Source organism: Blennius ocellaris, assembly GCF_963422515.1.
Source record: "Blennius ocellaris genome assembly, chromosome: 21".
NCBI lineage: Eukaryota > Metazoa > Chordata > Actinopteri > Blenniiformes > Blenniidae > Blennius > Blennius ocellaris.
In genome coordinates this window covers 13,610,298-13,736,537 of record NC_137670.1, presented here as the reverse complement: position 1 = coordinate 13,736,537, position 126,240 = coordinate 13,610,298, and the positions used below count along the sequence as shown (strand labels likewise).

The 126,240-nt window shown below is 45.2% G+C and overlaps 1 protein-coding gene across 1 annotated transcript; it reads left to right on the top strand.

Annotated features, from left to right (window-relative positions):
* Nucleotides 1–4,597: 4,597 nt before the first annotated feature.
* On the top strand, nucleotides 4,598–80,434 carry tcf7l2 (transcription factor 7 like 2; the record flags this gene model as incomplete). The annotated part of the gene is given in 14 exon segments (XM_080517468.1): nucleotides 4,598–4,651; nucleotides 19,034–19,109; nucleotides 19,112–19,134; nucleotides 26,147–26,206; nucleotides 61,480–61,612; nucleotides 65,319–65,421; nucleotides 66,349–66,435; nucleotides 70,846–70,971; nucleotides 71,075–71,237; nucleotides 71,371–71,478; nucleotides 73,555–73,603; nucleotides 74,448–74,498; nucleotides 75,705–75,777; nucleotides 79,234–80,434. Coding segments are annotated over 14 exon segments (1,566 nt in total). The 3' UTR covers nucleotides 79,694–80,434.
* Between the last annotated feature and the right edge of the window lie 45,806 nt (nucleotides 80,435–126,240).

Sequence of the window (126,240 nt, the reverse complement as noted above, 5' to 3'; positions counted from 1 at the left end):
CGGTCACTCCGCTTCTATCGATCAAGAAGTGGCTTCACCTACATTGCAAGACTTTGTAAGCAAGTAAAAAGCTAATGTTGATCTAATTTAAAGTATTTTATCTATAACAGCCATCCAACCCATTTTCCTCTACTGCTTCATCCGGTCTGAGATGACGGTGAATGAAGGCACGGTACGCTCCCATCGGGGTGGGCCCGACAGGGACAACATGCAAACTCCACTTGAACGATCACTCTGATGTTTCCTGACTCCGATTGTACTTTGAGACCGTCTCCGAACTCTGAATACAATGTGAATACACTGTTTTGGCCTGTGATTCGCCTCAGCCACTGGCAACCTCCTCTGTTACTTTCATGATGTCGTCCTGGCAGCTCTTTAGTTTCCGACGCTTCAAGATATTTTTTATTTTTTTTGTTGTCTACTTCTCGATGCAGCGTCGGCCGATTGCTTGTTTATGAACTCTGGCAATGCTTTGACATGAGATGGCCTTTCTCTGCTTAGTCTGTTACGCCGCCATTGTCTTTGGTGGAGCAAAACCACTCAAGAGTTACACAAGCTGAGTGGTATGCAAAAAACAGTGGTTTGAGCGTAGCCGGGGCGGGTGAGAGGCGTTGAGGGAAGCTTTTGGTTTACAGCTTCAAGCCACAGCCTGAACCAGGGTAGGGTTTTGCTATCAGAGAGCGAGACATGAGAGGCTAAGACCTCTCTCACTATGATGCAGATGCTTTTTAAGTGGTTGGGATCATGCTTAAGTGCCCCTTGCTTTAGTAGATTTGGGTTGCTAGTGTGTGCGTGTGTTTTGCTGTGGTCTGTGTCGGGGAAAGTGTGTGTTAGCAAACGTCACCTGACTGCCAGGCAGCAGGCCTCAGGAAACCAGAGTCGGTGTTGAATGCCGGGGCTTGTCAAGAGACAGGTGCCAGTGCTGCTACCCATGCCCGCCGCACAGCAGCTGGGAAAAGACTGCAGGGCCTACGGTCAAGTGTGGGCCATTGGGAGACGGCATCAGCGAGAATTCTCTGGCAGTGAAGTGGGGGATGAAATGACCGGGCTGGCCTGCAAGTCCTGTGGCGTTAAGTAAAAACATGCTGCATGGGGCCGCGCACGCTTTGGCCGGAGCAGACATGCTCAGTGTTCTTTGGTCTTGGCACCTCTTTAGGGCCAAATTAAGAAAGGCCCGTTTAATATATATTAATTCGCAGTATTAAAATAGGTTGGGTTTTTTTTACCCCTGAAATCCAACTGGCTGACCCAAGAATTAAAAGCCAACATCCATAATGTTTCAGATTGTAAGCTGGCCAACGACTCGACACACCATTATGTCACCAGTGATACGACACTCCAAAAGGCATGTAATGGCCTTCGGTGTAAAATATTTTCCACATTATAGCATCTGCTGCCTAATTACAAAATGAGAAACCTCAATGAAATTCTTCATGTCGATTTGGCTCCGTTGTAGTTTGAAGCTGTCGGATTTTGCTCCGCCTCGGCTGGCCGACGGATCGTCTTGTACAAACCCCCTTCAGCCCCACGCTGTGAATGTCTCATTGTCTCTTGACTTCCTATAGTGCAGAGGCATTAAGCAGTGGTGCAGCTTCTCACACGAGTGAGACACAACTGGTAAGTCGAGGCCCCCCCCCCCCCCCCATCCTCTCAGGGTAGCCGAGTTGTAGCTGTGCCTGGGAGCCATTACTGTAAGTCCTCTGAGCTCTGGGAGGGAAGTTTCACGGATGCTTTCTTCTCATTCTCTACACTTGCCTGTGGGATCACTTGAAGACCCGAAAGCTGAAAAATCTAGTGCTGTAAATATGCAGATCTAGTCATCGGTTTGTGCCTGTCAGCCTACTAGCTTCTTCCCAGATGCTAACCCCCCCCCCCCCCCCCCCCCCCCCCCCCCCCCCCTCCACCACCTCCTCCTCTGCTCTTCCCTCACTTTTCCACCTCCTCCTGGGACAACAACTGCTGGCTGTCATCTATAGGCCAGAGGAATTCCTCACCCTGCCTCAGAAAAAAAAAAAAGAAATGGAAGTTTCCTATATGCTCCCACAGATCGTTTTACATCAGGGGACGTGACTCTCAACACAACTGTTCCCAGTTAGTGGCAAGCGTCCAGACTTATTGCAGTCACCAGTCGGGGGGGAGTTCTTCACTCACCGCTTGCATGTACGTACTTTCATGCTGCGCGGCTTTGTGTAACGTATATAAGCCAGCGACACAACATGCTAATCTTCCTCAACTTTATGCTCTGGTAAATTTAGAATTGGATGTTGTTCTCAGCTTTATATTTTGCCGTTGCCCGGCTTGAGACATCAACCTGCGGTTTAATATGACACCCAGACGTGAAAGTGGGAGTTGCCCCAAACCGGGCTGGAGAATTTATAGCCACGCCGGCCAAGGCATTATCTTTATTTGGTTTGCCTGAGAACCGAGATTTGGCAGTAAAGTCAACATTAGTGGTAGACCTTGCACATTCAGAAATGATCTCAGTTAAAGCATTTTATACTTGACATAAATGAGTCCAGTCAGCACAGTTTAATTTGCTGTTATTTAGCTCTGCGGTCATGTTAAATCATAAACAGGCTGAGAGAGGCCTCGCTAACAGCCAGCGACGAATAAGGAGCACAAACTCAGACCTGAACTCGAGAAGAATCTTGTTTCTTGGCGCGCTCGCCGAACTTTTTGGCGCTTCCTGGCCAGAGATTGAGATGCTGTGGTCTGAGTCGCTGGGAAAGTCGACCTCTAATCGTTCACAGAAGCCATTGGCAGGAGGAGCAGAGGAACGATGAGTGAGGCATCGACAGGGAGCAGGGCGGGATGCTGGGACGAGATGGCTCACACTTGCCGTTTCAGGGTTTTTCAGAAAAGGAGTCAAGCGCGCTGGGTTTCTCCCCCAACGACCAACTGGTTGTCCTAAAGAAAAGAGAAAAGGGGAAAAAAAAACTTGAGAAAACCCAACTCGTTTTTTTTTCTTCTTTCCTTGGCTCCCTTTTGAGAGACAGACACTTTCTTCACGTTGTAAATTGGCCTTGTCGTGCGGTTTCCTCCACTGGGCTGCTGGGAGCCGACTGTTTCCACACAGGCCAGTGTTCAGTACCAGTTTTGGTTTCGAGAAAAATAAGGGTCTGTTTTCTCTGGCGCCGATCACTGTGGTATTAAACTTCCAATTTTTCCCAAAAGCTAACACGGTCCGTGCTTGTACGCTTCACGCCTTTTTGATCTCAAGTCACAGTCGCTTGGCAGGAGGCACATCTGCCCCTCTGTCCTAACACTGCCATGACCCTGTAACACCCCTGCTTCCCCTCCCGGTCTCCCACTCTCGTCGCAAATCCAGTTTTTGTAGTGTTTTTTTTCCCTCCGTGTGCCATATCTCGGCAAATAACATCAGTAATGATTCAATTGGGCATAAAGTAATTGAGAGGCGGCCTGCTTGCCATCTGTCTGGTGAGATTACTACTTTCTGTGTAATTAAACGTGTGACCTTGCGGCCGTGGAGGGAGGTGCCAGTGGGCAGCCGCTGCCAAAGAGCCAGGCTGTCTTATTTGAAGTCAGGGGAGACTGGCTTGGTGGGAGGGGGGGGGGGGGGTTGGTTGTTGTGCGCTTTTAAAAGTTTAGCCCAGCTGCTAAAGATAGCGCAGACTGATGTGACTTGAGCTTAAGTGGCAGTCTTTACATGGATGCGTCCTGTGTTTATGTGTGTGTGTGTGTGTGTGTGTGTGTGTGTGTGTGTGTGTGTGTGTGTGTGTGTGTGCGTGCGTGCGTGCGTGCGTGTGTGTGTGTGTGTGTGTGTGTGTGTGTGTGTGTGTGTGTGTGTGTGTGTGTGTGTGTGTGTGTCCATGTGCACACACACACCATGTCAAAGCCTGAGTCAATTTGGCCGGTGCAAAAAGAGCCCCGCTGAATTTGCTGTGATCCCTGTGTGCATACAGTGTAACCAGGAGCGGATAGAGAAGCCGAGGTCAAAGAGTGTGTGTATATGTTTGTGTGTGTGTGTGGGTGTGTGTGTGTGTGTGTGTGCCGCTGGGGTCACGATGGGCTGAATAGAGGCTGCTGTTTTAACTCTTATTTTATGTGTGGTTTTGTTTGGACTCCTGAGGTTTGGTTTCCCTTGGACAGTGTCCAGAGACTACAAGGCCTGCTTCTCCTCAGCGCTCTTGTGAGGCCGACGCGAAGGGCCCTGCAAAAGCTCCGTGATTGGATTTCAGCCCTGATCTGGTTGTTTTGCGTTGTAAACAGGGCATTAAAGACAGAGGAGAACGTGAGCTAATGAGTCTTTGTGTGCGGACGGCAGAGGCTTTCGCCGGGGCGTGTTGTTTGTGGTTCCATGAAGTTTTAGCGTTTTGTAGACCTTCATTGTGGTGTCACACACCCAGTTGGGAAGAGGAACTCAAACTAGTGTTGCGCTCCGGTGACAGAGCGGGGCGCGCACAACAAACACCCCACAACCGAAAGAGACATCAGTGCGGTGTGCTCGGCGCGGGCTGGACGGTGTCTTGCAATACTTCCGTCCCGATGATTTTGGGGAGAAAAACATCTCTCCTTTTTCCCCCAAACAAAAATAACCATTTTAATTACTATGATTGTGCGAGGGTGCAGCCGCAGCATGGCTGGTAGGACCCGGCTGAGGTGGCACTGGCCACTGGGGAACGGGGACGAGGTATGGGCTGGCCTCCCGAGAAATTATAGGGTGGTGTGTGGAGGAGGAGGAGGAGGCAGAGGAGGAGGAGGGAGGGAGGGAGGGCCTGACTCTGTCCTCCAATCCGTGCCGTCAGCCCAGAGAGCTACTGTTTGCCGCTTTCGCGAGCTTCTCCCCGTTTCATCTTCACCCTCCGGAGATAATTGGAGTTGTTCTGTGTGTAAACATGTTTTTTTTGTCTCAAAGTTAAGTTTCATTGTTTCAGTCAGAAGACCTGTGTATCTGTGAAGAGGAAAATAATACTTTTTTTTTTCCCCCCTTCTTCATGAAATGGCAACAATTTTCAAGTGAACTCAATTTTATTTTATTTTTATTTTCTGTTGTTTCTTACATTATTAGGCTTCTGTTATTCCTCTAACCTCTTCAGCCATCTCTTGTCTTTTTCCACCTCCCTCCCTCCCCTCGCTCCCTCTCCTCTCTCAGTATGTGCTCTGATTACCTCTCCAAACTGGCAATAAGTTGATTGCTTTACAGAGATGATGTAAGCCTCTGCCCTAGGGTACATCAGGTTGGATTTCTCCCGCTTTATCTTGTAAAGCCTAAATTAACAGCTGGTTTGGTTGGAGTTCTCCTGGATCTGACTAAAGGATTAGGCTTGGTTCTCATGCGAGTCAATCCGGTTTGATTTATTGCAGGTCTATCAAAAAAGATCAATGGGAGTCCTTTTGAAAGTAAATCCTTAATCGCTCTTTGCACTTACGTGTCATCATTGTGAATTTTTTTTCCCTCCCCTTCTATCTCCTGCTCTCTTGCTCTCTTCTTTCTACATTTCTCACTCCCTAATTCTCATTCTTTCCTTACACCGCCGCCTCGCCTGTTATTATTTATTTTTTTCCACCCCCACCATCTCTTCTCATAGCCTACCCAACCCGATCTGAGGCAGCGATCTGCCCTTGTCAATGTTGTCTTGGCAAATTTCTGGATGGATTTTTTTTTTTTTTTTCTTCCTCCCTCCCCTCTCATTAGTTGTCCGTCGGGACGCGGTAGCCCCAAGCCGAGCTTTAGCATCTTCTGGTAGTGATCACAACCCAAGTGTGACCCTGCTGATGCTATTCTGGTTGGGGCTTCACCCTAACTTGACCCCCCCGTCTTTCTCTAATCACACGTGTGTCACTCGCCTCAAACTTCAGCTCAGAAGGAAGTCGTTGAATTCATATGATTTGTTCTCATAGCTTCAGACTTCTTTGTCAATATTGGGGAAGTCTAGCCCCTCCCTAGAGGCTGATACGTCCACCGTGGTGAAAGTGAATATGAGAGGTCATTAGTGGTGTAACAGATAGCAGGTGATCCATACAAACAACCCGACTGGATGTTTCACTGGGATACGGATGGCGGTTTCATCCGGATGTTGTTAAAAATCACATGAAAGTCCCGTTTGGTTCACTGTGTTGAAGAAGATGCAGATAAAGCAATGTGAATTTGTTATGATTGAAAATAGTTGATGGTTACAGTAAGAGCTGCTAGAAGGGCACAAGATTTTAAATAAAAACAGTGAGTTTAACAATCCTTAAAGATACTGAGGCCAGCTTGTTTTTGTGTGCTCTTTCTCTCCTTACTGTCCCTTTCTTCTTCTTTTGTATTATTATTTCCGATTATGAAGATAAAAGCATGAGCAAGACTCAAATGTTCTGGTTCTTCTCTTCAGTTCATTCTCAGATTTTCATTTCTTTCATGGATAGAGTTATGATAACAATACAAATTCACCAAACCAAAGTGAGTAACATGATTCCAACTTATATATCAAAACACCATATGCTCATTTTCTTGCATAGAGAGGTTTCTGTCTGCAAAAAAGATAAAGCACTCATCCTCAGCATGCAGCATACCCGTAAAGTGACCCGGCAGCTTTTGCTGTTTCCCCCCCCGCACCCCCTCTGTCTCACTTTCTCCTATTTCTCCATCAGCAACACTCATTATGTGTTATATATCGCCACAGCCCTCCTCAGCGCCTTCGCTTTCTTTCCCGCTCTTCCCCCATCCCTCACATGCCACGACTCTCGAGGAATCTGTATTTTCAAGAAGAGAACCACAATTGCTGACAGGAAGGCTTGATGGATGGACACACCACTTTGATGGTTGCCAAAGACGTGAAGCTTTCTCGTGGCCAACGTCCACATTTAACTTGAGGATTTTTCCCCGTGTCCCTGAATGCATTTGGAGTTTCATTTTACCCACAATGTGTGGCTGTACACAAGGGCACGTCGAAAATTTCGGGGGCGTGTGTCCTCCTTAGCGTGCTTCATGAACTGGCTGGTTGGCAGACCTGGGGATGGAGGTGTGGGAGGGGCACCGGAGGGGGCTCGGAGGCTGGGTGTGTGTGTGTGTGTGTGTGAGCGAGGGGGTGAGATCGACGGGATACGTGGGAAGGAAGGGCTTGCTGTCAGCCAGCTGGACCTCTTAATCCTACAGCCTTGGGGAAAGGGTGTGTGTATATGTGTGTGTGTGTCTCGTACAGATTTGTCAATTTTAGCACACCTCTGCTCCACTCTGCGGCCCAGCTGAGCCCACTGTGTGTTTCTGCTGTGGCGAGACACAACCAGGACTTCACGCGCACCGTGTTTACTGTAGTCCCCGCTTTAACGGCACACTGTATATTTATGTCGAGACGACACAGCCTCTCGCCCCCTTGATGTCAGAGAGGATCTGGGGGGGGGGGTGGGGGGGGTTGGGTTGGTGCGAGCTGGAAGTGGAGGGGCTGTCCCGCGTTGCTGGTTGAGGTTCAGTGGGGGGAGAGAGAGAGAGCGATGTAGGGATGAAGGGGAAGTTATGAGGGCAACAAACACTGCCAGCGAACCCCCCCCCCAATCCCCCCCCATCCCATCCCGTTCACTTGCCTGCCTACACGCCCAGCCCCTCTGAGAATCAAGCGCCTGCTCTGTGAAACTTGTGTGCGTGCACTTTATCCCGCGCTACGTCACACTGCAACGAACTCGCAGATTGCATCACCGCCTTGTCATTCATTAGACACAAAACATGCTATTTAGCCACATTCCATGCAAGCTTTCTCTTTTTTCTTTTTTTTTTTTAACCCCCTCCTCCCGAGCATCCTCTCCTGCTCTTTCTGCCTCTCTCTCTGCCCCGCTCTCTCTCTTTTGGCGTAGACTTTTGCATATATAACAGGCTGGCAGGCTAAGAGCTTGGGACTTCCCCACGCCACACTCCAAGCCTTTGATCCTTTGCTTTGGAGGTAACATCAAAAGGAGAGGCATAGAAAGGCAGCTACTACTGTGAAGTTCAATGTTCAACTTGATGGCTTGGCTGAGGGCTTTTTTTTTTTTTTTTTTTTTTTTTTCCTCCCCACTCTCCTCCTCCTCCCCCTCCTTCTCCCTCACCTCCCTCCTCCCGCTGCTCCCTCGATCCCTTCGCTGCATCCCTCAGCTGACAAAAACACACAGTTTGTAGCCAAGGGTTTTTTTGGGTTTTTTTTTTTTTTTTTTGTGCCTCTGACCTCACCTCCATAGAACCTCTCTGACATAAAACAAGATCTCATCCCCCCATAAAAACTAGGTATACACATGGTGTACACAAAGATTCAGACATTTCTTTCTTGGCACTGAGGTAAAAGGTACAGATCCAATGCCTGGCCCTTCTCTTTCTGTTTTTTTTTTTTTTTTTTTGTGTTCCACTCTCTGTGTGGGAAGCATCCAGCATCCTATATTGCAGCGTGTTGCATCAATGCCAAGCTAGGCCCCTGAGCCGCAGCGGTGGTTGATAGGTTAGCAGGAGGAAAAGGGCATCGCACCACATTGTTTTCTGCACGCCCTCTCCGCGAGGATCTGGTGTCGAGCCGGTTTTAGGGCCACTCCACACCGCATGTCGCGTGACCCCGAAAACCTCCACACACCTTTCAGATATCAAGTCGTGGGTGTCTGGGTCACCCCTCTGTCTGCACTCAAACCGATGATCCATCACAGGCCACGATCGGCCTGCTGCGTGGAGGTGAGAGAGGAGGAGGGCCTTAAACTTCTATTTCTATCTCTTTGTTTTCCACTTGTTGTCTCGCTATTTCTGTCACTTTACATGTGCACAGCCCAACGCAGCGTTATCACTGCCACCTTAGAGCGAATGTCTGGATTTCTTTGCCCTGTATTTATGCAGCAGTGCATCTCCCCGCCTCTGAGAGCGTTTCACTCCAGCCCCTTCTGTAAACATGTGTGATTTTCATCAGTGTCGATTGGCGTGTCTTCTAAAGTTGTTCAGAGACCGCCAGCTGAACTCGTGTCTCTACGGCACCTTCTTCTCTTTTTTCTCCTCATTGCAAGGAAAGTAGAATGTCAGAAAATGCTCAGAGGAGGGAAAAAAAAAGACCTTTTCTCAGCTTTTTTTTTTGTTTTCATCTCCTTTGGTTGTTGTGTTGACTCGGGTCGCCCAAAGCTTGCAATCAGTCGTCGTGAGGAAAACAAACGATTTTCATAATGAACGCCTCAACCGAGTTTCTTATGCAAACTCTCTAAATTAAGGAAGTATCAGATGAAGCCGTGCGTTCGAGGTCAGAACCAGATTTTCCTGTGGTGTTGTCAGCCGTATTTAAATGACACAGACTCGATAAGGCGATCTAGAAAGCCGAGGTGCTTCACTAAATGCTTTTTCTTTATACGTTTCCCTGTCTGACTATGCCAATTAGCAAAGGCGTGTGGCCTGCTTTTCTTCTCCTCTTTTTCTCCCACTCCAACTCTCTTTCTAGATAGACGCTCTCTCTATCCTGCCCCTGCGCTCACACACACACACATACACACACACCCACACACACACACACACACAGATATATACACACTGCTGTACACACACCAAGCACACATTTGGTGTATCATTAGCTTAGTGTGCGGGGAGGCGTGCGAGCCTGGGCTCTCTCCTGCCTTATCTCCATGTCAATCACAGCGTGTGTGTGAACATCAGTTGTAATGATCTCCATCCAGCCTGTCGGTGCGTGTTAGCGCCTGGCTTCCCTCGCCCCCGGAGCAAGCCGTTCCCTAGCTAATAGATGCAAAATTAAGCTGATCAATAGATGGCCTCAGCTCATTATTGACATGTTATCGCGGCGTGGGATTTTTTTGTCCGGGGGTTTTTTGAGCGCGAACCAGAGATCCAAGACAGGAGGAGCAAAAAAAGAAGACGAAGCAGAAGAAGAAGAAAAAAAAAGTTACCGATCTTCTCCAAACGGTTCAGGTCACTTTATTTCGGCCCTGCAATGATATTCCATTACGCTAATGTATTCCTACTCAATCCTATGCATGTAATATTTCCAATGCTAAAGCCTCCACTGGAAGTGTAATCACCGGCTCAGTGGTAGGAAATGAGATGGAGACTTTGTAAAACGGCATATTAAAGATTCATCAATAATTGGCATGTGTGCTGCTGTTTGTGTTGCGGGGGAGGGCGGGTGGAGGGGCTCTTATGGACGGATCACCACGTGATGGAGCTAAGTGGTAATTAACTATGAGAGAGGTGTGTATGTCTTTTTTGAGCCTGTGTTTGTAGCTGTGTGTGTGTGTGGGGGTATTCATGAAGATTCATGCGCGTGCAGCAGCAGCGTGTCGGGGAAGTGGGGATGCGGCGGGTTGAGGTTAACGGGGCAGCGTCACCGACAGAGTTGATTTGGAGGTGAGCTGGGGCCGTGTGGTCAGGTCATCAATAGATTGGGGGGGGTACTGGGGGGACTGGAGACCGAGTCACACAACCGCCTCCCCTGACCCTCTTCAGGTCTTATTGTCTCGCAAGCATCACCCATTTTAATGAGCTCCAATAACCAAGTCCTTATTACTTATTTATTCATTAAGCCACCGTGGCAAAGCGGCAGTACCCCACTGAGCGAGTGCGCATGTAATTGGTTGTGTGGGATTATTTTTTTCCCCTCTCTTTCAGGGATGATATCATAGCAAATACTCTTTTTCAGCGACAGTAATAAGTTACTTTCAAGCTAATTGAACCCAAAATAGATGTTTTAAAGCTGATGATTTACTCTCGTCTGTTGGGTTACAGATCCATAACCTGAAACCATATTTGAGATTTGAGTTGATACCCTTAAAATCCCGAGCTCTCGGTATGCTGGGGGAGTCGGCTTCATGAATATGGAAGCTGAACTGCTTCAAGGTGTATGTGCGAGTGTGAAAGAGACACAAAACAGGCGAAATGTTTGTTGGTTTCGTATGATTCTTTTGTGAAGATTAATTGCCTGTTGGTATGTGTGTGTGATGCCTTCAACATAATGCTTTCTGATTGATGAATGTGTGTAGGTGGGAGTGTGTGATAGCGTGTAGTGTTTTCAGAATATCGGAAGTCTTTGTGAAGCCTGAGAGTCTACACATTTTCTCCCTCTGAGGCATGTTTCATAGCTTCCTTATATCCAGTCTACCGTTTAACTAATTCATAGTGAACTCTCGCAGAACAAAACCAGACACCCAACATCAAGGGCAGCGTTCAGCCCTCCTCCAGCACAATACCAAATACAGCATTCTCCAGCAGAACGTGGGCGCTGCAATCAGCTTACTTTTCTCCCTTAGCAGAGCTCAGCTGCTGTTCACCTTTTTAACTCTCCCCTCCACACCCCTGAGCCTGCTTCCTGCAAACAAAGGTAAGCGTGTAGCGAGCGTACGGGTTGCCCAACCTCTCCTCCTTCCGCCCCCTGGCCTGGCCTTGCATAAGGGACTCAGACACACCTAGGCCTGCAGACGTGCCTCCATGCAGCCTCTAAGTAGGTCAGTGTGCATGAGACTCCGAGCAGGAAGGTCCAGGACACGGTCTTTGGCCTGTCAGTCCGTCGGCCTACTTCCACTGAGCCGAAGGTCTTCAACGGACTGCCAGCGACAACGAACCAATGAGAATTAGTCCGAATATCACAATTACCGCAAATACTCAATAGGCAACCGAGCCTTCCCCAGATTTCAACCGTATTTTGTTATTGCTTCTTCGCATTGATGCATGGCATTATGTGCCGTAGCCTACAATGTAAATAAATAATGAAAGAAGCAAATAGAAAGGCAACTTTTGCCGTTTCAAACTCCCTCAATCCAAGATTGCTCATTCGTTCTCAGAAGAACGTGCTCAAAACATAACCAGTTAATCCAGTTGCTCTTGATTGCGTACATGTCGATATCTGATTACACGGAAGACTAAAGTAGAGGCACTTGTTCATCATGTTCATTCTGATAGCGTTTGTAGAAATCACGTGTAGTGTCCTGTCTCATCTGCAATGTTTTGCAGGCCGGTGTTGAGAGGTTGTCTGCTTTCGTCTTCTTCCATTTCTTGTATTTTGTGGTCAGTCTGAGGAGTTATTGTTCAACTTGTTGCAAGTTTTATTATGAGCGTCTTATCTGTTGTCGGTATTTTTGGAGAGACCATTGCGAATGCTATTATTATTAACCAAGCTTCTGTGTGAGTTTTCTTGGATGGTACGTCCCACTGGAGTCGCAGAGAGGGTCGTATCTCAATCAGAGGGTTGCCGGTTCAATCTCCCCATGAACGAAAATGGTCTTGAGCAAGACCAGTGCTCCTAATAAATCAGTGGAACACGTTGGATGGCAGCCGTTAGTTACTGTTGCTATGTCAGTATGTGTATGAATGGATGAATGTGACTAACAATGTAAAGGGATTTGGGAAACGTGCTATTAAAGTGTTAACTATTTACGACTGTGCTGCTGTTTCACACACACGTATAACACTTCTATGCTCATCATGAAAACTGGTGTTGTAACAATGCCAATAAACAAGCGTTGGATAATATATTTATAAAGCAATTATGAGTAAATGGTACAAGTGAATTTATCACTATCCCATTTATTACTATTTCAGTAACTAGCTTAATATCAGGTAACCTGCTCCTGTTTGTCACCCAGCTCATAATGGAAGCTCCTCAGAGCCCCGGGGTTATATTTGTATCTGAAACAAAAGGAACTGGAAGAGTCACTCAGATAGAAGTGCAGCTCTGTGAAGCGGCAGAAACGCCTGAAAGAAAAGGCATTCTGCTGCCGAGCCCGATGCTAAAGGTGCCAGAGTGGCTGTTCATTAGCGGGGCCTGATGGAAGACTAGCCATCTCCTGCTGGCCTTCACCCTCCCTGCCACTATTTATAGAGCAGCCAAGAGATCCTCTTAATGACACAGGACAGTGGCAAAGGTGGGAGGAGGGTGTGCAAAAGTCAGAAATGGAATGCTGTTTACTTTCCGAGACTTGCTGCGAAGTTGGTGGATCTTGGAATGCAGACATCTCATGCATACACCTCCTTCTTGTGAACTTTATAGCTATATCCAGGTGTGTGTCGTCGCTGCTGTAGCTTCTCACCGTTCAGTCAGTTTTATTGAAGGTGGTGATGTGCATTTTTGCTAAACGCTTCAGTGGACAGTCAGGCCTCCTTGTGATTCTTGCAGGGCGATTTGTCGACTGTGTGTTGTGCAATCCTTTGAAACTTTCCGGTCAATCAGCTGGTGTTTGAACAGCACATTTGTCCACACCTGCTAAGTAAACAGTGTCAGAGCAAAGCTATACTTATCTCATGAACTGGTGTTTAAGCCAGTACAACTAAGTTCCAGAGCAGGCCTGATAAATATCATATGTTCATGGACGCAAGTATAAAGACAGGCCACAAAACATATCAGTTGAAAAAAACACGAGCAATTCCTCCGGTTTTTTTTTGTTTTGTTTTTTTCCGTCAGACTGCAAGACTGTGAGATACTCTTAACAATGGTAGTTTCACAAGTGTATTTTTTTCAGCCTCGTTTTTAGGTTGTGAGCAAAGTCTGAGTTGGGTGGAGAGCAAGGAGAGGTCACATGCTCATTCCCCCTGTGATGAAAAAAAAAAAAGGCTTATATGAAAGTGTCAGGTTGAGTTTTTCTGCAAGAAAGATGGAGGGAAGGGGAGTTTGAGGGTTGAGGTGGAGATTGCTGGCAAAAGGGGGGGCGAGGGGTAGGAGGTGAGGAGGGAAGGGTTTTGGATCAGGTCGGCGGCCCCAATGCTGTCAGGGCCAGTGGAACCCCCAAGCGGTTCTGGCTTTGGAGTAAATATGGGCCCAGCGGACCCTTTCCTGCCCCAGGGCACACAAACCCCAGGCCTTCCCACATTTCACTTTTATTTTCCTGGTTGCAAAATGCCTCTGGCTATCAGAGCAGGTGGGGTGCTTCTTTTTTTTTCTTTTTTTTTCTTTAATATTTACTCATAAAATGTGCATTAGTAGAACTAAAGCAGCCCTGATGGGCCCCGCTTGTGTTGGTTAACTTTTTCCCAATTTTTGTCAAGGAATTCTCGCTGTTCTTCCTCAACCAATCCTCTGAAGGCATGTCCTGTATGCAGAAGCCGACGTAGCAAACCGTCATATTAGCTGATTGGGCTTTCTGTTACTGTAAGGGTGTAACTCGGGGCTTGCCCTTCAATTACACAAAATTACTTTCTCCTCCTTAATAAATTACATGTTTGTATAAGCGTGCGGTTGTTACTTTTCTTGCACCTGCAAGTGAGGACAAAGACTGCCAACGTTATCCAGAACAGATCAAGACAATATGCTCGGCTCTCGTTTTTAAAAGGGATAAAATTGTAGTCAAACTGGAAGGGCTAATCTCTTAAGCTCTGCACAGTTTACTCGCAGAGCTTTGAGTGGGCTCCTCTTACTAGCCTTGATCATTTCAGACTTAAATAAAGCTCTTTATAGTAGCGGTCTGATTGGTGTAATCTGCAAGCTGTCAATCCCATCTCTGAGCGCTGTCCCAGAGGAAGATGCTGGGCCTGTGGACCACGAGATGTTCCAAGTGTGGGTGAGCATTGTTGTTCAGGTGGGAATCAGTGACTGAGCATGGACAGCATGTTCCGGTTGGAGACGAGGGAACCACTGCTGCTGTTCATGCATTAAGTGTATGCATACTCCGAGATGCCCACGCAGAGCTATGTCATATAATGTGACGTGAGGCGGCCACAGATGGCTCGAAGATCTGTTGGACTCTCTGGAGCAACACCCAGTATCCATATGCTGACTGTAAAGCCAAGCTGCTGTCTGTCTGTCCTTCTGTGTCTGTCTCCCCTCCGCTCTCGCATTGCTCACATGGCTGAAATGTTTGATGGAGCCCCAGTGGCCCTCCTCATTTGTCTCATGGTCCTGTGCTGGAAAGTGGACCAGTATTCTGAAGCCACATTGGCACATAAGGAGCTCTGTTTGTTTGATTGGTCTCAAGCCCTCTGCTCTTAATCCAAAACAAAACGAACGGCTGCTGCTCCAGCCGCCAGGCCGCATTTGACAAACACATCAAATTGGAGGGAGGGAGGGAGGGGGGGAATAATGGAAAACAGCTTGGTTGTTGACAACATTTCCTGCACTCTGTGTTGGTCATTCGCACTAAGAAAGTTATGAGTGAGACTCCTTTTCCGCCTTGTCAGTTGCACATATTGACGTTTAGTTAATGTTTGATCAGATGTGGAGAAAAGGGTTGATCTCTGGGAGGATCATAGTCGATAGCTGGAGCCGGGGAGGGTTGTTTTGGGCCAAATCACTTCTGTGCCAGTCTGCCGAATTAGTAACAACAGTGGTCGAAATCTGGTGTGTGGATGTGTGGAGATGATGTGTGAGAAGTCAGGATGCCCCCTCTTATTTGTCTGGAGCGGTGACACCGAGACCAGGGCCCAGCTTGTTTTCACCGTGATGACAGTCAATATGGATCTGGGTTAACACTCTGCAACTCCCAACATGCCAAACCTGGGTACAGCAGCAGTTGATTACATATGGGTGAATGGCTCAACAGGCAAAGAAAAAAAACACACACATTGAATACAACCACAATTACTGAAGCAATTCCTCAACATACAGAGAATTGGGCCCTTTAAATGCAGACACCTCTGAGCGCTGTTGACAGAGATATCTCCGTAGCCACTGGGTAATTGAAATAAACGGCAAATAAAATAATCAATGGGTACATTGATTACCCCTTTGGTTATCCCCCCCCCCCCCCCCCCCCCCCCCCCCCCCGTCCTAGCCTTGAATCCCATGCTTGGGAAAGCAGTAGACGACAGGGCTATAGGGACAGCGAGGGTAAGTTCATCCCTCCGTAAGGATTTAGAGGACTCCCTTGTCTTTCACTTCATCAGAGACAATTGAGTCATTCAGCTCCCATTGTGGGGCTGGCCGGAGAGGAGGGGTGCAGGGTGGGGAAAGAGAACAGGAGGGACATGGGGTTGGAAAGGCTGAAAGGGAGAGGGTTGTGGACGAGGGGGGGGGGGGGGGGCGATGTCTGTTGCTCAACCCTAGAGCGAGTGGAGTGCAACCACTGGGTGGCTCTGACAGGGTGGGGGTCTGTCAAGATGGGGGAGGGGGGGTAGGCTGGTTAGTGTTTGTGTGTGTGTGTGTGTGTGTGTGTGGGGGGGGGGGGGGGTGCAAAGAAAGACAGAGGAGAAGAGAGAGTTATCCTGGAACTCCGGAGCAATTTGTCACATTGGAATGGCTCTTGAGTTACATGGGGGGCCCCCTCATAGCAGGGAAGTTTTCAGGTCGCAGAGTGGGGAACAGGGAGGGGCTTGGAGCCGCAGAGAGGGGTCAGAGGTCACGGCCTACTCAAGCCCAGGCAGTGTGTCCGTTAGCGGGGCAGACAGGCGGGTGGAGAGAAAGTGGCAGGGGGCCAGGGAAGGGGGGGGGGGGGGGGTCGGAAAGCCTGGTGCTTGCCAAGGGCCCCGCTTTCCTCGGCATGCCTATAAAACGTCCAGGAGAGATTAGCGTGTGCGAACATTTGCAATAGCAGAGCTGAAGTGGAGCCACTTGTCGGGGCATGCGCCTCAGCCGTCCCTCCCCTCGTCTTTTGGCGTCTCTCGTTACCACAGTGCCACACTCGGGGGGGGTGTCACCTTCACGTTTCTCAGCCACCTCCTCAGAATGTCCGCCCGTCCGACCCCTCTGCCGGCTGCAGCTGTGTTTGAATATCGGCATGTGCACATTTGCAGTCGCCGCGGCAGGGCTTTCCCATGGCTGGACTCACAATTCCCCTTTTTCTCCAGCTCTGCCCTGTCTTCTCGCCCTCTGGCACCAGTGGGCACAGTCTTGAATTACCTCATAGATGACAGCAGCCTTGTCACTCTCCTCCTCCTTTTAGTGTTACAACACCGCCCTCCTCTCCTCCTCTCTCCCCTTCATGGCAATTAATGCCCAGTGTGGGGGGTCCATAAAAACACCACAAGACCTCAACTGTGGAGAGTTTACAACCTTTCCTTTTTCCACTTAAAGGACATACAAACAAGCATAAACAAACCCCAGTTTTTTTTTGCAGTAAAAGCTGTCTTTGGGTCATAAATGAGCACTAGCGGTGGAGAAACACCAGACCGGGAACAGTTTTTATTTATTATTTTTTTTGCTTCTTCTTCCTTCTACCGTCTTCTTACACGGCCTGTAACCGAGGACATGGAGTCAATAACTCCCTCCAGCGTCTCGCAGTGGTTGGCACCCCACAGTGAACTCCTCACTAATTACCACTGATTTAGACACAGTCTCAGGAAGGTTCATGACACACTCGCTCTCTGAGCACACGCGCGCGAACACAAGCAGGCACGCACCCACGCACGCACGTGTGGTCACCTTTGCAAGATTGCAACACAATGAAAATGCATTAAGTGTACCTACATTTCCACGTGACGTGCCGAACTGCTGCCAGATCTTTGAACACACGCTGACTGGTTTGTCACCACTATGTGACACTGGGTTTTATAATAATGGCTGCTACGTAATTGCTCGAAGTCCTATTACTGCAATTAAGCTTCTGCTCTCAATCAACCTTAAAGCAGAATTCTACACCTCAGCGAGAAGGTCAACGAAAACCCAGGGAAATGTTTGGTAATGTCCAAGGTCTTTATCGCGATGGCTGCTCCAAGTCCAAACTCTCTCGTCATTGTGGTGGCTTGTCGTAAAACAGCTTATATTATCCCCACTAGTTTTTAATGAGTGTCTGCAGCACTGAGGTTACAACATCTGCCCGTTACCCTCTTTTGCATTAACGAGCAGCAGCCATTGCTCCTGCTCTTTCATTTTCGTCGTTGAGACAAACCAGGTTTCTCAGCCAGAATTTGGATTTTTAAAGTGCGCGGACCTCAAATGACCTTTCTCAGTGAAGTTTTTTTTTTTTTTTTGACCTGATAGATTTTTCTGAATGAAACCTGATGGTAATTGCATGCACATACAGAAAAAAAAACCCGTCACTCACAATGCAAAATCTTTCAGTGTATTGAACCTAAAAGCAATCATTTCTTTGGGAGTCATTGTTTGTACACTGTGTACAGCTGTTGCCCCTGTTGTAGATCCCCCCCCCCCCCCCCGTGAGTTGTTTCCCCTCTTTGGACATTTTGGGCCTTTTACCTCGCAGCTGAAGCAGCTGCCGTGACCCCTTTTCCTCAAACAACTGTAGGTGGCTGTGACATTGATAAGCAGAGTTTGGACAACATACGGTAGCAAAGTCAAACACCATGCGTTCAGTGGGTGAAACATCTGTGGGGAGTTTGCCGCAGGGTCAACGAATGGCTTCCACTTTCGTGTAAGTCTACAGAAAACAGATCTCAGTGTTGGCAGATTGGCGTGTTTTTCACTTTTTTGTTTGGATTGTCAAAAGTTTTCATGAAGGCTTTGGGGAAAAAAAAAAAACCAAAAAAAACCTATGTCAGGTCAGCCAATGTCATCAAATTGAAAAAAATAAGAGCTCCACCCATTTTATTACACACACAGATGTTTCTCATGACCCTTGTTTCTGCTTATCTGTGTTTCTGTGCTCGTGAGAGTGTGTGTGTGTGTGTGTGTGTGTGTGTGTGTTTGAGGGTGGGAGAAAGACAGGCAGACTCCTGATAGAGGCCAAGTCAATCATTTATGGGAGCAGTCAGGAGGTTTCGCCCCAGAGGAGTGTGTTGAGACGCCACGCTTTGTCGTCTTTATGGTTCCCAATAAAAGTCCGACAACAGTCACATTTATGACATACGGTCATCTTAAAGCCATAAGCCAAAATCCAACCCCAACTCATCATATGTGGAGTAGTGTGACTAAATTTTAAATCACCACCTGCTGTTTGATAGAAAACAAACCACCGCCCCAAAAAAAAACCTTGTCACGAAAGCAAATATTTTGTATTGTATGTTTCTGGCAAATTACAGTTACTTGATTCCCACAACTACCGTGTGCTCTCTCATGCATGCCCGAGGCCATCGTCACCTCATCTACCATCCGCCTTAAGATTCTTTTATTTGCCTTTCCATGTTTTTGAGTTTCCACACCCTACACGTGTCAAGCAATGTCGTCTCCCTCGTTCTGTCTTCCGTTTGATTTGTTCCTTTTTGCCTTTTGCGTTCTGCATTGTTAACATGTTTTGTTTTCTTCTTTCCATTCTGTTCCTTTCTGCCATTCAGTACCTACAGATGAAATGGCCCCTGCTAGATGTTCAACCAGGAGGTCTTCAAAGTAGACAAGCACTTAAAGATGCCAGGTCCCGTCACCGGCACACATCGTTGTAAGTAACACCCCGCTCGGTACTTTTTCCCCTCTCTTTCACCAGATCTCCGTTCGCTCATGTCAAGGAAGAGGCGAGTACGAATGAGCCCTGCTTGGTTGCTATTGTCAATTTTGGACTGGATTTGTTGGCTTGTACTGTTAAGTCTCTCATGTAGTCGTCCATACATGTAGGGTCTCTGGCAGACTTATGGATTGTAGAACGTTAACCTTTGCCTGGCTTTTGGGATGGCCACTGTGTGGAGTGCAGTTGTTGTTGTTACTTGTAATCTCAGAGACGTGGCAACTCTCATTCCAAAACTGGTCTCACATGACAACTTCTTCATGAGAAACGAGCGAAGGCCGGGCCGCGAGTGCACCGTCTTTGAGGAAAGCGTGGGCGTTCCTTCAACATTGATTACCCTATCCATGGAGTTGGAGGAGTGCTGGAGCAGGCGAGTTGGCTGGACAGCCATAGGGCATATGCAGTCCGTGCTCATAACAAAGCATCCACCTCGGGCATGTCAATATCTAAGAGGCTCTCGGCTCTAGAACGAGCGTTGGACGTGAACTTCGTAGTTTGCCGAAGGCTTAAAGTTTTCTGAGGTCAGTGGGAAAGGTTGAACGTAGGGAAGTGTTCGTATGTGGTCACAGGGTTAGCGAGCCAGGAAAATCAATGGAGTGGGGATTGAGCAGAATTAGCGAGGTTGACCGTGAGGGCCCGGGCGTTATTGGCACAGTTGTTACTTCTGTTTTTGAGTCGTACATCAACATATTGTTATGGAAATGATAAATTTGCGAAGCTGATAACGATTTGAGACGGAGAACCTTCCAAGTTTGTCAGCTCATGAATACTGCATCTCTTGTGGCAGCAGTTCAGTGTGGGAGCTAATAAAGTCACGCCTGGACCCTTGTTGTTTATGCCCCTGGTGAAACAGCATGGTAAATTGTTACACGCACACATTCACACGTACACACACACACACGGGTGCTGATGATTTTTTTTTTTTTTTTTTTTTTATCACACTGCTTACAGTGTCAAGATACATTGTCCTCTGAGTCACATTTGATATTTGATCAGTTCCTTCAGTTTTATGGTCTGTCATAAATACCATCTGAAACAGTTACTCAAAAGTTGGCAAACCAAGGCCTCTTTGGTATTTTTCCCGTTTAAGTAAGCACGTCTTAAATAGCAGGAGTTGACAGGGCTGTTTATTTGAAAGAGAAACCTTGTCAAAAGTTGCGTTTAAGACAAAGAGCCGGTGATGACAGTGTTATTCTGAACAAAACAAGCTCTGCTCAGGCCCTCCTTATCTCCCCCTGCGACGCTGGTGTTATTTTTATACCAAAGGGTTCAGGGGGGGCCTCTTCTTGCTCTGTTATTTTAGGAGACGCTAAGAAAAAAAAAAACGAATCTCGACTCCGATGAAGTCATTAAACTGGTCGTAGGCTGCGAACGTTCGCAGGTAAATCGTTGAGGGTTTTATCCTGACGTGAGTCACGGAGCCGTAAATACTTTCAGCCTCACGTACACACAGACTCCTGCTGCACAGTTTACACGGCAACAGGGAAATATCACAAGTCTGACTTGTTCCAACGCATTACACATGTCATTACGCATCTATGCGCAGTTCTGTTTGATTAAAAAATAAATAAATAAAAATATTGCACAAGTACAAATTGCCACACATTCCTATATATACATGCCGCTGTACTATTATAAATAATGCAGGGAGTCGTGACACAACTTCCAGGAAGTCAGTGAAGCGAGCAGCACTGAAGCCAGGGCAAACAGGCAACGCCAGCTCTTATCACAAAACAGACGCTGGCTGAGAAACGAAAACAAACCCACGACAACAAAGACGGACTACCAGCAAGGTGGAAAGCCTGGACATCAGTCAAAGCAGTACAATGTGACGACTCTGCTCACATTTCGGTCAAACAAACCCGATAAAAGAAATCAAATCATAAATGAGTCATACATAATATGTTGGTGAAATGCAAAGATACAAGGCATTAATATTGATAGAATAATAAGAATATTGTAAATACTTAGTGATTTTACAGTTTTATGGTACGATAGGGTTCATTTTATACCGAGAGGTTGCGTGACAAATTAGAAAATTGCCGTTGCTTTTGTTGGATAGGCGAAAAATACAGTTTATCTCTTCATAGGTGGGTGACTAACAAAGGTGTGGACACAGATAAGCAGCGTAGACTTGGGTTGTTAGATGGTTTTCAAAATATGTGGGGGGGGGAAAGAACAAAAGATTTCCCTTATTTTTCTTTAGATAGGAATTTTTCTGACCTGAATTGAATTGGTAATTTAGGCCCAGAATCAAAACTGAAGTGAAGAGACTTTGTTTTTACAGGGTTAACAGTTTGATTTGAAGATTAAATAGATTTTTTATTTATTTTTTTCATATATTTATGTCTCCAGGCTTCACTTCTAAGCAGAACACTGAAGCCAAAGCAGATTGCAAGTAGTGGGAGCGCTATTAAACACAAATTGTGATTAGTACTGACAGTGATCAATATGAGAGAATATATTGTAATATTTGTGGTCATATTGCCCAACCCAGTGTGCTCCGTTTGATAGAGTACACAGGCTGGTAAGATCAGAGGCATTGCAGCATCGCTGCATAGGCACACAACAGGCTGTTAGTACAAGTGATGAAATTGAATGTGAAATGCAGCTTGTATTGTTGGCGCGCTTCCATCCTGCTTCAGCATCCACCTCTGACTGAGAAGGAAGTGTGATCGAATGTTTCCCTGGTTTGCATCATACCGGCTGTCGTTCATATAGAAAAGACAGATTACTGTGTACAGCATTGTGAATTTCAATGATAACCCCACACGGACTCCTGGAGGTGTCACTCAATCGGTCAAGCTCTCTCTCTCTCTCTCTCTCTCTTTTTCTTTTTTCCCCTTCTTTCACTTCTACTTCAGGACGTAATCCATGCATGCTCCTGTACGCGGGGCCTTTATCAATGGACGGGCTGTAAAACAGTAGTTTCCCTTTGTTTACAAATGGGAAGAAATATTCAAGCGCCTTGACCTCTGCCTACCTCGAGCGCCAGCGGGCTGCACTCGGTAGTGATAAGAAGCTGTCGATTGGCTGGCCAGATAACGGCGATCTGATCTGAGTGACCCAGAGACGTTTGAAACGACAACAGAGGGAGAGACGGTTAGCGATAGAAGGAACGGTTGGCGGGCAAAGCCTTCGGGAGAAAGTCGCAGCAGTGGAAGAGGGTAGAGAAAAAAGGAGACGGGACAGAGACACAGACGGCAGGTTTATTTTAGTTTTTATTTATTTATTTCATATTATTTCCTTCCGGGAGGGTTCCGACGAGGTGGAGTGCTGGAGGATCAGCCGGAGACGGTGGAAGTGACCTCACGCAGGCTGGTCTTTCTGAGGGCGCGCTGAATGCCCCGGTTTACCATGGCCTCAAAGGGGGGCCACGCAGGACCTTTTTGAAGTGCCTGACCGCCCCGCAGGCAGCCTCAAAACCTGCCGCAGCTGAACTTTTATGCCATTGGCTGAAAGTTATTCAATATTTATCCACCTATTGATGTGTACTTTTTTTTTTTTTTTTTTTTTTTTTTTCCAGGGAGAGAGTCGAAGAGAAACATTTTTCTGCCTCACAGAGCTCCGGGGGAAAGATCATAAACAGCCCCTTGCTTTGTCAACCTGCCCTTTTATTGCGACGTCTTTTTAATTTGACATTGTCGGCGTGGAGCGTCTGTGTGGATACTTAACAGCAGGAAGCGAGCATTAAAGGTGCTTGATGAATTTCAGGATGCGCACATTTCTTCCTTTTATCGGGTTCGCGCGTTATAATTTCGACAGTGATCATTGCATTAACCCAGTAACACAGCCTACCCCACCAGCTTGTTTAGTAAATCCAGGGCTTAGGCCGTGTGTGTGTTGATAGCATCAACAATGCAGTGAAGGACTCAGCAGCAGTCCAGACTCATGTCGGTAATGTCATGACATCATTTGCCCGCAAAGGTATTAAACCATCTCCTCTCACCGTTGTGTCTTTTCTCCACTTTTACATCCTGCAGCACCTTGGCGGTGACGTTTGTAAGCATTTTTAAACACGAGGCGTAAGAATCGAGTCGCAGCTCTTAATTTGCTATTCTGGGAAATGAAGGGGGGGGGGAGAAAAAAAAACTATGTTGAGAGTGTACACACACGCACACGCATACTGCTTTTTGACATCCTCGTGCACGCACACACGCACAGCCTGAGAGTCTAGAGTCTAGCCCTGGCCGAACAATGTCTCCATTGTTTTGTGGGCTTTCACTGGCAGCAGGGGACGGCTGGAGTGTTAACCATTTCCCAACTGCACTTCTCTGTCGTGGGTGTGTGTGTGTGTGTGTGTGTGTGTGTGTGGTGTTGGAGGTAGTGAAGCATGGGCCTGGAGATGAGGAGAGGGAGGGTGCTCGCTGGAAGTTGTATGGTAATTAGTGCAGAGGAAGTGATGGAATCTGGCCATTTTTACAGCATGCGGGACCTCCCACCTGAACCTTTACAACCTTTACAACTTTACAACGTGCTTATTTTTGAAGTCCCATTCAGTTTCACCTGTTCCCTCAGAGGAATGTGGTCCTGGAACGATGCTCAGAAAGGGCCACAAAAGGCCTGACATGTTTCTGATACCCGCAAAAAAAAAAAAAAAGGAGCTGTGTTTTAGCCAAACATTAAGAAGAGGCACACCACAATGACTCTGCAGCCCCCCCCCCCCCCCCCCCCCCCCGCCGTCCATAATGGGCTAAAGGACCTGGATAGGCATGTGACTGCTTCTCTAGGTCAGCTTTAGTCAAAGACAGGATCGCATTCATCCCCCCCTTGACCACTTCCCTGTCCGTTCCTGAGGAGTGGGGATAAAGGCGGCTTCCTGCGGCCTGAATGGACCGTGCACCTGGGCCGTCCAGGCAATTGTCCGGGACTCTGGGAGGCCCGAGCCTCCTCCGCTGTTAATGAGCGACCCCATGATCAGCAGGCACCACCCACACGCCATCCATGGGCTGTACCTTTGCGGGCTTTCTCCACTCTGACTTGTGTCGACGTCACGCTGATCTTTGTGTGTGTGTGTATGTGTGTGTGTGTGTGTGTGTGTGCGTGCACGCAAGCCTCTTCAAATAACCTGCCTCTGTGGTTCTCGCCTTCTTTCTCTGCATGGCAGCCTTTGGTCTTCATTTTAACTTTGCTCGGGGGGTCAACGCGCTTCTATTTCACCTCTTTGAATATAATTGTGGTCAAATTTAGATGTGAATGCAGAATGCACTGGTGCAATAGATCTTTTAAGCCAGAAAGCATCAAATATCAAAAACAAACACTTGAGATGTGAATCTAGAATTGTTTTTTTTTAAGCAATAAAACGGTTAAAGATTGTATCTCTGTTGTTGAAGTGCTCCGGGCTGATTTGCCTGTCCTCTGTCTCACACTGTCCTCACCAGACAAGACGTCTGTTCATGGAGGGATGGGGGGGGAGGGAAGGGATGGGGGGGGGGCACGCTTACATCATCGGCTTGGGCCAAAATCTGAAGCTGTCGAGACGTGGCGTCAAGCCTGGGAACTGTGACAATGAAAATGAGAGCACCTCAGTCATTGTATCTGTCCAGTTGTCTGGACGGGGCTTGTTCCCACAGACGATCCGCTCAGCACAGGCTTAGTCAGCATCAATACTGCCACAATGACTGAGGAACCCCCCCTGGGACTATAAACACAGCAAATATAACTTTAAAATATTGGATTTGTAGTTGATATTAGGGGAATTGATCCTTTTTTTTTTCTTTTGAGGACAATTATAAAGAAGCCATTCCCGTACATTTTGTCTCAAGGGGAAGCTTTTGTCCACTTTTTATAATGTGAATTAATGCATTTAAAACTCCCTTTTTTTGCTTTTATTTTCATGCTGTGGGGTTTGCCTGTTAAGCAACCCCCATGAACTTAAACTACCCCACAAATGGTGTGATTCGAGGTCGGGCACACACATTTAAAGGATAAGACGTGTTTGTATCTGGAAGCGTGTGTGTGTGACTGTGTGTGTGTGTGTGTGTGTGTTTTACCAGTAACCACAGTGTTGCTGTTGAGCTGTTATGAAAAGTTATCTCGCTGGCCTCAGGGTCAAGCACAAGTACAAATAGAAACCCAGTCATCCGAGTGCAGAGAAAGTCGTTTTTTTTTAAGGTACTGCAGCCCCTCAGAAAACTAAAGGCCCTGTTGCTTTTGCTCTGCATGTTCTGAGACTCCTGCTCTCTCCTATAGGAAATCAATACCTTCCTCCCCCCCCCCACCCGTTTTTCTTCTGTCCTCTGTCGTCTTCTCATCTCTGCTAGCGAGCTGTCAGATCTCGATTCCGTTCCTGCTTTTAGGGACAGCGGATATAAACCTCACCGCTTTTACAAGTGTTGAGCGGCTTGTGAGAAACGTCTTAATGCCGACCAGCAAGCGGGGAAAATACACGAGAGGCGCCTCACTGGTGAACTCGAAAGACAGCGTTCGCCCCGACCGCTCTTTCAAGGTGCTAATTCAACTCTCTTGTGTCGGATCTTGCTACCCTGTTTGCAGTTAAAAAGGCCGAGGTGGCGCCCGTAACGCGGCGGCGGAATCAGCTGACTCGGGCTGAACATCTGCGGAGGTGTTGCACGCCGAGGAGATGAAATGTTCGACCAAAGTGACACGCTGTTTGAACAACCAGCCAACAGCCACGTTACCAGTGCAGAGCCGGCGCTCCCTCTCGCCTCCGTGTAAAATTAGTAATAACTGGGGCCGAACAAGCGCCCAGGAGAACGCTGAGCCGGCGGAGAGGAGCTGGTAGTTTAAATAACTCAAAAGCCCGGGGATGCAGTATTTCCAGGGAGAACGTGTTGCCTTTTTGCATAAAAAAAAAAAAAACCTGGGTCGGACTGGGATTCTGTGTGTGTGTGTGTGTGTTAATGTGTGTGCGTGTGCGTGTGAATAAACCAGAGATCGAGAGCTGATATAATTGTGTGACTTGGGAACGTCCATCTTTCCCTTTCAGGGGCCCTTCTGCTGGGAATTCCCCGGACAGTCAGATCTGAGCCTTCACCAATATCATTTGGTGAGAGACCTTTGAAAATATCTTGCTGGTATCTTCTTCTATTTTTTTTTTTTTTTGTTTGGATGATTTCACTCAAATTAAAACCTAATAATTGATGATTTTAAACCAGAACATTGAATGACAAGCTGAAATCGTGGTGATTATGCTGATGATGTTAATCATGCTGTTTTGTGCATTGTGCTGATTCAGTGCTGCTGCTTTGCTGCTTTTCTCGTGCTTGAAATGTTTACAATCCAGAAGTTGGATCACTTTTAACTATTTTCATATTTGCCTCTGTCCTCGCCTCTCTGTCTGCAGGTTGTTTTACTTGTTGTTGTTTGTTTTTGTTTTTGTTTTTTTTAACATGAATTCTCCTTTATTCGTATAATGCTTCACCAGCTCTCAGTTTCTGGGTCATTCTCGTGCAATGACACCATCTTGTTTTGAAGGGAGTCATTTCCACAGAAGAATCTGTATATCTCTGGTTTTGGGTTCTGGTACGTTCCACCAGCAGGACTCGGGGGGCGCTCTGTGTTTCGCTTTTATTTCCTTGTGCAGCTGTTTCTAATGGAGTTCTCTTTATTAACAGCATGTGGCCCGATGTTTTAGATGAAGAGATAGACGGCGCAATAACACTCTGCCCGTGTCTGGCCGAACGCTCGACATAACGATGACTTCACCTGAAAGGGATACGACTCCGAGCGTCGCTTGTCTAATTAAAGTGTCACATTGCAGATTCCCCCTCGTGCAGCTTTTTAAAAAAGGGGGCGCGGGGGGGGGGGGGGGGGGGGGGGGGGACCAAATCTATTGCGAGCTGTAAATTAAAGTTAAAGGAAGAAATCACCTTTATTTAATTTTTTTTCCCTGCGTCGCTGAAAAGCTGAGGACTTCAAGGAGCCTTGTTTCTGGATTGCTTCAGGGAGACGCTGTGGAGCCAGAGTGAGGCTTGGCATTATGAAGCCCACAGGAGAGGTCTTAAATCTCCTCAGAGACGAGCCACGGCTCCCCGGATTGCCCACTTGAATTGTTTGACTAATCAATTGCTTGTTGATTTCTGCACGCTCCGTAGAGCCTTTGTTGTCCCTAAATAAGTCCTCGAAAAGAGCGAGAGCTGCAGAGAGAGAGAGAGAGAGAGAGTAGGTAAATCATGACCGATTGTGCAAACAGCCATTAATATGATGGGTAACATTCCTCTTCCCTTGTCAACTGGATGCCTCCCTCCCTCCCCCCCCCCCCCCCCCTCTCTCTTTCTTTATTCAAGCACCTTTGCTAGAACTTGTTTGACGAGGTCTGGCAAGATCGCTCTCGGGTGTGTCTGTCTGTCCTACTGCATATGTGTGTGTGTGTGTGTGTGTGTGTGTGTGTGTGTGTGTGTGTGTGTGTGTGTGTGTGTGTGTGTGTGTGTGTGTGTGTGTGTGTGTGTGTGTGTGTGTGTGTGTGTGTGTGTGTGTGTGTGTGTGTGTGTGTGTGTGTGTGTGTGTGTGTCTTACAAACACACCTTTGTCTGCATCAGTGGAGTGTCCTCGTGTCTAAGGTGTGACTTGAGTTTTGGATGACAGGCAGTCAGAGCTCGGTCAGATCACGTCTTCCCCTCTTTGCGTGTCGAGAAGTGTGAACTCGTTTGACCTCACCGTCGACGCACGTGGCCTGAATATTTTAATTGAATTGAATTGAAAGCAATGTGACGACTGAACTTTGCAGGCCTGCACCCTATGCGTCGTCGAAGGCGATTTCGTAACGCAGAGAACTCTGAAGAGCAGCGATTGCTCGATCAAGCCGCTCGTCTCTTGACAAACGATCCCGGCGTGGCGAGCGACAACGTGCGCTACTGTATTAACAGTGGGGGCCGTTTCACAGGGAAACTTGTTTTGACAGAACTCCAGGTGTCTCATTGTCGGGGGACGGCATGGTTCAACAGATTTACCAATTAGCACTGGGCTGAGGGCACAGGAAGGGTGGGAGTGAAGAAGAGGGGAGGGGAAAGAAATGGCTTGGATGATTGGGACGGGGGAGGAGGGGGGAGGTGGAGAGGGGGGGGGGTGTTTGGCCTCAGTGATGGAATGAGGCTTTAAGTGAGAGGGGCTGGGAGGGGAAGGTGGGAGCGGGAGGGAGGGGTGGCCATACGAAGGCAGGCTGGAGTAAGACGATCCTTGACCTCAATTTTTTTTTTTTTTTTTTTTTTTTTCCCAGCAGTAGTATGGACGGGGCTGCAGTTTGAGCTGAGCAACAAAGGGGAGGGGAACTACGTAGGAGGAGGAGGAGGAGGAGGAGGAGGAGGAGGAGGAGGAGGAGGAGGAGGAGGAGGAGGAGGAGGAGGAAACGGGGGAAACACAGTTGCACATGGCAACTTTTCAGCTTGGAAGTTTTCGGGGGATTATCTTTCCTTCCGAACTCTGATAGATTGTGCTGTTTTTTTTGTTGTTTTTTTCCTCCCTTTTTCTCATTACAGACAAACGCTTTGGCAGTTAATTCTGCCAACACATGTCCATCTGCAGGAGCGGTAATTTGTTTTTTTGCCGTTCTCACTCCGGTGCGAGGCAGAACTGAGTGGGATTAAACACAATGTTATTACTTTGTACTGTTATTACTCTCACTAAACCTCTTTTTGTTATTCCTCAGAAATATCCGCTCCTTTTTTTTTTTTGTCCCCAGGAAGTTTGAAAGTGAACTTTTGAGCGCAGGGTGAGGTGACTTAGCGAACGTCCCAGGAGTCGCCTGCAGAACAGAGATTGCAGGGTTTTTTGGCCCTTGATTGTTGTGACACGGATACGCGTTATCTGCAGGTACATTAAGTCACTGCTCGAGAAAAATGAGAGGCTCAACGTATACGAGCAACCGGCGATGGTGTGTTTGCCGTATTGTGCTTTGAACGTTATAACTTTATATTTTTTTTGGGGGGGGGGGGGGGGGGGAGGAGCTGACTAATCACAACAAAGAAAACTCATCTTTTCTCTGTGTAGCAACAGCCTGTTTACAAAAATACTGGATGAAAACTGTGGAGCGTAGCAGAGTTGAAGGATTTTTTTGGTGCTTTGATGCGTCAGTGTGACTGCGGGTCACACACACTGGTGACATTATTGGCAGAGAGTCTCAAGTTCACAAAATGTCAAACAAAGCATGTTTTTTTGTTTTGTTTGCTACTTTGGCTTAAGTACAAGTGAAATAAACAGGTTTGTTTTTTTTTTGTTTTTTTGTATTTTATCCGACATTTCCTTTTTGTTTCTTTCATTTTGAGCAATTATCTTAAACGAACGCCTTGCCAGGCTGACGGACGCAGTTTGAACATGGATCAATACTCTTCATCTGCACAAGGTGATTCAAGGACACCAAACAAGTTATTCTTGCATCCCTCGACAGCTCTGGGTCACAGTTTAACTCGGTGGATATCTCTGGTTTTACCATGAATCACAGCACAATTGCTTTGGCGGTTTTCCTGTTGTTTTCTTTTTTTTTCTTTAACTTTTCTTTTCCTCCCCCGGCTTGTTACGGAGAGCGGCGTGGACAGCTTTTTGGAAAGGAAGGATGAGGGACTACAGTGAGGAAGGGTCGTGGTGGGGTGGGGTTGAATCCCCCCCCCCACCACCATATTCCCCGCAGAACAATTTGAAGTTCTGGATGAATACACCGTCGCAGTCAAAATATCCCTCCACCGCGACTGTGTGTACGTGAAGGACGGCGGGACGCTGAGTGATTCCAGAGAGCGCTTAAGCTCCCATGAATTTGGTTTTCTGTTTCCCGCCTGCGTTCTAACAGGCGAGGGGAGCTTTTCTTTGGAGTTTGCTGGGGTAAACACAGGGTTTCTGCTTTCTGAGTCATTTAGCATCGTCCTCTTGTCACCTTGCACGCAGATTCTAAACAGTGTTTTCTGGTTTGCCGGGGCAGCCTGAACGAGACTAACCCCCCCACCCCCCCCAATTTATTTGATTTTGTTCCACTCGGCAGTTCCAATGAAGACCTATCTGAACTTTTCTTGGATTTGTTTGGCTCTGGTTTTGATGTGCATGTTGTTATTTTTTTCCCCCCTTCTCCGTCTGTGTAGTCGACAGCGTGTGAGTGCCAGGCCCTGCTTTTGTCTCGGCCCCGAGAAGGAATTTGATGTGATACTTATTTTCCTACTCAGTCAGTTTCTTTTGAGCATTTTTTCTTCTTTTTTTTTTTTTTTCCGGTCCTTCTGCTATTCTGCTTTTTTTTTTCTTTCTTTCTTCTTCTTCTTCTAAATAGTCCAGGAAGTTTTGGGACACTTGTTTTTTAGGCAGGTGATTCTGTCATTTGACTACATACTGATACAGCGTATTTATTTATCTCGCCTATTTAACAACTGGGCTGTAATTGAATGGCCTGTTGGAGCCTCACTGATATCAGTAGTGTAACAGCAGGCGGGAGGTGTGATGGGGTGAAAAGGAGACCTGGATTCTGCGAGGATGGGGTGGGGGGGGGGGGGGGATCATCATACCAGAGGTCCTGGATGGAGCGAGAGAATCGCTCAGCGCTGATGAGGGTATGGCTGTGTTTTTCAGAGGAGGGAAGCCTAATCTAATGTGTCACACTTTACTTTTTCTATCATCAACAAGACGGGCTATAGACGCCCGGCGTTGGCCAGACACAGCCCTTTTCGAGAGATGCCGAGAAATGCATGCCGGGAAAAGAATAAACAAGCCTGTCACCGCAGTGAGAAAGAATCCTTAGTGCAGCGTTACTGTCAAAAAGCAGCTTCCATTTCATACATTATTAACATTACCTAAACGCATTATTTGTGTATTTATGCATTCATTTGTCTTGTTAACATCCTCCTGGAGTAAGATAAACAGCGCGGCCAGACTGGCTGTGTGACAGTTGTGTGAGATTTGAATAAAAAGCTCCGGCAGCGTGATTGGAGCGAGACAGGAGCCGATTCTTTGGACACCAGACTTCCTCTCCAGGCTCATTAAGGGACAGTAAGGCGACGGTGTCGAATCGGCGCGCACTTTACCGGCCTGCCTTTCCCTTTGAACAGCGTCGCCCTCTTATCTGCAACATGCTCTGTTCCTCCATAACAAGACGCTCCCAACTGCCGCACGCGCACACACACACACACACACACACACGCTCAGTCTGTCTCCCTTCCCTCGCGCACACACCTTCTGCCCACATACACACTCGTCATACTTATTTAGTTTGTGTAGACAGAAAAACTCTTAAGTATGTGGCTTGTCCACAGAATTTTGGCAGCTTTTGTTGTATTTTCTCCTACGCTATCGAAAAAGGCTGGTACTTGTTTTTTTTTTTTTGTTTTGTTTTGTTTTTTTTGCTCTTTTTTTTTTTTTTTTGTTCTTTTTTTTTTTCTGCACAGACATCACAAATGGATATTTTAATTGGAACTTTTGGCACTGTCTCCATCTTGTGTTGAAATGGCAGACAAGTGAGTGGCTGGCGAGGCCGGGGGACTGGGCTGATTGGTGTGTAGCGAGGCGTGCCTAAATCAACTGGCAGCATGAATAGCTCGCTTGATTCTCACTGGCATTCACTGGAATCCATGGCATTTTTTTTTTTTTTTTTTAAACAAGATTCTTTCTTTGGAAACGTGTGGAATAACCAACAACGGCTGGGGGGGGGAGAATACCTCCCGCTTCCCCCCTGATGCATGACTTCCCTTTTGTTTTGTTGGTGCAATTTACTTGCCTTTATGCCAACTCACTTCTTGCTTCTTTGGAGCTTTTGTTGGACTGAAATGGCTCGCCCATGTCGCCGTTGTTCCCCCCCCCCCCCCCCCCCAGCTATAGATTCATTCACGTCACAACTCCACGTCGCCGTTTCAGAACATCGGAATGGAAATAAACATGTTGCCAACGTTGAATTATCGCCTCAGCCGCGCTGTTGTTATTTTCCAGTCTCCTAAACTCAAAAGAAGTGGTAAGTGCGCTGGGATTAGTGGAGAAATGAACTGATTGAATCAAGCCCCGAAGATAATTCTAAAAATCTGCTTTTTGAAGTGACATTCAGTCTCCAGACTGTGTTTGCCGAGGTATTAATGACACTTTTTTTTGTCGTTAATGCACCGTGGTGTTTGGATGTTTTTTAAGTTGTAACAAGAACGTCATGAAACGGTGATGTCATCCGAGGGTCTTCGTCGCACCTTCAGGTTCAGCCGAGATGGGGATTAAAAGCGATTGATTTACACAGAGAGGATCAAATTTGAGACGAGCTAAAAACTAAAAGCTCCTTGTTGTTTTTTTCCCTGCGGTTGAGTCACAATACACCTGTTCTTTTTTTTTTTTTTTTTTTATCCACCCATAATATTTACAGTGAATGAAAGATTAGAATTGCCATCGCTCTTGAGATTAAATAAACACGCAGACTTAAGTGGCGAGTTTATTTGGTCATTTTCGACTTTGAGGAACGTCTTGAATTCCCGAATTAAGGGATTAGAACACGAAATGGATCACCCAAAAAAAAAAAAAACCCGAAATGACGCATCGGGGCCTGAGTCATTCCGGCCGCTAATGCAAGCCACATGTTTGAGCCACACATCTGCATAAATACACACCTGTTTAATGGTCTTACCTCAAACGGTAAATCCAGGCCCACTCCCGCCAGAGGGAACGCCGCCACAGAGCCAGGTCAGGTTGGAGTCATTGTAATCCTCCTCCACTTAATACAGTCTTTTGTGTTTGGCTGGACTTTGTCTGCATGTGTGAGGAGATGAAGGACTGGAGAAAGTGTGTGCGTGTGTGTGTAGGTGGAGTTGTATGCAAATAGGTGTTTTTGTGGTAGTGGGCCTTTTCTCGTTAGGTAGTCAGTGATGTGCAATTACCTGGCCGCCTGCCACCAGGCCCCACTGGAGCCGAGACGGACAGAGGTGGAGCCGAGTCTTAACGGTGCGGCGGCCGGTCTGAACCCTCGGCTCAGGTTGATCAGCTCGGGGTCAACAGGGGATCTCATGCCATTATAGTCAACGTACCATTGGAAAAAGAAAAAAAACAACAAAACAGGCCTCAAGTGTGTTGTTTTTCCCCTTTTGACGAAAAAAAGTTGATTAACATGATTTTACATGTTTTCATAGCCCCAGGTGACATTTTGCTAGCTCTCGCCTCTCATATTTTGAATGATTTAAACATAAACGTGTCCGATTTTGTACTTTTTAGAACTGAAGTATGTGTGTTTGATAATGTGCTTTTGACTTGCAGCTGACTCACGCTTAAGTAAACACAGCCCGACTGGCCAGACGAGGTTGCGAAACACTGCTGCTTAACGTGCAGAATGCGCCAAACTGACAGGCACAGACGCAAACCGGGCCAGCCAGTCAGAAGACGGGCGAAGCCCCAAGAGAGAGATTTATAGCTCTGATATACAGAACATATCTCAACTTGAATGTGACTCCTTGTTGCTTCACCAGTCGCCGCTCTAATACCGAGGTGCACCCCCTACCTGCGAGGGCCAGCGTCTCCTGGTGCACGGGGCGAGCACATGCCTGCATGGGCAGATACGGCGATGTCAGCCTGCCGCCATTTTAATTGTTATATCTCCACAGCCTTGATATGAGCAAAAAGGGAGGCCTCGGCAAAAAAAAAAAAAAAAAAAAAGCCCTCGCACATCAAAGACAACCTCCCCTAGACTTACAAGTTGCCTGTCTCTTTGGAGGAGCCCGGGCTTTGGAGAGTCGGGGTAGGGGGATCGGAGAGGCGGTGTGGATTCCCGGCTGGAATGAGTTTGATGGACTAATTGTAGCCCCCAGTGGACACAGGCACACATCACAGAGGGCTGGCAGAGCCGGGGAGCAGGGGCTGGAAAAGAAGTATTCCCTCCATATCTGGATCTTCGCACGCGGTCCACCCCCCCCCCCCCACTTCCTTTTGATTTGAGAAATCGTGTCTTGAGTAAACGGACGGACGTCGCGAATATATATACCCGACACGTCACTATTTTTATTATGCTTCTTTGTGCTGCTCATTTTAATTCTCCTTTTTCTTTTTTTTTTTCTAAAGACCTGGCAGGAATTCTTATTATAATGCTTTTCTCAGAAAGCTGCATTTGTGTGTGTGTGTGAGATTGAGCCTAATCTGCTCACTTTGACATTCTCCATCAGAATTAAGACTTTTACAAGGTGATTGCGGGTCATTAATGATGCAAGAGGCTACGCCGGTCACTGCAGGTCAGGCCATGTGACTGTGCAGAATCGGGGGGGGGGGGGCAGAGCCCATAACCCAGTACACGGCAAAAGCAGCGTAATGCAACAGACAAAACACGCACAATGCCTTACTACCAGCAACATTACCAACTGGCTGGAGCAGTGATCAAAAAGGCTCTCGGCAGCTTTGAACAGTTTTCTTTTTTTCCCTATCTGCATCAAAAAGAAATCAATAGCCAAAACTTTTGAGCGCATGTATCATATTTTTTTTTCTCTTTTACTCCCATTGCACTCCCCTCCCTGCCCACCAGTTTGGCAGTTGCACATTATGCCACAAGAGTAAAACACAGTTAAAAGGAGGAAGGCACAAGGAGATGACACCAGCAAGGAAGCGGCTCGTGTTGGGTAGGGCCTTGGCTGGGAGAAAATCAATGGGAGGGAACACTTCCATACACGGAAATGGCACAATGGGAGGGAGAGGAGGGAGTAAAGATTTTTTATTTTTTTTATTTTTTTATTTCTGAAAAATGATGCATTTGTTTTACCCAGGGAGAGAAAAAGCATAGACGAGCAGAGCGGAGAAGAAAAAAAAACAAAACAAAAAAAAAAAAAAACCACTCTTCTGAACATCTTTTGAAAAAAAAAAAAAAAAAAAAGAAGAAGAAGCTTGTTCTTTGGTGAGGTTGAGTTGTGTGGTTAAGGTTTGTTTTATCCAACTGTGCGGAAGCGTGTGTAGCTGTCTTTCAGGTCTCTTTTTAGTTGAGGCGCAGAAAGACTACTCATGGCATGTTCAAGGGCACTCAGTGGACACGGATGCCCTGCAGGAGGCGGAATTATGAATACAACATGAGTAAACAGACACCTACATATACTATTAAAATAGCAAGCCGAGTACTTGGCAAGAGAGCGTCTGAAGTAGTAATTTGAGCCGGTCCGCAGCAGTTCAACCTTACTCTTCTGAGGGTCATTGATAAAGACTTGTGAAAAATCAGTTCTAATTTGCCTGATAGTGGAATGATTTGCACATTGGCAGTAATGTATTCCTGTGTGCATTCCTCCGGTACAACCGTTTTAGTATTCAGCTTAGTGATAAAGGATTTTTTTTTTTCTTTTTCTTTTTTTTTTTTTTACACAGCAGCTGTGAACAAAGAATACAATAGCACACAAACTCGAAACACAATTCCAAGCCTGAGCCTTGAATGGCATTCAGACTTCACTGTGACTGAGCGAGCCCATTCAGTGGGAGTACGCGGCGGTTGAAGAGATGGTATCAAGTTGCCTGCAGATGGAGGTCAGTGTGACTGGCACAGTTGGCACCTTGGCACGGCGGCAAGTGCGCTGCAAGCTCTCAGCTCCGCAGAAAAAAAAAAGGATGCGTCTGCTGAAGGGGGTGGGTGAGGAGGTGGGGGGGGGAGCGAGGGGTGGGTGGGGGGGTATGGGGTGGGTGGGTGACTGGGGAGCGGAGCGTTCTTCTCACTTCTCCTTTTTTTTTTTTTTTTATTGTCTGCGTTTCCTGTTTTGAAAGCCATTAAGGAGCAAATTTCCTCACAGCGAGAGGGGAGATGAAAAGGCCCGGTCTTTTGAAACATGTCCAAGCACAAATGTGAAAAAGAGGGGGAATGATAGCTATCTGTAAACATCTCTGTCGAGGGGTCGACGGAAAAGGAATTGTGAGAGGGGGAAAATGATACATTCATTTGCGTTTTCTCTCTCTCTATCTCTCTCTCTCTCTCGCTTTTTCTTTTTTCTTTTTTGATTTGCTGATGAAAGAGACGCTGCAGTTTTTGTTCCAAGCCAGCTGTATTGCTCTTTTCACTGCCACGCTAATGTATCAGGGCAGAATCACATAACTACACAGCCACCACCCTCTTAACCCCCTTCCGAAAATGCTTTGTGACATCTGCATCCACACATGTCTGCATTCACTGTCGCCAGTGCGTATTTATAGATGAGTTGGTTTTGTCATCCATTGATCGCCCGGGGTCCTCTGATCACAAAATTGTACTTTTAGAAGCAGCTTTTATGTGCCCCCCCCCCCTCCCTCTGTAAAGGTGATTGCTGTCTATTTGAACCCAGCTCACTGGAGGTTACCTGCTGGAACCTGACCCACGCCGACGTCTTCCTCGGGTCCTCCTCGTTTTTTTTTCTCCCCCTCGTTTTCGAAGATCCAACGCCGGGTTCCGTCTGTATCTGTCGCAGCTGTCATTTCTGTTTAGTTGGCATGCGGCGTATTTACACCAGCTTCCTCTCTGTGATGCTCGCCTCGTTTCTCAAGAGTAGCAGTAGCTTAATGCGGTCGACTCTCCTCCTCCTCCTCCTCCTCCTTCTCCCTCCCTCCCTCTCCCCCTCTCCTTCCCCTCACTCTCCCTCCTCTACCCCTCACTGCCCCCGAGCCTGGCCAGTCTGCGCCTCTTAATAAAACCGACAGGCTCTAATTGGGCTTAATTGCACCCTTCGGGCGTCGTCAAAAGGAGTGTTGCTAAACAAACTGCAGGGTCTGCAAGCAGGCCAGCCAGTCTACGGCTGCACGTTGGCCGCCGAGCTGGTTCCGCCATGTATGCGTGTGCGAATTGCCAAAGCCGCCGCGCGGAAAATGTACAGCCACGGCGGGGTGTACGGCGGGCACACGAAGGAATGTGCATGAGTAAGCATCCGATTTGGCTGCGTGGGAGTGCGCACTCGTGAGTTTGGAGGAACGCAAAGCGCGCACCATTCATCCTTCTCAGCAAGCCAACAAAACAAGAGCTCGCAAGCCGGAGAATCTTATGCATTCAAGTAGGCAGCATCACCTGACTGTGAACCTCTCAGCGCTCTTTGCCGCTAAATCGACACCGACAGTAAAACAGAGTGCGTCTGTGTCTTTGAGGAAGTGTCTACAACTCCAGGTGTCAGAAAAAGGCTTTTAGAATCCGCGCTATTATGAAAAAAAAAAAAAACCCCACCAAACAAATCCCTGTCTGCCTTTCAGCAATGTAAGTAAGAAGATGAAGCGTGGCTCGACATCCCAGTAGCACCACCTCCTGGTTAATGGACAGGGGCGACCCTGTCGAGCGCGGCTTGATTCAGAGAGCCGGAGCCAGCACACTGGTCTGTGCAGGGTCACCGCTCACAATTGATGGAGAGCTCCAGATGTGATTGCGCTATTGAAATGGCAAAGCCTAACCCGTGTGTGTGTGTGTGTGTGTGTGTGTGTGTGTGTGTGTGTGTGTGTGTGTGTGTGTGTGTGTGTGTGTGTGTGTGTGTGTGTGTGTGTGTGTGTGTGTGTGTGTGTGTGTGTGTGTGTGTGTGTGTGTGTGTGTGTGTGTGTGTGTGTGTGTGTGTGTGTGTGTGTGTTCGACGGCAGTGACCCTAAAGCTGAAACCCAGAAGGAAAAAGGGGAGATAATCACAATGAGCGCAGCACAGCACCAAAATCCTTCTCGCTATTTGTTCGACTTCCACCCTATTGAGTTATTTACTCATTACAGCTTTTCACAGCCTGTTAGTCTTTTCCCCCCCTAAAAAAAAAAAAGTTTTGGAGTTCCAGTTTGTTTTTGATACGAGGAAGAAAAAAAACGCCACAAACCGGATTGTTTCCATTTTGCAGTCTTCGCAGCGCTTTCCGCCAGGAAAGACACGGGGAACGAAGGCGTCCACTGTGTTTTTGTCCAGAGCTTAAAAGTCATGTAATGATGCAGTGGCTGAGCTGGAGGCCCCGTAAAGACTGCAAGGGCCTCATTTCAGTGGCCTGCTGCTGCTCCAGTGTCTGACTCGCAGCCTCTGTCACCCCCTTCTTTTAGGGAAAGAAGCAAAGCACATAATTAAGATATACAGCCCGGGGTGGACTGAATATATAGACTGAAAATATAGAGGAGCGGGCCAGTCGGCCTCAATCACAGCCTGTGGCTTAGTGTTTGGCTGCAGACGCTGCCCAGACCTGTTTGTGTGTGTGTGTGTATGTCTGTGTGTGTATGTCTGTGTGAGTCTGTGTGAGTCTGTGTGTGTGTGTGTGTGTGTGTGTGTGTGTGTGTGTGTGTGTGTGTGTGTGTGTGTCAGCGGTGTGAGCAGCATGCTATAAAAGGCTGGTGAGTTGAGCCATAGCCTCTCTGTGTGCCGGGGTCACACTGAGCCAAACTGCTTGTGTTTGTGTGTGAGCTTTGGACACACACACACGCACACACACATACGCACGCGCACACATCTACTGCATCCGGGCATCCCATGTATTTATTTATCAGTGTGTGAAGGATACAGGCCTGCTCCCTGACCTGAAGTCCTTTCCCCCCGTCCCGTCTCCCCGTCTTCCCTCGCGTTGTAATATACGATCCTGCTGTCCGGCCGGCGGTGGGACAAGGGGGGGGGGGGGGACGGGGACGCGTCCTCTCGCTTCTCGGGCTGCACACGCACCGTCGCCCCGTGTCGCTCACGCCTCGGTCGTTTTCAGTGCTTTGTCACTCTCTAATGATAACTATCCATCAATGGTAGGGGCGTCGCTCTTGGAAATGAAGATGGATTGAATTAGCGCTGAGTGCGCTAGCCGCTGCGTCGTGGTGGCAACCCGTAATTACACTGTCAGGACCATTGAACCCCCCCCCCCCCCACCTCAACGACACACTGAACTTAACACATTTACACCAGTGTTGATTACAAGGTCTTTTAGTCTGGGCAGATTCACATCATGTCGTTCCTAATAGCAAGTGAAAGGGGCAGTCATTTGCGGAAGATTAGTGTGCCGGCGTGCGTTTGCAAGCATCTCTCTCTCTCTCTCTCTCTCTCTCCCGGTACACTGCCGCACGCTCGCTCCCTCGTAAGAGGAATGATAGCATAGGCCTCACGCGGAGTCATTGTCCCGTCAAAAACAAATGCGTTCGCGGTTGGAGCTTGCCGACTGGTGGGAGGGGGGGGAGAAAAAAAAAGAAAAGCAGTTTAAAAATGCACAAGTGAAAAAGGGAAGTGATTTATAACTGCTGCATATTCGGATGGGAGGTGTGTCTGCAGGATGCATTTGGACAAGATGTTCGGTGGGGTGCTTTTTTTTCTTTTTTTTTTTTTTTTGAACCATAGCAAAGTGAGCAAAACCAGATCTGTTTTGGGAAATGGAGGGTGCAAGCTCAGTTTTTAAATGCAGTTTTACTTATATCTGATCATATATTATTACAATTAAAAACTTCCCGAGTGCAATACATTTATTTTGATAATTTATGCATATTTTAATAGAATGCACCACTCGAAAGCACTGCAGAACAAAACAGAAGCCATATTTGGTGACGTCTGTGCGACATGCAAAATCCACAACAACCTACATGAATACACTCTCCGGCTTTATTGGATTTCAGGGGAGGTAGGGTGGAAGTAATTGGCTGGTAATTAGCTTTCAGGTATCTGTGGGAAAACACAGCAGTATTTGCAGCAGTAATAAACAGCAAGCCATTCATGAGAGTTGACATTACACCGTCGGTCTTTGAAGAAATACGAACGTGGAATAGTGTTTCCAACAACAACCAAACTCTTCCCTACTCTGCCACGCCTCGTGGTGTGGACACCCCCCCCCCCCCCCCCCCCCCCCACACACACACACACACCCTGTGGGAAATGAAAATTGAAGTGAAGTGTTTGTTATTAAATACATCCTGGGAAACTCTAGGAAATGGACCTAATTTCATATAGAGGCACATGACTCGGAGGATCTTAGTGAACCAATTAACCTTACCTCAGCTCATTAAAAACTCTTCTTTCATGGCCCGAAGCAGCAACTCATCAGCTAACACGGGACATGAAAGCACAAATTTGTCCATCCAAAACTCTTAAAAGTAATTGGAAAGGTAGATACGAAGGGCCAGTAATCTAGTGACACAGCCTAACTTGAGTGAAGTGAAAATGGAGGCGATTATAGGAAACGGCGGGGGCGATCAGAAAGTGCAAAGCACACGTTCTCATGCAGGTCGGATATTTGTGATCGCCGTCGAAAAGCGCGCGGGAGATTTACCCCGGGGGGAGAGAAAAAAAAAGAAAAGAAAAAAATTCAACCCCCTCAGGTTTAAGACGATTTCATTCAAGGTCACCGCACGGTTAAGGGCCGTCCTGCGTGAAACCCAAGCCGGAAACGCGACGCTCTTTTTTGTGGGGGATGAGTTGACGTTAGTGAAACGCCCGGAGAGATGTTTTGTAAAATTGTTCCAAGGAGTTTTTTTTTGTTGTTTTTTTTAATCATTTAATTAAATAGTTTTCTCCTCAAATGACTCATTTTTCCTGTCAGAATGAGGAATATAAGGGCGAGCTCCAATATTTTCCGGATGTAAGCATGTCATACCCTGGAATATGAATAAACGCAGTTATTTTTCTTTTTTTCACTAAAGGAGCCCTTTTTCTTTTTCTTTTTCTTTTTCCCCCCACGTCCTACACCACAGAATGCAAAAAGTCAGACGTGCGCAGTGATGTTTTCCTGCAAGCGGTTGCATCTATAAGCTTCGCTCAACAAATTCCATTGTTGCCAGAGGTTTTCACTTTCGGTCTCATTGAAAGTCCATTTGTGTCGCACCAACAAAAACATTATTATTAGTCGTAACTTAAGGATTATGGCCCAGTAATTGCATGTGCACAGTGGGCTGACATGTGCTTTTTTTTTTTCTCTCTCTCTTTCTTTTTTTCCCCCCCACCCATGTTTCCTGGAACATAAAACATTATCTTCAGGCCTTCGTTGAAACTATCTAATGGGTTAATGGCATTGAGAGGACCCATTCAGCTCTTTCCTCGCCAGCATGCGTGTCTTTGTCGAGTGCGCGTCGCCGCCCGCACTGCGCACGCTCCTCCAGCCACACGCAAACAAGCCAATCTCCCGTCATCTGCATCGAAATAATTACGGGGAGAGATAAACACACCATTTGACCATTTTCACAGTGATCTAATCTGACGCTGGGCTGTGAAAGCGCACGGGGGGGGAGATGATCAAATCCCGGCTTAATGGAACTGATCACTGCTGTGTGTTCAGCATTCAACCGGCCAGCCGTATTACCGACGCGTCGCTCCCGTCTTTTCTTCCCTGCATTAAACATGTCGGCTTCATCCCCTCAGCCGTGTCCATTTAGAGCAGAAATTAGGCTTTAAAATGACTTTTGTTTAATATTTAGATTCTGACTTTGCTTGACCCAATTTTGTTTTTTGTTTTTTGTTTTTATTTCTTGGCCGTCCCGGATTCTACAAAACAAGTGCAGCGGGCCTTTTTGTGCAGAGGTCAGCACGGCGATGAACTCTAAGTGTATTGGTTACAGCTGGATTGTTCCACGCGTTCCCGTCTCCTTTTAGCTCGCGGGCAAAACGGCCTCCGAAATCTGATTAGCCCCCATTATAAAGAGTGATATTTTCATCCCGCGGATTCTCGGCACCGCGTCGGGAGCACTCGGCCCGCCGCGGTTGCCGGGAAAAGCCCGCTCTTTTGACACATAGTAGATATTCCCGACGTCACTTGTTTGGACGTGGCTGTCTTTTGTGACATGGAAGAAAAGACGGGCGGGAAAATAAAAAGCAGCTAAATAATGTCAAAAGATCAGAAATCAATGGGCCGGAGGAACGTGATCCGCACGGCTTCCAATGCGACCGACTCACACCCCCCCCACCCCCCCACCCTCCCTCCGCCTTGCATTACGAGTGTCTTTCCACAGCCACTAAAGTTGCTTTTGTTCACCCCCTCGGAGATGTAACTCAAGCATGAGGAAGCCGTCTGACAATGTTTGGATGTCGGCAAAAAATAGCCTTTTACTTAAAGGTTACGGGAGTGCGGGGTTTATTGAGTTACTCGTTCATCACTGATGGGAGGCAGAAGAATTGAGCCATGAGAGCTTCATTAATGTGTAGGTTTGTATTTCACGTTTTGACGTAGCCGTGATGTGGAGGAGCAGGAAATGATCAATGAGGCTGTGGATAAAATGGTAGGTTTTTTTTTTTTTTTTTTTTTTTTAACTCAGAAACAACGAAGCATTGCAGCAAAATACAATAAAATCCTTTTAAATTACAGGCTGAAAAGAGAAATAAAAATGTACTTACAAGATTGTAATTTTAATTTAAACTGAATTAAATGTACATTTTTGCACGATACATATATTTGTGATTGATGCAGTTAATTATTTATTTTCGATAGCCTGTACGAAAAGAGGAACATTTACATGAACGAATTAGATAAAACATACATTTAAAATGTTTTCCCCCCCCTCGATATATTTGAAATTTTATTATTACATTTTCACTGCTGAATATAAATAGTCTGCTTCGAATATTTTCACAAGCCGTTAATACCGATCAAACGGTAGCTTCAGTGAGCGAAACGCTAAATGCTAGTTTGATTTCCACATTCGATAAATACGAAAAGACAGAGACATTTGTTCCCATCGCGCATTCCATCCCTTTAATCTGATAATAGCTCCCCTCGTAGGGTAAAAATAGATACTACATTTATCGACATCGGGTGTTTTTTTTTGTGGAAAACTGGGGTCGCCGGCAGGTTGCGTTATCGCTTTCTTTTCTCCCCGCAGAAATGTCGGACTCCTTTCAAAATAATTTTCCCGGGTTACACTCGAGGTTACAGTATAGGGTTTCAACTTCTGTGGCAGTTGTGATCTGTTCTAATGAGAAAAAGAAAATGCAGCGCCACAATGCTTTGTGTCACCCACTGAGGCTGAGAGATAGACACCGGATTAAAAAAAGAAAGAAAGGAAGAGGAGGTGGGGGGGGGGGGGGGTGGCGGAGGGAGGAGGAGGGGGGGGGGGGGCAATTTCTGGACATTTCTAGGAGATAAATTTAATTTCTTTGCTATTTGGAGGTCTTCTTTGAAAACGCAATTGTAATGAACACATTCAAAACTGGAGAATAGATTTACCCTCGGCTTCAAATAAGTCGGCGTTATCGGACTCTGTCATTCGCTCCTTCCCATTTTCGAGCTGCTAATTGATGTTTTTGATGTCGGCGAGAAAATTGAAGAAAATGTCATGTGTGAACCGGCGCGGAAGTTAATAAGATTGACTTCGTCGACTGAATTCACAATGAGCGAAGGGAGCGGCGTGTAATGGGGGGGGGGGGGGGACGGCTTGCGAATTCGCCCGTCCATCTGCCGGGGGATGAAATCGACACCGGAGCGCGAGTGGGCCCCGTAGAGGTCGATATGAAGGGATGGAGCGTCTGGGGCGGCCCAATCCACCCCCCCCCCCACCCCCCCACCACCACCTCCACCCCTTCCTAAAAAAACAAACAAAAAAATCCAATCTTTTTTTTTTTTCCCCTCTCCTTTCGTGTCCTTCTTAGCATTTTTTTTTTTTTTTTACTTTTCCTGCTGATTTGAGTGCACAAGCAGCTGTTTTTCCAGAGGGGCTCCTTTCACCGGCCCCGGTCCAGCTTTTCTGTGGAGTCGTCTCCCCGGGCCTCCGCCACCGCCGCCGCCCTCCTCGCTCGCAAACAAAGCTCGTTCTTAATGCTGTTTTGAGTTTGAAAAGCCGCAGCGCTTCATAAAGGTTAGATTAAGATGTGGCGAAACGATGCGCCAATATGAGCGAGGGTCATTGCATATGTTTGGCCGATGTGAAGCCGAGCCTGAACCTAAATCCCCTTCAATGAAAGGACGGAAGCGCCACCGGGGTCGCGCCATCTTGAGCCATTTATCGAGCGCTTGGCTGAAAGCCAAACGTCGACCGGTTTTATTTTATTTTTTCTCCGCGAAGTTCCCTTTTTCAAAGAAAAAAACCCCAAAAAATTTAAAATATGACTCACAATTTCCAATCGATCGGGTTTTCAAGTATTTATTTGTCCCTTCTCGTCAATGTTGGGCGTAATGAGTTCGGCGTTTTTAATTGGGGGATGGATTAGTTGAGTTGGGTTCAATGCGTCTGATTTTTTTTTTTTTCCTTCGCCCCCCCCGGGCCGAAAGGGGACCGAGCTAAACCCCTAATACGGCCAGTACCCCTAAGCGCTCTTCTTTTTGAAGACACCAAACAAAACAAAAAAAAAAAAAAAAAAAAAGTGGCCTCAGCTAGCGTTCGGCCCTCCGAGGATCGCGGTTAAGGGACATTATTCTCAGAATAGGCAATTAATTCCGCTGGCAACGATCGGTTCGAGCGTCTTCCCCCCCCCCCCCCACCCCGCCCGCCCCTCCAAACGCCCTCCTCTCCACCCTCCACTCGCCATTTGAAATGCTAACACAATGAAATATTTTTCTATTGGTCCGTGTCCCTCGGCTAAGCCACCGCCGCGGGCGAAGAATTTCATCGACTGATGAGACCACAGGCATGCCCGATAAAAAGGTTAACTGTACGTGACACGCACTCCAAGCAGCCCGCGCTACCTTGAACTCTCAAGTTCTGTAACTTTTATTTGACTTTTTATTGTTGGCGAGTCGCGGCGGGCTTTGCTTGCTTTTGGCCGGCCGAGACGGATTTGTGTCGCCGCCGTTACGGACGGAAGCGGGGATAACGTGAGATTTGTTTTTTTTTTGTTTTGTTTTTTTAAATGGCGTAAGCCTCTCCAATTTTTGAGCTTCCATTGTCTGACGTTTTTTTTCCCCCCCTACCTTTTCTTTAAATAAATAAAATGAGCTTTAATCAAGCTAAGTGGCTAGCAAGATAGCTCTGGAGGAAATGTCACATTTGATCAAATATCTAGCATTATTATTATTATAGGCTTTAACGTGTTTATTATTACTATCATTACAGTTTATTATTGCTATTATCAGACCTTGGGTGGAGTGGGGAATACACGTTGTGTTTATTGTGTCGGGTTGTACCATCGCTCGCCTTTGCTGTGTGAGAATAAAGAACAATTGAAGATGGCACATTTCTTCAGGGGTAGGCAAGGTAGGCTGCCGGAGAGTGGGAGGAGGATTCCAGGCTCTTTTCAAATTGTTAGTAAAAGATATATGGGCACAGAATAGGTATGGCTGCTGCAATACCCCCCAACCCCGGCTTCCACGCACGTAAACACACACACACACACACACACTTATGTGCACGCACACACACACACGCACACAGAGTGCTGTGCGAGGACTGAGGCAGGTGGCTCCCCATGGCTGCAGCTTCATGACAACATGCCATTAGAAATAGCAGGCCTGTTGATCAATCCTGCCGACATGACAGCTTCGCCGCGAGGCCTGGCTCTTTGAGTGCCGACGCCGCGGCAGCTCCCTCTCCCGTTTCTCCCCACTAATTGGTGAAGGTTTCTCTTATATATGCTTGTGGCACAGGGCTTTTTTTTCTCTCTCTCTCTCCCTCTCTCTCCACCTCCTCCTCCTTTTCTTCTCTCTCTCTCTCTCTCTCTCTCTCTCTCTCTCTCTCTCTCTCCACCCCCTACACCTCTGCCACCCATTTTTATCTCCGTCTCCCTCCCTCGCTCTATACTCTGATGTGTATATATGATATAAATACATGCACAGTATAGATTTGCTATATATATTTATATAAAATGTATTTTTTTTTTTTTTGGTTTTTCCAGTTTCCCATTGTCGCACTGGAAACGATAACTTTGGGTGAGATTTTTGCAAGTGGGTTGAGTAAAAGGAATGTGTGCGCCGCGGGCGCTGTTCGTTCTGTATTTTTTGCGGGACTTTTGGAGCCGGGATTTGACATTGACTCTAGGCAATGTGCATCAGCGCGGAGATACACAATGGGGATCAACCAGAAAGGGAAAAAAAAAAGAAAATAAAAAATGTAATCTCTGTCAGGTGAAATGAAGGAGAAACTCGGGCCTTTGATACCCTCGCATTTTTAATTGCGCGGTTTGTTTTTGACAATTTCGGCAATGCTGCTAAAAATACCATATCCATAATTAAGTGTCATCGTGTCATTTACATTGAAACTTTTTTTTTTTTTTTTGCTTTTCTAGAAACAGCTGTGTAGCAGAATCCACATTTGTGTTTATTTGATTTCTCACCTAATCCTTTCCTTTCTCATCAAACGGAATTAAGTTGCAAAAAAAAAAACGTCAAAACAATTGTCGGGAAATGGCATGCGCGTCGCTCGCCGACTCCTCGCGGGCGCCGTGTTCTAATTCCACCAGCGTTTCGCCGCCACATCACTCTTAAAACGCCACCCACTCTGAATCTCTCCCAACTAAATAAATGAGGGGGGGAGATAAGCACACATTAAATGTTTAACTGTCTCGCATTTGTCATCCGTTTTACCCCTCTTAATTAAACAGACGCAGCTTAGCCCTGGCACTCCAAGTGCACACACACACACACACACACACACGCACACACACACACACACGCCCTGCCTTTGAGCAGTGGAGCCTGAGCGCAAACACTGTCCTGCCGATGATTAATGTCGCCGTTAATATTTATGCTAAGTTAGCGGCTCAGTGGAGGGCAAACCTAACATTTAGTCTCTCACTTTTGGAGGAGGTCTTGTTGCGAAATTAGGAGGGGGGGGAAAAAAACAAGATTTTTGTTTTTCTTGTTGTCTCTCTCTCGCTCTCTCTTTTTTTTTTATTACTACTATTATTTGTCCTGTAATGGTTTCATCTTGTAAAGAGGAGAAGTCGTCTGTGGGCCAGTTGTGGTTTGCGTCTGCCTTCGGTTTATTGTGGTGATACAGTGCATGTTGAAAACATTAACTACTACCTCCACCCAGTGGCACAAAATGAAAAAAGAAAAAGAAAAAAAAAGGAACGGAGGGGAAAAAAAAAAAAAGGCAGGTGTGATTGGCAGCACACAGTATTTAATGTAGTGGGAAGACTTGCCTTAAGCGAAGAGGGGGATGTATTCACCACACAATAGTGCTGCTATCTCCCTCTCTGCATTGTCTCTCTCATCGCCGACCTTATTACATGCCGTATTTGGCATGAAGAATCCCCTTCTTATCGACACTGAATTTTAATGCCAACACGCTTAGATGGCCGCCTTATTCTACCAGTTGTTTTGACATCATATTGCATTTTCTCGCCGTTGCCTGTTGGTTTATTATTTTGCCGGTGAATCAAGAGACGAGATCTGTCTACACACACACCAATGCTCTCCACTCTGCTAACTATTCTGTATATAAAAAAAATGAATAAAACGCGCCGCGATTGAACGTCGCGTGGCACCGCGGCCTCGCCTCGCTCTCGGGGCATCGGGCGGCAAGACGCAGGGAAAAAAAGGGGGAAAGAGAGGGAAGCCGTGAGCGGGGCGACCGGGAGAGGAGAGGAGAGGGGAGCAGAATTGGGGGGGGGGGGGGGAGTTCCTCTGAAGCCCCCCCCCCCCCTCTCTCCAGATCGGAGGAGCGGCGCGGGGATCAAAGTGGCTTGTTTTATGCGAGCTGGTGCGACACTTTGAAGTCCCCGAGTCACCTACAGCACTCACTTCATCAAGTTCACTAGTGTCTTAATAGCAGATCAATAAATTTCAAAGTCGGAGAGTTAATTTGATACCAGCACTGATGTGATCACGCTGAGCCACAGAGCGGCTCGGCTCGGCTCGGATCTGCTCGGCTCGGCTCGGCTCGGCTCGCTCTCTCTCTCGCTCTCTCTCGCTCGCTCTTCCCTTCTTCTCACCTAGATTGGACATGTTTTAGACTCTCAACTTGAATTAAGTCGCGTCGCTTGGTGCCTGTTTGTGTCCACGGCCATCGCGTGAACGCTTAATCAGCGTCTGCGCTCACGTCACAACAATTAAGAGATAATTTGTTGAATTAAAATTCATTTGCGGCACACCTTCGCACTGATTTACCGTGTTTGATCTGCCTTTTGTATCTGGGATTGTTTTAATTTTGTCAGGGAATCATTTATTAATGCGATTTCATGTAATTTTTTTTTTATATTCCAATGTATTTTTTTTATTCCATTATCTTGTGTTGTTATTTAAATTACAATTATTAATCTTCACATGATTTACCTCTCAAATGTTAAAGTTTAAGTTGTAAATATTATTAGTAAATCACGTGTATATCAATACAGAAATAAGCAGCAACTGTAAACAGCAATTAAAACCCTCTCGCTAAATTATTAAGTCCATTAAAAAAAATGTATTTATAAAGTTTTAATAGTGAACGAAACGCTGAAAAGAATTTCGTGACGCCGACGGCTTTTTGCCGATCGGAAGAATCGGCTAAAGAAATAAAAAAAAGGGGAGCGTTTTTCTAAAGCGCGCTATTCATTTCAGGAAACCAAAAAAGAAAAAGGAGCACCATCTGTATCGGTGCCGCGACACCAGCGACTTGGTGCGGCCGGATCGGCACCCGCAGAACAAAAGGCCAATTTAGTATGTTCATCTAAGGGTTGCTAATGGTATTAGGGAGCCGGCAGGGTGGTCGGCGGGGGCCCGGCGCTCCGAGGTGAGCCCCGCAGCTTGACCTCCACACTCACACCGACTCACCCCGACGCTGGCATTAGTGCCCCACATCTGCCATTTTTTTTTTTTTTTTCTCCGTGCGACCCCGGCAGCGCTTATTTTATTCTCGAGACCGACGCAAAACAGAAAATATGTTTGAATGGAGCGGGAGTGAGCCGAGTGGACCGAGGGAAGTGGGCAGATAAAATACAACAACAAGAACAAAAAAGAAAAAAGAAGGATGGATGCGGTTTGGGAATCCTGATGCTGAGGAGGAGGGAAAAAAAAAAAAAAAAAAAAGACTGAATCTAAGAAAAGTGCAAAGTATTCCGTTTTAGTAATGATGCAGAAAATTGTGGGATTATTTGCGGTTGCCGAGGAGTGAAGATGCAACGTCATCCGCTTAATTTTTCAAGACAGGTGCAGGTAGGGATGCTTTTAGTCTGTATGTAGTGTTTTCAATTTATTAAATCCTCCCAGAAGTATTTTATTTCATTTATTTATTTATTTTTGATGATAGAAATTTGACTGGCATCATTATTTAGAAAAGTTGTTTTTTTTGTTTGTGTGTGTGTGTGTGTTTTTTTTTTTTTTTTAAACTGCTGTGTGACATGTCTGATGAGGGGTTGCAAAATTGTTCAGGGAGCCGCGTTTGACAGAGCCGGCGTCTCTCATGTGCATGTGTGTGTGTGTGTGTGTGTGTGTGTGAGAGAGAGAGAGAGAGCGGGGCAGAGAGCTCCAGGATGGAGCTGAAGCGCTGCAGCGGGTGGTGCTGATGCAGGCTGCCTGTGTGGTCCTCAGCGGTCCGCGCTCCGCCGGGCTCCGCCGTGAGCGCTCCAGGTCCGCGTTTTTTTTTTTTTTTTTTAATGAATGTTTCATGTTAAATTTAGCGCCGGGTTGCGACGTTCACAGCGCTGGCGCTTGTGCATCTTTTTCCTTTTTATCTCTTATGTTCCAACAAAAGGGTGGTGGGGTGGGGTGGGGGGAGATTTAAAAAAAATAAATAAATAAAAGAAGCAAATCCAGATCTTTTTTTTTTTTTTTTAATAAAAAAAGAAAAGATATCAAAGAAAATATAGTTCGTCAAAAGAAAAAAAAAGAGAGAGCGATGTGCTCTTTGAGTTTAAAATGTATCTCCTGTCATCGAAATTAGTCATAATTTGTCAATTCAATCCTTGTTAGGGGAAAAAAAAAAAAAAACTAAACGGTTAAAAAATCGAGTTAAAATATTTCTATATTCCTCTCCTTTTTATTCCTGAGGTTCCCGCTGTTCGTGCACCATGAAATCTTGCTTCATTAAAAGTGTATTAATCTTGTCTCGTCTCATGGGAGGTACCTTAAGATGATGTTGTGTCTTTTTCTTTAAATTGTTGGAGGAGAGGAAAAAAAAAAAAGGAAAAAAAAAATCTTCCAGATTTGGTCCCTGTCAGTCAGAAATAATTGTGTGCTTAATCTTGTCCCTGATGGATGACTTGGAGTTCAGCAATGGGCCAGCTCCAATGACAAATACAATATTAATATTCATTAACTGCTTTGACAATGCTAATTTTGATGCAGTAGTAAAGGGCCTTCCAAAGTTAGCGGCCAAAGCATCAGAGCTGAGCAAGGTGGCAAGATAATTTGTGCTGCTTTGCTGAGCTGAAGGCTTTTAAAGTCTTAAGCAGGGGGAGAGAGAAAAAAAGAGGGCTAGGTACCACAAACAAAATAAAAGAGAAAGGGAAAAAGTTCAGACGCATTGGAAACCGGGACTGTGGAAGTAATACGATCAAGAGACGGCTACAAAAATCTGACACCTCCAATGCTGCATCTTTGAGCACATTTTTTATTTTTTTTAATTTCAACAACAACAACAACAAAAAAAAACTTACAACAAAAAAAAAAAAGGAGCACAACATGGTAAGTCAGTACATTCTTGATTTTTCTTTTTTTTTGTGTGTTTGTTTAATCTTTTTGATCTTTTCAATTATCGCCATTTGAAGATCAATAGTAATTTTTTCTCCGCTGTGGTTAAAAGGCTCACAGCGGTGGTATAGTGGATGGTCGGATCACGGCTTTAAGAGTGGGCTTCCTCTCTTCAAGCCACCAGTTGGCCGGCTTGAATTTTTCTATTGCCAAGCTCTCCCCGAAAAAAAAAAACCAAACCCATCCGCAGCTCGTATCCATTTATTTGTATTTTTGTTTTGTTTTTTGCTATTGTTTTTTAGCGGCTGCTGTTGCCTTGTTGTCTGGCAGGTTTGACTTTGGAGTTGGGGCTTCTTTTTCCCCCCTCAGTTGTCTTAAGAGAGTTCAGGCAGGAGAGTTGGAGGTGCAAAAAGCTGCACCGCAATGACAGGCTCTTTGGGTGATAAATGTGTGAGTTTTTCTTCGTTTTTTGGGGGGCGCTTTTGTGTGGCGTTTTTTTTTTTTTTTTTTTTTCCGGGGGCTTCCTACATCAAAAATTTGGGGGCGACCGACGGGCAGGACTTTGGGGCGACGGTGGCTGCAACACCACACACCCTTTGCCCCGGATCGGAGCGATTTCTCTGGGCTTCCTTTTTCTTTTCCTCCACCCCCCCCACCCACCACCGCCGCCACCTCCTCCCCTCCACAACACTTCGTCTGCCCGGCGTTTGTGTGTTTTTTTTTTTGATTTTGCATTTAATTTAGTGTGACTAGCGGTGAATGGAGCATGGCTAGTTTTTGGGGGATTAATGACATGACGAGAGACGTCCCGCTGCTTGAGTTTAGCCAAGTTAGGGCAACTCCTATAGACGGCACTCCACTACCTTTATGTCTGCCAAGCGGCTGAATGAAAGGCTTTCTCTCCGCTCCCTCTTTTTGTTGTTCTTTCAACTTATCAAAGAAAGAGAGATGGACACAAAAGGGCTTTAATAGGGGGTGGGTGGGTGGGTGGGGGGGGGGAAATGAAGATGGGCGAGAGGGGAAAGAGGGAGTCCCGGTCAGGCGTGGTGAAGAGCGGCGGCGGCGGCGGTGGCGGCGCCGCCGCCCGAGCGTGCGTCTTGAATGCGCAAGGTTGCCTTGAGAGCGATCAGTCAGCTCCGGCTCGCAGTCCCCCCCGCCGCCCTGGGACACCGGAGGAGCCGACGTCCAGAGTGGCTCCGGCGCACCCCGGCTCTCGCGCGGTCCTCCGGCCGCTGCTTTATCGGCGTAACCCATCGGGCTTTAGCGAGGGGGGCTGCCGTAGATGAGGTGCTGCCCCCCAGTGGATTAGTGGCTGACATGGTGGTGGGAGTCTGCTTGGAGTCTGTGCACTACCATGAGTGCCAGCATGCTTGTTTTAACCAGGAACCGAGCAGCATCCCAAATACAGCTCTTTTAAATGGTAAGACTTTTCAACATTTTAATTGCGCCTGTGTTTTATTTCCCGCTGCTTGTTTGACTTTAAATATTATGTCTGCATGGGATTTATTCATGGTTTATTTTTCTGGGACTCCGTTTGGCAATTTATAACACTTATGTTGCTAAGTGACAGACTGACAATTTAGATAATGAAAGGCACTGTTTGATTGCTTTGTCCTGACAGCCTGACAGGGCTGTATTATTGTAAGGCATCAAACTAAATATGATTGTTCTTTATTGTGCGTTAAAAACCTACTTAAATCAAATCACTAGATACACACGTCACTTTTTGTTTTTTAAAATATCATATCGATTTATACATTTTACTTCATGTTAACTTATAGATTTATTGAGATTTGGTCGTGGGTCAAATCGTCTGCTCCTTTTGTTTTTTTTTTTATTAATAGTTTAAGGTTTATTTTTCATTTCAGTTTTTTTTCTCTTTTTCTGCATTTTGTGGGTTAAATGTTTTTTTTTTTCGTTTTTTTTTAACACATACATTTTGAATTAAATGAAGATTTCTATCATTATGCTGCAATTACTAGAATAAAAGCCGAAGCCAGGAAAGCAGGACTTTTAAGTTGCACCTTCTTCTTTTTTGTGAAATGGGAAAAACCATGAATTGATGGAGGTCAGAGGTTCACTTGTTTTGTGAAACTTTTTTTTTTTTTTTTTTGGAGGTTATTGTCTTTTCGTTCGGGTCTCGTGCTCACGCAAACGTCTTCGACAGTGGAAAAGAGAGATATTTTTATGTGTGTGTTTTTGTGTGTGTGTGTGTGTGTGTGTTAACCCCCCCTCCACCCCCCTCCGCTCGCCTGTGTTGTGGTGTTGATGCCATTGTGGCCGGGTGATTGGGAGCTGTCCATCACTTCGCTTGGCGGACGGGCAGTTTACTTAAGAAAGTGCACGTGGGACAAAAGGCGATGGCAGGAGTGTGGCAGGGCGGCTGAATGGAGGGAGGGCAGGCAATTAGCCGCCGCCTTGTCGGGGCTCTTTTACTTGTCAAGCTGGAGCCCCGGCGCTATTGTCCCAAGTTGTGTAAAGGACATTCCCGGGGCTTTGTTTTGGCTTTAAGGGCCTCAGGACTGCCTGCTGCAGGCCAGGGGACGAGCAGCGTCCACCACAGCGGTGGAGGGGCTGGACGAGCGCAGGAGGGCGAGGAGAAAAAAAAAAAAAAAGAAAGGAAAGAAATTAACCAGCGAGAGAAGAAAAGTCTCTGCTGTATTAAGACAAAAAGTTTTTGACCGCGTCTATAAAATACGGCTGAGATACATTGTTACATTTCTTTACATTTGCTTCCCTTTTAAATATATATTTTTTTCTCCTTTCACCCCCATGATGATTCTTTTTTTTTTCATCCTTCATTAGATTATATTAAAAATATATTAAATGTTACTGTGCTCAGATGTAAATAATTTATCGGATAAATATTTAATTTGTCACGGTCATTAGTCAGGTTCAGGTAGTAAGAGGTTAGAAAGCGTAATTGAAGAATGACAAGTGGAGTTAATTATAGAACGCATTAATTGAAATTGCCTTTTATTCCGTCATCAAACGTTTTATCCAATAATTTTCTAATTTATTAGATTTTTTTTTTTTGTCAATAGAAAAATAGATTCTCTCATTTATGAGGGTTTTTATTTGATGTTTTATAAAGATGAAATGCTTCGTTTAGAATCACATAATTTTATCTGGTGAAATTAATTAGACGTGTTGTATTTTTCACATAAAAAAAAAAAATGTAACATGCCAGCTTTTGGGAGAAACATTTTTCTAAAAAGTAACAACAACAACAACAAAATAAAGTGGAAAAGTGACGCTTGAAAGAATGACCCTTTAATGCACCTTGATTTTGTTCAATGATGGCGGATCTTTTTGAATGACTTTGGATTCGTTGGCGGGGGGGGGGGGGGTTAAAACATTTAAGAAATAAATAAAAAGACGAACATCTCGACCAGGAGAAGGTCAGCTTTTGATTTTCGAGTTGAGTAGAGTAACGGTGGTGAAGTGGCGGCGGAGGAGGGAGAGCAGTGAGGACGGGGCTCCAGGCCTGCTTCACCAATTGGGGGGGGGGGGGAGTTAAGAAAAGAATTGTTCTCCGCTCTTAGGTATTGTTTGAAAATCGGAGGGGGGGTCGTGGAGAAAGGTGACACGTCTGTGTCAGAGGGAAGACTCCCCCCCCCCCCCCCCCCCCCCCCCCCCCCACCTGAAAGTGGCTATGAAGAGGGGACTGTCAGCATCACACAGATAAAGTGACTGTTGGCCACACTTTGCTGAGCCTGCCCTCCCTTTGTGGATGTTGTTGTGTCTTGTTTCTTTTTTTCTTTTTCTTTTTTCCTTCCTTCCTTCCTTCCTTCCTTCCTTCCTCCTCTCTCTGTCTCTCTCTCCCCTCTTTGTCTGCATCTCTCGCTTTGCTCGCTTTACCTTGTAGCCAAAGCTTTTCAAGCTGCCAGTTCGTCTCTGGGCATCCTGGAGGCACAGCAGAGCCCACACACATACACACACACACACATACACACACACACATACACACACACACACACATACTCTTAAGAAACACATACACAGACCCAACGTACAGCAGGGATTTGGGTAATAACTGATTTTGTGTGTGTGTGTGTGTGTGTGTGTGTGTGTGTGTGTGTGTGTGTGTGTGTGTGTGTGTGTGTGTGTGTGTGTGTGTGTGTGTGTGTGTGTGTGTGTGTGTGTGTGTGTGTGTGTGTGTGAGAGTATATATTTTGATGGCGTATTGCTCGTGGAGACGGCTGCGGTGCTGAAAAGCCGCTCACAGTAATTCCACATCCTGGCGTCTCGTGCTCGTTGTCACCGTCCGTCAAAACTTTCCCCGGGAAAGAAGAGGAGACTGCCGGCCGCTAAGAGCCGGGGCTTCTGTGGTTGGAGTGAAGGATTTTTTTTTTTTTTTTTTGGAAGACTTTCCTTCCAGGATGGATCTGGGAGGGTGGGGAGGATTGTGGTGACTGTGTGTTTACAGGGGGGGGGGGGGGGTAAAATAGGCCTCAGAGCCTGAGCCTTCTCTAGACACGTCAAACACACACACACACACACTCTCTGATGTCAAAACCTGTGGGAACAATGGTCAGCTGGCTGAGGCGCCAAGTGCAAAGCGAGGGGGGGGTGGGGGGGTGGGGGGCGATAAACACGAGCGCACATGCCCAGCAAGACACTCGGCGGAGGACCGAGCCAAAGACAGGAGCAGACAAAGGAGGAGGAGAAGTGCAGGAAGGAAGCGGCCAAGACGAGCGCGAGGGCTTCTCTGTAGACGGGGAAGGAGGAGTTGGGGGGGGTGGAGGGGGGGGTGGGTCAGGTGGGAGGAGGAGGAGGAGACGAGGGCGGGGGTGGGACCGAAAGGGTCATGTACCCGCGGGATGGAGCTCCAGCCGGGCCGGAGGAGGAGACGGGAGCCCAGGCAGGAGCCCTAGGCCCCGGGCTCTCTCTCCTCCAGCAGGTGGGCTGCTGGCACCTCCATCTGAGCAGCTGGGTGAGTAGCGCCGCACTGCTCTCCTGCTCCCCCGCTCCCCTGCTCCTCCACCGGCGTCTTCCCTCTGAAGGCTCCCGAGCGTTCTTTTGACAGGTTGTTGTGGCGGCGGACGGGCCGAGGGGAGTGCTGGTCATCACATTTCAGGAGTCATTTCAGGCGGCAAAATATTGTGGCACGTCGACAAAAGGAGCTTCTCTGTGGGTGTGTGTGTGTCGTGTGTGTGTGTGTGTGTGTGTGTTGACAGATTCTTCCCTCTTCTATCTGCATGCTGATTGCTCAGTACTCGTAATCAATGAGATGAAGGCTCCACACACTGTTAAGTCACTCACTTTATATTTTAAAAACAAACCCCCCCTACCCCCCCCCCCAAAAAAAAACAAAAAAAACCACACACGCTTTTAAAAGCCTCAATAATAAACCTTCCTCGCTGCGTTTCAAAAATTAATTTTAAAAAGTACATTTTCCCGCAACCTGATTCACTCAAGAGGAATACGATTTACTTGACAAAACATTATTTGATCAAGCTCATGTCTTAACCATGAAATGTAAAATAAGATTTCAATAACCTCACAGATTACCATATCCCTTTGTTAATGTTGCCATCCAATTCAAATTCTTAATTGCTTGGCTTTCAACTGAAATTCTGAGGGGCTGATTGCATTTCAAAAGGCAGAATTCAGTCTGGCTCTTAACACGGTGATACAATATCACCTCTTAGAGAAGCCCCCTTTAACTCAGGTATGGGAGTTCAAGAGGCTGTTTATTCTGAAAAGGAGGGGGTTGGGGGGTGGGGGGGGGGGGGCGGAAGCTTTAACACACGTGTGTCTTAAGAGGCGATTTGTCTGCACAGAATACAACAGTTCTACCAAATACCACTTCATATTTAAGCTATTTGTGCACAGTTTTATTTATCCGTGACATATCAGAACATGTCCTTTCTGCGATTCTATTTGATGTGCCGACTATCAAAGATGGGAAGCGAAAATAAATGGTGACGAGCGACTTGAGTGCGAAGCGAAGCGAGCAGGAGGAAGGGGAGCAAAGGCTCTGGCCCACATAATATTTTTGTTCGGCGCTCTGATCAAGCAGTCAGCATGTCACTGCAGCAAAGTGAATAGATTAACTTTTAAATATACTGTGGTCTCGGGAGCCTCTTGCCCTCCGAGATGCATCTTCACTGCAAGAGGAAGCTGATCAACACCTCCTATCTCCTTTTTAAACCCCCCCCCCCTCCCCTGAAATATTGAGGTTGCTAATAATGTTTGGAGCTTTTTCTTTACTTCTTTGTGAAGAACCCAAAAATACTATTTCAGAGTTGAAGCGGGTGTTTTTTTAATCAGCGTGATATGCGGGGAAGGTCACGGCTGTGATAAAGCCTGTAACGCTTCACATCCCGTCACTGTTAATCCCCGAGTCTCCTTCAGATTGTCTGCCTGGATGTGAGGATTGATGTGGCTGAGTGCTACCAGAACAAGTGTGTGTGTGACATTAGGGGGGGGGTGTTGCTTAGAGATGAGGATCTTTAGCCTGGAGGGGGCACTCTGTCCCTCCCAGAGGACCACGGCTATTGCGTGTAAACACATTTAAACAGGACAGCACTGACTTGATGACAGACGCTTTTATCAGATCGGTTGACAGCGTTTGTTAGGGCGACCGTGGCTCAGGTGGTAGAGTGGTCGTCTTTCGGAGTGAGAGGTCGGAGGTTCGATCCCAGTCTACACCGGTCTATGTGTCGAAGTGTCCTTGGGCAAGACACTGAACCCTAAATTGCTCCCAGTGGTCGACTAGCGCCTTGCATGGCAGCTCTGTCCCATTGGTGTGTGAATGTGAGCGTGAATGGGTGAGTGAGCTGATATGTAAAGCGCTTTGGGACTGCAGTCAGTGTGGTTAGAAGGCGCTATATAAATCTAGACCATTTACCATTTACCATTTTGTTTGCGCTCTTTTTGTTTGTTTGTTTGTTTGTTTGTTTGTTTGTTTCTTGTTGTGTGTTTTGAACGTGTGCGCTCGGCTCGGCCGTGTCGCGAATGGTGTCACTCCACGTTGCCTCGGATGTTGGGGGGGGGTGGGGGGGGGGGGGGGGAAGCTCTCTGGAAGCTTTTTCTGCTTGGCTTTGGAATTTGGAGGAGTCCAATCCATCACAGCACTGTCATCCCCACATCTCTCTCTTTCCTCTCCTCCTGGCCTCCCTTCCCTGCCCCGGCCTCACTACAGCTCATTAGCGCCCCGCAAGCTGTTGTGACAACTCATCATATCATGACATAAAGCAGAGAGACGGAGGCCCCCCCCCACTGCCCAGCCACCCACTGGGCCCGCAAGGTCGCCACCTTCACATTTAGGGCTCAAATTGGCCCTGCGAGGTGCCACCAGGCGGAAATGCAAGGCCAACAGCTTTTTCCTGTCCGGCCTCCACCTCTCGCTCTCCCTCCCTTTGTCTTACTTTGGGCCTGCTGTCACTTTTACCCCCCCCCCCCCCCTCCTCTCTGTCTTCCCAGGGGTCTGACTTGAAGCAGCTCTTTTATTATTTGTCCACTTCCAAAAGGGTCTTTTCACATGACGGTGGAGCACAGTCACCCCCCCCCCGGCCGTAGCGGTGCAGCAGCTTGTGGAATGAGTTCAGCACAAGCAGAGTTGTGTAAAAGTTTCCAGGCCAGTAAATGGACACTGTACAGTAGACGACGCAAAGAATAGCTCATCAATAGAAGGTGCTCATAATGACTGCTCTGAAGCACAAAGGTTTCTTTCCCTCGCCGTTCGATTTCAGCTGTTCAAGAGTGGAAGAGGCCGCGTCGAGCTCAGACAATATCAATACCACACGCAGAGGCGACGGCTTCTGATTGTGTCTGCTCCGGTTCAGCGTGCTCGGTGGAAGTCACGGCTCTGGCCTTCTTCAGCAGCCAGCGCCGTGTGAGTCCTGGATGTGGAAAGAGTAAACATGCTCATTGATGTTCATACAAGATGGTGCCTTTTTTTTTTTTTTTCCTCCTCTCTCTCTCTCTCCTTCGGCATCTTTTCAGATTTGAAATCATCTTCTGAAGCTCGGAAACACGGTCCTTGTGTCTACGGAGCAGCACGTCTCCTACTATGTTTGTTTGTTGTAATGACAGAGGTGGTGAGGAGGATGCGAGCCGGCGGGGGTGTCCGGGGCAGGAAATGTTCTTTCTTTTCCCTGGCCTTTTGTGGACCAGGGAGAGTCGAGCCTCCCACGTCGCCTGCTTTTGTTTCTCTGCGGGCTGAAGCACCCAGCAGCCTGCCAGACGAGTCCCCGGGCGCATTGTCCCACGGCAGCCACAGGGCAGGTGCTCGGGCCTCCTTTCCTGCCGGGACCACCGGGCGCTGCCTTAACGTCAGCGGGAGACAAAAGTGGATGTTAGCGCGATGATCACACAACACGTGGAGTGTTACGTTGGAGCTGGGGACGGCCGACCACGGAGGACGGATGGCACCATGGATTTCTGACGTTTCCTCCAACCTATTGAGAATAAAGAACCTCAACTTAGAGCCTTGATATATTTTATTTTCTCAACAGCAAAAGCCAGAAATCTTACAAAACTTGTGTTTATGTTGCCGTTTTCCTTTCTTGGCTCTTCCATCCGGCCGGCAGAGGATTGAGCTGACTGGAGGCAGGAGTCGCTCCGGCCTTTTTGCCATCTACGTCTCCCTTGGCTTTTTTTTTTTTTGGGAGAGCACACTCAAGTGACTATGATGTAAATCATGTGGCCTCTAGCTCTCTCTCTCTCTCTCTCTCTCTCTCTCTATCTGAGCCCCATACACACCCTCTCTTACACCCTCTGTCTAAATGTGGACTCAGTGGATGGGCATTTTGAACCGTCTCCTCAATGGCCGGGATCCCCGGACAAAAGAACTCATTTAAATGGCCACTAAAGCTTTTCAGCGCACAGCGATGGAGAATTGACAACATTCTTTCACATCATTACCCGAGGGAGGAGCGGGGAGTCGTGAAGGAGGAGGTTAGGAGGTGAGAAATGGCGATAGAGTAGGGGGGGGGGGGGGTCCACTAGAAAGAGAGGGAGCGAACGAGAGACAGAGCGAGAAAAAGGAGGAGACTTGAGGCCATCTTCCAGCGTTCAGCTGCAGACTCACCGGCCGCATTTGGCAGCTGACATAACCTCCATCTTGATTGTTTTTTTTTGGGGGGGGGGGTTTGTACCACTTTTCTCCCCTCATATTTTTCATCCCTCCTTTCTGGATGTGCAGATCAGATCAACCCCCCCCCCCCCCCCCCCCTCTGCCATGCAACATACACGAACGTCTCGGTTTGTGTTTTTCTTTTTAAACGAATCCCATACCTCCCACCGCCCCCTCCGCCACCCCCAACACACAAACACGTATATACTCCCCAGCTCTGAACTCTCTCTCTCCCTCTCCCTCTCCCTCTCCCTCTCCCTCTCCCTCTCCCCTCCCTAGCCTTTTCAGCTCAGGGCTGTGAATGAGTCCCAGGAGTCTCTGTGCCTCCCTGGAGTTCTGCTGGGGTTCATTAATCACACACACACACACACACACACACACACACACACACACACACACACACACACACACACACACACACACACACACACACACACACACTCCCCCACCACTGCCGCTATAGAACAGGAGTCTGGATGGCCACACTGTCCCGGCCATACAGATGGGCCGCTTTCAGCTCCACAGTGAACATTTATGCCGGCTTCTGAATGGTTGTGTTGGTGTTTGAGTCTCTCACATGGACCTGATATTAACTTCAGCCTCAAACGGGCCCCGGCCGCTGATTAGTGTGCGTCAAGCTTCGCTCCCGTTTGTCTTGCCGTGGGCCCACAGCTTTGCATTTGTATTGTCGATGAGCATCTTATGCATGTATGCCCCCCCCCCCCCCCCCCCCCCCAACATCTACTCCCATTAATGTTTTTCAAAGTCTCTTGGAAATGTGCCACAGTGGAGCTTTTTCTTTTTTTTTTTTCTCTTATTTTCCCCCCCGTCTTGCATGGGTTAAAGTCGCTAATGAGGTTGTGTGGCCTAGGAGAGAGGAGCTTGAACACACACACACACACAGACACACACACACACACACACACACACACACACACACACACACACACACACACACACACACACACACACACACACACACAGGCACACGAGCAGCTTGGTGTCTCACTCACCCTGAACATATCATCCATGTTATGATAAGCCTGATTAGTGCTGCTTCTTTGACTGCTGAGGGCAGGATAAGGATGTGTGGGTAAAGAGGCGAGAGCAGCCTCTGCCACTAGCCTAATCTACAGCAGAGCTCTAATCTGGTTATCTTGTGGTCGGGGGGACTGTGTGTATTAGTCTCTGTCCCGGCCCGGCCTGATGAGAGGGGCTGAGCTCCGGTTAACACAGGGGCCCACGGCAGCACACCCCTAAAGCTCCACTGTAATCTTTTGGTAATTGAAAAAAGGGGGCCTGCACCACTTAGGAGCACAAAGAGAAGATTACATAGCTAAAACTAATTTGGCAAAAATGCAGAAATGGATTTTCAGCCCCACCTCTTCTTTTCCTAACCCTTTTATTACAATACACCCGTACCCTCCATGAACTGGGCCCCGGGGGAATAGAGGAGGGGAAGGGGGAGTAAGGAAGAAGGGGGTGGGTTGAAGGGGTAAGAAGAAGGAGGCCCGAGAGCCGGGCAGAGAGCTGACTGGGGCTTCTAATGACTGTGGATTTACACGCGCTGCCTTGATTTTGTGGTTTACAGATGATCGATTACTCGACTGCAGCCGTGGTTAAAAGTGCCTCATCGCGCATCAAACCCAAATGCGAACTGGCAACCCCCGAAGCCTCCGAGATTGTGTTACTGTCTTCCAAGTTGACACCGCAGAAGTGTTTTTAATTACAAACCGTGTTATTTTCACTGTGGTTTGGCGGTTTGGCGCTTCAAGCGGACTCAGAATTTGATAGGCCGTCGCTCCTCAACGCTCAGTTGTAAGTCTGCGGGCAAGCGCCTGCAATCTGTAACCCTGAACCCAAATATCAATGTTCTGACCTCCTCTTTTTTTCTTTTTTTTCCCCCTTTTCTTCCTCTCTCTTTATATCTCTCCATCTCAGTCTAATAAGGTTCCAGTGGTACAGCACCCCCACCATGTGCACCCTCTCACGCCTCTGATCACCTACAGCAATGAGCACTTCACACCGGGGAACCCCCCACCTCACCTACAGACAGACGTGGATCCCAAAACAGGTATTTTTATTTATTTATTTATATCCCCCCCCCCCCCCCTCCCCTTTGCGTCCAGTTTCTCCTCTTATATAGATGTGTATTAATAATTCTAAAAGTGAAAACCCTGGAAACTGTTTGCCTGTTCTGCCTTTGTACACGTACTCTACTTTATACTTAAAGTACACTTAACGTGAACATGAACCACTTACTTGAGTACTTTACGAATGTGTTTTCCTCTTTGTGCAGGTCGACAATAGTTAAAGTAGGACAAGGCCGTCACGAGTGGCTCATGTTGACAACTGCAGCTCTGGTCTCTTTCGCTTGATTGAGTTCGCGTTCTCATTTCGTTTCATTTAATTTCATTGATATATTTGTTTTCCACAATTTCCCATATGCATGTACATGAATTTTTGCAAAATTTTGGAAAAATGGACACCCAACAAAGCTCTGAGTTCATAAGAAAAGACAATAAATCATATACTTCGAATTGATCCATGTACAGACAGAAAACCTTTTAACCCTGTGAGGACTGAGCTGCACATAAACCACCCGCATAACTCTCCAGTAGTTGATTCTTTAGTTTCATTTAAATATGGATCCTGTGGCTGATTGTTTAAAATTGCTTTCCAGCTCACTCCCTAAGTTTGGACCTCGATGACGTATAGTAAAACTGCTACATTTTAGTTTTCTCCATTTACCTTTTAGAAGTAGTTTATTTCTGGTATCATGTTGGTGAGAGGGTGAGTGTAATGGAATGAGTTCACACGGTCTAGTATTTGACCTGTTAACAACATTATTCATAATACATGCATCGTGATAAAGATTCGCTTTAGGAGACCTTATTGATGGAAGAGAGCATTAGTTGCAGTTTGGCATCGACCATGAAATGATTCTTATATCTTTCTTTTGTAGTGTCAGAAGTTTTGTAGTGTAAGTAGAGTATGTATTGTTCCAGATAAAGTTACAATAATTCAAGTGAGGCTCAAACATAAATCTGTACAGTGATAAGAGTGGATCTATTATGACCAACTGTCTCATTTTAAGTAATAGGCTTTCAGTTTTAGACAATAATTTACTTTTAAAAATGTATGAATTCATCTATATAGATTCCTAAAAAATGTAAGAAATCAACTTTTTTGATATCTTAATCATCTATTTTTATATTCATGACCTGATCACTGTACTTTTGACTCTTTAAGCAGAAAATAAGGTCTTATCAGGTTGAATATTTAATGATGCGTTATTACATTTAAACCAAGTATTGACCTTATCTAGTTGCTCATTCAGGAAAATTTCAAGCTGATCCATGTGCTTGTGTGACATAAACACATCTGTGTCATCTGCAAAGAGTGTTTCATGAGTATCACTTGAACAATGTACAAAGTCATTAACATAAACAATAAACCATTAACGTGGTTTGATGAAAAGCAGCCTTTACTTTTCAGAGCAGCAACCTGAGCAAGAGCTGGTCAACTTGTCGTAAAACATGGAATCGAGCAAGCAACCACAAACCCTCGTGACCACAACTCCCAATTACCAATTATAGTAGAACTATACCATTTGTACTCCAGTTAAGGATGCAAGACTGAATACAGATGCTTGAACACTTGATGCAGTTTGAAACAGGTCTTCAGGTTCCTCCTTGTGCCTTAAATCTGCAGTTTCCTCTTTAGCTGGTCCCGCAGATCCACAATCTATGTTGCGCAGTCAGATTTTGCCCTCACGTCCTTATCATTAAACCATTCAGCGTACATTTTTAGGCTTTTTTTTCATTCATTTCGTCTTGACCCACCACTTTGTTTTGTTAACTGTCATTCAGCCCATCCTTTCAGGTTAATGCGTTTTCAGTACGGAGAATAATTTCATGCTTTTCAGTGGTCTCTGGTGGATTCAGCCAGTGTTTTAGGTAATAATGTTCCCTTATTATGATGGCCCTCACAAAGGGGAAATAATGTGCCAGCTGCTGTTTAATGTAGTGCTTAATGGGGCTGCGTAATTGGGCACAGTGTTTAATTAATTAATGAGCTATATTAGGTCGTGAGCGCTGGGTTGCAATGGGATAATGTTCCTCAGGCTTTCATATTTAATAGAATGTGCCTTTGTAGTATTCCAAGAAGAAGTAAAGTTTTCAATAGAGAGCTAAAACGCTCGATCCCGGAGAACCTAAGCCATCTTCAGCTTTGGATGCAAACACCAAGAGTCGCCAAATTCTGATCTAAGACGACTCATCTGGCTTTGTATTGCACCGGCCAAAATACCTGCGCAGGCAAAGCAGCTGTGTCAAAATGCAGCCTGCCTCCTCTGTCCCCGCAGTGTTCTTTTTTTTTTGTTTTTTTTACACGTCGAGTGTTCCCAGTTTCAAGTTTGTCATGAGAGAGAAAGTTATTTTTACACTGCGAGACCTTTTCAAGGCGCTCATTCAGGGCGGCTTGTCGATGCAGTTTTCTCCGCCTGTCAGCTGCCACAGGAAAGCAAAGGCGACACCATGGATGCTGTGATTGCCCTCAAAAAGAGCTGTCCTCGGCGTGGACATCTTTGTCATTGTTCGTCAGAGGGGATAACAACCGAAAAAACCAAATCACTGCTGTTTTCCGTGGGAAATCTAAAAATCTGGAGAGCTATTGGAAGCCAGCGATCCTATAATATATGCTGTATTAGCATTTACATCGTATTGGTCCTTTATAAGGGTGCTCGTTAGATAATTGACTGTGGGGATCATCTAAAGGTTTTTTGGGGTTTTTTTTAACAACAAAAACAAAAGTAAGACTGACCAAATTAGAAAAATATTCATATAAATGAGTATTTCTTTGCATACTGGATTTTTTTTATTATAAAAAAAGATACATTTCAGTACTTTTCAGTATCAACATCACACAATTTAATGTTATTTACACTAAAGGTGGCTAATCATGCCCCATGTGTTCTGTTGATATTGTTAAAAATGCTTTCTTTGTGCTCCAACTGGGATTAAAAGGGGCTTTTACAAGGCAGAGTGCCAAAACACGTCATTGTTTATGTCAATATATGAGCTATTCAAAGCAAAGGTGTCATGCTTTGTCATTATTTACACAAATTCTTAAAATGCAACAGAAGCAGCTCCTATTTTGAATCCATCATCGTCACTTTCCTGATGAAGGGTTAAAAGGGGGAACTTTCAGTTTGTATTGTTGCTGAGCTGCAGCTCGACGTCTGTGCTTGCCACTGATTTGTGTGCGCGCGGGGTAAAATCCACACATCCATACAGCGAGCGCGCCAATGTAAATCAGCAGGCAGAGTCAACCTGCTCGCCCCATATTGGCAGCTCTCTGATCACAGAGAGAGGCTTTAATTGTATTTCTGTGTTTTGTTAACTTCTAAAACTTCAGTCATTTTATATCATTAATCTCCTGATTCGCCAGACAAATGTGACAAGAATCGTGTTGGTGTTTTCTCCTCACCTCTCTCCCCTCTGCCTCATCCAACACATTGTGCCGCCGCGCCGCCTCAAAGGCCTTTGATCAGGAAGTGTGATTTAGCACTGTGTGTACATGCGAGCAACAAGCCCTCTTCCTCCTCCTCTTCCTCCCATCTGCACTCCTGTGATGTCTGCCCCGTTCAGATGTGAAGCTCGACAAAGAACGAATTCAGCACTGACAAAGATTTGGTTCTCTCTCTCTCTCTCTCTCTCTGTCATCGTCTTGTCTGTCCACCTCCTCTCTTGCTCCTGTCATCCTCTTTTCTTCTGCAGGAATTCCAAGGCCTCCACATCCTCCAGATATATCTCCTTATTACCCACTGTCACCTGGCACCGTCGGCCAGATCCCCCATCCGCTAGGATGGTTAGTACCACAGTAAGCGAATCCTCCTTATTTTCTTCTTAACCACCGTATCGTCTCGTTGTCGCCTCTGCATGGAAAGCTCGAAACGCTCACATATTATTAAAATTAATAAGCACAAGTTGTATACTCGGCTTTAAGAACAGCAAAGTGGGTCTTGCCTTTTATGTGCATGCGTGCTTTATGTTGTGTTGTTGATGCTTCCTCTGTCTCTCTCTGAAACTCCCAAACGCGCCGGCTTCAGGACCGCAGCGGCTCATTTGAGCTACTTTAGGCCCTCACCAACCTCAACTTGCTATTTTGTGGCAAATACTATTTTGCATGTCTGTGTACGGTTCAATTAGAGTAATGAACTGTGATTGCCCGTATTTTACCCACAATTCCACATAGGGGCTCTCCCCTGGTAACTCTTGTCAACACTTGTTAATATGACAAAAGGCTACAAATTAAGCTCTGTTAATTTAATGTTTTCTCACTGCGATCTAAATACCGAGAGAGGCCCTGAGCGCAGCCATGGCGCCCTTTGATTTGCTGCACTTTATTTTGGTATAAATTTACATTCATTATTGTTTGTCTTTGGATGTGTAGACCTCAATTAGTGTGATGGCTCCATTAAAGAGAGCCGCGCTTCGTCTTTAATTATCACAACAAAACACCTAGTTCCAGCTTGGGGAGGAACAGGGCCCCACTCCGTCGACACAGAGCGAAGGGTTATGAAATTTAATTAGCCATTGCTATCAAGATTTGTGGCATTCAAATTGTTCAGAGTTTTCGTCCCTTTGATCTGCGCTCTGCAATCCCCCAGATTTTTGTCCTGATCAAATGAGAATAAAGAGGCCAACGGTGGGGAGACACGAGAGACAGAGGGCTTTAGCTTCTCCTCTTCCATCAACCCACGTCCCTTTACCTTTGTGTCTTTCTTCTTTTCTTCCCCCTTCCTAGGCAAGGTCAACCTGTTTATCCAATCACAACAGGGGGTTTTAGACACCCCTACCCAACTGCGCTCACTGTCAACGCATCCATGTCAAGGTGAGTTAAGCCCTAGAAGCTTAACACACACACACACACACACACAGTCTCTCTCTCTCTTTCTCACTCATACGTTGGTTTGTGTGTGTGTGTGTGTGTGCGTGTTTGTGTTTGCTCTCTGTGCACACTCGCGCGGTCGTGTGCACAGAGAGCGAGCAAGAAAGTTCTCCCTTAAGGAGAGCTCGCACTCCCCATCTCAGTGTTCAAAAGGCCAATTCTCCAGCGTGTGGCTCCAGCGAGCACGCTCAAATATTAATTATATTTATCATTTTCTAATGAGGCCCCTGAAGAGCATTTACCCCCTCTGCATGTCAGTGCGCATCTGAAATGAGCCGGGGCATGTCCTCGCTGTGGATTTAAGCAGCCAGACTGATAAACAAACAGCAACACTTTGAAGGGGACTTGATGATGTAAGCTGTGGCCTGACACTTGGCTACTGATTTGGTCCAGCCCATTAGGGTCCAGTTCAAGTGCTGCTGTGGACATTAGTGCACCCATGGGGAGGGGTGTGTGTGTGTGTATGTGTGTGTGTATTCGTTGCCATCTTGTATACACATGTGCGTATTTGTCAGTCGGTGTTTAGCTACTTACCGTTCCCTTGAGGGACGCATGTTCTCTATATTGTGTGGGAAGCGAACATAATTAATTTTGGATGCCTAAAAGCCTGTGATTTGTGGGTTGGGATGAGCCAAGTAGGCAGCAGCACGAAAAACAAACAGCCTCCCACTCTCTCCACTCCCACTGCTCCGCCCCCCCCCTCCCTCCCTCCCTTGCATGCCATGCAGCAGGGGACTTTTGGACAGGGGCTGGTTTGGAGTTGAGGGATGAAGCCAAGCTTTAGTTTAATTACGGGCTGATTGGAAAAGCAGCTCCTGAGGGCGTCTTGTTTAGACTGTCGTGACATTGATGGATCATGTAGACACGCGGAGGGAGCAGTCGCAAAGGGAGATGTTTTTTTTTTTTTTTTTTTAAGTTTTCCTCAGAGAAAGCTACACAAACATTTAAATAACCAACTGGGGTTATTTAAATGTTTGTGTCTGTTGGTTAAAAATACTTGAAACATTTGACTTTTAAACTCGCCAGTGTTGTGTCCGGATTAGCATCTGATTCATCCCCGACCGCGCGTCTCGAAGCAAGTCTCAGGTGCAGAGGGTCAGATGGTGGGCCTGTCCAAACATTGGCATCTGGCAACAGTGCCGAGCCAACCTGGGCTTTAAGTGACTGCTAATTCAGTCCCTTAATGACAGCCTCGACATTGTGATCATCTTGTTTCCCGTGCAGCTAATTGAATATACCGACTGGGGTGTGGGTGGGGTGGGGGGGGGGGGACTGGCCATGGGGAAGAGCTAATGCCCTGTGATGAGGCCCCTAATTGAATTAGTATAACTGAATAGATGGAGGGCTCTGGGTGTTCTCTGGAGAATGGGAGGGTTTAGCACATTGCCTCCCCACCCCTCTCTCTACCAAATAAAAAAAAAAAAAAACCCAGCAACCAGAATAAGGGTGGGGGAAAATTCAAATAGCGGGCAAAGTCTCGTAACAATTTGTCTAATTGTGTCAGCAAAATGGCAGGCTCCCTTCATACATAGCCTTCAGCTAGTCGGTTTTGTACAAAGAATGGGCCGGATTGTTGTGACGGCTCGAGCGTTTTTGTAGTGACTGGGGGAAAAGACATCCTGGCCTTGTACTCTTGTCGGGAGTTTCGGTCTGTGCTGGAGAGGGGCCGCCTCGTATCGGTCCCCCGTGCCGCACCGCCCAGACGAATTAGGATGCAGGGGAGCGAGTCTGGTACCCCGCCGTCCCGCAATGAGCACCTTACACCCAGGTCCTGATGAAAAAAACATTCCTGTAGAATGGGAGGGGAAAGGAGTCCAGAGACGGTCTGCAGAGCAAATGAAAGACAATATTTTTGATAATGGGGTTGGAGCCCGTGCAGATTCCCTGCGTTGTGTGTGTGTGAGCGTGTGTGTGCGTGTGAATGTATGTGTGACAGGTGGGTGGATGTGAAGGCCCCTTTGCCCCTTATGCTTAAGCCTGGCCTTTGATATGTTCCCCCCGTCATCCCGCTCCCTCTCTCTTTTTTTTTTTTTTCCCGGGGAACGAGGGAAGCGCACCGGCCGGATCATTATACATTAAACAGGCACGGGGGCTACCGCCTCGCACTGGCAATTAAATGGCACTGGCTGACACTGGGCTTGCTGCGCCGGTGACCCCTCCCCACCCCGCCTCGCCCCGCCAGCCATTCTTACCTTTTAGATTGAGACGTAGCAGCCCCCGGGGTCGGGGTGGGGAGATTAGTGGGGGTCTCCGCTGCCTCTTCCTCTCTTGTGTTGCCTAAATTGGTCCAAGGCGCCGCATGCTGCTGATGAGCGCGGCGATGATGGTGGCGACGATGATGATGGTGGTGATGAGGATGCCCCCACTCTTCAAAGGGATGGCCGTCATGTTTAAACCATAACCTGGGCCGTGCAGTGGCGGCGAGAGGAGGGGAGGGATGGAGAGAGGGAGCGAAGGAGCAAGGAGGTGGTGAGGGGACAGGGAGGAGTAGAGAAGAAGAAGAAGAAGAAAATAGATCTTGGAACAGAGGAAATTTTAACAAGTGCACAGAGAGGGAAGGGAAGGGAAGGGCGAACAGAGAGAGGAAACGGAGCGAGTGAAGAAAATGCAGCAGCCTTAATGATGGGCGATATGCAGCCACTGCTGCCGAGCTCCCCCATCAACGGATGACATGGCACAAACACCAGTGTGTCAGTGATGAAGGGAGAAGAGGGGAAAGGAGAAAAAGAGGGAAAGAGTTTGAGGGGGGAGCGCTGGCACTCCCCTGAGATGGCCTCCAACAGAAACTAGTTGTTCCTGGCGAGTTTATCCTCATCATTATATTCTGGCTCGGAGCCATGCAGCCAGACACAGCCGGATAATGAGCTGCTTTAAAAAAAAAAGAAGGAATTATTCCTTTTTTTTCTTTTTTTTTCGCCTTCTCCTTCATCCTCCTCTCTTCTCTTAAATTTGTGTGTGGTCACTCGCTAACTGAGGCGGCAGGGCTGTAAACATACACATGTAGATGTGCATGTGCGCGTAATCTGAGAGGCAAATAATTAACGCCTCACAGCCACTGGCAACATCGAGCGCGGCGGCGGCGGCGTCGTCTTCCGCCTGTTCTGGCCAGTGAAACGATTCTCTAAATCAGGGGCTTCTGGCCCCCCGATATGTGGAACAGTTGTAGATGATGAAATGATGATAGCGGCGCAGGAGGATGAAGATAAAAATGTCATAGCTGCTGACGGCGCTGAATTGGCAGAAAAAGAATGGGAAGGAGCGAATGGAGACCCAATACCTGAAGTGATACTAGACTTTGATAGAGCGTTTTCGCAATCCCCTTTGCAATATTCCTCGATAAGAGATAATGGTTGAAGCTTTCGCCCTCCCAACACCTGGCACTTTCCTATCAGTTTAAGCTATCAAAAGGTATTTCTTCCGGTGAAATCGTACGGCGAACTTGAAGTTCCGCGATTTGTCATCTCCAATTTTGCGTGATGGGAAAACGTCTCTGTCTCTAAAATCTCGTCCTGGAATCGTCCGCCCACGTATTACAGATAATAAATGTTACGGGAGGCATAAACTTACCGTGTGCCTGTTCCTTTATATCAGAGAAGTGCTTAATGTGTCTCTGCACTGATAGAAACCGTGAAAGGGAAAGATATATAAAAAAAATTTTTAAAGTTCAAGGTACAGCGAACCCCTCAAGTCAACATATTTCATTGGCTCTGTGAAAAGTGTTGTTGATACCTTTAATGAAAACACGATTAATTCTGGCAAGGATGTAATTAAATAAAAGTACAAATGCACTTGGCTCAAGTGGTCATTATATTGGTTTTCCAGGCCGGTTTGGGGGGGGAAAAAAGGCATTCGAGAGTTTTATCCTTGTGCGATTGCACCTCATTATTGCCACACAATATAGGCTTTTTCAAATCATATTTTCCTGAGTGTCGGTGATTGTTGACCATAATCTTGCAGTAATGTGTCTGTGACCGTCCAGGCTGAATTCTGTGCGCCAATTCAGTTCGTACGAGATTCATCCCGGCACTGGTTTTGCCGTGGCGGAGTCTATCTGAACTGATTGTCAACGCTACAGGAATCAGCCTTGGACTTTTTTCTGCCTTCTTTTACTGTTTTATCGTTTTATTTTATTTTATTTTTTTTATAGATATTTTATTGCGGCTGAAGATCAATTCCATCTGTGAGAAAGAAACCAAACAAAGTGAATTTTGAATAAATGCTCTGGCGTGTCTCGCAAAGGATGAGGAATTGATATTCAGCCCCGGATGTATATTCTCTGTTGTGTACATGTGTTCCATCTCCTCATTTCACCCGTGTCCATTCTGACGATTTACACAGTCTTCTGTCCTCTAGGTTCCCCCCACACATGGTGCCCCCCCACCACAGTTTGCACACCACGGGCATCCCTCACCCAGCCATCGTCACACCCAACGTCAAGCAGGAATCCTCCCACAGCGACATCAGCTCTCTCAACAGCTCGTGAGTAGACCCTCCATCGAGACTTTCTAACCCCCCCCCCCTCCCCCCGGTTGGACCGGGGGCCCCGGCTGTGGGCTGACGGCGTCTCCTCTTGCTCTCACAGGAAACAGTCAGACGCTAAAAAGGAGGAGGAGAAAAAGAAGCAGGTCCACATAAAGAAGCCTCTGAATGCCTTCATGCTTTACATGAAGGAGATGCGGGCCAAAGTGGTGGCTGAGTGCACGCTGAAGGAAAGCGCCGCCATCAACCAGATCCTCGGGCGAAGGGTAAGACGCCAGTGCTGCGACGGTCAAGCCGATTCGGAAACTCGGATTTGTATTGAATCTGCATGACTGCATACTTGTGGGTTGTTGTTTTTTTTCTGTCTCTAAAATCTTTGCAATGTTTCCCGTTTCCCAGTGGCACGCCCTATCACGGGAGGAGCAGGCCAAGTACTACGAGCTGGCCAGGAAAGAACGACAGCTCCACATGCAGCTGTACCCAGGCTGGTCAGCACGAGACAACTATGTAAGTTTTTAATTTTTCAAATCGTAACCCGCCGGCCGTTTCTCCCCTCCGCCACCAGGCCACATGTTCAGGTGGTTGCGGCCTCCCAAAGAGCAGCAGAATGAGCGTTTTTGGCATCGCTGTACATGATTTCACCCTTTAGTTACGCTTTTTACAGCACCGTATACATATTGTGTGAAGAATTCCACAATGTTGTTGTAATGAAGCAGGAAGGAAAAAAAAGAGAAATAACAACAGAGAAAGTCAGTAAAGGAGTGGGTGAGGTAGGAGTGCAGGTGTAAGTACTTGTCTTTGTATTTAGAATATGTTTGGTTTAGTAATACTGAGTGGGTGGCCAGGATCCATTGTGCAATGAGCAGCTCTTTTTTCAGTCGTCAATTGGAAATTAAAAAAAAAAACCAACTCTGATGTCTCAGCTCCCCCCCGACGTGGCGTACATCAGTATAAAAGGAACTGTGTGGGAGATAAAGCCCTTTCGCCACAGTGCTCAAAGTTTGAGGGATTAAAAGTAAGTAATGCGCATTAGGTCAAATTAAATCATCTTGTTAAATATTTTGTTGGAAACCCTTTTTGCAGTCAACGGCTGCCTGAAGCCTGCAGCCCACAGACACCATCAGACGCCCGGCTCTTCCCCTGGTGATGCTCGGCGAGGCCTTTATCTCCCGCCTTGAGCTGCCTCTTGTTGTTGTGACGCCTCGCTGCCTTTTGAGTCTGGTCTTTAGCGAGTCATTGAGATTGAGATCAGGTGATTGACTCGACCAGTCAAGGAGATTCCACCACTTCACTCTGAAAAGGCCTGTTTTGGGCGCTCCGGCTGTACGTTTTTTTTTTTTTTTTTTTTTCTTCGAGGATTCGCCATTTGTGCTGAATGACTCGCTGGATTTGGGTGAATGCTCTTTGAATGTCTCTGGTTTCCTGCGCGCTGCTTCCGTCCCCAGTGAAATTATCAGTCGATGCTTGGCGTGCAGCGTCCACCGGTGGGGAATACGCTCCTTAGTACCAGCGATGGCTCTTCTCTTCCCATCATTTTGATTGAGTTGAATTTGTTTCGCGCTACAACTTTTCTGTTTTTGTTTTTTTTTTGCAAACTCAAAGCCTTCATTTGTATTTAAAGGTGTAGCGCGGTGTTTACATCTTGCGGGAAATCAGAACTTCTATTCACTGTTGTTGGCAAGACACATTTCTGCACCATTGCAAATTCAAATTTATGGTCTTTTCACCTTTCATTTGGCTCTTTTCATCACTTTTTGTTCATATAGCGCTCGATATTAGAAACCCACTGCATTTACCATATGTTGCAGATCGAAGTGCTATTATTCATGCCCTCACCAGCAAAGGCCTCTCTTTACAATGAAAGACGGATCCAATTCACTTTTCAGAGGCAACATTAAGCCACACAAAGCTATCGTTGGAACTGAGAAAGATTTAATAGCCGAGAGTTCAATTATTCTTGAACTTTTGCATTTTAAGTACTGAGGACTGGAAGTACTGCTTCTCCCACACAGTTCTGTCTATATTAGTGCAAACCCACTCAAAGCACAGCTGAACGCTCTTTCCATTAATGCAAACTGACAGTATGGAGTCAAAAAGTCTCGAGAATCAAAAAGAGGAACAAAAGAACAGAAGAAAAACTTAACAGCCTTTGTGATGCACTCATGAATGTGTGATTCTCATCAGCTTCATCCAGTTTTTTATTTATTTATTTTTTTGCGATGGAGCTGACCAGTGGAGTGCTCCTGAGGAATCTGCCTTCTAAAGCAAAAGTGTGTCTGGATGTTCACAAAAACAGAGGAGGGAAAAAAAAAAACGAGTTTAAAAAGAGAGAGGGCAGAAAAAGAAGAGCGAGGAGGGAAAGTTGTGGTCTGGCCTGCAGTGGCTGCTTACAAACCGGAGGGCAAAGACAGAGCCAAGCAAAACAAAAAAAAAGGCAGAGAAAGAATGAATGAATAAATAAGTAAACACAAAAGATGAGTCCTATTCTCTGTTTTATGTTTTGGGCATTCTGCAATATAATAACTAAGGTTCCTGTCCGTGTCTATTTTTTTTCTTTCTATTTTTTTGGCGGCTAACCAACAGGGGAAAAGGAAGAAGAGAAAAAGGGAAAAGCAGCAAGCAGAGAGCAATGGTAAGTGAGCTGCAATTATCTCTCATATTAGAAGAACCCCATCATGTGTCAGGCAGATGTGACATCTCGCAAGATAAAAGTCAAGCTATTTTTTTTGTGATATGTTTTTTTTTTTTTTTTTTTTTTTGGTATATGTGTGTGCGTGTGTGTATTATTGTGCCTGGCTTTTCTCCCCCCTTTATTTGGTACAGTTATGCTACCCAATGCAATATTTAAATAGTAGAGTTGCTTGTAATGCCCCCCCCCCTCCCGTTTTCCCTAGTTCTCCCTAGCTAATAACAACTGAATATGCATGACCCCCCGCAGTCCTTCTCACTCCCCTCCCCACCCCCCCCCCCTTGGCCCTTAGCCTTTTTGGTATTGTGATATGTGTTTTCAGAATGTGAAGCATCGTAAAAGCCATTCACTTTGCCAGTGTTGTGTGTGTGTGTGTGTGTGTGTGCGTGTGCGCGTGTGCGTGTGTGTGTGCGTGTGCGTGAGATTTATACTGCCTGTGCCCTGCAGATCGACTGCACTACTGTACTGTGTGTGTGTGTGTGTGTTTGTGCGCGACTGTGCATGTGTGTGCTTGTTGGGTGACCCCTTGCTTGCTCTGTGCATGCTTTTAGACCAACATAAGAAAAATCACTGACACCTTAAAATTAAGGAGGTTTGCTAATTCAGTGATTTAGCCGCACATATATATATATATCTATCTATATATATTACATATATTTTGATTCTCTTGATTCATATTCTTCTGATCTTATTGTGAGGAGCAATGCCGACTTGTTATCATGTATTTTGCGCTGGTTTGGTGACGGATTTCTTCTTGAAGGCCTCTCTATCTGTTCTTTTTTTTCAGAACACAGAGAATATTTTCCAAACCCTTGCCTTTCACTCCCTCCGATTACAGGTGCTAATGTCATTTTGAGTATTTAATCACTAACTGTTTTTATTTATTTATTTTTTCTTCCTTTTAAATTAATGTATATCTATTTATTCACCCATGAATGTGCCAGATGAGGCAGGTTTAAGCTTAAACTCTATATTTTTTTGCTTTGTTTGCTGCTTTCTTTTCTTAAGAAATGTTGCTATATATATTACATATATTATTATTTTTTAACTTTAAGCTAGATTATGTTCCATTTATCTTACCTTCATTCACTATTTAGTTCCATCTTTATTTGGGGGGGCGGGGGCTGAGATTGTTCTTGTCTTGTGACTTGAAGGATGTGATGCCAGGGTAAACCTCCTTAATCTATACGCTTCAGTAGCCGCGCTTGTGCCTTTACCTACAGGCCAGCATGAGTTTGGCCCCGACTCTCCTTTAAACGCGTCTGTACTCTCTGACGAGGCCCGGACTCAAACGCCGCCCCGCAGCACTCTGCTGTCTGCTCCGAACACCAGTGCCGAGCGAGAGTTAGTGACTGGCAGCTGTTCTGCAGCAGACAGCCAACGCTGGTGGAAAACAATCAGCCGTTTGATGCCAGGTCTTAAAGAGTCGCGTCCCTCTTCGGGTTCCAGCCTGTTTAATCCCTCCCCTGGCTGAGGTCTAACTCGCAAGCGTGCTGTTTTAGCAATCTGCCGCTCCTGCCTAGTTCTACCACTCTGACCTTGCCTCTTGTTTTTTGTTTCGTTTCTTTTTCCTTTTTTTTTTTTTTCCTTCTTTTTTTGTTTTCGTTGCACCGATAACATCCAGCAGTAGATTAATCCAGTCTGCATTCGCTTGCTTCACGTCTCAGCGCCACCTCCTCTCACAGCTTTAACTCCAGTCAGAGTTTAGATCACGTGGCTGAAAGGAGTGATCGTGTTCACAATAATATCTTAATGTAATAATACGCATGCTTTTTTGATTTCACTAATGTCTGAAACACACTAATTGTGTTCAGTCCCATCTTAAAGGCACACTCCATAATTCCTTTTAAAGGGTTGGTTTTATTTGTGCGGGTGGAGGGGGGGGGGGCTCTTGCACAATGAGCTGCTGCCAAGCTTCATAGATTCACTGTTATCTGTTTTTTCTCCTCATTTCTCCCCCCTTTTGGATTTTCCGTTCCTCATTTTATTGATTTTGGTTCTATTCCTCCTCTCTGCTGGCTTCCCTTCCTTGTTGCGGCATCAGACCTGAGCGCTCCTAAGAAGTGTCGAGCGCGCTTTGGGCTCGATCAACAGAATAACTGGTGTGGCCCGTGCAGGTGTGTATGGTGTGTGCTTGCACAGGCCAGGGCCAGGTGAAGGCTGGGTAACTCCACGCTGGGACTTCCTCCTCTGTTCTATGCTGCTGCTCCCCCCCCCCCCCCCCCCTCTTCCCCCCAACTCTTCCCCCCTCCCCTCTTCGCTTCCCTCCCTGTTTGTCCGGCCAGGCTATTGTGACCTCTCAGCTTCCTCCAGCCACGCCCTGCCGATCTCTCTCTGGGGTCTCACTATTCCAATTTTTTGTTTTTTTTCTACTTCCTGTTTGGGGATTTTTTTTTTTTTTAAATAAGGGGGGGTGGAATTTAAGACACACATGCCAGAGTGCTTGTATGAATGATGTCTGCGTGAATGTGTCCATCGAAGAAGCATCTCTGGGGGTCATCAGGGTGTCATTTCAGGATGTTCAGTACAATCAGGTTGGTTCAGAAGTCCTGAACATGGCAGGTCGGGGCTTGGAGGATCTGGAGTCCGATGGCTTGGTCAATGTGGAGGACATCCCAGTGTTGCCAGCCTACAGCTAAGCCCTGGCTACATGTTTTTGTCTGTGCAATGACGTGTCCATTTTCTTTTTTCTTTCCTATTTTTTCCTTTCTTGTTTTGTTTTTTTTTTGTTTTGTTTTGTTTTGTTTTGTTTTTTGTCTCTGTGTGTGTGTTTGTGTCTACCTCTTTGGCTAACAGATGCAAATACCCCAAAGAAGTGTCGTGCCTTGTTCGGGCTTGACCAGCTGAGTTTATGGTGCAAACCATGCAGGTATAACTGCTGTAGTACCAATGGGAGGAGGACATCCACAATGAGCACCTTCTTCTTGATTCTTGATTTATTTTTTTTTATTTTTTTGGCTCAGATGTCTTACTTTAAAAAAAAAAAAAACGTTTCCATCAGTGTGGCAACCGATGGAAAGCTCCTCAGCTCCTTTCTCTTCACCGAGAAGTTTCCTGCTCCTCTAAATTCCCGCACAGCTATTTCTGAACTCAGTTGAAGCCCAGTGGCAGAAAATGGATTTCCAAATAGGACTGCTGAATATTTTACCTTTATGACAGAGATCCCGTTGCAGGATCGTGGTTCCTGGTGTCATTTTCTTTTTTTCTTAATGAAATCTCTTCCAGTTTTAAGTTGCTATAGTCGAAATCCATTTTCTCCCCAGGCGGTGGATAATTCCCTCCCATCGTAACTGTCATGTTTGTCCTAATTGGCACCCTTTTGAATAACAATGTTATGCTTACAAATTTAGCCCTGCTTTCTCTGAGGGCCTGCTCAGTGACACTCTTTTCTGTGCCCTCTTCCTCCTTCTCCACCTCCTCTTCCTCCAAACTCCTCTTCAATAACCCTTACTTAGTCCCTACCTGTTGTCTTTCTGTTCTGACACAAGCAGTCTTTGAATTGGGAATATTTTCATGGTAGGTATTTGTTTCTGCTAAGTAATACCCTTCTTTGTGTCTGGCTTGCACCACACCCCCGCCCCCCCTCCCTCCCTCCCTCCCTCCCTCCCTCCCTCTCCTCCTCTGCACAACTCTTCAGCACATTTGTTCCATGTTTCATTTGCATCATTTAAAAAAAAAAAAAAAAAAACACTCGTGCAGGTCGGCTCCAAACTTAAACGCTCAGTATTCATTCCAAAAGTTCTCCCGACGAGTCGTAATCCAGATGGTACAGCTCCTGGGTCATTCCCTTTACGCTGCAACGCCATGGCGGTGGTTTGCGAGAGGCCCCCCGTTACTCACCCTCCTCGCTCGCATACCGCACAGCATCGCATCGCGAGCGCATCGTAGTATCAGGAGACTGAAAAGTACCATAATTCGGTTTTTCGTTTCGAGGAGCAAAGAGGTTAAAAGTTGTCTCTGGGCTCCATTTAATAAAAGATGCATCTGCTGTAATTTCCCCCGAGACAAAAGAAATCAATAACATACACGGGCACATACTATAAATCAATAGGTCTGTTAAAAAATGGATATGAGCTCATTTGTCGGTGTTTGACAGACAGTTATGGAGACTTGCGCAGCGCGTGGCGCAGACCAGCGATAGCTTTTATCGGCCAGTCGACGCCCCGGCGTCGTCCGGGGCGACGACCCGAGTGCAGAACCCACGTAAAAGCTTCATGCTCATCCTTCTGTAGTCTTCTGTACCGTGTGATGTTGTGTGCCTGCACAGTGGAGTCCATCGGCAATGCATGCCCGTCTTTCCCCCTCGCATGTGATCAAGGTTCCGTCGACCTTTCTTTTTTTTTCTTTTTTTTTTTTTTTTGTGTAATTTCTTGATGTCCTTCTTCCGTTTCATTCTTAGCAATCTGCTCTCAGTCTATTTAGATTTTGTATTTTTTTTAATCCCCCCCCTTTAGAGTTAGAGGAGAAGGTTTAATTTGGTAACCTTAATTAAACAGAGGATCAGCCTATCATGTCCCAAAACCCTTGATCATCCCTTTTGTAAGTGCCTTGGAGTTTTTCTTTTACCGACCCTGTCCCTGCTCATCTTAAATAGTAAAAGTCCATGTCCTTCAGGCGTCTTTGTGATAGAGTGGAGAGCTGAGAGAAGGGGGGGGGGGGGGGGGTCACTGCCAGGGTCAGGGTGAAGATGAGGTGGGCAGAGATTCCCCCTTAACCAAATTTGAACAGAACAGAGTCACCACAGATAAACGAACCCCCCCCCCCTCCCCCCCCTTAGTGTTTCCTTCGTAGGGTTCCAGTGAGTCCAAGGAGCCTGGCCTCGGGACTCTGCAGGCGGGGGGGTGGGGGTGGGGGTGGGTGGGGGGGGGGGGGGGTCCCAACCCCGGGCAGGAATGCAAACATGATGCCTTGACCCCTTGTGCACACACACTCGTGTCTGAGGGGCAGATGCGGGGTAGCGTGGATCTCGTTGACCTTTTTTTCGCCTCGTATCCAAACTCGGTCCCCTCAGGAGGCGAGAGAGTCGAGGCTGATCTGAGCGAGACGGGTCCAGTAACCTCGCGTAGAGAGAGAGAGAGAGAGAGAAAGAGAGAGAGAGAGAGAGAGAGAGGCCAGGGTTATCGGGAAGGAGAGCTCCCAACCAAGAGAGCATTCATTACCACATCCACTTCATTTTGTCCTCTTTAATCACCTGTGTGGGCTTCTCACCCCCCCCCCCCCCCTCCCTCCCTCCCCACCCCCCCCCCCCCCCCCCCACCCCCCTTCTGCTTCCCACCCAGGTGCTCCACCTGTGATCTTTCCTGTCTGTCCTGTCTCTCACTTGAGTAGAATTGACCATCCTTTCCTGCTGCTTTTTCTCCTTAGCACCAAGTTTACAAAGTGACTTAAATGCACCTGCAGCCGTATCATCATTTGGGGGGGGGGGATAATAATGGGTTTCCTTGATTTGGAATAAAGAAAAAAGAAAGAAAGAAAGACCAAGGTGCATTAAAGTCAGCGACGGTGCTAAGAGGCGACGTGGTTTGAAGACGCGATGCTTAACGACGCTCTCCCTCTCTCACCTTGTCCCCCAGGAGAAAAAAAAAGTGCATTCGCTACATCCAAGGTGAAGGCAGCTGTGCCAGTCCTCCCTCTACGGACGGAAGCTTACTAGACTCCCCCCCATCCTCCCCCTCTTCAGTGGCCCCCTCCCCCTCCTCAAAAGAGTCCAAACCTCAGACTGAACAAATGCAACCTCTCTCACTGACTATGAAACCGGCCCACCAGCCACTCCACCATCCGCACCTCCTGGCTGGGCCGCCACCGCCATCTTTGGTTCGGCTGGACAACTCCGCTGCAGCCAGCAAAACGCCCGGCGCCTCCTCCCACAACGGAGCTCTGGAGCGCGGCGGCGTCTCGTCCTCGCGGCCGCCGGGCTCCTCTGTGGCGTCCTCGCTGGCCCGGCCCTCGGCATCGCTGTGTCATTCCCTCTCCTCGCTCCTCCCCTCCACGGCCCCCCAGCCTCTGTCGCTAGTGACCAAGTCTATAGAATAGTCTACCCTATTCTTCTCTTCTTTTTTTTTGTTTTTGTTTTTAAAAAGCCCTGCAGACTCTCTCACACACACACACACACACACACACACCTTTCTACGCCCTCCCTCTGCTATAACTCACTCACCATTCACCATCGGTTCTTTTGTCTTTACGTTTCTGTGCCATACGGCTTTGAACATTTTTAGTTTTTGTTTTATTAAAGTTCATTGGTCAATATTTGACCCGTCATTATCGAAAAGAAAAAGAAAAAAAAAAAGAAAAAAAATCTAATTATTATAAAGAAATGATACAATGAGCTGTAGTATAGCTTTGTGAATCTGCCAAAATTTTTATGACTTTTTTTTTTTTTTTTTTGGTTTTCTTTTGTTTTGTCTTTTTTGTAGTGTTCCAACAGTGCAAACAGAAAAAAAAAATCTAGTTCAACTTCAAAAATGTTTAAAAGACGGATATAAAAAGGTAGGCTAGATTATTCAATGAGCCCTTTTCTTGACAGAGTTGGTTCTCCTTCTTTATTTGTATTAAATACGAGCTTGCGAACCAATCATTTGACATCTGTTCAAACTCTCGGAGGGCATGAGGCTCGCGGCGACACCTCTCTGAGGAGCGACTTTAATTGTTGATGTTACTTGTTCTTGTTTAAATGTACAGAATAACGGGGAGGGGGGGGGAATTACTGTGTTAAATATGCATTCTTCCACTGCGTTGTCTTTTTTTCGTTGTTGTTTACCTTCGGGGCGGAGTCAAGGCAGGTCGGGTGGGGTTGACGGGAGGTCGGGTGGGGCGGGTCGAGGGTTATTAAATTCAAAATGTCACAACGCTAGGACCAGTAGTATTTATTGCTTTAGAGATTGCTTGTTGTATCTTGTACGTGTCTCTTTTTGACCCTTTTTTTTTTTTTTTTTTTTGTTTTGTTTTTCTTAATACATTGTACAAATATCTTTTCTTAAGGTAAGCAACTTATACGAATGATCCATTTTTACAAGGAGGTTTTGAAAAGGCAAATCTTTTTGTTAATGATTTCTTTCCTCGCTGATAAAAACCTGGATTCCACTCAGTGTACTGTGTAGATCTCATGAACAGAAGTATGCACAACTTCATTTCAAGAAATGCGTCTATAAGCCATTTTACAAAAAGAAGAAAAGAAAAACTTGAACCGAGACAGTGGGTACCGTGTGTTCAGTAGTTGGAAAAGTGTCTGAAGCCCTTCTTTTTTATTGCACAGTCACATCTCAGACTGTAGATTCGTGTACAGATTTTTCCGTGCCAAATTTTGTGATAATTCTTTCTGCCCCCACCCCCTAACCACGTAGGGATCTCTCCTATTTTTTTTTTGTTTTGTTGTTGTTTGTTTTAGGTTTTTTTTTTGTTTAGTTTTTTTTTTGTTTTTGTTTTTTTTTTAATTTGGATACCATTTTTTGCTGTGACGTTACATAGATTGCTATGTATGTAGTATAAATGTTGCTATAACAAATGTGTTTGGTAGCAAATTGTCAAATATTAAAATTTAAACTTAATAAAAAGACGGACATCATACTGTATAAACCCACAAGGGCCAAATTATGTACATTAGGAGGTTCATAAAAAAACTATTAAATACAAAAAAATACACAAACTGCCACTTTTAAGTACACTACTACATATAGGTAGATAGAAAAAATAGGCATGTTGATGTTGCAAGAGGCTGTAAAAAAAGCTACAAGAGAATCATCCACTCGGTGCCATTGTAGTTGACATGACGCGACTGTAATCTGTCGATTTCTTCTCTGGTTTATTAAGATGCTAATGATAAATAGTTTGAATGTTTCCTTAACGGCTGTGATGTTCCTGTTCTATTTTATGCTCTTATCTTTTTTGTTTGTTTGTTTTTTTCCTGTTATTTTAAGTGGTTCTAAAACCATGTTTTTTTGTAATGAATAAATGTTTATGCTGTACAGTCTCTGTAGCATGCAGTTCTGTATTAATAAAAGCAACTTAGTATGTGCACATCTGTGGTTTCCTTTTTTAATTCTGAAAGTCACTAGCAGGTGCAGCGACCCCCCCCAAAAAAAAAAGTTTAACAAGCATCTCAGCAAGTAGCTCTTATTCATCTGCAGTTTTACTAGTTAATGAAAGAGCATCCACAAATGTTGGGATGCAATTTGGTTTTTCCGGGGGCCTGTGATTAAGAGTCCTCCCATTGCACTAAAGACAACTTCCAACTTGCACTTGACTTGACAAAATCTATAATAAAAACAAACCCGATGACTTTAAACTCCTGAGAGAAAACTGGGGAAAAGAGTCGTGCAGCTAGATTTGTTAAAACGCTCCATAAATCCAATTGTTCATATTTTAATGGGGGAAATTAAGAGGCCAGCAGAGGGAAATCCCACTGGTGATTATGATCATGAGACGGTCAATGAGCCTTTCTGTTCAATTACACACATTTTAGACTCTCATGTTTTAAAGGAGTTAATGTCTAACTTTAGATAATTCATGATGGTTGTTGTAGTCGCTCCGTAAACGACTCCCACAAATATAAAGGAAAACTTTATGGCAACAAACTTCTGCTAAAACAGGAAATGTGACCTCTTTTTGAGGTTTTCATTTAAGAGAAGACACAAAAAGACTTAATTGGATTTATTTGGGTGTGAAACGAGCAATAGCTGTCGGTTAAGGTTTTGATTTCCAAGCTAAATTACACTTGATCTGTCCTGAAACGATTATTCTCCAATTTTACTCAACTTGCACACGAGCAAAGTATCCAAGTATTACTTGTAAAGTCAAGGTTTTCTACTTGAATTATTCATCCGTCTGTCTTCTGTACTGCCTTATCCTTTATTTACACTGGACAGATCAACAACCCATCACAGGGCAAACAGAGAGAAGCACACATTCACATCTTTTGCCAATAGTATACACTTGTGTAGCACTTTTTCACTAATTTAGCAGCCAAGGTCACGTTCATCCTTTTACACCCAATGGATTCCCAGTCTATTGGTGGTAGTTTGGGGAGGGTTATGGTAGGTTATTTACAGACGGACAGAGGGGGGATTCAATCTGAACGATGATCCTCTGACCCCGTAGCCACTCCAATGTATGTGGCAACACGAGTGCCTGTAAAGTACAGATGTATTAAGACCAGCGTGGTTTTGAATTGTTGGAGGAAACTGGAGTCGCCATGCATGAAAGAGAAGAAAGTGCAAAGTCCATGAGGTGAGAAGCCATGTGAGAAGATGACACCCGTCTCTTCTATACCGCTGAATCCAACTTAGCGAGAGCTGATTTCGACGGACAGATTTCAAGGTGCACCATCTCCAGGTTGCCAGTACCGCTCACAGCACAAACTAAAAGAGACACAGTAACACGCTTGCAGTCCAGAATTTACCTCGACCGCATGTTTCTCGTCTGTGCAAGGAAACCTGGACAACCTGGGGAGAAGCTGTTGGCGCGTGAGAAGAACATGCAATCTCCTGACACCTTGATTTAAACTCTGTGTGGCTCCAGAACAGTTTTTCAACACCCAAATATATATCCCACATTTGCCAACAAAAGATCATGTCTATAAAGACAACACGTCTCCAAATGTGCAGAAATTCATTGGCTACGCAAAGCGACTGGGCTGTCGTGGTGTGAAACTGTGAGGCTGGTTGGATGTCATGTCAAATTGTCTGAAACGCCATTGCAGACAGCTTATGGTCAAGAAATGATCATTTAATTGACAAGCAGCTGTTAATTGCCCTGTGTTTGAATGGTGCTCTATAAGTACATTTGCAGAATCTGTGGCATTGGGGTGTGATAAAACCTTCCTGTTATTGTGGCCAGACTAAAGCAATAATCCTGTTGTCTAATCAGCATTTTGATGTCACACTGAGGTGGATGGATTATCTCAGCAAAGACGTGCTCACTAACCCAGATTTGGACACATTTGTGAGCAATATTTGAGAGAAATAGACCTTTTGTGTACATTAAAAAAAAAAAAAATGTCTGAGATCGTGGGGGTTCAACTCATGAAAAATGGGAGCAAAAGTGTTGCGTTTATATTTTTGTTCAGTGTACATGTCCTCATAATAGTGCATCGTCAGACAAATCCCCCGTAAAACCTCAGGAGACAAAGTTCAGAGAAAACAGATGATTGAAAAGATTCAAAAAGCATTTATTAAAATCTTGCGGCGTCTGAAGGATTACTTTCATGTCGTCCATTTCTAAGCGAGTGAAAAGAACAATTGAGTTTGTCTGCAGGCAAAAGACAGTCATAAACCTGCGAATCCTCACCGAAGTCCTCTGGTTCTGCCTCGTCTGTTAATATCCAGGTGAGAATGACCTTGCTACACGGTGGAGAAGAAATAACATCTCACCTTTACGCATTTTTTGTGACAGCACGACTTTCACAAAACCAAACCAAACGCCACAGAACCATTTTAGACACCTGTGGTACAGTTGAGATCAGCCATGTGAGGCAAACCTCCTCGCCTCGTTGGGTTTTATGCATCTCATGCAATTTTATTTTATGTTTTTTAATTAAGAGTAAAATAATAAAGCAAAACCTCTCGGTTCCTCTAAAGGAACAACCTCCAATCCGTTGCTTTGCTGCACATGAAGGCAGGAGTTGAAGGTGAACTGAGAGCGTCAGGCCCCCGAGGAGCCGGGGACTTGGTGACTTACGGAGAAACATTTCAATCGGGACTTGGTCTGCTTGGTTATTGTGACGTGAACAAAGACAGCCCCGGACACATTCATAGTCGTTGGATGTGTTTTTTTTATTATTGCATTGGGTTCGTTGTGCATCTGGTAACAGAATCACGCTGTCGCCATTTCATCTGTTTAAAATTACAGCAGCATTTCATGTTGTTTCTCTTTGTGAGACATTTTTAAAGTAGACATTTCCTGCACACAACAACATTGCATTGCATTCACTGCTCTGTGTGGAGATTTTTTTTTTTTGGGGGGGGGGGGCTTTGGACTCCACTTATGTGACATCCTCAATGGATCAACAACAGCTTTGCAAGAAAACAGTCTTTGTGTACATACTCGCAACATTTTATAGATTCCTCCTTTACACTGAGGATAGCAGCATTGATTTCCTATTTACTTGAAGTTTGCTTAAATCTACAAAGTAGCCCGGCAAACAAGGCAAAAGTATTAAAGGGCAGCTGAAATACGGCGCACATGATGCACTTGAACATGGCCGTAATGTATAGAGTGAATAGGAAACAAAGGAGAGCTGAAACCAAGGATTCTGTTGTGATCAAGCAAATGTGGGACGCTCCTTTGTTCCCTTTGAATGTATACAGTATCCACATTTAATGCATTTTTTTGTAGAATATACCCTTGAACCATAAACCGGCTGGCTACGTAGAACATGGAAGCGTCCGTGACAGTTCTATTAAATTTTGAGAGGAAGGAGAGGCTTTGTATACCTGAGTAGAGAAATGACGTGTTTTGATGTCAGTGTGGCATGGAGGAACAATGTTGAAGGCCATCGCTGCAGGCGAGCATACAAATCAGAAAACATTGCAAAACATTAAATATGTCCCCTGGGCTACAACAAACAAGGCACAAAAAGATATTGTTTTGGATGGTATTAAAAAAAGGGATGTATGCCGCTGACCCTGACAGGGCAAAAATAAGAGGTTGAAGTCACGGCTGCAGCAAAGCATAAACAAGCACCATCTCTTTTAATGAACATTCCCTCGCAGATTCACAGTAACAGATTTAAGTCGTCCTTCATAATAAATGCATCCAAATTAGGTTAATGTGACATTAAAAGAAAATGGGAAGAGGTCACTGTTTGGTTTCAGTGTGGGACACGTTTTTCAAAGGTGCACTTCAGTTTGAAGCCACTGCTGTGTGTGAAAGCGGTTCCCACAACACCATTGAAGCAAGAATACCAAAAAAAAAAAAAAACAGAAAGAAAGAAAGAAACCTGAATTGCATGAGTAGTTGAAAAGAACATATTGAAACAATTCCAATATGATGCAGCCCTGACCTCCGTCTGCAAGGAGCAAACTTTCATTTATTTCTGGTGCACTCCGGTGTGCAGCTCCCTGAAGAAGACCACTGCACAGCCATCCAAATACACGGGTTCAAAAAGCACTTGAGTAATTGTTTGGGAACTGAAATAGAGAGCCAGTGCCCCGTTCGCACTGTTCTTGACTGTATCTCATGCACAAAAGATTTAAGGCATCTGTCTAAGGACGAACTAAAGTCAATTGATTTTTTGCAGGATTGTGGGAAAAAAGCAAAATAAAAAACTGAAAGGATTCTGAGGTCGGGTCAATACTTATTACAAGTTTGCATTCAGCAGCATAGGTGAAAAGAGTGAGGAAGACGAGGGCCGTAGAAGAGGTGATCGGGATTGAAATAAAGGCGATGCAGTCAGGGGGTCTTCGTTTTCCGGGACAAAGTTGTGTTTGTGTTCTCAAACAGTGGACTGGGAAAAAGTTGAGTCGGTGTTACAGTAGCTACAGGTTAAAAGACTTCTTTTTTTTTTTTTTTTTAATAAAACATCTTTCAGCGTGTGTTCTCTGTAAGATGAAAAAGTATAACCTACTTTGTGAGAATCAAGTACGAGATTTGGATCACAGTGATTTCAACAGATTGTGGTTCTCACATCGATCAAAGAACAAAACTGTCCAGAAAAGGCATATTTTCACAGGTCATCGTCGGCCTCGGCAAAAATAAATGAATAAATACTGGAATTAGAAGACCAGCTTTACATATTCACCTGTGTTCTAGAGGGGATTTCTTAATGCAAGTATCAGTGAGACGATACGATACGATACGATGAAATGATAACGCGAAGAATAGATTGTGGTGCGACTTCATAGGCGTTCCGATTTGCAAACAAACTGTCCTTGTATGCAGTTTCCTCCAAATACAAGCAAAGCGATAAACTGAATGATTAATGTAAGTGAATCTCCCGGGTTGCAGATGCAAAGAGGGAAAAAGTACGAGATTATTTCTTCCCAAATTCTTTCACCTTTTAATGATTAAACCTCCCTCGTTTTCATGAATTTTAATAGACACAATAATTTGTTGACTTGCTTTACAAACTACTTTTGAACGAATCATCCCACTCTTGATTCAGTAACAATCGTCCTATAACCTTGAAGAACAAAATGATACACATGAAAGGCAGGTATTTTGAGAGATTTTTTCCCGCTTTCCTTCAATATGAAAGACTCTTTTATTGAAGGAATAAATAGGGGGGCTTTGCTGCACTGGGGGAAATTTGGTACAATTTGGTGCACAATGCTTTTCCTAAAGGACTATCCCGCGGTGCACCAGCAACAAGGCCAGCTTTAATCAGAGAGATTGTGGATCCATAAGGACCGTATTGTGAGTATGGCACTACAATGGCTTCTGATAAGAGGGATGATAATAAAAGCAACGATTACGTACACGAGGGTAGGAATACGCAACAGGGAGAGCGGGAGCGCTCCATCAGAGAAACCCTTCAGCAGTTCAGGCTGGAACGTGGAGAGTCCTCGGCCTCTTTGGAATCGGGGCTCTCCCATGAACCTGTATGGGCCCTTCACAAGTAAATACTTCAGCGTCACGTCAAACCAAAGGTCACTCAGTTTCAACACAGCAGAGGAAAAGAAGAAAGAGATCTGAGGCCATTTTGTGCTCTTGAGCCGACCGGACAACCAAGCTGCTTTAAGAGTTTATTAATGACATGATCAGACTCAACAGACATTCAATTACAGTTACAGCAATCTTGTTCTCTATGTCGGGCGGCATTTTCAGGTAATGTCGGTCAACGCAAGGCTTGTTTGGGGTAAGAAGCATGTAGGTTCTCCACGAAAATGTCCAGAGAGGACATTTTTAAATTTTTTACCTTAATAAACAAACAAACAAAATTGTGCTGATGACCAATCTTGGAGTAGAACCCAATTCTTATCAATATAATTCATTCATTGAACAGGGAGCTGGCTCCTCAGAGTATTTTTTATTTTCTTTTTATGTAAAATTACATTCTATTGCCATTTGTAGACACAAGTAAGCATAAACATGCATTTCTGTTACTGTGTCACATGTATACACGTATCCCCATATATTGTTTTATACCAAGTTTTAAAGCTGACATATGCCGCTTGTCATCTTATCAACCTTATACGTGTTTTTTGTAATATCCATATACATGTTTGAACCTGAGCTCCTCTGAGGATCATTCATATCTGAGGGTCCATTTGCCACCAACAACATATTCAACAAATATGTCTTTATTTTCTGATTACGTTTATTATATACATATATAAAATATCTTTAATTTGCCGAGTCAGTAATAAATGTCATCGGTTTAAGTGTGAAAGGGGTCAAATGGATAAAAGTAAATCCCACAAGCACAGATGTTGTAAAGGTGGTCACTTTTCATTTAAAATGAATAATAAAATAAAAGCAGAGCAGTATTTGATGCATAATGTGAACAGATATTTTGTCTCACTGTGAATTTGTCATGGAGCTCACACAAGCTAATCAGGCACAAACAAAATGGCTGTAAGTGGTCAATGGGCTGGAAACATCTTAATAATTTCCCTTTTAAAGCTTTTTTACAGCTTTTTCCTTTATGAAGTTGGTTTCACTGTAAGATGTTCCTGAGCATGCTTCTTCACACGGGAACTCTTGTCTCGGAGATCATACAGCAGAAATACTTTGAGACCGAGGAGTGTGAGACCAAAACAGACAGAATTGCAGAGAGCAAGTGCAGCATATTTACAGGTGTTACGCGTGTGTGTGTGTGTGTGCTGCTGTCTGAATGTAGGCTTGTGTTTCACCTTCCCAGCTCAAGTGCCCTAGTCCCTAATGATGGCGGTGTGCAGTAAGCTAACTACCCTCACAGTGGAGCAAGCCCCCAGGCTAGTGCCACATCTCTCCATCAAGGCCTGCCTTCATCCCGCTTTACACTGGGTCCTTTCCAAAGACACACACACACACACACACACACACACACACACACACACACACACACACACACACACACACACACACACACACACACACACACACACACACACACACACACACACACACACACACACACACACACAGCCAATGACAAATAATTCATATTATGGCCTGCCTGAAAGTTTGCCACACTACCTCATTAAGCAGCCTATTGTAACTGGCTGACATTCTCTCAGCATAATAACATTCCTTGGTCGGGTTGTTTTTGAAGTGACATCTCACTAGAGGGAAACAGAAATAAAGAAATAAATATAAAAAAAAAAAAAAAAAAAAACACCCAGTCGTGCTATGCTGTTTTTCACCTTCGGAACTCTCAAGGTGATGCAACTTTAGCTGCCAGATATCAATAATGGATCCCTGTTGTTTCTTGATATGGTACAAGGTCCAGCAATGACATATCAAATGAAGACAGCGACGTGGTTACCTGTGCCGCTCACTCGGAAAGAAAACCGCTCTTTGTGTCTCAATAAATTACAGCTGCCGCTGATCCAGAGTGACAAGGACACCAATGGAATAGCACGCACGCAGTTTTAAACACCTTTGCAACCATTTAAATCGTCTAATTGTAAAGGCAAGGCCTCAGCAGGCCGTCACTTTATGAGAATGCTGATGACCAAGGCTGTGAAGGCTTGTTGTTACAACTGGCATCGCGCATTGAAGATCAGAACAAGGGGAGTGGACTCGTATAGGGAAGGCATGAAGGAACACAAACACCAAATCCTTCACCTTTCGCACGAGGTGACCAGCTCGGGAAAAAAACACCTTTATTTTCATTTTATTCAATGCACACCCTGAGATGATTAAAAGAAAAGAAAAAGAAGAAGAAGAAACTTCCACAGCCTTGTGTCCACATGGACTTTTCACACATATGTGCACACAAACAACAGAGGAAGATTTATTTGCTGTAATGAAGACACTGTAGCTCAATCCAAACCTACATATTGAGTTTGATCTCCCACTTAGAGCTGCATTGATTTTTTTTTTTTCCCTCTTTGCCACACGGTCCAGTGAACCGCTTCTGATACGCAATGAAAACGAGTTTATTTTGATTCAATTAGTAAATTCTAGTCTGGGCTAGCGGAGAGAGGAGCTCGGCTGTGAGGGGGGAGAGGGAGGAGGAGAAGGAGGAGGAGAAGGAGGAGGAGAAGGAGGAGGAGAGCAGGGAGCAGTAGGGATGTGGGGCGTATGGCTTGATGAGTGTGTAGAGAGGGGGTACGTGAATATTCTCCTTTTGATGTACTTGTTTTCACACATGGCAGCAAATGGCAGAATGGCAACAGTGTGGGAGGGCTTTTTTTTTTTTTTTTTTTTTTTCTGAGTGGCAATCAGTCAGTTCAGAGGCGCTGAGCTGCTGGCGAGCCTACGAGGCATGTGGCTAGGTGCTCTCTGTCCTGGGGGCGAGACAGGGAGAGCTCTGACTTCGCTCTGACTTTTCCGGGGCAACAAGGAGGCATGGGAGAGGAAGAAGAAACTTTCTCTGCAAAGTGAAAGAGGGGAGCGGAGGGGGAAGGGCGGGATCCTCCAAGTGAGACAGACTTGAAGTTCAAGCACCGACGAGCACTTCAATCTTCACTTCAGACCCAACAAGCGCGCCAAACATGGGTTTTGCATAAACACAGAGCACTTCAGAGGCAGACGACGAGACGCAGATGAAGTTATTCGTATAACAAAAGGGAAAATAAGAGGAAGATGGAAAGCGAACCCCCGGAACACGAAGACACCCCCCCACCCCCCCACCAAGTTGGATTCTGGGGCTGTCTTCCATCTCCCCCAGCAGAAAGCAGGAATGACAGTGGAGCGTGTTCCAGTCCTCCTGTAAACCAAGTCCAGATGCACCGAGTCAGCTCTTGGTCCTCGTCATCACAGGCGGTGACCTTGGGAAAACTACCTCAGCTTTGGGCTTGTGCTGCGGACGCCAGGCAGCCAAGTTCCATGCGCTGGGATTCGGAACGAAAAAGAAAAAGAAAAAAAAAATGTAATTCCAGAGAAACAAATGTTTTCTCACGTCATGTGGCTTCATCTCCCCATGCTGGCAGTCTGGATGGAGCAGGGTCCATCCTCTTCTTCCTCGCCGTTTCCAAACTGTTGACGTGAGCCTGACTCATGACAAAGGTCACTGGAACGATCGACTGCACGTCGCAAAAGTCAAAATGCGTATTATTCTTTTCCATTGGTACACAATAAAGCCAAAACATCTTTATCTTTAATATTACAATTTAGACAATTGAAAACAGATTAATTCAAAAGCAAAACAGGGTCCAGTCAAGGTCGAAGGGTAGAATTACAAGGAAGACACTGACTGAATATGTCCCCTTAAATTTGACTGGTTCATTTATGGACCAGCTGCATTACTGAAGTAACATTAGCATCAGTTGTGAGGGGGAATTGGAAAAAAACAAACAAGCTGGAGGCTGAAAAAAAATGCATCAAAATGAGGATGTGGTCTTTTCATTTGTTGAAGTTTAATAAAAGTTATGGGAATAAATGTTTTTTTTTTACTAATTTATTCATAATTCCTGGAATAACAAAAAAAAATGTGCTTATTCAATGGTTAAAATGCAAGAAAGAAAGAAACTCAAGTTACTCTATTCCTTTATTATTAAAGGCCTTTTGCAGCCTAATGAATCAAAATCATCACAACATGATATTTGTTTCTTCCTGTATCCTGTAAAAAAGGAAACCCAAACAGCTCCATTAAAACTGAGAGAAAACACGAGTCTAGATGGAAGAAACGATGCGCGCCTAATAATAGTTGATTTGAGAAGTTCCCCGCTATGAGGCGAGAGTGCTCACCACTGCGCGGCCCACCGAGTCTTTCCAAGTTATAAATAATAAGCAGACTCAAAATGACCTTAATAAAAGAAGCACTGAGACGGAGAGAGATGAAACACTCTGCCAGTCGTAGCAGTGATTTAAAGATGCACCGAATGCAAATCTAAATATATCACATCATTGTAATCAATTAAACGTACAGGCAGAAGTTCCTTCTTCGATGCCAAACAAAAAAAAAAACAACAACTTTAGTTTTTAGAAAAAAAATAAAAACCTAAAGTCTTGCTCCAATTTTCCCTGAAAATAAACCCTGGAGAAGGAGCAGTCGTCAATTAGTATTCGTAAGCCCCCGTGAAATTCAACAGTCTCAATCACTTTGCCTGAGTGTATCCTTAACAAGTCGGTCGGTCTCATCCCTCGACTGACAACGGGAGCAGATTCCGTTTTTTGTTCTGCATATTACTCCTTATTACCTCTCTTAGTGATGGGAGATTAGAAAGCACAAGGCGCACTGATGTGGCTGAGAATAGCAGGTAAAAACATTTCACTGAATTTCAACTCCTCAGTCAAGTGCAATGCATCGCGACTTCAGTGGCGCGCGCTCACTGTATGAAACAAAAGTGGTGTGAAAGTGGGACGGCAAGTCTCATCCAGTAGACACAATTACAGTGCTGAGGATATGCTGTGAGCATCGGATGTAAGACAAGAGAGCCATTTTAAAGGAGATTAGTGCTGACACCTCCCTGTGTCTCAGCATGCAGTGATCACACTGCGCCAGCGACTGTGTGTGGGAGGCCTTTTGTCACTTGTACCATTCAAAGTGGGAGAGGGAAAACAAGCGATGGGATGACACCCGGCCGCCTCCGATAGATCAAAACCAAACTAATAAGCCAGGATGCTCAAATTAACAATGAGGCCTCTTGTTTAACTCGGCTGCTTGACTTCCTCAGCCGAGGCACATCAACTACACAGGCACATTTAAATCCATATGAGGACGAGACTTAGGAAATAATGACTGCACTCAGCGGCGGTGGGGAGAGAATTTGAGGGTGGAAAGAAGACCTTCTGTCAACACCCTTTTATGTTAAAAAAGTATGGCACGGCGCGTAATCACAACAACAACAAAAAACTGCGACACACACACACCACCTTTATAGCGTTATACTTCAGTTAAACTGCGGCGGAGACATGATAAGAGGCCAGTCATCCACTTAGTGGACCTAAAGCGCACAACGCCCTCCCTTTGCAATAGTAATCCATCTCCATTGCTCCCCTGAAGAGGCTTGTTGAAAATTAATTTGGGCTGGTCAACAGTCGATAACACGCTCCCCGGAGACACACAGTTTAACCCCCATAGTGCTCAATGTATCAGAGCGCGCACACAAACACTCCAATCCACATTCCACTCAGTTGCCTCTCAATAGTGAGAGGAAAGGATTATTGACCAATTTCTGAGCTTAATGTACCTACAATTCACCCTCCAGGCAATCCATTCTCACCTCCTCCACCCACTCTCATTGTGCTGTTATGTTATCACGTTGTCATGTGGTCTGTAATTCTCTCAGATGAGCTCCACTGGCAGGAGATGATGAATGGGACTGTGTCAAGTCGTTGTACAGACTGACACGATCAACCATTTAACAGAAACACATCTATTAAATGTCAATAGTTCAACTTAGCAAATAAAAAATGTGTTTAAAGGCACAATTATTCTATATTACCGAAGACCGGGTTGAAAAAGAACGTTTGTTTTTTTTCTCGTGTGCTTTATAGTTATAAGGTCTTTTTATGATTTCTTAATTGATAACCAATTGTCATTTTCACACCCGCCACCTTAAAATCATCTACAAGACCCACTTTATCATTTCAAAGACTTTGCATTATAATTAAAAAGACGTTTTTCAAATTGTTTTTTTTTCCACAAGCAGATGAGTAAAACACACAGTTTGTGGTTTTGTTCCCAGCAGAAATACAATCTATTGAAGAGAAGAAAAATGACACTCTGGCCTAAATCCTATCAGACAGCATGGCATACTGCTGTATTTTCATTGTGGCTCACATAAACTATCTGACAATGCTGCAGTCAGCTTTGTGTTCATCCGTCCTCTCCAGTCCACTTTTGATATGTTTGTTTTTTTGTGTGTGTGTGTGCATCTTCTGCTGTGAAAGTGCACAACATATCTTTCAGTATCGTCAGCTATTTCCAATGCTCCGTGTCCAAGTTCGGTATTTTGGCATGAGGCAATTCTGCAAAGGAAAACATAACAGCTTCCCCTTGTCCAGTGTGTGTGTTCATTCCTCCTCAGTGTCGACGCTGTGATTCATCCCTGAGGGTCACCCCATAAAAAAAAATAAAAAAAAAAAATAAAAAAAAAGCTTCTCTGTCTAGTGACAGACTGAGGCAACGGTCGGCAAAAGCGTTGCAATTCCCTTGAACGAATTCAGGACACTTACGTCAGGAGATTTCTTTAAATGTTATCTGAAACAATCAGCAGAGAGTAAAAACCACCGCCGGTCTTGTGTAGCAGATTACAATTCATTTATATGGATCAGGAGTAACGCAATTAGACTAAGCGGGGAAGTTGATGAAGCTTTGGTGGATAATGAGAAAGAAAATGATCATTCTGTTATAGAGAAGCTTTGTGGATGTAAAGATAGAGCTGTATATATAATCCTCCTTTACTCACGGTTGGCCACTGACACGCAGCATTGTTTGGATACTACACACACACACACACAAAAAAAAAAAAAAAAAATCAAAAGCATGAGTGACAGGGTAGCTCTTCTCAATAATCCTTTTCTTATCTTACCTTGTGGAAATGATTAAAATGGAACTGAAACATGTTTTCAAAGGGTAAACTTGTTTTTCACCTGCGTGTCTCAACACTGAGGAGGAAAATAAAACGGCTTTTCTGGAACACTTTCGGTGCCAGCTCCTCACAGCCCATCCAGCGCCCCGCGTCTATTGATAACAAAACTGTTCTTCTCCAACTCTCACCTCCTCGGAGAGGAAAACCGCGAGCCCCGAACGTTTGGTGCTGCTGAGATGTGTGGAGAGGAGCACACATGAGCCATTTTGTCAGAGCAAGTGGTGAGGGTTTGGCGGCGAGCGAAGACACCAGAGGAGAAGCGTCTGTATTGAGGTTGCAAAAGAGTGAGAGAGAATAGAGAGAATGGGGCTCAACCCCCCCCCCCCCCACATCAAAGCTCTTCCCTCCAGCGGTGTCTTGTGATATTTATTTATTGAGATGATTTTGCCAGAAACCCAGTGGCCTGGCTGTGCCCCCCCACTCTTTGATATGTTGCTTGGTTCTTAGCTGGCTGTCCTCAGAGAAAGAGGGGTCGCGGGGTCAGCCAAAGAGACCCCCAGAGGAAAAAGCATGGCTCACAGAGTACACCTAGAAACACCACACACCATACCATATACACGTACGTACACACACACACACACACACACACACACACACACACACACACACACACACACACACACACACACACACACACACACACACACACACACACACACACACACACACACACACACACAAACACAAACACAAACAACACACCAGATGATGCACAGAAGAAATAGGGGGTGGTGGACGGGTGGTGGAAGAGGAGGAGGGGGGGAGGGGAGGGGAGGGGAGGGGGATCAAGCATTGATTATTATTAAAGGGCCAATGATTTGTTTCCTCCACCATTTGGAGGAACACGGCTCACATCTAAATGAATATCGGATTAACACCTTGAAGTTATTACAGCACATGCTTGTCAGCGTCTGTCCACGGCAAGCGAAAAAACTAAACAAACAAACAAACAAACAAAAAGGTGCAATGACGCCTAAAATATGTGCTTCATCCAGCGGACACACATTTTAAAAACACACAGCCTCAGGGTTCATTTGTCTCATTAAAAGAAACAGTGGCGAAACCATCCCACACCTTGTAATGGGATGACAACACATGATGATGATGTTTTGAACACACGGAAACATGGAAATCAGAGCAGGCGGGCCACACGCACATACAAGTTGATTGTGATGAGGTCACAGGACTGTCATGTGCTGTACGGAGGCTGTTCCAGATCGATGTGGCTCTTGTGATTCTCAGTGTCAAGTTAAGTCGAGGTGTCATACAGTTCGTACAGGCCAGGTACTTTCCAGTTATTCACAGTAATTCTTTAATTGGGAGACTTCTTCTGCTTCCTGGGTTCCCCCCCGCAGTGGATCATGTGATCCGCGAAGATTTTGGGCCAGATGCCCTTTTCCTTACACAACCTGAGCAGCTGAGCTTTAAGGGCTTTTCTCAGGGAGCCTCAGTGGTGACCCTTCAGCAGTGGGATTCACACCAGGTTACACGCTCGCTCCCCTAACCTCAGGGCCACTACTGCCCGTGAGCTACAGCCTTAGAATATCCACATTAAAAAAAAAAAAAAAAAACTGCCTGTAATAAACTAACCAGGAAACTGGATCATGTGCGTCAAACATGTGGCCTGCGGGCCAATTGTGGCAAAATCCTACCCGGCCAGCAGGATAATAATAAAAGATACGAGTAACTGCTGTTGATAATTTGTGCCCTGGGGATGGCACTGTTTCGGTAAGAGCAGAGGTCACAAGGCAACACTGAGACCTAAAAGCTGCATGGCAGATGGCAGAATGCCCTCAGCAAAGAAATCAGTGCTGCAGCAGTGAAAATGCAGCTCCTTCATTGCTGGTGAAATAGCATTAGCGTGATGTTGGAAAAAAAAATGAAAAAAACTGCATTGAAAGGGCTGCTGAAATACTGAATGCAGAGAAGTGACACCACGGCGACATTGTAGGCTTTAAGAAAACTTTCAGTTCCGAGAAGATATCGCAAGTAGTGCAATTAATGTGAGCAGTTATTCTGTCCTGCACTTTCATATATTTGGTTGGTTTTTTTTTTACATTCTTAAGCAAATAGTGCAACATAGGATTGTAACAGCAATCAACAGGACGTTAAGAAAGCTACAGCATCTTTTTCTGAATTACTTGTGTAAAGTGTTTCCTTTATTAAACCACATTTTCCCCCGACGCAATAGTTAATTACTAGATCAATATGTCTGGAACGTCTCTTAGATTCACCACAACACAATAAAAATAATCATTGTCACAGCATCCATGAACTTAGCTTTCATTGGAAATTGAAAAAGAACAAACAACTTTTTAACTTTAGTGGCTTTTTGAGTTCAGGAAAGACCAAAATGTTATCAATATGTTGTATTTATAAAAATGTTGACTGACCTCACACATATATCATGTCTGTTAATATGTTCTCTTTCTATTGACGATTCTACTTGAAAACCTGTGCATTGTGACATTTTTACATTGTGAATTTGATTTGAACTGAACACTTTAAAGATAGTTAGTTGGTGGAGACTGGATTTGAGACACATGATTTCTATGATTATTCGAGATATGAGGTCATATTTAATAACTCACATTCTAATTGATCAATTGTAAATCTTCAAACCGTTTTGAAAAGCCCGGATGAACTAGAACTCATCATGCCAACAATTCCCTCTCCAGAGTTAGATTACGCTACCGATTTTCTGCTGTTAGATGTGGTGTCATGCTTTGAATCTCAAAATGTTGTTTTATTCCTCGACAAGCTCAAGTTCAAATGTCACGCATACGGAGAAAAGAAATGCCTGTAAAGTTGGGGTCAACAATATTTTACAGACGTGATACACAGACAGACAGCTGAATCCATGCATACTAATGTTATTTATTATTTATTTTGGCAGTTGCTAACTCTGAATAAGTGAGCAGGGGCCGGTCGCTGGGCCCCGCGTGTCAGAATCGTCCACAGAGAATTGACAAAGTGGGAGCTCCTCCTCACCGCACTGTAATTTCCGCCACAGGGGAGGGCATGCTCATCTTTTTTGTGTGACAGATCTCCGACATAATGCATTGTCAAATAATTCTTAATATGTCCGGTGTGACACGACGGCCGCGTTCTCAATATTCAGATTTGCTCTGGCTCATAAACTCAGCCGCCACCGCGTGCCATTGGCCCATCAATCAAGACGTCTCCACCCTCACCCCCTGATTCCTCCGCTCTTTTTCACCTGTCAAGCCCATTTGAATATGAGGTGGCGCTTGGATGACTTCCAGAAAATAAGCTTCTGGGAGAACAAGGCCTGGCAAAGCTGTTTACACGTGTTGAAATTTTGATTGAGGAATATGCACAGCTCTCCTGTGCCAACGGATTTTTGACAGCCACTCCCACCCCAGCCAGAGGTCCTTCCCAGACTCATTTCCATATTATAGGTTGTATCTGATCACATCGTGCTAAAAGTTGAGGCTTTATAAATCAATCTGAGGATCTGCCTCTGATGTCGACGCTCATTGTTTAAACAGACTTGTAAAATTCCTTGGCAAACACACTGGCCAGAAATGAAAAGCTTGACAATGTTTGCTCTTGTTTGATGACAAGAACAAACATTGACAGAAAATATCAAGGACTGACAATCACTGCCCATCTTTCTTCGCCTCCCGTTCAATAACTCTCCATTTAGACACCTTCTATAATTGAGCTCGTGTAAACAATAATCCATCTAAAAGCAGAAGGGCCATTTAGCATGGAGTGATTGTCTGCATACGAGGGTAAACAAACAGACTGCCACCAGATCTGTCATGTCTCAGACCCCTGCTCGATAAAGATGGATGGGGGAGTGAGGAAGAGGGAGGAAGGGGGGGGGTGGGGGGCAGCTGAGGGTCCGGGACAGGCAGCAAAGAGCAACGTCAACTGCTCTCCCTCCTCATGCATTAAATTCAAAAGAGGCTGGCGTACAAAACTCCAACTGATCAATTGTAGGCAAAAAGGAAGCGGGAGGGGAGGGGGGAGGGGGGAGGGGGCGGACAAGCCTCTGGTTTGGCCTCCATGATCAGCACATTGGGCCAAATGATGTCATCCATCAGGATGGACACAGCAATTTGCCATCTATTTCCTCATCAATCAAACTTGAACGTTTGTACAAGGGTGTGTGTGTGTGTGTGTGTGTGTGTGTGTGTGTGTGTGTGTGTGTGTGTGTGTGTGTGTGTGTGTGTGTGTGTGTGTGTGTGTGTGTGTCCCAGAAACAGGCCAGCGCCAGCTACCTCCCCACCCCTAATCCGAATGCATTGAGTGGCATTAACAGTGTAATGCTTGTTATATCAGTGCTCGGAGCAACTTATAATCTGCTTAATTGAAATTTCATATTACAAATTCAACGTCATTTCTTCCCTCAGAATTCTAAGGGGTCCAAATAAAAGTCAGACAATAATAGAATTTAAAAATGTCTCCCTCTTCCAAGGTTTGCTGAAAACAGACTTTTTTCTTTCCTCCATGGCAGTCTATATGGTCTCCCTCTCTCTCTCTCTCTCTCTCTCTCTCTCTCTCTCTCTCTCTCTCTCTCTCTCTCTCTCTCTCTCTCTCCTTGACCCACTATCAGTAACTTCACAGCTGTTGAGCCGTTTTGAACTCAATGCGCCTTTAGCTCGTAAATATACAATATCTCAAATACAATCCTCTGGCTGGCAAGATGCTATCCGTGCTAAATTTCCCCCAAACAACTCTTAAAACACATTAAGTCCAAACTTTTTGTTATCTACTATAAACAGCTATTTAGCCACTGGCACTATTCCCTAAACTTATAAAATATACATTTACTTTCCTCTTGAAAAAGCCCATTCTGAGCCATGGTAGACTGAGCAACTCAAAGTTGCTTCAATCTTGAAATATCCACAAATATAATTGGTGCAAAAAATAAATAAATTCACCAACATTCTTCGTATCCTGGTTGACTTATTCTCATTTTATTTGATAAAGCAGTATTTCTGACAGCTGATCCATTCACAGATGACTCTTATGCATTTGAAACTAAATAGATGTTTGGAAGAAGAAGAAGGAAAAAAAAAAAATCACATCTAAGATTTATCACAGGACCTCAGTTTAACACCCTTTTGGTCATTCCAAAGTCTAGACTGAAGGTCAGAAGTGGGAAAAGTCCTCTCTGTCAGGACCATTAGGCTGCGGAACAATGTGCCTGAGGGGATCAGGGCCTGCTTTCCCAAAAGCAACTCAGCACTGCGTTCACCTTTGCCCACTGGCTCATAATTGAACCATGCTGATCATGGCAGAAAGATGCCTCTGGAAATCCCAGCAGACAACAGAAAGATCCCCAGCTGGTGTGAAATCACTGAAGAGCACTAAACCTCTGCTGTAAAAATGCAATCACTCTACCTGTCTCATCCAGGCCAAATGTACGTGGATTTAAATACAAGCTTGTTTATAGCGTTGCAGTTTCCAGAGCATGACATACAAAGACGAACCACAAAGCAATCTCTGACAGTACGAGTTACACAATGCAGTTAAGCTGTATACTTACAGAAATTCATTATACTTCAATAGCTTATGCTTTTCTATTGCATCTCAGCTTTCCCACTGACAGAAGGGTGTTTGTCGCACTGATTCATGATGTTATTTACTCATAAAGTCTGAGTAATCATTTCTGCGTTTTTTTTCATTCACAATAAGCAGGTAGGTGCATTACAACTGCCTCTGTGAAACGCTTGAGAGAACTTTGATATTTAGATTGCAAAGAAAAGCACAGCTCTGAGTAAAGTACTGAAAAGAAAGGTAACATTTTGGTGTCAGCATGTTTGGGAAAGAAAGAAAAAGAAAGCTTCTACATCAGTTTGTTTATTCATGTTTTATTTCCTCTGCTTCATATGAATGATTTTCTTCTTTTATCAGGAAAGCGCGGCGATGAGGCCATTTTGACATTCCTCTCAAATTGTATACGAAATTTGACTTGTGCACGACTTCTGTGATCAGAAGAATTTATGGAAATGAACAACTGTCTTGAGGATTCTAGAAGTACTTGTTGAAGCTGCATGCACGGGGAGGACAAAGTCAACACAGCTCTTCATTTTAATCTGTGCACCTGATTAATACATTTTATGGTATTAAGTCATATTAAGTGAGATTTATGAAGATAACACATATAGCATTATATTGAAGCAAAAGCTGTGAAAAATTAAAGCGAGAAATTCTAGAATTTGTGTCAATAGTTTTACATGCATGCCTGGTAATGGTTTATAATGTGAAATAAAAAACACAAAAAACTTTTATAAAAAGTTATCAAGTAAAAAAAAAAAAGGGTGAGGCCTCAATTACACATTAGTATTAAAATGTTTCCATGTTAACTTTCATGCAAAAGGTTCATATGGCTTCAGTCTGGACTTCTATTTCTGTTACTGCCATGATCGATTTATCTATGATTTAACAGCGATTATCTGCCCCAGCAGGTTGAGCCTCTCCCTCATCACTTTCCTCTTCTTACATGGTGGAGATAATGCTCTCCTTCCCTCGGGGGGGTGGGGGGGATGAGGACCAGCGACCGCTCTTCTCTAGGACTGGAGTAGATCAAGTTCACCTCATTATTAACCTACACACCCCCTCTGACCTTTCCAGCTCCCACCCACCAGGCAGCAACATGTGCATCTCATTGTGGAAACCCCCCCCCCCACCTCCCACCCTTTCACCCCGGCCTTCCTCAGCAGACCCATGTAGAGGTCCGGGGCAGATTTATGGTCCTAACAGATTAGTCCCAAGTGACTCAGAAGCTTTGCGAAATGTGACACATGACTAAGGGCGAGTACAAGTGCTTCTTGCATGATCGCTGAATAAGCAGAGTCGGGATGATTTAAGACGTCTTCAAGATGTCAAGATTATATCAAATGTGGAAAAAGTCAACATTTCTTTTGTTGTTTTTCAACCGGTGCAGGGCTGGGTTGGAGTTTTTGAAATCCCTTGTGCAAAAACAGATAATGATAGCCAGACAAATGACCACCGATCACTTATTTACACAGGTTTATGAATCATGAAAAAGTAGAAATGTGCAGGTATTTTGACTGGGAGAAACTAAGTCACAAAAAAAAAAAAAAAAAACCTGGGTGGAGACTGGAGTGATGAAAGAGAAGGTTATTTATAATCTGTAAACTACATAGCCCATCCCAAACACAAAATCTAATTATGCCTGCGTCCCTTTAAGCACATTTCCTCACTGGCACATTTAGCCCTTGCTGGGCTTGTGCACCAGGCTTTTTATTTCATGCTAATTGTTGAAAAGGATGCAGCAGATGGATTCCAGCAAGGCCCAAATGTGTGGTGCACTGGTGTTTGGGTGAAAAGACCATTTGGAATCTTGTAATTTTGTTTATCAATTAGCTGAGTAAAAGGTGTTCTATTGTTTAAGCTCCTTCGATTCCATAATTTTATATCACAGGAAACAGACGCTACGTTCACATCTGAGCTCATCAGGTCATTTAAAAATGTAAATCTGTCTTCTAAAATACGTTCCAATGTGGTGCTGAATGTGGGTGGAGGCTGGGTACGGGTCCGTCGTCGGGCAAACACAAAGAGACTTACTGTGCATTCAAATCCGACGCTTCTGCAATTTTTTAGCCCTCTTGTGAGCAAACTGCACCATCATGGCCTTCACGCTGTGTTCATTTGTTTCGACTCACTTCATTTTGACGGTTTCATTTCACAAATTTCATATAAATAAAGAGAAAAAAAAAACTGAGAGGACAGCACAGGGAGGCTTTTGCATGGTGTTCGGAGCAGATGAGATGCAAAACAGGAGGACGGAGCACCGGCGGTTTTGTGAAAGAATAAATATGCAAAAAGAACAAAAAGAGGACCTACTGTACAAAACACACACACTCACACACACACACACACAACATATTCCCTATTTCTCACTTACTCACTCTATTTCTCACTCTCTTTTTCACTCTCTTTGTCATCCAGTCTCAGAGCTAGCGAGAGTGCTGGCATCCACTCGGGCTGGGAGATGTTCTAAGACCTCTTCTTACTTTGTGCCAGCTCTGCTATACCCTAGTGGGTGTGCGTTTAAGTTTCCCCATCTGCTTCTGTTCACATTATCTAGCTCCAGGGCAGGCACCTTGCCTAAAATACACACATGCACACACATGCACTCGTGCGCAGGCACGCACACACTCCGAGTTTCATCTTTGTGCTGATGACGCAGTTTTAGAGTTGTGTGAAGCCCACACACACAGCATAGCAGGGGTGTTTTTTTTTATTATTTTTTTTATCTTTACCTTCCTTTTCTTTCTCGACAGAACAGGCGAAATCAAGAGGAAGTGCTGGCCTCTGGAGAGTGGAGGCCGCTAACTTCCTCTGAGCGTTGTGATCACTGGCTGCTCATCCCTGGAGGTTAAATCAGTGGTGGAGCTCATAGGACGTAACGGGAGCAAACATCACTCGCGGTTCTGCTGTGAACGAGGGGCCAAATTTGCATCAGAGCTCGTCTTTTTTTAAATACCTCCTCAATCAGATCCTATTCTTCAGTGCTGGGTTGTGACTTTCGAGGTACAAGCATACAAAAAAAAAAAAAAAAAAGAAAAAGCCACAAGGGGTTCACATTATTACAGAATACTGATTATGAATACTGCGTAATATGTAAAGACAAACATTGTAGATGCACGTCATGCAATAATGCGAGGCGGCTATGAAGGAGGAGAGAAACTCCAAAGCGAGTACGGGTGGTTTTGTTTCCGCTCGTAACCATGTGACACAGCCATGGTCTCTCTTTTATTCGCTATGACTGCTGCCATAAAAAGCTGATTGAGCTGTCTGCTCAATAGGTCGGAGGTCAAACTCATCCTGTCAGAAGGAGGCTGGTGGCGAGCCACGGGGAGGGGTTAGGGTTCAGTGACCTGTTGATTGTCCGAGGTGTGATGGACCCGGAGGGGGGGGGGGGGGGGGGGGGGGGGGGGGGGGGGAGGCCGGCGTGTGTGTGGCTCCCGTGAACTATAAAGAAAATCAGCGGTGACAAGAGGTGACTCTGGGTGGCCGGGCAATTTTGTCAACACCTGACGCTCGCGTCCAAATCTGCGAGAGAAGAAGAGAGAAGAGAGGAGAGAGAAGAGAGGGTCGAGGAAAGAGGGAGGAAAAACACGTTCAGCAGGGGGGCTATTCTTCTAAGATTATTTTAGTTCAAAGATTTCGGTAGACATCATGGAGAGTCTTTTTTTTTTTTTTTTTTCTTAACTACAACAGGGAAAGTTAAAAATAATATACATAAAAAAAACAAAAAACTCACCATGAGGTACCTGGCACAATCACATAGCTGTTACATAACAAGCTAAAATTCACGAAATGCCTTTGTCCATTTCTGGAAGCAGCATCTTGACAAATTCATGCACGGGGGCTATTTCCGCCTCTGCTCGCAGAAAGCTCAAGGGCGGCGTCCAGCAGGCCTCTGAGCGGTCTGCAGACCGTCAGTGATGACACTCTCTTTACCGGAGATCAGTGTTGAAAACCGAGAGGCCCTGACAGCCACGCGGCCGCCATCAAACAAACATTTTTTTTCCCCATTTAAAGAGAAGTACCTTCACATGCTTAGCTCTCATGTTTCTTTCAGTTCCTCGTCTGCGCCCCAATGTTTCATGGCCAACGCGGTGCACGCCTGTCTGCCCGCCTCCCCTCTCCCTTATTGCTTTACGTTTGCTTATCTGTTTGCCTTTACTTATTCATGTGCGCGTTTTAGACGCTCCTTTCTTGCCTCTTGATATTTGTCAATATGGGCTTGACCTCGGCGGGCCAAGTCTCTCCTCTGAAGTGCGAGCTGGCGATAGCCTTGAAAACAGACCTTTAAATTAAACGAGGGAGAACACAGATTGTTGTATAATTCATCCAGACCCCCCGCCGAGGATCCTCTGTGCAGTCGTGTTACTGTCTAGATTAGAATTTCCTTTTGTTGCTGCCTGTTTGTGTAATACACAATGTGGATCCTGCCAGGGCCCAGTAAATTACCTCTTTAAACATTCATTTGCCTTAACCAAGAGGAAGGGGGGAGAGGGAGCGGAGGGGAGGGGAGAGAGGAAAAAACCTCTTGATTTCACATACAATGAATAAGTTAATAAAAAGATTTTTCCCTCTCCTGTGCATGCATTTTTCCCTCCACACTTGAAATCATCCTTACCAAATCAAAAAGTAAAAGAGAGAGAGAGAAAGGGAGGGAGGGAGGAAGAAAGACAGAGAACTAGAGTGAGACAGAGAATATCTGCGTGTGCAGAAGTACAACAACAACAAGAAAGCGAGAAGGAGTGAAGCCGATTGGAGAGGCGAGAGCAAGCGAGAGATAGAGAGAGAGAGAAAGAGAGAGAGAGAGAGACAGAGAGAGAGAGACAGAGAGAAAGAACCAGATGAGCTCTTGGAATGATGTGCCTCATAGTCTCCGCTTGCGTATCCCAAAATACCTGGTGCTGGATATGTGAGCGCCAGGCGCACGACGGACGCCATTCCCCAGAGAGGCTCCGCTGGTATCATTAGCGAGGGAAACGGCGGGCTCAAGTGGCGTACAAACTTCAGCAAAACGTCAAGCGGGAGAAATGTGCACGCATTGCGCCTCTTTTTTTCCCCTCCCCTCTTTCCCCCCTTTTTTCTCACTCTACCTCTCTCTTTTTTTTTTTTTTCTTCCTCTCTCTCCTCTCTTTGTGTTGTGTTTCAGACACGACACCACTCTTCTACCAAATTAATATTTCTCAAAATAAAAGCCAGGACAACTTTAAACTAGCGAGTGAAGAAAGGGGAAGGAAGAAAGGAGGAGAGATGGGGTGGAGGGAGAGAGGGAGAATTTGGTTCAGTTTGCACGCTTCCTGTGAAGTGGAGCCTCCGTCTCGCTGCTCCTCTCATTTTGAGGTCTGCGGTTTTGTCGTCTCCGTCTTGGAGTCAGCTCTATCTAACTGATGAGGTCGTCACAACTGCTTATGAATGCCAAATGAAGGAACACAAGCGAGCAACTCGGGGGGTGGGGGGGGGGACATTTCCATACAGTTTGTATCATAAGCAGAAAAAGCTTCCTTGACCTGGACAAAGTGTCGGCGCACAGCAGGACTGTTCTGGCCTCAAAAACTACATTCTGAGTCAAACCGAGCCTCGAGTCACGATGTGTTCAGTCTTTACACTTTTTCAGGTGCAGATTTCTCCGACGCCCATTTATTGGAAATGAAAGTGTTTGTCGGCGGTGTGAAATCGACACCGATACGAACCATGGCGTCACGTACGATTGACTCTTAAACACAAACCCCGGTGGTTCGCCACCGGGATGGCACGGCTGCGCCCGCGCAACTGTAATCAAACGGGACAACGAGCTGGTGAGAGGAGCCAAATATGTCCTTTTTCTACGTGACGCAGCCTGTCGCAGACGTAATTACAAGTTAGAGCTAAATAAACAAACAGCTGCAGCCTGACCGCCCCTTCAGGAGCTGCTTGGTGGCTGCTGCAAGGCGACGTGCGCCCGCTTCGCCGCGGCGTTCGGGCACAATCACAGCAGAGAGCAAAGAGACATGTTCTATATCGAGTCTCACGGCAGCGACTCAACCTGTTATCATGCAGGACCTCATATGCACTGTGTGCTTCCTGATGACAACTCTAGTATGAAGATAAACATACACAATACATACATCCAGACGCACAACGTATACTTTCAGAAGTGACACCCTATAAGGGTGGAACAGGGTATTCATCGGCCGCGTGTAGAGGAGAAGAAAGCGCCACTGCAGGGAAATTGTAAAGTAAACTTACAATCAGCCTCTTTATTTTAATTGAAGCGGGCCCCTTTCAAAATGAACCGGAGTGCCACTGAGGCTAACCAAAAGTATTGAGCGGCGCTAAACTTGGAGTGCGCCTGGCTGTTTTTCAGCCGTCGAGTTTCAGAAAAGCGAGACAGACAGGAAACAAATACAAGTCAGGGGAGGTGATAGTCAAATCCCAGACAGAGCCGCACTCTGACATTTCAAAGAAGCACATTTGTGGTAAGCCGCGACAAAACCCGACAACATACGGAATGCTGCCTTCCTTCGGGGTAAATTACAGGTGGTGAAACGACTCAATGTGTGTGCCGTGCACTTGAGTGTGTTTGTGACCAACGGATGACACGAGGGAGGATGGTCATTAATGAGTAACACTGTTTACACTGGCTCTGTGTTTAAACAGCTGGAATCTGGGCTGATATCTTGAGTCAACATGCTGCAGGTTAATGTCATCCGCAGATGTAATCCGAGCTGACATGTCAGATGAAAGGTTCACCTCTCGGTATAATATCCTGACAATACTGACAGCTATGTTTGTCACAACACTATAAGGATAAGCTTTCATGAGACAAGTGCTCAACTCCTCTGACCTCCCTGTTTGAACGTTTCTGATAATGTGGCGTTCAGATAAGTTTGTACGGGAAAACCTGGGGGTCGGATGAATTAATTGAGGTGAAGTAAAGTAATGAGTGGCTCTATTCTGTGCAAATATATAGCCGGTGACATTTCTGTGCGGTTTTTAAATCTTAGTACATTAATCTCAATGCCATTTCATCAATGGCATAACCTTTTTCAAAGTTTGAATGAAAATACAATTTACTTTTATTTAGATATGATAATATGTATGCACATACGCATGCCTGTGCACTTGTTATGTAAGATTTTTGATTTTAATTCAAAATAATAGTGTTACTTTCAAGTTAATGTATTTAAAGAGAAACATAGTGGGAAAAGGAATCCGCCTGACCCCCAGATATTTCACACAGCTCTCTGGCAACCCCTCGATCACTCCCACGTTTGGAAAAGCACGAATGCGCTGGACAATAGAAATATGTTATTAAAAGTTGCAGATTGCAGTCATTCGATGACCTTTTGAATATCTGAGATTATGTGTGTACTTATATACAGTATATTGCAGTATTTTGTGAAAAATGTCAGCGCAAGTGAGACAAAACAAATGATTGTTAATTTAGAAGAACTAAATCAGGAATACACACTTCACTTAACTGACCGCCAAGTGTGCACCGAAAGCTGTCATGATCGCGCAATGCATTTCAAAAGTAGAACAAACCAAGTCTGGAAACAAGAATTGGGGAGCCAAAATGAAGCAATCTGGCTAATTGTAGCGAGCAGATATGCAAATACGCTTCTGTTTAACTTTGTCAAAGAGACACAAGTGGCGATAAAAAAAAAAAAAACTACAGCTGCTCCACAGTTAATCCACATGCCTTCTGGCTGAAGCTGCTGTAAACTGTCCTTGGGAAATGGACACTGCAGATGTGAATTCTTCAACTTGCTGTCGTTCAAAATCTGTGCCGTTACTTTCCAGCTCACTGCGGTTCTGGCTAAGTGAGAAGTTCCTACAGTGATTTAAGTAAAGCTGATTTTGTTTTCCTTCTTTTACGGCGAACCCACCAGGTGTGTAGGAGCCTCCGGAGCGCAGCCAGAGAAACCTCCACTGTGTTAACATGTGTTTATTTGTGTCAAACGGCTGTTAAGGGTCACTTGACATTTTGCACAATGCGGCTCCTCAGATTTGACTCATTGCTTGAGCATCCATATCAGGACGAAAATATGTTGTGCACAGTTTGTCCATCGACACATACATCCCAGAGAGAAATGCAGAAGGAAATTGAATTAAATCAAAAATCTCTGACAAACGTCTGCCAAGTGAATTGAGTAAAAAAAAAAAAAAAGGAGTTTGTTTTTCTTTTCAAATTAAGAGAACCTGCAAGGTAAATGATGTAGATCCAGAGTAAACAGAGTTGAAAGGTCGGGGCCTTTCATTTTTCAAACTGTGCTACACTGTCCCCTGCAGAAGCATTAGCCGCCGATGGTGGTTTTGCAGCAGCTAATGTGCTGATAACACGTTACATTTGAAGGTTTCCCTGCTTTGAAACAGTGGAGGATGAGGTGTGGGAATCCAATCCATTAGATAAAGCTAACAGTAATAGGTATCCCGTATCAAAGACATATAGTTTAAACTGCAGGGGCTTTGGATGCGCTCATTGCTATTTATTGTTTTAAGTGGAGCTTTATGCACAGGAGGTGATATCAACACTAACAAAACCCTTTCAACACCAGTGGGCTTTGAGTGACATCAAATGTGTCTATTAACCAACCTCTTGACAAGCCAAGGTGATTCATCTCTACTGTGCTGCCAGTGTGTGTCTGCTCTGTGTGTGTGTGTCTGTGTATGTGTGTGTGTGTGTGTGTGTGTGTGTGTGTGTGTGTGTGTGTGTGTGTTGTGTGTGTAGGACTTTATGGACTCTCAATTGAGATATGGCGATTTGAATGTACCCTAACAACATACCAAACTGAACATTAACTATTTTAACTACTCCTCAGAAGTGATTTTCAAAGTGCCTCTTTTCTTTCAAATTGTTCCAGAAATTCGACTTTTCTTTTCAGCCGGTTTGGAATAAAAAAGGAAAATACAAAAAAAACAAAAAAAACAACAACAACAAGCAATGGAAAAATGAAAATTTAAACACAAAAATCCTGAAAGACAAAACCCAATTTCTTCCCTTCAAAAGGATGGACTTGGTACTGGCTTAGTACAATAAACTGTTAAGACTGAATCTCTTTGTGTGTAGCTTTCGGTGTGTGTTAAAAAAAAAAAAAAGAAGAAGAAGAAGAAGAAGAAGAAGAAAACCGTCATATACTGACAGCTCACCAGATTCCTGAAGCCTGGCGGCTAAACCCAATGCCATTCTGAAAAACAACAAGAGGCCCTAAAATCAAAGTCCCCCTTCAGCTCAATCACTCTGGCTGCCTCTCCCAAACACTAATAATCACTTTCCTCCCTTCCTTTTTTCTCCCTTGTGTGAAACATCGCATTGCCTTTGATTGGGCTGTTTAAATGATTAGCACACCACCTCGGCAGAGACGGCTGGCAGTGGCACCGGGGAGAAGGGGAGCGCGAGCCTCCCGCTGCGTGTGCCGAGATGCACGGTGTAGAGATGAGGCATGGACCCCCTGTCACATCACAAGAAGATGGCGTCCAATAAACACTTGCGATGGCCACAACTCTCCCCGCGCAGTTTGTCTAGCTTACCTACATGTTTTCACTTAGTATTTGTTCCCTGGAGGGTTGTTTTATGAAGGGGAGCTGGGCGGGGGCACCTTGTTTTCTTGCATAGCCGGGAGACTGATGCAAATCTGGGTGCAGATACGGTGTCACTACTGCCAGATAAGAATAAATCTTACATTTAAGGTCTGTCCACAGATAAAGTCCAGGGAGAGACGCGTAATTGTCAGCGTTGAGAAGCGGGTCTTCCCTGGTCACGATCTGACACATGACGACAACACCTTCATACAGAACGCCTTTGTAGGGAACAAAACAACCTTGATTCCCGTCTCCTGGAGAACTTTCGTCTGGAGGAGTTGAGGTGACCGCTGGTCCCACTTCCTCCGGGCAGGCTGGAAAATTACAAGTGGTAGACAATTGGAACAAGCAACAATATGGAGGCAATACCAAAGCTCGATTTCTCTTTTTCGTCTCTACTTTGAGGACACAACTTTGGTCTCAACGCCCAGAGTCTTAAATGACGAGCATGAAGAGAGACTTTGATGCGACGATCATTCCCAAGTTAATTTGTCTTCAGTCACAAGTGCTCACGGCATCTCGTGTGCAATCAGCAGAGAGACAAAGAAACACCACTGAAAGAAAATGTTTTCTGGATAATGCCCTCACTTTGATACGCTGGGTGATCGGTGCCTACCTAAAGGCGAGATTCTAAATTAAGACCCATACAGACAACACATCAGTAAGATAATGCCATTATGCAATATCTACACATTCATCATTTTCTTTGCTTTGTGTTTATTCCTCGACACATACTCGCAGGCACTCGCAGGCAAAAAAAAAAAAAAAACACTGACTGGAAAAGTGACTAAAGTTATAGCTGCACTATCTGAAAGAAAACAGACAGTTGTGTCTAAATTAGATGCCAAAAAGTTCTCATATCTGAAAAGCAGCTGATGTCAATGTCAGCAAATTTTCCTTTTATGTGGGAAGTGAATCATTTTCCATTTCCAGTCAATAAGGGGGGAAAAAAGCTAACCGGTTTGGATATCAGAAAAATCCATAAATTAAGCCATACCTTAAGAAATATAAACAATTTTAAACTGTACAGACACTGTAAACAGTCAATATTTGTTCCAAGGCAATAGCTTAAATTTTCTTATGCTTAAGAATATAACACTCCTCCATTAAAATTCCACCAATACAAATTTAGATTACCAGCTTCTACATCAATATAAATTGATGAAATGTGAATATATGCATTTTGTTCAACTACACATATTTACTTTTATTCTTGTTTGCTTCTTCAGGTCAGTTTCTGTGACTGTGAATTCATGCGTTGAAACTTAAAGTGCTGGACTGGCTGCCTGAAAGCGATTCAGCGTCGTAAATTCTTTTAATTATCCCTTCATTATCTAAACCTTCCAGAGTTTTACTGGCCTCTGTTTGTATTTTTGTTCATTACTGCAATTCAGCCACTCTTTTTTCACAAAAGGCCATTTAGCAGAGGAATAAAGGCCTCGTCTATTAATAAACTTACATGTGTAAAACTGCAGCCATGTGATCACAAAGCATATCTGCATCCTTCACTGTTACTTTAACAATAATTTCCAGAGCTGTTGGGGTGATTTTTATTCTATTCTTTATATTTTTTTTGGTTTATTCACTGAGGGGGGGGAGAAAAAAAGCCTCTGTTTTTTGTCTCTGGTGAGCAAAGCTGAGCTGTTTCAAAGAGCTGCCGGTTCGTTGTGCTCTTCTGCCACCCGGTGGCCACTGGGGAGAACAGAGAAATCTCTCCAAAGAGGCTTTTTTTTTTTTTTTTTTTTTTTTTTTTGCCTGGAGAGGTTGATCACTCCTCATCCTGCATCAAAATATCATGATTGCATCTTACGAGATTCTTTGCCATCAGCCTGGAAGGCAAAAATAATACTCTCTCAACTCGCTTTCCCTCACATCCTTCTGTCTTCTCTTCTCTTTATGTCTTTGTCAGTGGCATGACAGCTGATACGTCTTTAATGACTAAGACAATTAACTTTCTAGTGGGTGCAAAATAGGCAATAAGGGGGTTTGCAGTGGGGTGGGACTTTTAAAGACAGGAAAGGGAGCTATGTCTGTTTACCCACGTCATCATTAAAGTGACGACCAACAGTAGCCCAACGGGCTCATCTGCATAATTGAATAGAGTTAAGAGTTGCACCAAAGCCCATGATTTCAGGCTGCATGTGGACTCTGGAGACTCAGTTTCTTCCTCTCGGTACAAACGTCATCATTAGACCTCCTTAGCCCAGCACATAACAAAGAGTTAGCTCATTACTGACAAAAATATCTTTGCTAATGCCCCCCTCGCTTTGCCCGACTCTCTTCTAATCTCTCTTGGCACAAATGACTTCAATTTCATGATGATAACATAAGGAAGAAGAAGAAGGGGAAAAGAAGAAGAAGAAATGTGCACAGAGGAACTGGAAGGGAAAAGGAAACAGCTTCGGTGACATGGCCACACTGTGTACAGAGATAGGTATGCCAAAATACAGAGAGAATAAAAAGAAATGAACGAGCTTTCTTCCTGGCAATATTGCTGCCAACATCTGTCAGAGGCAATGCTCGCTGTGTGAAGGTGTGTCTGCGATCTATACTGTAAGTGCCATCCGCGTGTATGGTTGTGTGTTTGCCTCTTAATGTGGAAGAATACATATTCATGTTGTGTGCGAGCGCGTACATCTGTGTTGGAATCCGGCAAAATGTGTGTTTATGTGCTTCCATCTGAATGTCTATGGGAGTAAGCATTCACATGCATGAGTACTTGTGGGTTTTTTTTTTTTTATTATATGTACATCCAAAGCCTCTTCTGCTCATTTCCTGCATATTTTCTATGTTTGTGTGTGTGTGTGAGAGGGTATGTGTGTAGTTTTTTGTTACAAGTGTGTGCGAGACCAACCCATACATCCAAAGCTTCCTCATTTACCCCACATTTGTAGGTTTGTGTAGGTTTTTGTGCGCGCTGGCGTGCGTGCATGTGCATGTGTGCTCCAGTGTGCCATTAAGATGAGCAATGACAGCTGTAGCCTCTTCACCCTGCAGCCCTCCTTTCTGCTTCGAGAACTGTGCCTCCTGCTTGTCATAGAGGATCTTGGCCTCTCGCTACTACCACATATCAAACTGCCTGAACAGAGGTGGATAGAGTGCAGAAATATTTTATTCAAGTACAATCACGGCAACTTCAGTAAATGCCCCTTTTTAATAGTGTCACAAAGACGACTTCTGTGAGAGCTGAGCGGAGTGATAGAAAGGGGCTTTTAAAATGAATCACAGGGAAGTAAAGACCCTCAGAAAAAGGTTCTCTTATTCTCAAAATAACTTCTCAAGGAGAATAATACAAGATAAAATAACCAGTTAATTTCCACCTCTGGTCGTGAGTGTGTCTTACAGATGCAGGGAAAGAGGGGAAGAGAGTGACGCGAGAATGATGGTCCCTTCAAGGCAAAGGAAAACTGAAGTCACTAGTGAATCAGGAGAGGGGACATATTGTCAAACCTCTTTACGGCAAATCTTCAGTGAAATTCTTAACAAAAGGAAGGCAAGAACATGGCTGTGATCTTGGGAGAGGACCTAAGGAGAAATATAAGACATAAAAAGAAAGTTTATATGTAAATATATTATGTGTATTTTTATTTTGTTTTTTTAAAGGCATTTTTTTAATGTAAGGTACAAAAAAAACAGCTCATTATATCCTTTCTTGCTCTGTTACAAGGCCTGCAGCAATAAATTCTTAGTCAATTTGAAGACCTCAGGACACATGCAAAAGCCATCATACAAATTTTAGTATGCAAAGTATAAAACCGGCCATCGCAGCGAAGACGATGGAATAAAATCGTAAAAATTGAAAGTGTTGAATTTCAAGCCTCAAAGTAGTTTTAGCGCAAGCCATACATGGTTTACCTTGAAAACTGTAAGGCAAGGCTGAGAGAAAACACATTAAGTTTAAGGTCTTCAAGTGTTGACGGTGAAAATACATTGTAATGATTTACGACGGCTATAATTACATATGAGTATCACCCCTGTGACCGCAGGGAGAATCGCTTAGATCAATACTAAATCTCTCCGACCCTCAATTACTATTGATCATTGAATTGACACAGAGGAACAGTCAATCAGCACACTGGGACAAATATTAAAATAACCATCTGCTGGTGAGAATAACACGCTCTGGAGCAGGAGACCCACTCCAGGATTTTAAAAAATCCAAACGTGAACTTTGCCCCCCCCCCCCTCAGTGTAAAGGCAACCTGCTTCAAACCCGACCCGACCGACACCAGCATCACATAACTCAGAGCCCTGGAGCTCCGGCCGAGGTCTCCCTCCTCTCAGCCCTCTCTAGGAGACGGTTGAGATCCAGCTTCTCCTCTGAACGTCGGAAAAAGAGGAGCGGACCCGGCGATGCTCTGGTCTCGTCTCTCCACGCAATCGCCCCTGTTGGAGGAAGCCTCAGTGCTTCTTGCTGGGCTGATTGGCCGGCTCAGTGCGAGGGCCAGATAGGATCTTTCTATTTGCCCAGCGGCAGGGCTGCCTCTCTATCAGCGTTACCTCTGGAGGGGGTTTATCTGGCCTGCTGATAACAATGTTTTCCCCTGCCTTGCTCCCCTCCCTGACGGTTTGTTACACTAGTAAATGGGAGTCAAGGCAGCAGCAGCAGCAGCAGTCCGACGCTACTCCTTGTAAACAAGGTTGGCTCGGTTTGCTTTTTAACGCCTCGGTGGCGTGTGAGCAAGGAGAGACTATGAGAGTTAAAAAAAAAAAAAATAAAGTAAAAAAAAAAAAAAAAAAGTAAGAAAACAATACCTTTCACACAATCTACCCTTCCTCACCCACCAACGCAAACGAGTAAGAATTAAGTGTTTATTAACATACTTATAATGCATTCCGCATTATTCGTGCGCTCCTTGTGCAGCGTGGTCTCAGCCCTGCTTTTCACTGTGCTGCTGCCAGTACATCTGTCGCTGGAGTGAGGCCAGCTTGACAAATCTGTGCAGAACAAAATGCACCGGAGCTCGTGGAAGCAGCACTAAATAGCGTCTGTGTCAGATGAAACCTTGGCCGGTGCAGGAGGTAGTACTTAGCAAAGTGCACCCGAGTATAAGTTGTAGATCACTTTCCGAGCTTGGCCGGGGCGAAACCTTCAACATGCTTTTTCATTCACGCCGTGGTGGGAAAAGCCTCGCGTTCGCTTGCATGGCCGAAACATCTGTAAGCTGTTGGAGAGACACAGCCCAGAGGAAAACATTTACCTAACAGAATACTAATTCTTTCAGGCCCTCGTGTCAACACTCCGTAAATAAGCTTGCACATATGGTATTGTTTTCTTAAGGTGGGTCTGGGAGAACCATTCTGGCAGTTGTAATCTGCCACATCAACCCATGAGGTTTCCTGAACGTTCCTCTGGTTCTCACTTCGCCTGTGTTTGGCTGGTTTTTCTACTCCAAATCGTCTGTCCACACACTGTGTCTGTCTTCTCTCGCCGCTAACACCTGTCTCTTTCTATTGTCTACCCTTCTTTTGCAATTTCTCCGCGCATCCGTCTTGGTTAGACGTGTACAAGTATTGACCGAGGATTTAAATCGCATCATAAACCTGCGACGATATATTAACGCTGCGGCAAACAGCACCTGTGTAAATCAATGAAACTCTTCTGTTTCGGTATCCAGATTTAGTGCTAGATGCACTGACACTATAAATTTGTGTGTCCCCATATTTGGCTTGGGGAAAAAAAAAAAAAAACCCTTCACGCTTCAAAACCGGTGCAACATTTTTCAAACAAGTGGGGTGCCGAAGAAGTCTTCACAGACTATAAGAATGGCATCCAGCTAATGGCCTACCATCTCCATCTCCCTTGTAGCACAGTTAAAACTCTGCTTTTATGTCCCTGCAATGAGTATGAGCATTCCTCTTTGGGATGACTGTCCCAGATTTAAAGGCTTGTCAGACACCACTAGCCCTTTATTTTTCCATAAACTCGTGGGGTTTTTTTTTTTCTGTCTTTTTTTTTTTTTTTAATCTTTTGCATTTTGCACAAGGGAATTCTTGCTGCAGGAATCATGTTGCAATGGATTATACGAAAAATGTCCACAACTGGGAGTTGAAATAGAAGCCTCCTTCATCTTTGCCTTGCAGCATCTTTTGTTGTGATGCTTGTGTTGCAACGCCGGGGCGCAAAAGTATTCAAATACACGAGAATTATGGGACTGCAAGTTTAATTTCAGGTATTGTAGTGCAAGTTTTCTGTTTAATAAAAGCAGAGGCATGCAGATGACGGTGGCAGCAGTTAACAACCTCTCAGTGAATGTCTTTATAATTGGCATTAGTCAAACATGTGGAAGCTGCTGCAGCTCATCAGAGCTCCTCAGTAGCCAAACAGGTCAGTGTTTGTCTAAGAGAGAAAATGGAGATATTCAGTGCTGACAAGTAATTCTGTGATTGTGTCAGCCGCTAAGATACATAATTCAGTGCTTTTAAACTGGACCTGTCTGGTGAAGTGAGCGGCGCTCGTGTTGTTTCTTTAGTACATCTGTCTCCTCGTCACTTCTGGAGTCTGACATCTCTCTCAGCACCGTGGCACAATGGAGGAAAGAGCACTTCCATGGCGCAGGTAAGCCCGCCAAGAGATGGAAGGCCCCCCTCATGAATAAATGATTGTGACACGCAGCAATAATTTGCATCCGTGTAAAAGTGACGCATCAGCGCTTTTGTCTGCCAAGAAGTCTAGAGGTGTGTTTTTATTTTATTATTTAATGGAAAATGGCTTTCATTAACAGTGGCAAACCAAAAGGTGTTGACAGCGATGCACCGACTTGTCAAGCCGATCACAGCCTGTTTTTCAAGCCGATCACAGCCCCTGCCTTCTTTTCTCTAATTAGGCATATGCTGGAGGCATCATAACAAACGCTGAAACAGGTTTGTCCTTGCCTAATCCGAGGAACTAATTTTTAAGGTTATTATGCAAATCGATACTGTTTACAAACATGAAAGCCGGCGTCCTATTTTTGATCTGCCACATCGGTTTTCGATAGCTTAAAGCCCAGCTCGGCAGGCGTCATGTCAATAACAACCAGCGATCGATCGGTGGCAGTCTGAGGGGGATTGGGACAGAGGGGCCTTGAGGGGTGGAGGGGGATTTTCATCAGCTGAAGACTGAGCCCCCCCCCCCAACATCTTCCCTGCATGGACACTCAGTTGACAATGTGGTTGTTGTGATGCTGAAACAGGAAAGAGGGTTTATAGCTTTGGGGCACTTCTCATTTTAATGTGATGACTAAGATCTACACAGTTGAATCTGATTTCTTAAGATCACACGACTGCGACTGCGTAATCAATAGCATCCCGAAAAGCCTCCATATTGCCCACATGTACAATAAGAGGATCCAGTTCTCTGGAGGTTTAAGACCAGCATAGTGTCAAATGATACACAAAAAGGAAGTTTAAAAACCACATTTTCAATATGTCTGAATACAAAATAAATCAAGTATTTATAGAGGGGGTCACAATATTTGTTTAAAATGTTATAGATTAGGATTACCAAGTACATGTGTGTCTTGTTTGCGCCGGTTTCTTCCTTAATTAAGAAAGTGACTGTATGATCCCCAGTTCAAGTCTTTGCAAGGTTCAAATAATATATATATACATATTTAAAAATCTCTCCAACTTCAAGGTTTGTCCAATAAACTACCAATATTGTTGGACACCTAAAACATATTTGTACTCATACATAGTGATTTTCAAGTCCTTGATAGAAATTTGAACATGCAGAGCATGAGTACATATATAGCAGATATCAATTGAAAGGAATTACGTGAAGGGTAATTTTTTTTTTAATGCTTCTAGGCTATTTTTAACGGATTGCAAAGTATTTCAGAGGCAGTCTTAATGCATCCAAGCTGGTGAATGTTTTAAAATATAAGCCGCCAATAAAGCCCATAAAACGCATAAAGAAAAATAGAATGAAAAATGATGGGCTATTATATTTACATTGTGGGAATATTCAATATGCATATATCTGCATTATATACAATAATCAAAAGTGAAATGTTGTTGTCTGGCATGATTTTGAGTCAATTCAAAATTTATGATGGAAAGTGAGGCGCAGACGGCTATTTATATACGTTTTATATGGAGCACTCAGTACTTAAACAGTCAGAGGAAGGATAAACAGAGACAGAGAAAGGCTTTAAATATTGCAAAATAGGATACGGCACTTTTGAAATTATTGCTCATATGGTAATTGTTGGGCCAGCAGATGACCTGGCAGTTTGCCATTACTATTTACTCCATTCAAAAACATCCATCTTGGCAATTTTTTTTTTTATTTGTATTTTTTTTTTGTAAGTACATTATATCAGCATTTTACTGTGCTGTTTTATTGTCGGCCTGCGATGGGACTCGAGCTCCACTGAATGTTCACTAAAACATCTGTCGGAAGTGGATCTACAACTCATTTGTTATTGAATTCTTGAACTTTCTTTGAATGTATTGTCAATTGTCTGTTGTTAGAGGCGAGCATGTCTCACAACCGTGCCGGCGCGGTGAAAAATTTCCACGAGAGCAAAATTCTTTTGATCTCCGATGCACCACAATGTGCACCTGTCAGTCACGTGAACGGATCAACGACACCCATCCCTGATCAACACACGCGGCAAGCTGTGTTGGCCAAAGCGCAGCCTCCTCTTCTCTGTATCGCGCGTTGCAGCCTTTAGCCTTCAAGACTTCAAAGCTCCCAAGGCTAAACAGAAGTGTGTTGCGTATGTGTACACTTCCTGCCTCCAATATGTTTGCCCTCCTTTCCTTCCACCGGGCCTCCAGCTACTGCACATTACGGATCCAAGTGCATCCAGATAACATTCTCATTTAGGCTGCATGGTTTTAATATACTAAATCAAATGCTGGAAAAAGGGGATTAAAAAAAAAAAACCAAAACATTTGAAAGATTATAGATTTGAACGTTTGTTTTGTTTTGATTTGACATTTTTATACACAAACAACTTTATTTTTTAATTGTATTTGGTCCTTGACTGCAGCTTTAATAAATTAACATGGATCACACAGTCGGCATTTTATGTGTTACAGAGGATGAACTAATGCTACAGTAACATTGTTCATTTTGCTATTTTGCTATGAGATAGAATTTTTAACCTCAAATTGAGGAATAATTTTCCGATATACCCCCCCCCCCCCCCCCCCCCCGGCTGCATTACTACCCCTTCAATCATTTTGTGATTTCACTGTAAAATCAATCAATTGAAACAGGGTTTGTTTCTGATAAGAAATGCAGATTGTAAGTTTTCAAACTGAAACAAGAGTGCACTTTCACTCCTTTTTCTTTCTCCCTTCTTCACCCTTTCTCTCAACAACTACTCGGTCAAGTTCAAACCTTTGGTTTTCTCCAGTGATTTCATTCCAGCCATTCATTTATCAAGTAATTTATTCATACATTTATTTGAAGCATCACTCAATAGCATCTGACCCGGGTGCCCCATCATCCAACTCTCCCTTCCCGAGACGGAGCACAAGCGGTCCCTCAAGAGTGAGGCAACGCGGGTCAGAGGCAGAGTTTACATGGGGAGGAGGCGGGGGGCAATTTTCACAATGCTGCAGTGTTAAGCGGGTAATCACAATATGATAGTGCTCTAGCTGCCGGGGTCATGTAAGCTTATGAATGTTAAAGAGGACTGTTTTAAAGGCCCTCGAAATTACCCCGGATATCAAACGGTGACCTTTTGTAGAGACTACAACTCGCTATGATGATTAGAATTACAATGTGTGCTGCTTTTGCCAAATTCCACTTCAGGAAATGCAAAACCCTTTCAAACTATTCTTGACTCATGTGCAGATGAAAAATACAGTATATATAGTATAAGAACACGTAGAGGGTGGCTTCGTATAAAGTGTAAAACAATTGATAGAAAGTTTCAAATCCCAAATTGAATCGCGAACTAAATTAGGTCTCTTACTTGAGGAAATATTTTGAAATATATGCCCTATAAAACATCTTGAGAACCAGATATTCACTGTCAACATGGGTGTTTACTAGAAGTCACTAAATCATCAGTCATTTGACATGGAGAGTCAGTACTGTAGAGGGGTTACCAATTAAGCTCCACGTGTCTTTTAAGTGTGTTCCAAAGATCAAAATGTTACGCTCCTATGTTGCACTTTAAATTAAAATACAAAAAGATTTATAGATCTATTTATATTGTTCGGCATCAGCTTGCTGTTTTTTTTTTTTTTTTTACTCCCTTCACAGTAATCCAACCTTCAAATGCTGTGAAACTGGGGCTTGGAAGTTAGAATACACAAGACTTTGTCACCAATGGAAACTTTCAGTTAACTCGACGACTCACACATCCAAGGAGTTCAGCTCTTATCAGAGAGCAGGATAATTGTTGAAACAGGTGTAACTGTCGAAGTGTCAGCGTGCCTTCTCTGTGTGTTCTGGTCCCCGAACCAACCTCCGCCTCTGACTCCAGCTCACAAGTCTTTCAGACAACCTTGGTGTGATTTCTTGACAAAAGCGCACTCGCTCTCAAGGTGCACTCGAGAGCGACGCAAAAAGGGACAAAGACAGAGCCTGAGAGAAGATAGGAGAAGAAATGGATTCCTTCTCTAATTATGCAAGAAAAAGAGACTTTGTGAAGATAAAGTTGGGTGACACAAGGGCATATTGAGGGACACGCTCACTTTAGGAAGATTTTTCAAAGTGGGAGGCACAAATGGATGTTTGTGCTATAAGCTATTGCTGCTAATTGGTACAAACTTAATGAATGCAGGGTGCTGTGTGGAGACAGATGCTTTGTGCAATGTGGCAGATTTCAGTGGCTGCGCGTCTCTCTCCATCGCTGGAACATCAAGAAGAGGAGAACATTTGGCAGGTCACGAAATTATGCGAGGAAAAGGGGATGCCCAAGAAGAAGAAAAAAAAAATGTAAACAGTTGTTTGTTTATTTTTTTCGTTAATTTATGGGTGACTGTGTGTGTGCGTGCGTGTGTGTGTGCGTGTGTGTGTGTGTGTGTGTGTGTGTGTGTGTGTGTGTGTGTGTGTGTGTGTGTGTGTGTGTGTGTGTGCAGTTCTCAAGCGCTTGTCTATTTGTTTGAGCCATCGCTTTTGTTTTGGCTTTCTTGCCTCGCCAGCTCTGTGGCTCTCAATTAGCGTGCAAGCCTCAGGGACCTAATTAACCAGTTCAATTAATAAATAATTTTCTTAAAAATCCCATACAAGCCATGCTGACATTTGTCAGCCACTCAGGAGCTCTGCGTTTGTGTTTGTGTGTGCATGTGTGTGCGTGAGAGAGAGAGAGTGAAAGAGAGAGAGAGAGAGAGAGCAAGAGAAGGAGAGAATGATGAGCTCGTTTGCAGGCTCTGCTTATCCCCCAGGTGGCTGATGCTGGGGACATAGCTGTATGCGCGCACGTGTGTGTGTGTGTGTGTGGGTGTGTGTGTGTGTGTGTGTGTGTGTGTGTGTGTGTGTGTGTGTGTGTGTGTGTGTGTGTGTGGAGGGGGGAGCTTACTCACAACGCTGGACCCCACAGCGGAGGAGGGCCCCCATGACCTTTTATCGAGTGTCCAATCAATAACGTGCGAGCGTCCATCTCTTTGAGTTGCAGGCTGAGCCGGGGCTTCTGAAGGCCTGTGGCCAGCAGCAAAGCAGGATGGGAACAGGCTACACAGTGGGGCAAAAGAGTCCTTGGGGGGCCAGGAGTGGAACAGAACCAACCGCCTCATGTCATTTACTCATAATGATGTCTTCCTTTAGTTGAGAAGGAGGGTGGGGGGGGGGGGGGGGGGGGGGGGGGGGGGGGTGAAGGGGGGGGCAGTGTCCCACCGCAGATTCAGCCTCTCTCTGCCTTTGTCTGAACGGTGAGAGCATCCTCTCTTTGGTCTGTCACCGCACTTTGTGATTAAGCAGCACACGCAGACCCGGGATTCTTTTTTTTTCTTTCTCCCCACATTACAGTACCATTTAGTGTTTTCTCATCGCAGCGATCTATCCGGTCACATGTTGGGATGGAGTATTATTTTAGTATTACATTGTTTCGTGAACTGCAACGTATATATTCCCTTGTGGGCACAATGGGACAGATGTGCTTGTTTAATTTGTAGCATTATCTCCAAACATCGACTTTACAGGATCTGGTTGTCACCGCCAAAGAGCCAGCGCTGACGGATCTGACTGTGTACTAGTGTTCATTAAACACACTCCAAACAGCCTTCAAACCGACTCTATTAGCGGCTGCCTCCAGAACAAGAGGCGCCTGAATGCAATTTTTGACCATGAAATGCTCTTTAAGCAGATGAGCGAGACTTGAAAGATGAGCGCGACTTGAAGTTTCCTCTTTTTTTTCTTGAAAATGCCAGTGAGGAGTCAATCACTGGATATCAAAGCAGCAGGGACACGCAAGAAACTCCAGTGATAATACGTAGGCTTCCCACACCCACTGAAGACTGTTCAGATGGCCATCACAAGTATCAACGCTGACACAAAGAGCAGACACGGGCCTTTCAGCGAGCGGCTCGCTGTCGCTCTGTATTAGCTGCAGGCACACGACGACAGTTTGTATTGAATCGAGATCCTCTTTGCCATGTAGCCTCGCAGAAAGAGGCCAGAGACTCAGCGAAGACACTTGGCTGACCCACGCTGCCTACAGCAGGCAGCATATGGCTCCCTGGTCTGGCACTGTCTTGTTCATTGTATATGTATGCAATTTATTTCTACACTGTTCTACTGAGAATACCCACACAAAACGAAGCTGCTTGACAAAGTACAAATATATTCTGGCAGCCAGATAAGATTTTTTTTTTAAAAAGAGTTAAATATATCAGCAGACAAATAACTATTAAAGTCTGCGTGTTCATATTAAGCATCATCTGTGGTAGTCATTCCTCATCACAACTGGGCGAGAGAGATTTCAGCCTATCGATCGGTAAAAGTAAGTGTGTGAAAGAGAGTATGAGTCAAAAGGGGATCTGAAGGTGGGCTGACAGATGCAAGACAAATGGAGGACCTAAAGATGGAGAGATCACTTTTGTTCTCTGTCAGGTTTGACCGAGGCCTTCTCTGCTCAGAGGTGACTGTTGCACTCTCCGGTGCCCTCCAACACCCCCCTGAGATCACTCCACTCAACTCCACTGCCTCCACTTTGATGCGCAGGAGGGGGGGGGGGCGGGGCGGCGATTGTGTAAATATTTTGCTTGAGCATTTGAGCATCTTAATCTTCCATAAGGTGATCTTTGGAGTGGAGCAACATGGGGTGCTGATGTTCAGAGGAGCTCCCAGTTGTAGAAAGAAAGAGGGAGCGAAAGAGACAGAGTAGGGAGGGAGAGGAAAAAGAAGAAGGTCTGTGTACTTGCTAGAGTGCTGGGAGCTAGAGTTCACTACGGGGGCGTAAGTGTGTCAAGAAGAGCGCTTTTCCCCCATCCGCAAGCCCCGGGCCCTCTCCACAACATTAAAAAGCATAAACAGTCAATACTGAATGTAACTCAGAGAAAGAGCAAGAGAGGGAGCGTGGAAAAAAAAAGAAACAAGTACGAGAACGCAAGGGTGTTTCAAGCGTTACACAACATAGTGAGATCAGAGAAATGGAGGCTGGGCTGTAGTGTATAGTTGCAAAGCTTTCTGATGGAGGAAGGGAGCCTCTCCGAGTGAATCATTCATTGCGGGCGGCAGGGGTGTAAATATGAAGGGGAGGGCTGAAGGAGAGCGGGATCAAGGAAATGCACACCTGGTGCAAGACAGGGGTCAGATTGGCCCCGCACAAAAGAAAAGGAAAGGGAAAAAGGGAATGAGTTGTTTGGCATACCTCCGTTTAGACAGCAGCAGTGCTTCTATTCCGGCGCTTGTGCAAGGCACGACAGAATGGAGTAGGTAGAGGGTGCATATGGTGGTAGGCTGTCTGTGCCGGTACACATGCCCAAAACACATGCCTTCCCTGCCGATGAGCGGGAGGCTCGTCTTTTCTTTTTTTTCTTTTCTTCTTCTTCTTTTTTTTATTAAAAAAAAAACAAAAAACAAAAAGAGGAAAAAGACTTTCAAACATTCACCATTTTAGACTTCCAGTTTTGAGATGTGAAGGCTTGTTTATCTGTGGCACATTGTTCTTGCTCATAATCGCTCAAGAGTCTCAATCAGTCACTCCCTCTTCGTCGTCTCTCACAAGTTTTTCAAAAGATATCTCCCAAACACTCGACACCTGGCTGGCTGACTTCAGAGCCCAAATCAGCAGAGAAGTCGGTGTGTCTCGGTTTTTTTTTTCGTTTTTTTTTAATCATCCATTCAGTCACTCCTCACATGTTCAAGCCTATGCATTCGAGGGAGGTGGGGAGGGAGGGGGGGGTCTTCCTCTATAGACTGATCATGAGCAGGTGTGGGCATGCTGCTGAAGCATGGTGCTGGGGACATGTGTGTGTGTGTGTGTGCGTGTGTGTGCGTGTGTGTGTGTGTGTGTGTGTGTGTGTGTGTGTGTGTGTGTGTGTGTGTGTGTGTGTGTGTGTGTGTGTGTGTGTGTGTGTGTGTGTGTGTGTGTGTGTGTGTTTTGTGTGTTATTAAACACATCACATTTGCCTGAGTTTATTTAGAGTTGAGTTAAAGTCTTAAAAAGAAATTCAAAGTTTGCTCAGTGACTGTCAGGTGAAAATAATCCACTATAAATACGTCTGGTTAAACCTTTTACCCTTGAAATTATAACAATAGGTGCATGTAAATCTATAAACAAACACATCGCTCGTCCTTTATTTTCAATGTTGTTGTTTGGTTTTTTTCCCCCCAGTTTGTTCAGGACTGTTTTTATGGAGTAAACTATCTTATGGCAAACCAAGGACATCCAGACCACATACTGTTTTTCTCCTTGAGAAAATGTTCTCCTGGTTTATGGCCAAACAAAAGTTACTCCAGTGCAAAGTAGTGTTTGAGCCACTTCCCTGCCGAAGCAAGACTCCATATTTTAAACATTTGTAGGAGGGAACAATATCTATGAAAAGTGTGAAATTTGATTTCTACCCAACGGAATAGGCCGTTTCCTTCTGTTGTCAAACAGAATGACTAAACATGCTCATTCACATGCTCCCATGGTAGGACGTTATTAATTTATCACTTCTGAGTTATCTGTACTCTTGCATGCACACGCGCGCGCACACACATACACACACACACACACACACACACACACACACACACACACACACACACACACACACACACACCTGCACACACATTTGCCTCTCGATGATTGACAATGTGATAAATTTTATTTGAATATGGCTGACATGAATTATGTAACCATAGAGACTAGTGGCTTTGTTGCTTCCCTCCAGCTCTTCGCTTTTCCTCCAAGATAACATACAGTTGATAATTTACAGTAGAACACATTCTGAAACTATAAAGAAAGCTACAGCGACAATGCCCCACAGAGAACAAAACAGAGTGCTTCAGTGCAACCAGCTGAGCTGATTCTGAGAACTGCAGCGAGGAGGAGAGCAGAGGGTTCGCATCGTGGCGATGCTGCAATAAGGTTAGGTGGTTGACACTTTTGACACTGGAAAGTGATTTTTCTTGAGTTCAGCTAAGATGGAAGCGATGAGGTCTCAACAGAGAGGATAAGGCCAAAAAAAAAAAAGGAGAGAGCGCAAGAGAGAGAAAAATAAACACAAATGAAAGAGAAAAAAAATGAGCAGTGTCGTGGTATCTGATGTTGATAGCTGAGGCGAAAGAGCCGCCTTTGAATGGCTTGTGGGAAGTGACAATACTGTATGTTTCTTCCTTGTTGTTGCTCTTCCAGACGGCTAACATAAAAAAAAATAAAATAAAAAAAAAAAAGTTCTCTGATTGGTCTGAAAAGACTGTCAAATGTCAAGCAGTTATCAAACAGCAGACATGTTTTCTTTTAAAAAGATACCGGCAGAAGGGAAAAAAAAGCCTAACCTTTCAGCAAAGTGAGTGGAAGTCACTCATCCCATCATGTGCGGTACTCCACAGAAGCGAAAGCCTTGCTCTTTACAAAAGGCTTACACTTTCGCCTTTGATTCAAATCTATAGTTGTCGACACGAGCTGCGGATGTGTACACTAAATACAGCTGCAAAAAAAACACCCCCATGTTATTCTGGGGATTTATGGCCTTGAACAAAACTGGACAAAGAAGCTGAGTTTTCTTGTGCCGGAATATAAAAGAACCTGATCATTACATTTGTCATTGCAAGTGAAAAGAAGAACTTTTCTCGATCTCGAAATAAGTGAATTTATCTTGCGTTTACATTGTAGATTATCCTGCAAAGCGGCGCCACGGACCGCCGGAGACGGCTTGCTCAACACTGGATGTACAGCCGCATCGCGGTGTTCTAGTTCCTGCTCCCGATGTTGTTCAACTCCCTTCACACCGAGCCACGCCGGTGCGAGGAGAGATCTGACGTCGACGTCCCTGATTTTCAAAGTGGTGAGACTTGTTAATGCCCTCGTTTTTATGTACACCACTGAATCAATCATTACTGCTGTATTGCGGCGTTCAAACAAACTTCTGCAGAACTTTCACATGAACCTACATTTCTATTCTCATTATTTTTGATTTTATTCGGAGGAAGTCTCTTTGTGCTTTGTGCTCGCTGCACAGGGAGGTCAGAGATCAGGCTGGAGCTGGCAGGGATTCAGTGTCTTGTGCAAAGACACTTTAGCAGACTCAGTGCTCGCTGCTTTGGGCCTCGAGCCCAGCTATACTGCCCTGCAACCCCAAACACTGACAGCCGACATGAAGACTGTGTTTCACTGCATATTTTTATCTTCTACTTTTGTTCTTGGGTTGTATAAAAAGGGGAAAAGAAAAAACAACAACTCATCAGTGACTTATCTTCGGATAGAAAATTACAGTACACTTAAGTTGACCAGTAATTAAGAGGCCACAACAGTGATGTACCAGTATTTACAT